The sequence below is a fragment of the Schistocerca americana genome, chromosome 1 (assembly GCF_021461395.2).
Source record: "Schistocerca americana isolate TAMUIC-IGC-003095 chromosome 1, iqSchAmer2.1, whole genome shotgun sequence".
NCBI lineage: Eukaryota > Metazoa > Arthropoda > Insecta > Orthoptera > Acrididae > Schistocerca > Schistocerca americana.
Genome location: NC_060119.1, coordinates 1,182,599,003 through 1,182,743,181, shown reverse-complemented (window position 1 = coordinate 1,182,743,181; position 144,179 = coordinate 1,182,599,003). Strand labels below are relative to the sequence as shown.

Sequence of the window (144,179 nt, the reverse complement as noted above, 5' to 3'; positions counted from 1 at the left end):
TCAGTTTTTACCCTCCACGCTTCCGTCCAATACTAAATTGGTGATCCCTTGATGCCTCAGAACGTATCCTAGCAACCGATACCTTCTTCTAGTCAAGTTCTGCCACAAATTCCTCTTCTCCCCAATTCTGTTCAGTACGGTCTCATTAGTTACGTTATCTACCCATCTTATCTTCAACATTCTTCTGTAGCACCACATTTCGAAAGCTTCTATTCTCTTCTTGTCTAAACTATTTATCGTCCATGTTTCACTTCCATACATGGCTACACTCCATACAAATACTTTCAGAAAAGGGTTCCTGACACTTAAATCTATACTCGGTGTTAACAAATTTCTCTTTTTCAGAAACTCTTTCCTTGCCATTGCCAGTCTACATTTTATAATCCTCTCTACTTCGACCATCATCAGATATTTTGCACTTCAAATAGGGAAACTCTTCTTCTACTTGATGTGTCTCATTTCCTAATCTAACTCCGTCAGCATCACCTGATTTAATTCGACTACATTCCGTTATCATCGTTTTGCTTCTGTTGATGTTCATCTTATGTCCTCCTTTCAAGACACTGTCAGTTCCGTTCAGCTGCTCTTCCAAGTCCTTTGCTGTCTCTGACAGAATTACAATGTCGTCGGCAAACATCAGAGTTTGTATTTTTTCTCCGTGGGTTTCAATTCCTACTCCAAATTTTTCTTTTATTTCCTTTACCGCTTGCTCAATATACAGATTGAATAACAACGGGGCTAGGCTACAGCCCTGTCTTACTCCATTCCCAACCACTGCTTCCCTTTCGTGCCCCTCGACTCTTATAACTGCCATCTGGTTTCTGTACAAACTGCAAATAGCTTTTCGCTCCCTGTATTTTACCCCTGCCACCTTTAGAATTTGAAAGAGAGTATTCCAGTCAACATTGTCAAAAGCAGTCACTAAGTCTACAAATGCCAGACACGTATGTTTGCCTTTCCTTTACCTATTGTCTAAGATACGTCGTAGGGTCAGTATAGCCTCGCGTGTTCCAAGATTTCTACGGAAACCAAACCTTATCTTCCCGAAGATCGACTTCGACCAGTTTTTCCATTCGTCTGTAAAGAATTCGTGTTAGTATTTTGTAGCTGTGACTTATTAAACTGATAGTTCGGTAATTTTCACATCTGTCAACACCAGCTTTCTTTGGGATTGGAATTATTATATTCTTCTTGACGTCTACCGGTATTCCGCCTGTCTGATACATCTTGCTCACCAGATGGTAAAGTTTTGTCAGGACTGGCTCTCCGAAGGCTGTCAGTAGTTTAAATGGAATGTTGTCTACTCCCGGGGCCTTGTTTCGACTCAGGTCTTTCAGTGCTCTGTCAAACTCTTCACGCAGTATCGTATCTCCCATTTCATCTTCATCTACATCCTCTTCCATTTCCATAATATTGCCCTCAAGTACATCGCCCTTGTATAGACCATCTATATACTCCTTCCACCTTTCTGCTTTCCCTTCTTTGCTTAGAACTGGGTTTCCATCTGAGCTCTTGATATTCATACAAGTGGTTCTGTTTTTTCCAAAGGTCTCTTTAATTTTCTTGTAGACAGTATCTATCTTAACCCTAGTGAGATAAGCCTCTACATCCTTACATTTGTACTCTAGCCATCCCTGCTTAGCCATTTTGCACTTGATGTCATTTTTGAGACGTTTGTATTCCTTTTTGCCTGCTTCATTTACTGTGTTTTTATATTTTCTCCTTTCATCAATTAAATTCAATATTTTTTCTGTTACCCAAGAATTTCTACTAGCCCTCGTCTTTTTAGCTACTTAATCCTCTGCTGCCTTCACTATTTCATCCCTCAGAGCTACCCATTCTTGTTCTACTGTATTTCTTTCCCCCATTCCTGTCAATTGTTCCCTTATGCTCTACCTGAAACTCTGTACAACCTCTGGTTTAATCAGTTTATCCAGGTCCCATCTCCTTAAATTCCCACCGTTTTGCAGTTTCTTCAGTTTTAATCTACAGTTCATAATCAATAGATTGTGGTCAGAGTCCAGATCTGCCCCTGGAAATACCTTACAATTTAAAACCTGGTTCCTAAATCTCTGTCATTATATAATCTATCTGATACCTTCTAGTATCTCCAGGATTCTTCCATGTATACAACCTTCGTTTATGATTCTTGAACCAAGTGTTAGCTATGATTAAGTTATGCTCTGTGCAAAATTCTACGAGGCGGCTTCTTCTTTCATTTCTTACCCCCAATCCATATTCACCCACCATGTTTCCTTGTCTCCCTTTACCTACTCTCGAATTCCAGTCACCCATGACTATTAAATTTTCGTCTCCCTTCACTACCTGAATAATTTCTTTTATCTCATCGTACATTTCTTCAATTTCTTCGTCATCTGCAGAGCTAGTTGGCATATAAAGTTGTACTTATGTAGTAGGCGTGGGCTTCGTGTCTATCTTGGCCACAATAATGCGTTCACTATGTTGTTTGTGGTAGCTTACCCGCACTCCTATTTCTTTTACAGAAAGATACTCTTATCGGAAATATGTAGGAAGGGGGGGGGGGGGATTGGGGGCGGGGGGAGTGGAAGGTAGAGTGGTAAGTCCGGCAGCTTTGTCAAGGGCGTAGGATCGCCTCGGTGGGGATGTGATTGTAGTAAAGTGTGGGTGGGAAAAATTGGTGTTCCGCGAGTTACAGCCACACAGCGACGTGCTCATTGTTGGATGTCCTCGCAGTAGAACACGTCGCTTTGAGCGACATTGACGCGAAATCTGCAAGTAGTTAGGGAAGTGTAGTACCCGAGGCGGGCCAGGGTTTCCCAGACGGTAAGGGCGAGCGCCACGTCATAGGGGAAGCTCCTTGCAGCGCGGACCGGCGATTTCTCTGTGTCGGCGGCCGGGGCGGGATGTGGGTCACGGCCCCGGCAGTCCCAGTACCAGCAGCGCTGCGAAACACGCTAGCAGCAGCAGCAGCAGCGGCCGCAAGCGGTCCCCGCTGCAGCCGCCACGTACCGTGCTGTGCTGTGCTGTGCTGACTCACCGCGAGGGGCCTTCCTCCCAGCCCTCGCGCTGCGTGATCGCTGGCACGAGCGACGCCACCTCACTGTCTCACTCACAAACAGCTCTGTATACAGGGTGTTACAAAAAGATTATGACGCGTAGCAATATATTTTGGGGTAACTCTTCCCACTCTCAAACGGTAGTTTTGAATCAGAAACAGGCGTTTCAGTCAATAAGTGGTATAGAGTCGCGAACCTCTTGTCGACGGCTTTTCATAAGTCTGGATATTTTGACATTGCCCCCCCCCCTCTCTCTCTCTCTCCCTATATATATATATATATATATATATATATATATCGGGTGAGTCACCTAACGTTACCACTGGATATATTTCTTAAACCACATCAAATACTGACGAACCGATTCCACAGACCGAACGTGAGGGGAGGGGCTAGTGTAATTGGTTAATACGAACCATAAAAAAATGCACGGAAGTATGTTTTTTAACACACACCTACGTTTTTTTAAATGGAACCCCGTTAGTTTTGTTAGCACATCTGAACATATAAACAAATACGTAATCAGTGCCGTTTGTTGCATTGTAAAATGTTAATTACATCCGGAGATATTGTAACCTAAAGTTGACGCTTGAGTACCACTCCTCCGCTGTTCGAGCGTGTGTATCGGAGAGCACCGAATTACGTAGGGATCCAAAGGGAACGGTGATGGACCTTAGGTACAGATGAGACTCGAACAGTACGTTACGTCCACATGCTAACACCTTTTTATTGGTCTTTTTCACTGACGCACATGTACATTTCCATGAGGGGTGAGGTACACGTACACACGTGGTTTCCGTTTTCAATTACGGAGTGGAATAGAGTGTGTCCCGACATGTCAGGCTAATAGATGTTCAATGTGGTGGCCATAATTTGCTGCACGCAATTGCAATCTCTGGCGTAATGAACGTCATACACGCCGCAGTACATCTGGTGTAATGTCGCCGCAGGTTGCCACAATACGTTGTTTCATATCCTCTGGGGTTGTAGGCACATCACGGTACACATTCTCCTTTAACGTACCCCACAGAAAGAAGTCCGAAGGTGTAAGATCAGGAGAACGGGCTGGCCAATTTATGCGTTCTCCACGTCCTATGAAACGCCCCTCGAACGTGTACCTCACCCCTCATGGTAATGTACATGTTCGTCAGTGAAAAAGACCAATAAAAAGGTTTTAGCATATGGACGTAATGTGCTGTTCCAGTCTTTTCTGTACCTAAGGTCCATCACCGTTCCCTTTGGATCCCTACGTAATTCGGTGCTCTCCGATACACACGATCGAGCAGCGGAGGAGTGGTACTCAAGCGTCAACTTTAAGTTACAATATCTCCGGACGTAATTAACATTTTACAATGCAACAAACGGCATTGATTACGTATTTGTTTATATGTTCAGATGTGCTAACAAAACTAACGTGGTTCCATTTAAAAAAACGTAGGTTTGTGTTAAAAAACATACTTCCCTGCATTTTTTTATGGTTCTTATTAACCAATTACACTAGCCCCTCTCCTCACGTTCGGTCTGTGGAATCGGTTCGTCAGTATTTGATGTGGCTTACGAAATATATCAAGCGGTAATGTTGGGTGACTCACCCTGTATATATATATATATATATATATATATATATATATATATATATATATATATATATATATATATATATGTGGTGTTACAAAAAGGTACGGCCAAACTTTCAGGAAACATTCCTCACACACAAATAAAGAAAAGATGTTATGTGGACATGTGCCCGGAAACGCTTCATTTCCATGTTAGAGCTCACTTTAGTTTCGTCAGTATGTACTGTACTTCCTCGATTCACCGCCAGTTAGCCCAATTGAAGGAAGGTGATGTTGACTTCGGTGCTAGTGTTGACATGCGACTCATTGCTCCCCAGTACTAGCATCAAGCACATCAGTACGTAGCAGCAACAGGTTAGTGTTCATCACGAACGTGGTTTTGCAGTCAGTGCAATGTTTACAAATGCGGAGTTGGCAGGTGCCCATTTGATGTATGGATTAGCACGGGGCAATAGCCGTGGCGCGGTACGTTTGTATCGAGATAGATTTCCAGAACGAATGTGTCCCGACAGGAAGACGTTCGAAGCAATTGATCGGCGTCTTAGCAAGCACGGAACATCCAGCCTATGACTCGCGACTGGGGAAGACCTAGAACGACGAGGACACCTGCAATGGACGAGGCAATTCTTCGTGCAGTTGACGATAACCCTAATGTCAGCGTCAGAGAAGTTTCTGCTGCACAAGGTAACGTTGACCACGTCACTGTATGGAGAGTGCTACGAGAGAACCAGTTGTTTCCGTACCATGCACAGCGTGTGCAGGCACTATCAGCAGCTGATTGGCCTCCACGGGTGCATTTCTGCGAATGGTTCATCCGACATTGTGTCAATCCTCATTTCAGTGCAAATATTCTCTTTACGGATGAGGCTTCATTCCAACGTGATCAAATTGTAAATGTTCACAATCAACATGTGTGGGTGACGAGAATCCGCACGCAGTTGTGCAATCACGTCATCAACACAGATTTTCTGTGAACGTTTGGGCAGCCATTGTTGGTGATGTCTTGATTGGGCCCCATGTTCTTCCACCTACGGTCAATGGAGCACGTTATCATGATTTCATACGGGATACTCTACCTGTGCTGCTAGAACATGTGCCTCTACAAGTACGACACAACATGTGGTTCATGCACGATGGAGCTCGTGCACATTTCAGTCGAAGTGTTCGTACGCTTCTCAACAACAGATTCGGTGACCGATGGATTGGTAGAGGCGGACCAAGTCCATGGCCTCCACGCTCTCCTGACCTCAACCCTCTTGACTTTCATTTATGGGGGCATTTGAAAGCTCTTGTCTACCCAACCCCGGTATCAAATGTAGAGACTCTTCGTGCTCGTATTGTGGACGGCTGTGATACAATACGCCATTCTCCAGGGCTGCATCAGCGCATCAGGGATTCCATGCGACGGAGGGAGGATGCATGTATCCTCGCTAACGGAGGCCATTTTGAACATTTCCTGTAACAAAGTGTTCGAAGTCACGCTGGTACGTTCTGTTGCTGTGTGTTTCCATTCCATGATTAATGTGATTTGAAGAGAAGTAATAAAATGAGCTCGAACATGGAAAGTAAGAGTTTCCGGACACAGGTTAGCGTCCAACGTCCGCCGCGCCGCGCCGCTCGCTAACCTCGATCCCCGCAGACGGCAGCTGCAGGATATCGCCACGTGATGCTCCGCACCTGCTGGCGATCCTACGGGGCGACAATTACTGAACTATATGAAATAGAATAGTCGTAATTTCTGAACGGTTTACCTTACGACGTTCAAACTGCACTGTTGGCCATGGGGCATGATGGCAAATACACTACTGGCCATTAAAATTGCTACACCACGAAGATGACGTGCTACAGACGCGAAATTTAACCGACAGGAAGAACATGCTGTGATATGCAAATGATTAGCTTTTCAGAGCATTCACACAAGGTTAGCGCCGGTGCCGACACCTACAACGTGCTGACATGAGGGAAGTTTCCAGCCGATTTCTTATACACAAACAGCAGGTGACCGGCGTTGCCTGGTGAAACGTTGTTGTGATGCCTCGTGTAAGGTGGAGAAATGCGTACCATCACGTTTCCTACTTTGATAAAGGTCGGATTGTAGCCTATCGCGATTGCGGTTTATCGTATCGCGACATTGCTGCTCGCGTTGGTCGAGATCCAATGACTTTTAGCAGGGTATGGAATCGGTGGGTTCAGGAGGGTAATATGGAACGCCGTGCTGGATCCCATCGGCCTCGTATCACTAGCAGTCGAGATGACAGGCATCTTATCCGCATGGCTCTAACGGATCGTATAGCCACGTCTCGATCCCTGAGTCGACAGAAGGGGACGTTTGCAAGACAACAACCATCTGCACAAACAGTTTGCAGCAGATTGGACTATCAGCTCGGAGACCATGGCTGCGGTTACCCTTGACGCTGTATCACAGACAGGAGCGCCTGCGATGGTGTAATCAACGACGAACCTGGGTGCACGAATGGCAAAACGTCATTTTTCGGATGAATCCAGGTTCTGTTTGGCGACACTGATGTGAACACACGTTGAAGCGTGTATTCGTCATCGCCATACTGGCGTATCATCCGGCGCCATGGTATGTGGTGCCATTGGTTACACGTCTCGGTCACCTCTTGTTCTCATTGACGGCACTTTGAACAGTGGACGTTACATTTCAGATGCGTTACGACCCGTGGCTCTACCCTTCATTCGATCCCTGCGAAACCCTACATTTCAACAGGATATGCACGACCGCATGTTGCAGGTCTCGTGCGGGCCTTTCTGGATACAGAAAATGTTCGACTGCTGCCCTGGCCAGCACATTCTCCAGATCTGTCACCAACTGAAAACTTTGGTCAACGATGACCGAGCAACTGGCTCGTCACAATACACTAGTCACTACTCTTGATGAACGGTGGTATCGTGTTGAAGCTGCATGGGCAGCTGTACCTGTACACGCCATCCAAGCTCTGTTTGACTCAATGCCCTGGCGTATCAAGGCCGTTATTAAGGCCATAGGTGGTTGTTCTGGGTACTTATTTCTCAGGATCTATGCACCCAAATTGCGTGAAAATGTAATCACATGCCAGTTCTAGTGTAATATATTTCTCCAATGAATACCCGTTTAACATCTGCATATCTTCTTGGTGTAGCAATTTTAATGGCCAGTAGTGTAGATTGTGCTAGCCGTCAGCGTAGGGCTTGTGAGACCGCGTCTGCAGCGCCATCTGGATCGGCTGACGACGAATGTCAACACACAGTAACCCAAATTCTATAAATCGGTATCTGTTTCAAACCCGTAAACATGCTGAGTTTTGTGCCTGCGAACTACGATTTGCGGACAGCATTTATTTCTGTTATCATTTGAAGAAAACTTAAGCAGAATCGCATCGAATGCTTGTCGAAGCTTTCGGCGAACATGCTCTTGGGTAAACAGTGTTTCGGCTAGTTCAAAAAATTTAAAAGTGGTGATTTTGAGGTGAGAAACGACGAGCTCGGGAAACCATCGAAAAGTTCGAAGACAACGAATTGTAGGCTTTATTGGATGAAGATGATACTCAAACTCGACAGGAACTCGCGGAACAATTGAATGTGGCGCAGAAAGCTGTTTCTCTTCTGTTGAAAGCTTTGGGAAAGATGCAGAACGTGGGAAAATGGGTTCTGCATGAACTGAATGGAAGACAGCAAGCAAATCGAAAGACCACTTGTCGAGTGCTGCTAGCCAAATACAAAAGAAAGTCGTTCCTACATCGAATAGTGACAGGTGATGAAAAATGGACATATTTTGAGAATCCTAAGCGTCGTTTATCTTAGGTGAATCCAGGAAAACCATCGACATCCACTGCAAGACCAAATCGCTTTGGAAAGAAGACAGTCCTCTGTGTTTGGTGAGATCAGGGTGTCATCTATTATGAGCTGCTAGCACCTGGTGAAACCGCAAATGCTGATCGCTACTAACAGCAAATGATCGATTTAAATGGAGTATTACGTGAAAAACGATCGGAATACTAGAAAAAGGAGCACAAAATCATATTGCTCAATGATAACGCCCCATCACACACAGAAAAACGGGTCCGGGAAACGATCGAGGATTTCAGTTGGGAAATATTAGGGCATGTGGATTATTCTCCAGACTTGCCTCCGTTTGATTATCATCTATTTGCATCATTCGGACATGCTCTGGCTGAACAACGCTTCAGTTCGTATGAAAATGTACGAAAATGGCGCGCTGAATAGTTCAAATGGCTCTGAGTACTATGGGACTTAACATCTGAGGTCATCAGTCCCCTAGAACTTAGAACTACTTAAATCTAACTAACCTAAGGACATCACACCATCACACACATTCATGCCCGAGGCAGGATTTGAACCTGCGACCGTTGCGTTCGCGCGGTTGCGGACTGAAGCGCCTAGAACCGCTCGGCCACAGCGGCCGGTTCTGAATAGTTCTCTTCAAAAGAAGAACTTTTTTTGAGTGGGGGCATTCATAGCCTGCCGGAGAGATGGGAGAAATGTATAAATAGCAGCGGAGATTATTTTGAATAAAATATTGTTTATTAGTTTCAAACAACAGGCGTATAATTATTGCAACCAAATTCCGGTTTCATACCTCTACACGTGGTACAGTCATTTTTTTTTTACTTACGAACTTTCTATCGTTCCGCACATCAATCGGCAAAAGCTAAAGCCTCAAAGGATCACTTTTTTCTCCGTTTGTCTGTGTGTCAGACTGCTAAGACCCCTTTTTTCTCAGGAACGGCTAGCTGTATCAAGTAGAAATTTATTTCACTTACTGAGGTGTAAGATCCCTTGGCGGAGTGAAAAACTGAAGTTTTTGAGTCAGTGCAATCAAAAGATGCGGCAGTTTATGTCTGACATTTAGATACTCGCAAACTCACTCGTTAAAACCTTTACGGTAGTTTCCGGTTATCTAAAACTATAAAATTTGGCAAGAAGCAAGGTTCACTATAAAAGTAACGGAAAGAGGCCTAAAATTGTCACTTCTTGAGTTTCAACATTGTCAGTTGGTAACAGGCCCTTGTGGATTGTGGCATTTATCCTGGAAACTTTTATAGAGCATGTGTTGCCATTCAATATTTATTATTAAGGTCTAGCACTGCCAGCTCATCCTCAGTAGGCTAAAAATGGCTCTGAGCATTATGGGACTTAACATCTGAGGTCATCAGTCCCCTAGAACTTAGAACTATTTAAACCTAACTAACCTAAGGACATCTCACACATCCATGCCCGAGGCAGGATTCGAACCTGCGACCGTAGCGGTCGCGCGGTTCCAGACTGTAGCGCCTAGAACCGCTCGGCCACTTCGGCCGGCGCCTCAGTAGGTCAGGCTTGGAAATGAACCTGTAAGGTTCGAGACTAGTCGCCTGATAAATACTACAACTGTTGACAGAACCATTAATAAACGCTTTAAGCAACGAAAATTGTCAGTTTGTAATTATAACGCACAAAAATAATTTTTGGCATTTGTTGTCCTTCTTTCTGGCTGTCAAGACCCCATTTTCTAAGGAACACACACAGATATCTAGCTGAAATGTAAGTAAAATACCAAGGTTTACAGTCCCATTACCGTAAAATAACTGCTACAAATTCGTCGGGCAATAGACCGCGCCGCTCGAACTGTCAACACAACTGGCTCTGCCAAGATTATCCTACGACTTCCACATCTCTGGCAACGGGTTATACACAATGCTGGTGACTAATTTGAATGCCAGTAGAACCTTAAAACACGTATCTATTTTGTAAGAGCAGTAAATAAATAGATGCCACTATTAAAGTTCCAACCTTCGTATAATTTTGCAGGTACATTCAGTGGCATATGTGGATACTTCGTGGAAAATGTATTGTGAACAGAGACAGCAACAAAGAAATAATAAATGAAAACGTCATGCCTGATGCTGAATTGTTACTGCCAGAACAGCGAAAATGTGTTATATCAAACAACGGAAACTTCAGGTAGGGATATCAACGATGTAGGAAAAGATAGATCGCTACTTACGGTGAAGACGACACGTCAAATTGCAGACAGGCGCGATTGAAAGACATTCACATGTAGCTTTCGGCAACAGCCTTCGTCAATATAGAGAGACACATAAACAACATTGACATGGCCGCGCGGGGTAGTCGCTTGGTCTGGGGCGCCTTGTACAGTTCGCGCTGCTCTCCCCGTCGGAAGTTCGGGTCCTCCATCGGGAATGGATATGTGTGTTTCCTTAGCCTAAGTTAGTTTAAGTTATATTAAGTAGTGTGTAAGCCTAGAGACCGATGAATGTAGTCCCATAAAAAAATCGCCGTCCAGTACATTCCACAAAGGCTGTTTTGCGTGTTTGGTCGACTATTTGTGGGGTCTTTTATTTTAAAGTGGTGAAACGTGGACAAATTGGGAACACAGACATTCACTTTGAACAACTGTATCGAGTAAACTAATATTTAACTGAAAAGTGCCCAGCGATTCTCAACAGAAAAGGCGTTATTTTGCGACACGATATTGCAATCCCGCACTGCACCTGACGAACCCTTGAAGAAAATGATGAATTGTGGTGGGAGCTATTGCCTCACCCACCATACACACAAGATACTGCGACATCGGATATCCATTTATTTCGATCGGTACAACCTTTTCTGAGTGACGAAAAAGTTTATATGCCATCTCCAATCATTTTGCTCAAAAACCAGTTGATTTTTTTTATGGAAAGCAGCATGTCACATTTGCAATGGCTTGTCTTGCGCTTACATTAACCTACGAGCTTGCAATTTTAATCACTTACATATATTATCCGAACTAATGTATTCCAGAAATTTCATTATTCGACATTCATTATTTCTTAATGTTGTGATATTTTTTCCGTCACTGTATTTCGTATTGGAATGTCTCACTGTTGTAGCAGCTCTATAGAAAACTATTGTTTCCATTTGCGCACTAGATAGGAAAGGTTCATAACGAGGATCGTAACATCAATGATTTAAAATATAAACTTATTAACAATTTATTTGTTTCAGTTTAACGCAAAAAAGAGATTACTTGTCGGTCCCCCTAATCTTTTTGTGGCTGATCGTTCCCCTATTGGCTGTTTTGAGTTAGGACATTTAGTTAAACGCGTCACATACGGATGGACGTTAAGTTATACGGGAAATACACTGAAGAGTTAAAGAAACTGGTATCCCTGCCTAACATCGTGTAGGGCCGCCGCTAGCACCCAGAAGTGCCGCCACACGACAACACCACGAATCCTGCAGGACTGTCCATAAATCCGTAAGAGTATGACAGGGTGGAGTTCTCTTCTGAACAGCACGCTGCAAGACATCCCAGATATGCCCGATTATGTTCATGTCTGGGGAGTTTGGCGGCCATCAGAAGTGTTTAAACTCAGAACAGTGTTGCATTATACTAATTCTGGACGTGTGGGGTGTCGCATTGTGCTGCTGGAATTGCCCAAGTCCGTCGGAATGGACAATGGACTTGAATGGATGCAGGTGATCAGACAGGATGCTTACGTACGTGTCACCTGTCAGAGTCGTATCTAGACGTATCAGGGGTCCCATATCAGTCCAAGTGCACACTCCCCATATCATTACAGAGCCTCCACCAGCTTAAACAGTCGCCTGTTGACATGCAGGGTCCATGGATTCATGAGGTTGTCTCCATACCCGTACACGTCCATCCGCTCGAGACAATTTGAAACGAGACTCATCCGATCAGGGAACATGTTTCCAGTCATCAACAGTCCAGTTTTGGTGTTGACGGGTCCAGGCGAGGCGTAAAGCTTTGTGTCGTGCAGTCATGAAGGTTAACACGAGTGGGCCTTCGGTTCCGACAACCCGTATCGATGATGCTTCGTTGAATGGTTCACACGTTGACGGTTGTTAATGGCCCAGCATTGAAATATGCAGCAATTTGTGAAAGGGTTGCACTTCCGTTGCGTTGAACGTTTCTCTTCAGTCGCCTTTGGATTCTTTCTTGCAGTATCTTTTACCTGCCGCAGCGATGTCGGAGATTTGATGTTTTACCGGATTCGTGATATTCACGGTACACTCGTGATATGGTCGTACGGGAAAATCCCCACTTCATCGCTACATCGGAGATGCTGTGCCCCATCGCTCGTGCGCCGGTTGTAACGCCACGTGCAAGCTCACTTAAATCTCGGTAACCTGCCACTGTAGCAGCACTAACTGTTGTAATAACTGCGCCAGACACTTGTTGTCCTATATAGGCGTTGCCGACCGAAGCGCCGTATTCTGCCTGTTTGCATATCTCTGAATTTGAAAACGCATGCCGATACCAGCTTCTTTGTCGCTTGTGTATGTACCTGGCGCGGCATGTGGATCGGAAGCTACTGTCTCGTTACTGAAGCCTCCATACGCTAATGCTTGAATACATCTTTCTCTGGAGCCGTAATGTGACTTGAACCCTTGTGTGAGTCTGGCTTTGTTCACCGGTAATTGTTTGAACTCAAGTTAGCTGTAGCCATAACGTTCGCTCTCTGCTGCGTTCTTGGTCATTATCTTAACATCAATCTTGCTTTGCTCATCTAAAGTAGATCGTGATATTGCCCCGCCGAGGCGCAAGATTGTTTATGACTGACTATGAGACAAATGGAACGTCGGCTGTCGGATGGTTACTTGGGTATATCAGTGCATCAAATTGTCGGACGGCGTGTCAGACGAATCGTGGCTTTCTCGCTGTGTACATGAGACAGCGCTACCTGCGAGCGCTGCGTATTGTGTTTTGAGTTTGGTTACGGCCCAACTACGGTACAGTCGGCGTAGGAAGCTCCCAAACACCTGTAACACTGTTGCCAGGTTACATTTGCGAAGTGCGAACGGCTAAAGATCGAAACAATAGTCTTCTATAGAGCTGCTACAACAGTGAACCACTGTAATCCTAACATAGTACTCCGGGCGGGGGTAAAAATGAATGTGCGCGCAATGGAAAATAATAAACGCTAAAATGATGATTTGGCCCAGTCTGACTGATCCATGAAGCAGATCTTAGGACCTCTTAATGCTCTTTTTAACATATAAATTACAATCTAAACATAAAGAAATGATGAAGGCAACTAATACTACTAAATGATAAACGCTGTTGTTCAATATACACTCCTGGAAATTGAAATAAGAACACCGTGAATTCATTGTCCCAGGAAGGGGAAACTTTATTGACACATTCCTGGGGTCCGATACATCACATGATCACACTGACAGAACCACAGGCACATAGACACAGGCAACAGAGCATGCACAATGTCGGCACTAGTACAGTGTATATCCACCTTTCGCAGCAATGCAGGCTGCTATTCTCCCATGGAGACGATCGTAGAGATGCTGGCTGTAGTCCTGTGGAACGGCTTGCCATGCCATTTCCACCTGGCGCCTCAGTTGGACCAGCGTTCGTGCTGGACGTGCAGACCGCGTGAGACGACGCTTCATCCAGTCCCAAACATGCTCAATGGGGGACAGATCCGGAGATCTTGCTGGCCAGGGTAGTTGACTTACACCTTCTAGAGCACGTTGGGTGGCACGGGATACATGCGGACGTGCATTGTCCTGTTGGAACAGCAAGTTCCCTTGCCGGTCTAGGAATGGTAGAACGATGGGTTCGATGACGGTTTGGATGTACCGCGCACTATTCAGTGTCCCCTCGACGATAACCAGTGGTGTACGGCCAGTGTAGGAGATCGCTCCCCACACCATGATGCCGGGTGTTGGCCCTGTGTGCCTCGGTCGTATGCAGTCCTGATTGTGGCGCTCACCTGCACGGCGCCAAACACGCATACGACCATCATTGGCACCAAGGCAGAAGCGACTCTCATCGCTGAAGACGACACGTCTCCATTCGTCCCTCCATTCACGCCTGTCGCGACACCACTGGAGGCGGGCTGCACGATGTTGGGGCGTGAGCGGAAGACGGCCTAACGGTGTGCGGGACCGTAGCCCAGCTTCATGGAGACGGTTGCGAATGGTCCTCGCCGATACCCCAGGAGCAACAGTGTCCCTAATTTGCTGGGAAGTGGCGGTGCGGTCCCCTACGGCACTGCGTAGGATCCTACGGTCTTGGCGTGCATCCGTGCGTCGCTGCGGTCCGGTCCCAGGTCGACGGGCACGTGCACCTTCCGCCGACCACTGGCGACAACATCGATGTACTGTGGAGACCTCACGCCCCACGTGTTGAGCAATTCGGCGGTACGTCCACCCGGCCTCCCGCATGCCCACTATACGCCCTCGCTCAAAGTCCGTCAACTGCACATACGGTTCATGTCCACGCTGTCGCGGCATGCTACCAGTGTTAAAGACTGCGATGGAGCTCCGTATGCTACGGCAAACTGGCTGACACTGACGGCGGCGGTGCACAAATGCTGCGCAGCTAGCGCCATTCGACGGCCAACACCGCGGTTCCTGGTGTGTCCGCTGTGCCGTGCGTGTGATCATTGCTTGTACAGCCCTCTCGCAGTGTCCGGAGCAAGTATGGTGGGTCTGACACACCGGTGTCAATGTGTTCTTTTTTCCATTTCCAGGAGTGTATATTTATTATAGGTTAAAATCAACCCATTAAGTACAAATGTTTATATTTCCTAACTAAAATTATTAATCAATTGCCCAGCTCTGCCCCTTATTATGACTGCGCGGTCTAATATCTTTAACGCGAAATGACTGACATCATCTATGTACGAAACACTAGAAGACACTACTTTCAAAGATGATCTACAGTGGTGTGGAACCTCAGTGGAAATAAACTATCGTGATCATAGCTGTTTAGCTTTTATAGCCCTAATGCGCGAAGTAGTTTGCGATATCACCGTCTGTACTGCTTCTGGTGCGTCAGGGTGGTGGTTCTCGTACTCGTCTGTGACGTTGGCAGAACTCCAGCGACAAATAAATGCTTTCAAACAGTAGGACGGCAGAAGGCGGTCCTCTGACTAATATGCTCTAATGCTGTCTTCTCCTCTCTGTGTTCTACAGACGATAAACGCGAACTCCCAGTCAGGACGGAGTTCAGATAACATCTCAACGTAAGTATTGGGAGAAAAAGTGCTCTCAATTACTGAACGCTGCATACTCAACGACGACTTCCAACTCGGAGGTGAAGTCCAGAATCGTATAGATTCGCAACAGTACAGTGCCTGGCTGTTCTAACTATAAACTCTGCTAAGAGCAAAGACACCAAGTCCGTCTGTACCAACAAAGCTGATACCAAGCGACCGTCACCCACGGGCGCTCGCAGTGCAAGACCTCGTCTCTCCAAGTCTGGCTTCCCAGCAAGGCTCAGCTCACCACCCTCGTAATTCCGAAAACGAATCATATTCCCGAGACCCCTTGCCTACAGATTCTTCCTAATGCCGACCAACCATATTTTACTCTTTTGTCGTCCAGCGCAGGAAGTTTGCGAGGAAAAACCTATACTCGTACAATGGAACGCTTCTGAGTAAAAATCCTTGGAATTAACCCAGCCTGCATGGTTTCGGAGGTGCTGCTTCTTCGTTCCTCTCACCTGCGCCCAATATTTCCAGCATTCGGAAGTATTATCCGGTTATCCTTCCGGCCCCTGCTACAATAGCGACCGGCCGTCACCCTATTGAGCTCCAGAGCTCAGGTGCCACGATGTTCACCTAGCTACTTCCTGTGTTTAATCAGGACCGCCGGCCGGAGTGGCCGTGAGGTTCTGGGCGCTACAGTCTGGAACCGAGCGACCGCTACGGTCGCAGGTTCGAATCCTGCCCCGGGCATGGATGTGTGTGACGTCCTTAGGTTAGTTAGGTTTAATTAGTTCTAAGTTCTAGGCGACTGATGACCACAGAAGTTGAGTCGCATAGTGCTCAGAGCCATTTGAAACATAATCAGGACCAACACCTGTGCGGGCTTTCCACCCAGAGCTTGATTTCTGCCTGCCGTTTCATCTCCACTGGCGTTCCAACCTCTACTAGTATAGGCAATCATTCATTAGCCGTTCTGATAATGAAGTGAATCCGTCACCTTTCATGCAATAAACACTAACAATTATTTGCAAGGCGTACGTGACAATGTCAGTCTCCTTTAAATATTCATATACATGATGTACAACCTTTCAAATGATAGCTGATTGCCGGCCGGGGTGGCCGAGCAGTTCTGGGCGCTTCAGTCTGGAACCACGCGATCGCTGCGGTCGCAGGTTCGAATCCTGCCTCGGGTATGGATATGTGTGAGGTCCTTAGGTTAGGTAGGTTTAAGTAGTTCAAAGTTCTAGGGGACTGATGATCTCAGAAGTTAAGTCCCATAATGCTCAGAGACATTTGAACCATTTGTAATTTCCGGAATACATTTACCTATGTAACGTATGTTCATTGCAAGTTCATAGATTAATGTAAACGCAGGATAAGTCATTGAAATTGTGAAATTCTGGTACATTAACAACCAGAATGTTGTATGCAAGCATGCAAACGTGCGTGCACTGTGTTGTACAGGTGCCGGATGTTAGTTTGTGGGACGGAGATTGACAAATTTACGGTTAGGGTGCACGGGATAACCACAGTAGTGCTCCTACTGTCATACGAAATCGCACCCCAGACCATACATCTAGTGTGTGTAGCACGCAGACGGGTTGGTTGCAGGCCCTCATATGGCCTCCTTGCAACCAACACACTGCCATCACTGGCAACGAGGCAGAACCAGCTTTCATCAGAAAACACAAGAGACTTCTAACCTGCTCTAGGCTGTATACGCTGAGGTGACAAGTCATGTGATACTTCCTAATATCGTATCTCTCGGCATAGTGCAGCACTAAGTCATGGCAAGGACTCAAAAAGTCGCTAGAGGTCCCCTGTAGAAATATTGCCTCTGAAGCCGTCCATAATTGCGAAATGCCGGCCGCTGTGACAGAGCGGTTCTAGGCGCTTCAATCCGGAGCCGCACTGCTGCTACGGTCGCAGGTTCGAATCCTGCCTCGGGCATGGATGTGTGTGCTGTCCTTAGGTTAGTTAGGTTTAAGTATTTCTAAGTCTAGGGGACTGATGACCTCAGATGTTAAGTCCCATAGTGCTTAGAGCCATTTGAACCATTTGAATTGCGAAATTATTGCCGGTGCAGGATTTTGTGGACGAACTGTGTTTTCGGTTATGTCCCATAAATGCTCGATAGGATTCACGCCGCGCGATCTGGGTGGTCAAACGATTCGCTGAATTGTACAGAATGTTCTTCAAACCAATCGCTTACAGCTGTGGTCCGGTGACACGGCGCATTCTCATCCATAAAAATTCCGTCGTTGTTTGAGAACATGAAGTCCGTGAATGGCTGCAGATTGTCTCCGGTCAGTTGGAGCAGAAGATTCAGTCCATTCCATGTAAACACAGCCCACACCATTCTGGAGCCACCACCAGCTTGCACAGTACCTTGTTGACAACTTCGGTCTACTGCTTCGTGGGGTCTGTGCCACACGCGAACCCTACCAACTGAAATTGGTACTCATCTGACCGTGCTACAGTTTTCCAGTCGTCCAGGATACAACCGAAATTGTCATGAGCGTAGACGAGGGAGTGCAGGTGATGTCGTGCTGTTAGCAAAGGCTCTCGCGTCGGTCGTCTGCTGCCATAGCCCATTAACGGCTAATTTCGCCGCACTGTCCTGACGGATACATTCGTCGTACGTCCCATATTGATTGCTGCGGTTATTTCACGCAGTATTGTTTCTCTGTAAGCACTGACAGCTCTACGCAAACCCCGCTGCTCTCGTTCGTTAAGTGTTGTCTCCAACCACCTTTTTGCGTTCAAATTCTGTTAATTTCCATAGTGCGGCTATAATCTCGTCGCAAACCTATTCACATAAATTACCTGACTACAAATGGCAGTTCCGCCAATGCACTGCCCCTTTACATCTTTCTCTCAAAGAGAGAACGTAACATAAATTAAGTAAGCGCTGACATGTAAGAGTAAACAGATACACAGTGTCTAAAAAAAAGTGTCACATTTACCTACAGGAGGTAGAACTGACCAAAAGTTGAAAGAAAAGTTCGTATGATGAAAATCCGGGAAGTATGTTGAAATATGGGCGAATCTGTTCTCAAAATCTAATCCGTCGGCTACGTAGGAGTAGGCACTATACGCAGTGCTGCATCTGGTTACCACATCCTTCAGACCTTCTTCGCTGTGAATTACACGTTTTTCAAATACACCTGGCTCGATGCGGATAATGCCTCATGCGTGGTTCACACGTTCCTGTACATTGTCAAAGGGTTGGGCGTACACCATTGCCTCTAATAATCGCCATAGCCAGAATTCCAATTGATTCACGTCCGGAAACAGGTAGGTCTTGCAACCGAACCTCCTCGAGCAGTCCATTGCCCGCGATACGTTGCGGTAAGGTACTCGCGCACGATTCGTAGATAGTGGGATAGTGAGTGACTCGTCGAGCGTGGACCAGAGTAGCTTTCTTTCTGCGATCGCAGCATTCTCCAGTAGCGCTGGTAACTCAACGCTCAGTAATCGGCTATACGCAGGGGCTGTTAATCTGTTGGTAAAAGTGCACAGCCCTGTGATTCACTGACAGTTCCTGTCCACACGTTGATACCAAAGCGACCCTGATGCCTCACTCCATAATTAATCAAGGATTTGTATCCGTCCACAAGTATTATTCTGGTTATTTACCATGTCGTCTCTTGCGAATCGTACCTCGTTTGTAAATAAAATGCAGGCTGTAAACCCCGAATTTTCAATGCCTCATATCTTAACAAGACTTGGTTACCTGACATATAGGTACAGGACCTTTTCGTGTAGCTTTGACCAATACTACGTCCTTGTAGGAATATATGTCTCTTTCTTTAAACAGCCTATAGCACATTGTTCCTGTTTTTCGTCATTCCTTTAGCATGTTCCCACGGCTGTTGGTTGTAATTAATGAAGAAAACGAGGTAGGCGTAACAAAAGACTTTTACTCACTTTACCTTTTATGGTCACAAAACTTCACTCCTTTTGTAGCTGCAAACGTCTCAGGGCCATCTGAGATATTTTGTACGATAGTCGATAGTTTCTTGTTAAGCAGAAACCAGCTTAATTATCTGGCCCAAAGAGCAGCATTCCAAAAATTTAAATTCTCTTCTCTCCTTCCTTCCCTCTCTCTCCTCCCCCTTTCTTTTCGTAGTACCGCAAAGCAAAGTGGAATAAAAAGCCGCCACTCTTCTTACACTGTTTGCTTTTAGAATGTCAAGCTCACCGTCACGTACGGCAAGTGCTAAAGAAATTCCGCATGTTTCCTGCATTGAGGTTGCGCTTTGTTTGGCATCTGCGCAAGTTTTCTTGGCTGGTTCTGCATGCGCCTGGCTGAGTCGACTACTCAAGTGAGGTAAACTGCAATTACGTTCGGTTACCTCATTTTGTCTGTGAAGCAAGTTCGTTCATGCCAGTTAATTATACATCACTGCAAGGTTATATACGATTTGGTGTACAACGACAAGAGCTCTTATTTGTGCTGTTGTTGTTATTGACAACTGAAATAATTGGTGTATTTGTAGCTTATGTACACTATGTGATCGAAAGTATCCGGAAACCCCCCAAAACATACGTGTTTCATATTAGGTGAATTGTGCTGCAACATACTGCCAGGTACTCCATATCAGCGACCTCAGTAGTAATCAGACATCGGGATAGAGCAGAATGGGGCGCTCCGCGGAATTCACGGACTTCGAACGTGGTCAGGTGAATGGGTGTCACTTGTGTCATACGTCTGTACGCGAGATTTCCGCTCTCCTAAACATCCCTAAGTACATTGTTTCCGATGTGATAGTGAAGTGGAATCGTGAAGGGACACGTACAGCACAAAAGCGTACAGGCCGATCTCGTCTGTTGACTGACAGAGACCGCCGACAGTTGAAGAGGGTCGTAATGTGTAATAGACAGACATCTATCCAGACCATCACACAGGAATTCCAAACTGCATCAGGTTCTATTGCAAGTACTATGAGAGTTAGGCGGGAGGTGAGAGAACTTCGATTTCATGGTCGAGCGGCTGCTCATGAGCCACACATCACGCCGGTAAATGCCAAACGACGCCTCGCTTGGTGTAAGAAGCGTAAACATTGGACGATTGAACAGTGGAAAAACTTGTGGAGTGATGAATCACGGCGATCCGATAGCAGGGAGTGGGAATGGCGACTACGCGGTAAACGTCATATACCAGTGTGTGTAGTGTCAATAGTAAAATTCGGAGGTGGTGGTGTTATGGTGTGGTCGTGTTGTTTTGCGTCGCACTATTACAGCACAGGTCTAGCTTTACGTTTTTAGCTCCTTCTTGCTTCCCAGTGTTGAAGAGCAACTCAGGGATGGCAGTTGTATCTTTCAATACGATCGAGCACATATTCATAATGCACGGCCTGTGGAGGGGCGGTTACACGACAATACTGTGCCTGTTATGGACTGGCGTGCACAGAGTCCTGAGCTGAATCCTATAGAACACCTTTGAGATGTTTTGGAACGCCAGGCTTCAACGGCCGACAACGATACCTCTCCACAGTGCACCGCAACGTGAAGAAAGGACTGCCATTCCCCAAGAAGCCTTCCAGCACCTGACTGATGGTATGCCTGCGAGAGTGGAAGCTGCCATCAAGGCTAAGGGTGGGCCAACACCATATTGAATTCCAGCATTATCGATGGAGGGCGCCACGAACTTGTAAGTGATTTTCTGCCAGGTGTCCGGATACTTTTGATCACATAGTGTATATGGTGAATTAAGAAATATTTCGCAATTGAGCGATTTTGACAAATGCTTTCAGTCTTGTACCTCAACAAGGTAAAAGATCAGTCTTCGTTCCCACTATGTCTCACTCCAGGTACTTGAAGGCCAACAGGAACAACCCCTGCCAATTGCTTTCATAGCAATCTTGTACCCATTACCAAGACTCATCACCTGCACTAATCAGGTATGGCAGAAGAGACCCTTGTCATGAGGTACTAGAGTTGAATAATGTAAAGGCTCAAAAAAAAAACAGACTTTGTCAAAATAATATCCGACTGAAAAAGCCTTTGTCATTGGACAAGGACTGTTTATGTGTGAAAGTAGGCGGCAACCTCCAAGTTCACTGTCGCCTCCGTAGTATTTGTTGAATTAACTCAGTCTACTTTTTGCGGCTCCCTCAAATGGTTCAAATGGCTCTGAGCACTATGGGACTTAATATCTGAGGTCATCAGTCCCCTAGAACTTAGAACTACTTAAACCTAACTAACCTAAGGACATCACACACATCCATGCCGGAGGCAGAATTCGAACCTGCCACCGTAGCGGTTGCGCGGTTCCAGATTGAAGCGCCTAGAACCGATCGGCCACAACGATCGGCGCAGTTCCCCCGTCGGAGGTTCGAGTCCTCCCTCTGGTATGGGTGTGTGTGTTGTCCTTAGCGTAAGTTAGTTTAAGTTAGATTAATTAGTGTGTAAGCCTAGGGACTGATGACCTCAACAGTTTAGTCCCATAGAACTTACCACAAATTTCCAAATTTTCTACTCTTTGGCAAATGACGGTTCAGTTTCTGTGGTTCTGTAATGAATTTCGAAGACAGTGCTCAGCCCAAAAAGAAAAGCGAATGTAGTAAAGAAGGAGAAGCCGATGGGCGAGGAATACATGGACTTCGTCGGCAAAAGTGTTCCCGCCAAACGGCGTAACTAAGTGGACGTTTTATTGTCTTATTACCGGTAAAGTAGGCAACACCTGGAGAGGGATTTAGTTTTGATTTCATAGGGAAGCGCTGGTCAGAATAAAAATTTCTTTATGATATGTTTTCTGTACATTCTAGTGCGCAATCTGGAAGTGTTCAACGGTATAACTTAACTCTTTTATTTGTAGGATGATTCCTTTTTGCCCAATGATCAAGATTTGTTCTTGATTTCACGCGCATTTTCTGACAAGAACAGCCTATATCAGTGAGGACTGTAATTTGAAAAAAAAATAGCCATATTGCCTACACTGAAAGATAAATTAGTACATTGTCATAAAAATGATTTAGACATTCCCAAGAAGCCTCGTAGAAAATGTAACTGCGGTGAAACTTTCTACAACGACTTAGAACGTTTTTTCGCTCTTCTGAAAAATGTAAATTTTTGATAGGGGTCGTTTTTCTTATGAAGTCTTCGTGCACACTGCTCAGTTTTCGCTCTAATCATGTAACGCTGCACTTTCTGGGTACTTTCTCCGGAAGTACAGAATTATTATTGCGTTTGCTGGGTGGAGAAGGCTTTTCTTGAGTCCAGGAATGCTATAAAAACATTCTGATACCTCTGTTATTAAACGAGTGGGCTAAATTATTTCTCCAACAAACTGTTAAGATTTAATGTCTCCGGATGTACTCTCTTGGATCTTATAACTTTTTTAAAAAACTTTGTATGAGGATTTGGCCCATTGCAAGCACCCGACAAACTGGAGGACCAGGTAATTTTTATTGACTTTTGGAACATGAAATGGTATTTTATGGAATCTGCCGGCCCTGGTGGCCAAGCGGTTCTAGGCGCTTCAGTCTGGAACCGCGTGACCGCTACGGTCGCAGGTTCGAATCTTGCCTCGGGCATGGATGTGTGTGATGTCTTTAGCTTAGTTAGGTTTAATTAGTTCTAAGTTCTAGGCAACTGATGACCTCAGACGTTAAGTCGCATAGTGCTCAGAGCCATTTGAACCATTTGTTTGGATTCCCTATTATTTTAAGGAATTTCTTCTGTATCTATGTGTGTGTGTGTGTGTGTGTGTGTGTGTGTGTGTGTGTGTGTGTGTGTGTGTGAACGAGACGCTACAGATATTTTAAATTAAAATCGTTCGCCACATTTTTCTGTCTGCGTTTTATGGCTTATCTCAGGAATTACTGTAGGGGATTTGGAATAGTTTTCACTAACAGATGGACTGATTCACAAGGAAGGTTTGTATATTGACTGAAACGCCAAAGGAACTGGTATAGGCATGCGTATTGAAATACAGAGATATGTAAACAGGCAGAATACGGCGCTGCGGTCGGCAACGCCTATATAAGACAACAAGTGTCTGGCGCAGTTGTTAGACCGGTTACTGCTGCTACAGCGGCAGGTTATCAACATTTAAGTGAGTTTGAACGTGATGTTATAGTCGGCGGACGAGCGATTGGCCACAGCGTTTCCGAGATAGCGAAGAAGTGAGCATTTTCCCGTTGGATCATTTCACGAGTGCACTGTGAATATCAGGAATCCGGTAAAACATCAGAACTCTGACACCGCTGCTGCCGGAAAAAGATCCTACAAGAACGGGACCAATGACGATTGAAGAGAATCGTTCAACGTGACAGAAGTTCAACCCTTCCGCAAATTACTTTAGATTTCAATGCTGGGCCATCAACAAGTGCCAGCGAGCGAACCATTCAACGAAACATCATCGATATGGGCTTTCGGACCCGAAGACCGACTCACCTACCCTTCATGACTGCACGACACAAGGCTTTGCGTCTCGCCTGGGCCGTCAAGACCGACACTGGACTGTTGATGATTGGAAACATGTTGCCTGGTCGGTCAGCCGAGCGGTCTCAGGCGCGTTACCACTTCGCGCGGCTTCCCGCGTCGGAGGTTCTAGTCCTGCCTCGGGTACGTGCATGGGTGTTTGTGTTGTGCTTGGTGTAAGTTAGATTAAGTAGTGCGTAAGCCTAGCTACCGATGACAGCAGTTTCATCCCATATGAACTAGCTACCAAAATGCTTTTTTGGGACGAGTATTATTTCAAATTGTATCTAGCGGATGGACATGTATGGGTATGGAGAGAACCTCATGAATCCATGGACCCTGCATGTCAACAGGCGACTGTTGAAGCTGGTGGAGGCTCAGTAATGGTGTGGGGCGTGTGCAGTTCGAGTGATATGGGACCCGTGGGTTCTAGGCGCTACAGTCTGGAACCGTGCGACCGCTACGGTCGCAGGTTCGAATCCTGTCTCGGGCATGGATGTATGTGATGTCATTAGGTTAGTTAGGTTTAAGTAGTTCTAAGTTCTAGGGGACTGATGACATCTGATGTTAAGTCTCATAGTGCTCAGAGCCATTTGAACCATGTTTTGGACCCGTGGTACGCGTAGATACGACTCGACAGGTGACACGTACGTAAGCATCCTGTCTTATCACCTACATCCATTCATGTCCATTGTGCGTTCCAACGGACTTGGGCAGTTCCAGCAGGACAATGTGACACCCAACACGTCCGTAATTGCTACAGAGTGGCTCCAGGAAGACTCTTCTGAGTTTAAACACTTCTGCTGGTCACCAAATTCCCCAGACATGAACATTATTGATCATATCTGCGATCCCTTGCAACGTGCTGTTCAGAAGAGAACTCCACCCTCTCAGACTCTTACGGATTTATAGACAGCTCTGCAGGTCATCTCCATAGCAAAGAGGATTGTACCGCGTGGCTTCCGTGAGGAATATATCCCTGGTTGGAACAGCGAAACTGAGGAGCTGTATCAGGAGTTCCAGAACGGTGCCCTAACGATATTATTCAGGTTTTTTTGGATCTTCAGTGTATAATTTATTATTTATAGTAATGATGAACATTTAATGTATGTTTTGTTATTTATTCTATTTTTAATTGGCTTCCGGGGTGACATCTCTTGTGCAATGTTGGGAGTTACGACCTGGCGAGCTAGAGAAGGCGATATCAGACGGGAAAATCAGTAAACGGTTGTCTCTCTCGGGGTCTCGGGTCTTTATCGAGATTTTCCGGTCATCCCTGGTCTGGTGAAGGCTAAGCACAAGTGCCTTTCCTCATGAATCATGTTCTGCTTGTATTTCCCGACTTTCTGTTCGTGTAGTCGTCTCTGTTCACTTCTTCTTCTGCCTTCTTCACTACCAGCAGGACTAACAGCCTTCGGGTGGCCTACTTTTTTTTCGTGTGTGTGGTGTGGCAGAAGTGCTACCATCTTGGTTGGCTGGGCTTCGTGTTGGGTAGTCAGTTAAAATTTATCTTTTTATTATCGTTGCCAGGCTTTGGGCTCAAGGTCCTTTAGACTTGCAATTACTTGAAATTCTTTTTATTAGGAAATTATGTATCGTGGCACCTAGATTCTGTGCCACGGTTCTGGATCTACTAATCCTACCTCTTCAAATTGCCTTGTAGTGGGACATAGGGTATCAATTTTTTCGAAAAGTGCTCTAGTTTTGTTAGTGATTAGATCTGTTATTGTTGGTAAGCCTGTTTCTTGGTGCAGTGCATGTGTTCGAGTCCATCTAGGGGCGCCGAGTATGATCCGAAGGCAGCGGTTTTGAAGAATTTGTAATTTCTGTATGTTGCTTTTGGAGGTCGTACCCCATGTGCTCTGGAGGCCACTATCCCCTGATCCTCGGCGCGGACGTCGTTGGCAGCGGCTGAACGAATTGGCTGCAGTGCAGCCGGTGTGGTTGCCTGGGCAGCAGGCATCACGCCCTCATCGACTTCCTGGTTGCCTGGGCAGCAGGCATCACGCCCTCATCGACTTCCTGCAGTGTCTCGACTTGGTGGGACAACGTGCCGTTGGTCCTGCGTAGTGGCGAGATTTCTCCCTCGGGAGATCAACACGTGGTCCCTCTGGAGTGCCGTCTCGGGAACGCTTTTTGGCGCCGCCTTCTCCAGCTTTGTGGGGAGAAGGCAGTGGTGGCTGCAACGCCGGCCTCTATTTTGTACGGTCGGTCTAGCGTCATGAGCAGAGACGGAGATTAGTAATGTAGCAAGTTATGTGCTATTGGTTCACGTCCCCATTTATCCAATCTTTTTTTTTACTAACGTTCGTGTTTCTAATAGGTTCTGATACTTTCTTAGTAGTTTAGTAGAAGACTATTCTATACTATTCTATGTTACGAAAATATAAGTGCTCACTTTCTGAGGAGTGAATTTGTTCGATTGGCTTTGTCTGCGAGACAACTTGCAGTAGGATATTTTGCACTTTCTTTTTTCAGGTTTTGAATTTTTGTATTTAACCTGTCGCAGAGGTTCTGCTGCTGAATAGGAACAGTGATCAAGTGAGAATGACGTTAGGATTCTACTAAAAAGTGAGAACGATGAAATAATTTTTATCTTATGTGAAAAAAAAAAATGGTTCGAATGGCTCTGAGCACTTTGGGACTTAACTTCTGAGGTCATCAATCCCCTAGAACTTAGAACTACTTAAACCTAACTAATCTAAGGACATCACACACATCGACAACCGTAGCTGTCGCGCGGTTCCAGACTGTAGCGCCTAGAACCGCTCGGCCATTCCGGCCGGCTCTTATGTGGAGAACGATTGTAAATTTGCATAGCAAGGTTTGTAACGGAACATTCCAGCCTTTGGCACCTACGTCTTGCTAGGAACAACATCAGTCTGATGTCCCAAGCAAGGCATACGTGCCAAAGTCTGGAACGTGTTTAATTATAATGTCTTGCTAGGAACACCATCAGACTGAAGTTGTTCCTAGCAAGGCATACATGCCAAAGGCTGGAATGTGTTTAATTTTAATTTTTGACTTGAGCATATCTGCTCCAAACTTTGACCGTTGCCTTCTTCCTACGTAATCTTACGGTTTCTTAAGATTTCATGCTGTTGAAGACATCCTTAGAGGCGTCGAAACCTAGGTCAGTGTCACAACAGTTATTTGCAACCAGTTGGCTGTGTAATTCCTATGTTGCAACATGACTAGCATATGGACAAGTGAGGAAACGTGCGATTTAATAGAGCTGATAAAAGTATGTTACGCCCGTCCATTTCGTTGAACAGTGTGCTTTGCAAGCCGGTTGGAGTCGACAATAGCCGCTGGAGCGCGCTGCGGTCACTCATACCATATTGAGGCACACGTACCATACGCACAAGTCGCATCTTTTCTCAGCGTTCAGTAGTATAGTGAACTCGGCACGCTCAACGTTCACGTTCGGAAAATACGGTCCGTGTGCCGACAGCTCAAGGCATGCCACGCTAGCTAGCTATCGAGGCAGTAAAACTATCACAGGCACGATAACTCGAGAGATGCGCACCACACAGTTTTTGCATTTAGGTTTCTGCATGCTTGGTAGCGGGCAGTGGGCTTTCCGCATGGTTGCCTGCGCACTCGCATGCCTCAGGGAAGGGGCAGTGGCGAGCCACATGACTCACCTCCTGGCACCTTTCTCCTCGCAATACGGCGAGACAGTGACCGTCGTGTCGACAACTCTCTTCAACTGAAACAGCACCACGAGCGATGTAGACTTTCTGCGTCCTGAAACGCTTAACGCGCTACACACTGCGCACTGCAGATCTCAGGTCGTCCAGTTCTTCATTAAGGAAGTCCGTAGTTGCCGAGCGCGGAAACCCCTTGAAGACCTCCTTCATGAGCCTTCCCCGAACGGTGGCCTGGTGTAGAAGGGCAACGACAGTGCCGCAACCTCGCTCGTCGCATTCCGGGAATCTTCACATTTGGCGTACTGTACTCGCACAGTGTAGAGCCCTTCAGTCTTGACGGTGTAGCTCGAAGTTGTCCACTGCTTGAGTCGTTGCAGGAACCCCCTGTAATTGGCATTCACTTTAAAAAAAATGACGGTGGCAGGTGGTCTCTCCCGCGACCACCTGACCGTAGACGCCTGGTGGCGGGGCTGGCCACGCCTTCATTTTTGGTGGCTGTCTGCGCAGCAGCTGGTTTGGGCTGTCTTATTCTTGTGCAGCAGGATGTGTGTCCTCCTGACCGTTCTGCGGGCTGTTCTTGCGTCAGAGGATCGGGGTCGGCAAACGCCAGGAAGCGGTTACCAGTTTTCGTCTTCGGCGCGCTGTACTTCTTGGCAGCTGGCGCAGAACCAGCCGCACGCTTTGGTTTGTCCGAGCGCCAACCGCCCTTTGCTCCTGTGTCGGCTGTAGCTGTTGCCGCCGCACCGTCAGAAAACAGGGAAGCTTGACCAGAAACTATTACTACCATAAATTAGAATCCTACACTGTGTTTTTCTCTCTGAATTGAAGGCCAACCTCGGGAACTATTGTAGGGATTTTGATACTGTTTTCACTACTAGCCAGAGATATTCACGAAGATGGTCTGTGTAGATCACTGAATGCGAGGGTCGTCCACAAAGTAAGTTCCGTTTCTATTTCTATCCGCGGCAGCACTACAATCGCAGTTCCCTAGCGTGCGTGACAGTTATTCTGACTCAAGGAGAAGACATGTACGCCATTTTCAGATCGCTGCTGCCGGCGTGTGCTTTGTAGTGCTGGTTTATAATGTCAGCCGTAATTGAAAATGCCGCCGCGTGTGAAATCAGATCTGTGATTCGTTTTGTAAATGCAAAGAAAGTTAAACCAAAGGAAATTCATCGGCAAATCTGAGAGGTTTACGGACAAAATGCTATGAGTGATTCAATGGTTAGAAGATGGCTCAGACTGTTCCGTGAAGGATGTGATCGAGTGCACGATGAAGAACGAAGTGGACGCCCGTCTATGGTTACTGATGAACTGGTTCACACAATTAAGGAGAAGATAAACAAAACCGTAAGGTTACACTTAGTGCCCTTGCTATGGAAGTTCCGCAAATCTCACAATAATAAAAAATGGTTCAAATGGCTCTGAGCACTATGCGACTTAACTTCTGAGGTTATCAGTCTCCTAGAACTTAGAACTACTCAAAACTAACTAACCTAAGGACATGACACACATTCATGCCCGAGGCAGGATTCGAACCTGCGACCGTAGCGGTTCCAGACTGTAGCTCCTAGAACTGCTCGGCCACTCCGGCCGGCACTCACGAGCACTAATTCATGAAACTGTTTCTGAAAAACTGAAATTTCGAAAACTTTGCTCTCGTTGCGTATCCGAAATTCTTACTGAACAACACAAAAAACAACGGATGTGCAGTGCACTTCAGTTTTTGACACTCTACAATGAAAAAGGCGATTGTTTTTTTTCTCGGACAGTCATAGGGGATGAAAATTGGGTATAGTACGACACCCCTGAAACAAATCTGCAATCAATGGAATGGAGGCACACTTCATCCCCAACGAAGGTTACACCTAAGCAAATCTTGACACCTCGAAAAGTCATGTGCACCGTTTTTTGGGGTAGAAAAGGCATTTTGCTGATTGATTTCTTACCACGAGGGCAAACAATCAATGCACACGGTTACTGCGAGACCATTAAGAAATTGCGCCGAGCAACACAGAACAAGCGCCGAGGATTACTTTCAAAAGGTGTTGTTTTTTTCCACTATGATGCTCGACCGCACACGCCCAATGTGACCAAACAAGTCTTACGGAAATTTCACTGGGACGCGTTTGACCATCCTCCGTACAGCCCGGACCTCGCTCCTAGCCACTTTCATCTCTTCTTACACCTAAAATCTGTCCTTGGTGGTCGACACTTCAACGATGACGACGAGCTGAAAGAGCATGTTACCACATGGTTGAATACACAGGCAGCAACCTTCTATGAAGAAGGCATACCAAAACTTGTGCCACACTATGAGAAGTGCCTACAAAATTTCGAAAGCTATGTAGAAAAGTAGTTTAACTAATAGCGCTGTTTTTATCCACTTCCTTGAATCAGCGTGGATTTTTAATTGACGATTAGTGCATATTGCGAAGGTTGACTTGCATATGATTTGTAAACAATGCTTCTTTGTTAAACCAAATTCTTCATAGATGAGACACACCACATTCAGATTTCTATAGATAACATTTGGAGAGCTGTAACCAGTTTTGGAAGTCATTGTCGTGAGGCTGTAGATGCAGCGAAATGTGAAGGGGATGAAATACGATGGAATGTTGGCAGAACAGTGGTTTTGTTGATCCCTCTCGTACTTTCGAGATGCTTCCTAGTGGCATTTGACTGTACGTTCGTGCTGCTAAGGTGTTACTTTCATTTCCTTCATCAGTTGTTCTTTTTTATCCTTGGCGAATTTTATCCTGCGCACTTGCAGTTTCTATAAATTTTTTATATTTTTACAATGACTGATCATGAGTATGGCGGCTCGTTATTACTTGGCACGGTCTTCATACTCTTTAGCATACAATCGCACCGCTGCTGTAATAGTTTGGCAACATTCTACATAAGCAATATTCACTTTTTTTACTGTCCTATACATTGTAAATTTCTCAGAAGTTTGCGAGCTTGTTATCTGACTGCTACAACAGCAGAATACATACTGATGGGCTTCAAGTCCACGTGTAAACGTCAGGCAGACTTCGTGGAACCTCTTCTCCTGACGGTGGGACACTGGTTTTGATACTAGTTGCTCAAATCCCATATAAATGTCCTTAAACAGCTCTTGGAAACTTCTTCCAAATGCCACAGGAAAACGTATATACTTCCATTAGAGAGAAACAAAGCCGGTGTCGTAAATCGGCGACTATAAACAATAAAAATTATTTGCGAACATCAGAAAATTCCTCATATTGTTCGCTATAACTTGGCGAGAGCCATACTTCGATATATTTATTCATTCTGAAAATACAGTAAAACTCTCTCAAATCGGCTCGTGTATAATTTGGAAATCTGCCCAAACTGTATTTCAGTCCCGACACATTCAGTGCACTTTTATAAGCTTATTTTTTGTATAAACTGGAAAGTGCCTAACGCGGAAACGGAAAGCAAATCTTAGAACATACTTAATAATAACTCATTGTATAATGCGGAAAATCCTATACAGTACTACTGTAATAGAGTTAATTAGTTATTCACGACTCCACAAGGACGTTACTTTTAACAACTCTGTTACGTGGCCCAAAACCAAGAAAAGAGGTCCAGCACAGCGCGGGGTACAGTGCATCAAAGAAAACTGTTCGTTCGTCATTGCTCCGTTTGTCGGGTTTCTCGTTTACCTCATTATTGACGCACGCCGGCGCATACAAGAACACTGTTGCGCACCTACCAACACTGTTGCAAGAGGTGAGTGTTGTTCCGTTAAACAGTGGTTCCACCCGGCAAGGTCATTTTTTTCTGCCAGTTTCAGTTGACTACTAGCACTTAACGAGATACAGTAACATGATGTCGAACAAACTGTATGTGCCGTAAACACTTAACGAAAAGATTAATGTAATCAAGGCGAGTGAGAAAGACAAACTCTCTGTGCGTGAAATTATGTTGCGTTTCAAATGCGGTAAAACACAAATTTATGACGCTTTTAGAAACAAGGATAAGATTCGGGACGAATGGATGAAAGGGAATGGGTACATGAAGAGAAAGGCGAAGAAGACCGGAAATGAATAAGTTAACGAAATAGTGTGGGAGTGGTTTGTAAGTGCGCGGGCAAAAAACTTACTTGTATCTAGACTCATGTTGCCCAATGAGGCTCTGAAAGTCGCTAAAGAACTTGGAATTACGGAGTTTAAGGCATCCACAGGATGGCTGGACAGTTTCAAAGCTAGGCACAACATCGTGTGGAATGAAGTGTGTGGGGAAGCTAAGAATGTGCAGGAAAGTGTAGCAACAGAATGGATGACAATGCTGTCCAACTTAACTGTGAATTATGACCCGAAAGACGTATTCAGTGCCGATGAAAGGGGACTGTTTTATCGCGCGCTGACTTCAAAATCGCTAGCAATTCGAGGTGAAAAGTGCAGCGGGGGAAAAATGTCCAAGGAAAGACTCACTGTACTGCTGTGTGGAAACATGTCAGGTGAAATGGTGAAGCCACTGCTGATTGGAGAGGTGGCAAAACCGCGTTGTTTCAAAAACATAGACGATAGTAAGCTTCCAGTCACATGGCAAAGCAATAAAAAGTCGTGGATGGTGAGTGGTCTTAATGGAAGAGTAGCTGGGCTCTCTCAATGCCAAAATGAAAAAAGGAAATCACAAAGTTCTCCTTTTCCTAGACAATGCAACCTGTCACCCGAAAGTAACGTTATCAAACGTGAAATTGGCTTAGTTCCCTCCAGATTAAACCAACCTCACAACCCATGGACCAGGGGGTTATTTACACATTCATGTGTCATTATAGGCAATTGCTGATGCAATCCCTTATTCTTAGCGCTGAAGAAGCCGAAAGTGCGTTTGCTCTTGCACGGTCAGTTTCTGTCCTGGATGCAATAAATTGGATTGGCTTTCCTGTAAAGGAAATAAAACCCGAAACTGTCACCAAGTGCTACGACAAAGTGGGGTTTTGGGGTAAAGAACAAGACGCCTCTGTGGCCATTGAAGTTCAATAAAATGCAGCAGCAATTCCTGAATTAATGAAAATGTGAAACATTTCATGTAGTGGAGATGATTACATTCGAAGTGATGACTCTCTGTCAAATTACTCCAGCTTCACTTCAGCAACAGATTTAATAGAAATCCGCAACACAGAAGTTGATGAGAAAGAAGAAGAAACAAAGGAAGGAGAAGAGGAGCAAAATGATGTCCCTAGAAAAATTAATACGCCTGAAGAAGCCATTGCATGCATAAAGAATGTTAAGCAATTTACAGCGAACACAAATTCTCCTATTGTATGGTGCAAAAAACTGCCTAGAAAAAACAGTTTTGAACAGGAAATTAATACAAGTTTCCCTCCTTGATATGTGGCGAAAAAAGTGAAATGTAAAGCAAACATGGGAATAATATGTACGTACATACAATAATAAACGAATTTAAAGTTCGAGTAAGAATATAGAAACGCCGTGTTATTTATCAATTAGTGTAATAGTCCTGTGTTCTGTTGTCTCATATACAGTAAATAAACGTCTACTGCCCTGGAGTGAAGGTACATAAATACAGTATATGCATAACTCAAAATTTCTGCTTTTGTGCATGATACCCGACAAATTTTACATTGCCCAATGAGTTTTGTGTAATCCGGAAACTTGTCCAATTTGGAAAATTATTTTAGTCCCGGGCGATTCCGTTTTGAGTAAGTTTTACTGTATATGGGGTTGCCTGTCTTATCTGCCTTACGGTGTATAACAGCCCTTTGTTCTCACTCTGTGGCCAGCGCAGAGTGGACGGAAGCGCCGAGCGCCCCTGAGGGGACAACTGGACCACACGAGTGGCCACTACGCCCGCGGCGACCGTGTGTAACACTGTAATGTCCGCTAGGGAGCCTGTTAGCCCTCTAAACGAAGCAGCCAGCAGTTGCCTGTCAGCCACACGTGGTCGTTCCGGAACACTGCGCTTCGCTTAGAGCCTTTGTCGGAACCAGCCGTGCCACAGCGGGCACAGTGGAGCTTTTGATGTGGTCTGGGCCACAGCCGGTTTCACAGCTGTTACCGCAGGATCGTCTGTTCTGCTGTGGGCTTCACCTCACTATGTGCCACGCCACTCAGTAACGGGTTATGCCTTATACATACGAGTGTAAAAGTTTTTTACAGGAGTCACTTGTTTCGTGTACGTCTCCCCGTTTCTGTGGTTCACAAATCACCTACACTTGGAGAATGATCTAGTTACATTCTTGTTATTAGTAGAGAGTACAGCCATTTGATAATTATCACTTTGTTTGGAGATGCAGCTCTACTAAACTGAAAAACACAAATTATGCGAGTAATGTATGCTTACAGGTAAAGTAAAACGAAATAGATGCTATATACAGGGTGAAAAGTACTTAAACCGACAAACTCTGGGAGGTTGTAGGGGACATCAAAACAAATATTTTTCCCTAATGTCATTGAAACCGGTAGAGGAAGATTTCTCTGGCGACAAATTAATTAAACCAACAAAAAAGTCCAGAGGGGACATATCTGGGGATCGAGCAGGCCGCGTTTCTGGGAACCGTCGGTCCAGGAATCTACGCACACGACGACTGAAATGTGCCGGCGCCCCATCATGTTGGAACCACATGCGTTGTCTTGTAGAGACCGGGACGTCTTCCAGCAATTCTGGCAATGCTCTGGCGAGAATTTTTGAAATAGTGCCTACCATTTAATGTCCTAGGTAGCAGTTACGGCCCAATTAAACAGTCCCCAAAAACACCGACTCACACATTAACGAAGAACCGCACTTGATGAGCGCTAGTAACTGTGGCATGTGGGTTAGCTCACTCCAAAAATGCGAATTGTGCATGTTTAAGACTCCATCACGCCCGAACGTTGCTTCATCGGTAAACAACACAGAGGATGGAAATGTAGGATGCATTTCACACTGTCCCAGGTACCACTGCGAAAACTGTGCTCTGGGTGGATAATGAACTGGTTCCAGGTTGTGGACACGCTGTAAGTGAAATGGACGTAACAATTGCTCTCGAAGGACTGTTCTTACATTCGTCTGATTCGTCCCCATGTTACGTGCAATTGCACGAGTGCTGATTGAAGGATCCCGCTCCACATGCTGCAAGACAGCTTCCTCAAATTGCGACCTTCTTACCGTGCGACGGCGTCCCTGTCCAGGTAATCTGCTAAATGACCCGTCTCACTCAGACGATGGTACACAGCTGCAAAGGTCGTGTGTTGCGGGATACGGCGATTAGGATATTGTTGTTGATAAACCCGCTGTGCAGCTCGTCCGTTGTGGTGCGCTACGTAGTACGCACCAACCATATCAGTGTACTGACTCCAGGTGTATCGCTCCATTAGCAAACAGAGACAATTCACTACTACACTGGTGGACGGCAGTTGCCTACAAATGAAGAGCGTAATGCGCCATCTTACAACTGAAGATCGTAATACGGCCTCCACCGGTTTAAATACTCCTCATAGGAAAAAATGACATTAGGGAGAAATATTTGTTTTTATGTCCCCTACAACCTCGCAGAGTTTGTCGGTTTAAATACTTTTCACCTTGTATACTGCTATTTGTTGGATATGCTCTTCACTTTACGTGATGTATGACGCTTATTTGGTTCTGCTTTAACTGTAAGTACACATTACTCTTGCATAATTTATGTAGTGCTGTGTATAAAAAAGAGGTATCGCTTGCACAACGCGAATTAGAGCCTGTTTTTCAGTTTGCCTGTTGCTGTGAAAAGACACCCGCGCTCCCCATTAACACCAAGAACATGTCTGCAGAATTCCCTACCTGAAGATCATTGTGTTAGTAATCGGAACGCGTAGTGATGTAGTAAAGAACAGTGACTGGCGAAGGAAACTTTTTTTTATTTAATTATGTGCCGGACTCCTTTACAGACGAAATAATTACATGTGTATGTTATCTGTAAAAATACATGACTCATAGCTATGGAGGGGGTCTACAGTACAGGGCATTGACCGCAAGTTAGTATTAAAAGACGGTAAAATATATTTTAGAATGAAAACAGTCTTGGTTGCGAAATTATTTAATATCAGTGACGAGTTTCACCCCATTGGGGCATCACCACATTAATTTTATCCATATTTTCCAGCTGCAAGCGTGCCAGTATTCAATACACTGCAAGTATGAATTAGAAAACACATTCAGTCGCAAATTTTCGTGTTTTATTAAATATACGGAGCATTTCGGAGCCTGTGGGTCCATCACCAGGTGTAAATTCTCTTAATACATGTCTTCTTCTTTCTTTGTTCGGGTCATCTAAGGACCACATACCAATTTCAATGCTTCCTTCTTTGTTTTTCTTTCTTTTTGCTCCAGTATTCTTTCATCTTTTCACTATGTATCCTTTTCCTCTCCTACAGACGATTTTGATCATGCCTTCTTCTCCCTCCTGCCTAGGAACCCTCCATTTTTAACACTTACTTTTGAAAATTTCTCTTTCTGTTGCATCTTTTTCACTTGTGTTGTTCCTTTCCACAACTTTCTTAACTTCTTAAATCCAGGCAATTGTTGACTTCTTGTCCCAAAGATATTTAAAAATCTGTTTGCTTAACTTGTTGCTGTTCATTCTGTATAAGTGTCTAAAAATTAGCAGTCGCCTCTTTCGTAATGTTTCATTCATGTTTTCTGTGTTGAGATAAACTTCTTCATTGCTTCTTAATTTATTTCCCTATCTCTGTATTTTTTGGTGGCCCAACTATTTTTCGAATGATTTTCGTTTCTAGGACTTCAAGTTTGCGTAATTTGTAGTTCAGTACTTAACATTCACTTGCATAAAGAGATTCTGCTTTTACTACTGTGTTGTAGTGCTGTATCTTCAAATTTTTAGACAGACACCTTTTGTTGTAGACATTCCCAGTTATTCCATAAACTCTCTCGATTTTATGTAGTCGCGCGGAGTGGCCGCGTAGTTTTAAGCGCCATGTCACGGATTGCGCGGCCCCTCCCGCCGGAGGTTCTAGTCCTCCCTCAGGCATGGGTGTGTGTGTTGTTCTTAGCATAAGTTGATTTCAGCAGTGTGTAAGTCTAGGGATCTATGACCTTAGCAGTTTGGTCCCTTAGGAATTCACACACACACACATTTTGTGTACTCTTTCTTCTACAGCGAATTGTTCTGCGCCATTTTCTTGGATAATTTCTCCCAAATATTTAAATTTATTTACCCTCTTTATCTGGCCAATATCTGTTGCTAGGGATTATGGAGCATTTTTTATATTTGTCATAAACTTTGTTTTTTCTACAGATATTCTTAAACATGCTTTGCTGGCCATTTCTTCTAAGTGATTGATTTATATTCCAGCGTCTGTTAGGTTTTCAAAAAGAATGGCAAAATCATCCACAAATGCTAAACAGTAAATTTCAATATCTTTGTTTTTAGTTCCCAGTCTGATTGGTGATAGCTTCTGTTCTTTTACTTTTTGTTCCTATTCTCTTCCTGTTTTCTCTAGTACGCGGTTAAAGAGGAGTTACGCCATCACTTTTGACTTACACCTGTTTTCATGTTGAATGCCTCTGATATTTCACCCCGAAACTTTACTTTTGATTTGGTGTCTGCGAGCGTTTCACGAATAAGGTTTGCTAATTTAGAGTTGATGCCAAATTCTCTGATCATTTTATCTAGTGTTTCCCTATCAACTAAGTCAAAAACCTTTTTCAAATCTATAAATGTTACAACTGTATCTTTGGAGTTTGCGAATCTGTGACGAATTATAGACTTAAGGTTGAAAATCTGTTCTGAGCAAGATCTGCCCTTTCTAAACCCACTCTGATATTCTCCCAAATGGCTATCACGTGTTATTTCTACCTTGTTTAGTAGTATTGTTGAAAATATTTTATAACTCACTGGCAACAAAGATATGCCTCAGTAGTTATTTGCATTTCGCTTATCACGTTTCTTGTGCAAGGGATGGATGACAACCACTTTCCAGTCTTCTGGTAACTTCTCGGTTTCCCATATTTCTTCAAACATGAGCTGAAGGTTAGCTTTAATTTTTGGTTGAGACCATTTAATAAGTTCCGCTGTAATAGAATCTTCTCCACTGGCTTTGTTGTTTTTCAGGGTACTTACTGCTTTTTTTAAAAATTTCTTCAGCTGTTGGTGGTGGATCTGCTTCCGTGTTTTCATGGATATCTGGAAATTCTAGCTTACAGTTTGGTTCTTCGCATTTCAATAATTTTTCAAAGTGCTTTCTTAGTATTTCACAATTCTGGGTGTTGCTTACACCTACTTTACCATTTTCGTCTGTGAAGCAAATACTAGGAGCTTGGTAGCCCCTTAGCTGACTTCTAAACATCTGATAGAAATTCCGCGAGTTATTTTTTACAAAGTTGTTTTGTATGTCAGGAAGTTGTGATTTCTTAAAAGATCTTTTAGTACTCTTTATTATTCTTTCTGTTTCTATCCTTTGCATTCTAAATTCATCAAGGTGTTCAGGCTTCCCACAACATTTCCATTTCTTCCATTGTTTTGTTCTCTCTGTAACTGCCTCTTCATAGATTTCATTCGATCAGACTTTCTTCTTCATTTTTTTGTTCCTAATACATTTTTCTCTGCCCTGTTGATTTCTTTCGATATTTCTTCCCATTTCCCTGATTTAGTTACTTTAATTTCTTCCTGAAATTTTTTTTATTAACTCTTTGGTAATGTTGAGCTTGTCTGTATTTTATTTAATTAATTTTTGCTGTCTCTTTTGGTTTTTATTGGGAGCAAGTTTCAGATTAATTTTAGTCAGATGATGATCAGAATCAAATTCGCTGTTTCTTGGTACTTTTACAATTATGATTTCTTTAAAGTCGGACTTAGAAATAGCCACGTGGTCCAACTGGAACTCCCCTAGCATTGGATTCGAAGAGATCCGTCTTTTTGGCTTTCTTGATAGTTTTTTGAAGAAGGTTGACATTACCTTCAACTGAAATGTTCTACAAAGACAGATTCTTGTGCCATTTTTGTTTGTTCTTTAATGGGCTAGATAATATCCTACTATTTTTCGAAACGATTTTTCCCTCCCTATTTGTGCATTAAGATCCCCCATTAGTATAGCAATATTCGATTTGGAATTTTTTCTTCTAGAAGTTCCCAGAATGCTTCTGCTTTACTCGGATTGTTCTTATTGTTATCACTGATTGGAGCACGATAATTAACAAAGGTAGTATTGTTGCATTTAACTTTGAAAAGAGAGTCTTTCTGAACTGGATTTGAATTCTGTAATGTCATGTAATAAATTTTTATGCACATAGAAATCGGTACAAAGTATTGGCATGCTTTTCATGATTATTATTGCTGGTTTATCCTTAAAAATTCTATGGTTTTTGGGTTCTGTAACATTTTCATCCAAAAAAATCTTGTTTCTTGAACTGCTAAAATTTGTCTTTTATGCTTATCTAAGAGAAGTTCAAGTTCTTTTTATTTAGCAATTTTTAGTAATGAGTTTATGTTCAAGGTGCCTGCAAATGATTTGTTTTTGCTCTTGAATAAGGTGAAATGCATCTTTCTGTAATGAAAAGGTTAGATTTTAGGTTATGAAATCTGTAACTCAAATTCGGAAAATATGTGCGAAAGGGTGCAAAAAGTGAACAGTGTAAACTTACCACATAATCTAAGAAAAGCGTTTTTAGCATTTTAACACCATCATACATTGGTTTCTCCATCCTGTTCATACATATCAGTTCACTCAAGAGGCACATTTGCATACACATTTTTGTAAACACTTGACAGATGTTATTGTACATTGTGTGATCGAAGATGAATTTTTTCTTAAGGACAGAGATCTAATTATTAAACAATTGACATCTAGGGAATAACATCAGGACAGGTCTTTAAAATAACTGTGGCTTGCAAAATCTGTCATTAGATTGTTTATAAAAACAAGAAACCAATTAATTAGTAATAAATATATGATGCAGCATGGTCCTATCTTGTACGACTATGCAGGTAAAATGAAATGAACGTAATAGAAACTTACGTAAAAGTAGCTGGATATGAACTCTATCCGTCATGAAGCCATATAAAATCGAAAATGGCTGCAATGGTAGTTGGATACGTAATCATCTGTCAAAAAATGCGACGTGAATCTAGTTAAATTAAAAGAAAACCACAAGTATCATCAATAAGTTACAGAAAAGTGGCGGAAAAATTTCACCGACTATTGCATTTTTTCTAAAACACAACAGCTGACTCCGCCACATCAGTGCCATGCTTACAAAATATACTCGGTATGAGCTGCACGCACCATGCGCACACAGATACTACTGTGACAGATCTAGTGTGGCAAGTGCCCAGGTGGCGACGCCTGATCGGCATAAAGCACATTTACAAGATACAAAAACTACTTAAATCGAATAAATTAAGATACTTATAAGCAAACCACTGAAACCACATGAAACCAAAGAGTATTAACATACCCCTATATAAAACAGAATAAGAAGGTAAAATGAGGACATAAATCAGCAAATCACAATATGTTATTAAAACTGTTACACGGAGTAAAACAGTTAAATTTTAGAGTGGTAGCAGAACAACGTATGCATACAAGACCAACAACCCAAACATCTAGGCATCAATATCAGGGGCAGTCGTAAGCATTGCAGACCAGTTACGAAGACCGATTAAAACAAAAAAATATATAAGTGACAGAATATAAAAATGGTAAATTCACTTACGATAAAACAACGTCATTACTAGGTCTCTCTTGAAATATAACACCCCTAACCTCATAAATAACAAAACAAACAAGTTAAAAATTAGGCTGTCGATAAAATGAAGGGTATCATTGTAGCAACGTTCCAAACACTGCAAGCACTGCAACATAATATAATTGTATGTGAGGTGCGCCAGTTATTCAAAACACCGTTTCTTCTCAGTATCCAAACATGTTTCAGCACCACTGTGGTATCCTCAGTGGATTTCCGTTTTATTTAGTCTTTACACTCGGTGTGCATGATTTTTCAGGACCACTTGTGTATTACTTATTACAGGTAGCTTGTCATGTTTTCGTGTGGCAAGCCCTCTTATTCTCAGCATCATGGTGAGGTGTCATGATGCACGCGTAATTATAACAATGTATTTTCACAAATAAGGTCGTAAAAGCACTTTGCACTTCACCAAAACACAGTGTAATTGTGGTGCTGAAAAATGTTTGGGTACTTGGAAAAACGGTGTTTCTGGCGGACCTCATATCCTACAATTTTAGCTGCAAACACGGTTAACACAAGGAGCTACAAATCGAAATGATGAATATAATGTACTTGTTTTCTACCAATCATATGATCGTTCAGTGACTTGTTTTTATCGACATAGAGATGTTTAAGAATTTCCAACTCCTCGAGTAGATTTAGCTTTGTCCCCTTCTGAGCAAGGTGCAGTATTCTCAAGTTTCTAGTGTGGGAGACTGGTGACCGCTTTACTTAAAATGTTCAGCAACCGCAGAATTCTGTTTAACTCCGCCTTTCTTAGTATGTGCTCACTGAATCTGATCTAAAACACCCTGCAGGTCTGGACTGTATACAACATTCCACAATCACTACCCTCTAATTTCTATATGCCCAACCCTGCATACTTATCCTTATGGGGGCGTTCATTGTGAATACGCTGAAACTTATTACCAATAGTGGAAACAACGCACAAATACTTGTTCTTAAAAAGCTCAGCCAAATCATAAGAGAGGTTCCCCATGAACGATATCTTCACAAATTTGGGCGTCAAAACCTGCGAGACGGGAGACCACCAATTTTTTTTAATGTAGCTTATCGACAATTGCAGGACTACAGGCATTATTTACAACTATGCATTTCAAATTCGCTTACTGTTTTCATATGTAGACTGGCTGAGGGGTATCTCAACAATATGGCGCACCAAAGATTTGAACAAAACTCAGCTTATACAGATTCCGGTAGCAGGAGAAAGCGTAAATTACAGAACCTCTATTTGCGGGTTTAGTAATTGTGTAGTAGCGTATCTGTTAACCTATGGTCGCATGGGGTGAAATGCAGACATGAGCAGGATGAGATTGTACATAAAATAGTAAACCACATTATTACACCCTCACTAGGTTGGGCGCCACTTATCACGGTATAAGTGTATATTTATGTGTGGGTGCGCTTATCACAGGATAATTATATATTCTTATTTTTATTATTATATTTAATGATTTTGGTTGGGGTGGCTTTAAATATTGTGGGCTAGCATGGGACTTTTAATTAACTTATACCGCGATAACACTCGTACGGACATCAGCTGCCCCAAAGTACGTACGATATAATAGTTTTTAAACACAGCGCGCGACTCACCGCCTTCTAATAAATAGTTTGCGTGAGTGCTGCTATTTAGAAAATATGCGTATATTACGCAAACTGTAATTATTAATATGGGTCTCAGGGGCTACTGGTTATTCATGTACCAAACTACATCAAGATTAACTGAGGAATTGCGGAATGTAATGATTTTCAATATTTCTTGTTCATTATTTGCAAGGCAAAACTGCCGTTAGACGACCAAAATGAAACATACTGAACTCATTTAGTATTCTAAATATTAATAAACGAAATCTATTTTTACTTCGTTTAACTTCGAAATTAATGAAAGATCAAAATTGAGAAGTCTCTCGCATTTACATTTAATATTATGACATGAAATTTTAATTAAATAATACAGTCAGCGTAATGGCCAAGTAAATCCTGCTAGGGAAGATGAGGTCCATGCACTACGAAGTTCTGTAAAAACTTTGTTAATTATAATTAATGGTTGCGATGATGAGAGGTGACAACTAAGTCAATAATACACACTTTCCAATAACAATTGTAAGTATACTTGACTAAATTACAGATAAAACTTACGTTAATTATCAGACAGCACTACAATGACGGCCTACCTCTAGACGAAACAAAACAGGAGAGCTGGTTCGATCAAAGCATTGTCCCTGATCTTCATGGCCTATGTTACACAGAGATTATACCAAAGCAACTGTGTTTAGTTAATTACATCGATATTTGTGTTTTTATAATAATAATTTACAATCTTTACGATTTGTTATACACCGCGCAGACATACTTAGTCTTTAGATAATTTATAGTTCACACATCTCATAAAAAACTTCTATTCCCTTTCCCCAAATATCCATTTATGTGACGTGCCGTCACAAGGACTGACAAAAAGTGACAAAAATGTCAATAATAGAAAAGGTGAAACACGTCTGGAAACTGCACATCAGTTTCCACAACAAAAAGACATTTCGATTTATAAAAAGAAACATTCATGTAATAGTTGTTCAAGACTAGCTTATTTACAAGTGTAATGTCAAATATGTTCCCGAATCGGAAATTCAATTATTTTAGAACACCTAATAGTATTTGTTCATGGGAGCTACGCTGACGACCTGACTTCCAGGAATATGGTCTGACGATTAAAGCTGTCTCTCAGAAATGTGTGGTAACTATAGTCTGTTCCACGAAAGATGGCGGTTCGCGCATGTCGAGGCACGGACGGGGATTGCTTTGTTTACGATTCCAAGCAACAGTTGCAGTACGTAAATGAGCAAGCTTTCCGCTTGAAGAAAGCTTATATCCCAGAAATTATGTCTCTCGCTTACTTATGCAGAATTTATATATCACTTACCACCACAACAGCGATAATAACTCGCAAGAAATGAAATATAAATTCACGAAACAACGCTACGGTCACGTGTATTGCTTGCATTAGGTACAGAATTCATAGCATAGCACTTAAAACATACGGAACGCTCATTGGCTATCGGAGTATATGTGACATAGGTGCGCATAACAAGCCCAAATTCGACCGCCATTGTTCGTGACTCCAACTATAGCAAATATGAATTACACTACTAGCCATTAAAACTGATACATCAAGAAGAAATGCAGCTGATAAACTGGTATTCATTTGACAAATATTATACTAGAACTGATATGTGATTACATTTTCACGCAGTTTGGGTGCATAGATCCTGAGAAATCAGTTCCCAGAACAACCAACTCTGGCCGTAATAACGGCCTTGATACGCCTGGGCATTGAGTCAAAAAGAGCTTGGATGGCGTGTACAGGTACAGCTGCCCATGCATCTTCAACACGATACCACAGTTCATCAAGTGTAGTGACTGGCGTATTGTGACTAGCCAGTTGCTCGGCCACCATTGACCACACGTTTTCAATTGGTGAGAGATCTGGAGAATGTGCTGGTCAGGGCAGCAGTCGAACATTTTCTGTATCCAGGAAGGCCTGTACAGGACCTGCAACATGCGGTCGTGCATTATCCTGCTGAAATGTAGGGTTTCGCAGGGATCGAATGAAGGGTAGAGCCACGGGTCGTAACACATCTGAAATGTAACGTCCACTGTTGAAAGTGCCGTCAATGCGAACAAGAGGTGACCGAGATGTGTAACCAATGGCACCCCATACCATACCATCATGCCGGGTGATACGCCAGTGTGGCGATGACGAATACACACTTCCAATGTGCGTTCACCGCGATGTCGCCAAACACGGATGCGAACATCATGATGCTGTAAACAGAATCTGGATTCATCCGAAAAAATGACGTTTTGCCATTCGTGCACCCAGGTTCGTCGTTGAGTACACCATCGCAGGCGCCCCTGTCTGTGATTCAGCGTCGAGGGTAACCGCAGCCATGGTCTCCGAGCTGATAGTCCATGCTGCTGGAAATGTCGTCGAACTGTTCGTGCAGATGGTTGTTGTCTTGCAAACGACCCCATCTGTTCACTCAGGGATCGAGACGTGGCTGTACGATCCATTAGAGCCATGCGGATAAGATGCCTGTCATCTCGACTGCTAGTGATACGAGGCCGTTGGGACCCAGCACGGCGTTCCGTATACCCTCCTGATCCCACCGATTCCATATTTTGCTAACAGTCATTGGATCTCGACCAACGCGAGCAGCAATGTCGCGATACGATAAACTGCAATCGCGATAGGCTATAATCCGGCCATTATCAAAGTCGGAAACGTGATGGTACGCACTTCTCCTCCTTACACGAGCATCACAACAACGTTTCACCAGGCAACGCCGGTCAACTGCTGTTTGTGCGTGAGAAATCGGTTGGAAACTTTCCTCATGTCAGCACGTTGTAGGTGTCGCCACCGGCGCCAACCTTGTGTGAATGCTCTGAAAAGCTAATCATTTGCATATCACAGCATCTTCTTCCTGTCGGTTAAATTTCGCGTCTGTAGCACGTCATCTTCGTGGTGTAGCAATTTTAATGCCCAGTAGTGTATTAATCGCCTTTGAGTCAGTGTTTTTCTTAACACACTCCTATTGATGACTACTTTTAAGTACAGTAGCGAATAGATGTATTTTGAGAAATAAATTCAAAGCACATAGAGCGCCGAAATTGATCTAAGACCACTTGTGTAACCGCTCCACACTTCGGTCCGATCTGTAGAGCTGAAGATGACACCGTGTCATCCATCCCGAAGATGCCGAACTACTGTTAAATAACGAATGCAGAACTCCGTGATAAGAACGGTTACACAAGGACTGTCTCCGGCTGTCTTGCGGGTGCAGAGATATCTCCTAATCGGCGGACAGGTGCGACAGCCAAACGAGCTGCGTACGCAGTTTACATCAGACGAGAGTGCGTCAGCGCGCCCAGAGGTCATTTGCGCAACGCGATCGTTCGCAGGGCATGTGACCCGCAGCGAGCGCTTACCTCCTGGAGACGCAATACGGAGAGGCGATTGCTGAAGAGAAACTACTGGGGTGATCTGGATGCGTCCACGGATAAAACTTACGCAAGAAGTGCGCATTCTACAAATCACACCGTGCCCAAAAATTGGAAACCGTGTTTCTCGATTTGCGATTTCCCCAAAGTTTGACACTGGCCTAGCTACATCTGTCAGTGTGTTAGTAACTGTCGATTTGGGCCTGCTACTTGACGAAAATTGTCGTACCCAATTATTGTGATGAGAAATGTTTACGTACTATGGAGGTCTTAAAGTGCAAATTGCTTTTGTTCAGACTATGATATAACTTTGGTGCCATTTATGCCAATAAGTGAAGTACTATTTAGCCTTATATTTCCCTGTAAACTGTGTAACCTTCAATAGTTGGATTTATTGGTTTTAGACTAAGTTTGATGGAGGTCATTGACCGAAACTAGTACGGAACTGTGCAAAATAAATGTCAGCCGAAGGTTTCACAATGAATTGAGAGATGGCATGAGCCCCCTCTCATATTTCTATCTTACGATTCTCCTCTCTAATTGCATGCTGTGGAAAGTTGCTATTCCTTCACACACGGACTTCCCACGCAGCGTCTCTCGTCACCCGGGTGGTCCGGTGACAGGCGGGCTCTGCTGACTTTGAAAGGGTGTGAGGGAGTCGAGTGAATGCTTTCCAGACGCCGACACTGTCAAAAGACACGCCCGGAGGGGCCTGAAGTAGCGGCTGGGCTAGAGGTTCCGTTACTTTGCAGAAACTTAGCGAAAACACTTTCTGGCGGGCTACCAGCGAGGCGTGGGAATGACTTGTGTACCCAGGCAGTTGTGACGGGAAAATTCCCGCGCTTTCTGCAAAATAGTAACTGTGATTGGCTTGCTCAGGGCATAGCTCCGTGACGTAGCAAAATCAGCGCAGAAATTGGCGCCAAGAATCTCCATTGGTAGAATGGTAGTGCTCCGGCAATAGAGTGGAATTTTCCGCCGGTTTTCGAGTTGCTGATTGGAACGTTTAACCACGGCCACTGTCGTGGGGGCGGGAATGTGGTGTGTTTGGCCTGTACGGGTGCTCTAGGTAGTCGGCTCTCGCCTTTCAGTCGAGGACGTCGAAGCAACCAGCCATCGCCTCCGGTACGCCAAATCGTGTTCTTGCAGTTAAGAAGACAGATTGGTAATGTATGTCCGCAGCACCGGCAGACAGGGATTTTCCTAGGTGATAATCAGAGCTCAGCAGAGCGCGCCTGTTTGTCTTTTTCTAACTTTGTTCTGTCTTGGGAAGCAGCAATTAATGTTGGGTTGGCTATGTGTTTTCTCTTAAGATTTGAGTTGCAAGGAATTGGCTCCACATACCACTTCGTCATAATCCTCACAATCTAGTTTAGGGACAACTTCACATTCACAGCGTTTGTTTGAGTATCCAATTTGAGCCAATTTGATGTAAATGTTTCATGTGTTTTTGTTTATTATTTTGTGTTTAGTCTTAATAAATCATATTGTTATTTTGGACAGAACTTTCATTCTGTTAATCGGTAGAGCAACACTATCAGTCCTCGCTATGTTAATGAAACCTTCGTTTATTTAACTTATTTATCAAATTAAATTATTGCAGGTGCCAAACTCTCTTCTACTCCAGTGGCAGGGTTGATTAGAGTCAGTTCGCGTTTTTTTTTTTTTTTAATCCTTGTGCAACAGCAAAAGTCGGAGTTAGAATAGGGGGGGGGGGGCTTAGAGCATCATTTACATATGTAGATTCTAGAAGAATTTAGTGTTAAATACACTGCTAGCCCTGGCACCTCGCAGAATTTTAACAATTTTTTGGCTGCTGAATATCCCCATCTGCAAACATACATAATATATACTGACTGACAATAAGTGAAGCTCTTGGAAGATACACATCTTCTATTGTATGTAAATGATTGAAGTTAAAATTCTCGGTGTCAGCCGGCCGCAATGGCTTAGCGGTTCTAGGCGCTTCAGTCTGGAGCCGCACGACCACTATGGTCGCAGGTTCGAATCCTGCCTCGGGCATGGGTGTGTGTGATGTCCTTACGTTAGTTAGGTTTAAGTAGTCCTAGGAAACTGATGACCTCAGATGTTAGGTCCCATAGTGCTCAGAGCCATTTGAACCATCTCTGTGTCAGGTTAAACAACCACCAGAGTGGCTTAGTGTTGTTTGTGTTTGGTGTTGTTACTGGTCTTCATAGGATATATAAGGAGCGTGAACAGAGTACTGAATTTGAGGAATCTCTGAAGCGTGCAGATGTGGCATGTACTCGTGTGCGACAGGTGTTGAATGATCACTGTGAAGCATACGGATGTGGCGTGTACTCTTGTGCGACAGATTTTGAATGATCACTGTGAAGTAGACGGATGTGGATCATTACCAATATCTGACAGAGTTTGAAAGGACCGATATTGTGGGCCTGCATTTTTCCGACTGGTCGAATCGAGCAATATTCGGCTTTATGGGATATTCAGTCGTGGCAGTGGTCTGACTTTGGAATACCATATGCGAAAGTAAAGTCAGACATACTCGTTATGAAGGCTCCAGTCGACCACGACTGACCACTATAAGGAAGGATCGCCATATGGTGTACCAAGTACATCATAACCCCTTCACTTTTGCACCTGCCATTTACTGCCATTTAATGGGCTCTCTTCAGCACTTGATGTTATTCCGCACCATTGGGTTGAGACTAGCAGCAGCCGAACTAGGAAACTGCATCCACTGCAAAGGCTCATATTAACAGCACAACACAAACGGCTGCATTTGAACTCGTACCATGACCAGGAAGCATGGAACGCTGATGGTCTGCATCACATAGTTTTCAGAATGAACCATGGTTCTGGACTAACCCAGACAATCAACAGTGGCGAGTTTGGCGGATGCTTGGAGGTACATTGGTGTCATGATGTGGGGAACAAGATTTATGACTTCACGTCGTGCTGATAGTGACTGGGGGAACGTTATACTGACGTAATAATACACCACAGCCATTGTGCATCCTCATGCGCTACCCCTCATGCACCAGTATTCTGGTACCATTTTTCAACAGTGTAATGCCTAGCTATAAGGGCACTTATGTCTGCCTGCCATCCTTGTGGAACACGTATTGGTCTCACCGCGGTCTTCTAGCACGCAGCCACATACAACTGATATCATCAAAGTGTACGGGCCTGAAGATAGCGTTGACTCAACGTCGAATCTAGTAGCTAAATAAACATGAAATCTTAAGTACAGCAGGAGGAGTTTCATTTTTAATAAAAAGTTCATAGCTAGTGAAGAGATGATCAAAAATGATATTTCTTCCACTGCCTCTCAAGTGATCTATCAAGCTGTGACCAACTCTCTTGCTCTGCCAGGTCTCTTTGGCGTTGCCTCCTCACCCTGTTTGAGTTTTTGGATACACTTGGTACTACACCTCATAGTCTACAGCAGCCCATATACTGATACCATATTTTCCTGGTTTCTATGGTATATATACTTTAAAGCCTTACCTTCCTGTAAACATGCACAAAACCTCATCGATTGTAATCCTAGCAGTTGGTACGTACGATGAAATAGATGAAACATAAGTTTCAGCGGACATCTCAGATACAGGTTGTGCAGCCTTTATTTTTAGAGATTTGTTTTCTTGTCTCGATTATAGTTTTATCATCAAATCTGAAGAGGCTTGTCAACACCTTTTTATACACCGTACAAAATCAGAAGGGCGAGAAAAGCTATCATTCAGTGTCATCTGTATCTCGCCATCTTTTAGGATAAGAAAGTTTTGTCTTCAGTTATTCTGCACGGTCACTGGTGTTTGACTTTTAATTCACCTCATCTCAACAGTAATGAAACGAAAAAGAATAAACTGCATCAGCGCCAGACTTATTATACGACCTGAACATCGCCTACGAAAGACAAGTTCAATGGGAACACATTAGAGTAATGTGTCCATTTCGTATCAGATTAATGGATTATACTGTGTGTCCTAGGAACATGGGCTCTAAAACGTATACCGTAAGAGCTATGAACACTTCTTCATCTTTGATACTGTGAAACATATTTTTTTTACAGCGAGTTCTTTGCTTTACATACTTTGCGAGGTGGTAGTATGGACCAAAATAAGTACAAAATGTCCAGTAAACAAGGGCTCTGAAGCGCATACCTTAAAAGCTATGAGAATCTGTTCATCTTCATTATGGGCCCCCATCATGACGCGGTAGATATGTGGTCCATAGCCCGTTTCCTCCAATACTCGAATCAACGTATCTCCTGTAACAGCAGCAAAGGTGTCTTTGATCCTCTGTCGAAGCTCCATCAGATCATGAGACAATGGGTGGATAAAGGCGTATTCTTTGATAAAGCCGCACAAATAAAGATGTCGCATGGTGTCACGTCTGGAGGCCCCGGGAACGACATCAAGAATGCTTCATCAGCAGGACCAGTGCGATCGATCCAACAATTTAGGAGCTGTTCACTCGGATACCCTCTGACGTCATTATGGAAGTGGGATGGAAATGCATCCCGTTCGAAAATGACATTTCGAGAGGTCTCTTCAGGTTGTGATATCAATCACATCTGGAGCATTTCTAGATACACGTGTCCCATTTAGCTATTTATGCTAAGAAAAATAGCCCGTAAAGCTTCGTTCTGCACATGATGGCAAGGGGTTAAACTTTGAAGAATCTCCGTATGCTCAACCGATATTGGCACGTGGCGTCAATAACTGGAGACTGCCCTGTCCCTAAAATCATAGTTTTCCATTAGTCCAAACTTGACTACACTGAAGAAGTTTCTTGTTATCTTTAGTGAGTGCCTGCGCAGGTTCCAGCTTGTAAGCCTTCAGTTTCTAACTATTACGAAGAACACTGAACTGACTTCGTGGGGCTGCTATCATGAAGAACTACCGAACTCTATTGAATGCGAAGGATAGCTGGCGCTTTTGCCTTTGCATAGGCAAACTGTCTCCAGCGCCTAATGGAGTTACTGTCAAGTGGACTGAATTCAAATCGTCGCCATAAGTTATGTTGAACTCTGATAACGGACGTTATCTTTGCGTATTCAGCAGCTCAAAAACTTGTGGTCTTGTGAATGGCGGGTATTTCACTGAAAACTTGGAGTTTAGAATAGCAGTTCTTGTCACTGCAACCTCTTCCTGCACACTTCCTGACAAAAAGTAAAACATCCAGGAGGAGAGGAGGAAACGAAATGAAACTTCATGGTTTGAACGGGTATACGACGTTATTTCAGTTATTACAACGTCAAGTGACATTTACAAAGAAATTGGCAGCGTAAGCCCAATTATCAGGAGGTCATTGCACCCGCTCTGCCCTTAAGACACAAATTTGGCTCGGAAGGGCGTCATCCTGGGGCAAGGTGGCCCACAACTGTTGTAAATCGGTCTTAATGACCTGGGTACTGCCACTAGGACAGAGCTGACGTCCAATCTGGTGCCTCACGTGTTGTACCAGAGACAGATCTGGGGATTTGCTGATTCATAGACGTATGTGCCATACGTCTGATGTCCCACCATCATCCAGTTTAAATATGGATGTACGAAGAACTATGAATTTGGTCAAAAACTAGAGAAACCTACCCTTGTGAGATCACACCACCTTAAACGTGGGGAGATGCCGAAAGAAATACTGCCGTCCATGATTAGAAAAGAGTTTTCCAGTAGCTTTGGGATCGCCAGAAATATCCTAATGGTATCATATGTACTAAGTCACAGGAAAACCGTCGTTCTACTGTCTACACTCTATGAAACACTCGATACCAGTCCAGATGAGAAGAAAAAGCCCGAGTTCTTTTACTGCACAAGAGCACAAAGTCTGGAGAGACAACATTGACATGATGGCAAGGCAGTGTTCATCTAAACGCGCTACAAGCTGATGGCCTCTTGTTGTTTTTATGACATGATCGATATGGCAGGCATCAATGTCCATGTTCTGCACAGGAACATTATCCTTGCACATGAATAAAAAGGACCGAGCAAGGAGGCAGCTTCTAATAGACCTTACCAAGAAAATGGCAGCACCTGAAACAAGAAAAATATTACAGAACCCAGTGAAAAGAACCAAGGCTCTAACAGATTCAGTAAACACAAGTTGATCTCAACATCTGATAGGATCAGAAGCAAGAATTCTGACAAAGAAAGGAGTGTAGAAGAAGAGATTAAATTAGAGGTACTTCTTTCCAATTGATTGAGGAGATCCACTGGGATGTGGGACATATCGGGAAACAAGAATACACAGTAAATATTTACAAAATAAGAACAGCTATACTAATGTACCTTCCACACATTCCAATTGAAATTGCCTTAGTGGATGTGGAATCGGTAAAAAAAGTCTTAAGCATATTTATATTTAAAGGAATAAAAAACTTATAACCAAATACTGAAAATTCGATACATTTAGAAACTTCCTGGCAGATTAAAACTGTGTGCCCGACCGAGACTCGAACTCGGGACCTTTGCCTTTCGCGGGCAAGTGCTCTACCAACTGAGCTACCGAAGCACGACTCACGTCCGGCACACTCAGCTTTACTTCTGCCAGTACCTCGTCTCCTACCTTCCAAACTTTACAGAAGCTCTCCAGCGAGACATGCAGAACTAGCACTCCTGAAAGAAAGGATATTGCGGAGACATGGCTTAGCCACAGCCTGGGGGATGTTTCCAGTTTTAATCTGCCAGGAAGTTTCATATCAGCGCACACTCCGCTGCAGAGTGAAAATCTCATTCTCGGTACATTTAGCTCCACGTTATAATTCTTAGGCTATTGTGACCACACATCGTCAAATAAAAAGAAAATAAATTAAAAAACATTTTACATCACTTATTTGCGTTCATTGCATTACTGCGCAAAATTCGTAGTGTCAGATTGGACACAACATTCACATTATGTGACATTATTAATAACACACATGCGTCAATCGGTTGTGCTGAGAACTTCGTCATTGTAGTAGAAGGAGTTGGCCACCAATAAATCATGTAGACTCTTCTCAAACTCAACTTTATTATTAGTTAAACTTTTTATGTCTTCTGGCATGTTACTGAAAATGTGCATTGCTGAATAATGGACACCATTCGGAACCAAAGTAAGTGACTTGACATGTTTGTGAAGACATCTAGATGTGTCCGACGCGCATATGAGAAAGAGAGGTGAACAAGTCAAGCATGTAATAACTGTGATGGTTTTGTACGAAATGATCACTTGATGAAAAAAAAAATACTTTGTAATAAATGAGTTGATATTTCTGTGAAATGGTAGTGCGAGCAATTGAAATGAACACTGAAGTGAAAAGATTGGACAATATTTATGGTGCAGTTATGTTTAATGATTTGTTTCATTGTGGGACAGTGTTTCCTGTAATATTTATTCTCTAAGTTTTTCCATGATTTGCTCAAGTGTGGGGCTAAAAATATCTAGACTTCGAGTAATAATTAAATAATTTTGTACATCGAATTCTTAATTACTCTATAACAATAAAATGGTTCAAATGGCTCTGAGCACTATGGTACTTAACATCTATGGTCATCAGTCCCCTAGAACTTAGAACTACTTAAACCTAACTAACCTAAGGACATCACACAACACACAGTCATCACGTGGCAGAGAAAATCCCTGACCCCGCCGGGAATCGAACCCGGGAACCCGGGCGTGGGAAGCGAGAACGCTACCACGCGACCACGAGCTGCGGACTATAACAATAAAGATAAAGCAATTAAATAAATAGAAAACACTAAGTACGTTTATTTTAAGAACATAATGAACATAGAAATTGCTGGGATCAAACATAATCTTATACTAAGTTTATGTGATTATGGAAGAAACAGGGTACAAGGATTAAACTGCGATAAGCTGCATGTAAGTCACTGTTGGTATAGGAAGCCTATCATTGAAACGAATTTGAAATCACGCATGCTACAGAACAAACGATAAGTCGAACGAAGACCACATTTCAGAACACGATATCACCAGCTAGAGTGCAGCTCGAGAGAGCGACGATTTTATCAAGTCCCTTTTATCCTGTAACGCCCATTTGAAACGAAACTAAACGAGACGTGAGCAACGATATGCATCTCCCAATGCTACATGGCGTGTGTGCTGCTCAAACACTTCCATCTCGTTCGCTGCACAAAGATCAGACTAACTGCTTGACATGAGCTTGTTATAAACGGCGATGAGTGAAGCACGCGTGGCCTCACGGACCAAAGAGAGACAAGAAGTAAAGTGCTTTGCAAGCCGCGAGCAGCGTGACCAGAACAAGTGAAAAACTACCGCCTAGTATTCCCATTGGCTGTCCATTCGGGTCCAAATAACTTAGCGCCTCAGAAGAGATCACCGCATTCTTGCGCTTGAAAAGATGCATTGTTCCTGCGTTTTGCAGTCGACGAACTGATCAGCAGCTGACCAGACAAGTGAAAAATACAATGCGTAGTGCAGATTCAGAAGGAATGAAACGGTGCTCTCTATTAAGTGGCTGTCTTTCAACAATTCCTGAATGATAAACTGGCTGCCTAATCTTTCCTTACATACAATAGTGAATGCAAATTTCCACCTACTTCGTTCAGTTGCGATGAAGTGATAATCATTTCTATACAGCACACACTACATAGCATTTTGACGTTGTTGCGTGCAGCGTTCATTTTTAATGGCCAGGAATGCAAATGCAAAATATCGCCCCTTGGGCCAAAAACTAGAACATATAGAGAGAACTGCTAAAGTCACCGTATTTCCCGTAAAGCAACGTTAAATATGAAGTTTTGTAGAGTCGCAGACAATCATTGCCCTAAATTCTGTAATGAATAAGGAACCCATGTCCAGATTCCAGGAGGGAGTTCCCCCTTGCGTATGTCTGTGAATCGAAGAATTTTCAAAAAGGAGCAGTGATTTTCGTCATCGACTCATTTAGCAGTTAGCGATAGTCGCGGATATCTGTGGTGCCAAACGCTAAGTCGTGGAGAAGTTTGGTACGAGAATTCCAAGAATGCACGTTCCAGGAAGATTCAAGCAGCGTATGACTTCCTCCATTAGGAAGGTAAACTCAGACAATTTGGAGCTCGTACTTAGGTTTACAGACGGTAGTTCATCCTCCCAACAGCCGACGAATGGAACCAGAAAGTGGGAAAACTTACTGTAGGATACAAGATATTCTCCTCCATACCCCGCAAAGTGTTTGTCGGAAACACATGTGGGCGATCATGTTAGTTACGTGACTGGAGGCTTAGTCGTTTAATTCTCAGGATATAAATACCGTGAAAATTACTACAAGGTTAAAAGTGTATGCTGGATCGGGGCTTGAACCTGGAACCTTTGTCTTTTAGCCGACCGGTGTGGCTCAGCGGTTCTAGGAGCTCCAGTCTGGAACCGCGCGACCGCAATGGTCGCAGATTCGAATCCTGCCTCGGGCATGGATGTGTGTGACGTCCTTAGGTTAGTTAGGTTTAAGTAGTTCTGAGTTCTAGGGGCTGGTGACCTCAGATGTTAAGTCCCATAGTGCTCAGAGTCATTTGAACCATTTGTCTTTTACTGGAAAATACTGTTCCCACTCAGGAATCCAGACACACCTCAATCTCGTATCTCCACTTCCCTCAGTACCCCTCTCTTGCCTTCCAGACTTCACACAAGTTTTCCTGTATGTCTTGTGGGAATAGAACTCCTGGGGGAAAAGGAATCGGTTCCGTTTTCGAATCCCGGTTCAGCACGTAATTAAACCCCGCCAGCAAGTTCCAAATCAGTTCACATCCGCTGCAGAATACGGGATCATGCTGAGTGATTATCCTAAATAAGTGTATTCAGTGATACAGAGGCCTTTGGTAGAACTATCCTAAAGATTTGCTGCCCATCGGTCATTCCATAAAATAGTTCTTCTCCATGATGAGTCAGTACCGTGTAGCTTTGACTGTGTGCAATATTACGCTGGCGCTGCCGCCTAGTCTGAAGAGCCTTTGATATTGCTGAACGCTACTGCTCATCTTTCATCTACTTACGCCCTTTATTAATCTTTCGAAACGTCATATTTCTGTAGTCTGTATATTAACAATGCGAGTCAAGTTGGAACAATATTCGCTTGTATTTGTATTTCACCTGGTGTAACAGGCGTTTCTGATGATGCCCTACCCGGTATGGGCGGAGGAATGAACAGGGTGTCCTTTTCAAACCTCCCACATTTCAAACACCCAGAAAAAAAAGTTTTGCTAGATATGACAATGAAATTACGAAACCCGCCAGGTTAGCCGAGAGCGCTAATGCGCTGCTTCCTGGACTCGTGTAGGCGCGCCAGCCCAGGATCGAATCCGCCCGGCGGCTTAACGACGGAGGCCGGTTGCTGGCCAGCCTGGATGCGGTTTTTAGGCGGTTTTCCACATCCCACTAGGTGAATACTGGGCTGGTCCCCACGTCCCACCTCAGTTACGCGGCTCTCAGTCACCTGAACACATTCGCACTATTCCATGGATTACACTAGACACAGACAGTTGGGGTACACTAATTCCATCCCAGGGGGTATGGGGTGGCGGCAGGAAGGACATCCGGCCACCCCTTCAATTAACCTTGGCAGGTCCGATTAACCTTGCTGACCCTGCGTCATTGCGGGAAAAAGGCACAAGCAAAGGAAAGCAAAGGAATGACAGTGAAATTGCGAGATATGCTAAAGCTCAAAGAATTTATCAAATAATCATCTGTAGGCCTTTACATACGAAGCAGGAAGAATATCGAGACTGTACTCAATCCATCTTCTTCGTAACATGTCCTTCTTAACATAGGATTATCGTCATTCACGAATCCCCTCCCCCCATAAGAAGAAATCCAGTGGGGTAACATGGTGGCCAGGCAATGGGACCTCCGCGCCCGACACGCCGATTGGGAAATTTCGTATCGAGGAACTTGCGAACAGCTGTTGCAAATGCAGCGGAGCTCCATGCTGTTGAAAGATGATGTTGGGTTGGAAGCCTTATGTCCGAGGATATAAAAAACTGCCCCAACATGTCTAGATACACTGACACATTCACTGTGTTTTCTGCAAAGAAGAACGGTCCAACAGTCGTGTCGTGCATTAGCCCACACCAGACATTCAGTTTAGGACTCACGAACATGTTCAATGAAAGTATGCGGATACTGCGAGCCCTAAATCCGAACATTATGCAGATTACCCGTTCCTGATACATGAATACTTGTCTTTTCTTAGAAAAAAACGTCTTTCTAGGAATCTGTAACTTACACTGATCTACCAGAAATTTAGGACCAACTATCTAATAGCGGGTAACTTCACCTTTGGCACGGATAAAAGCGGTGATGTGTCGTGACATGGAAGCAATGAGGCCACGGTAGGTCGCTGAAGGGAGTTGACACCACATCTGCACACACAAGTGACCTAATTCCCGTAAATTCTGGAGGGGGAGGAGTTGATCTCCGATGCCAAATTGTCACATCCCAGATGTGTTCGATTGGCTTTAGATCTGGCGAGTTGGCAGGTCTGCACATCAACCGGAACTCGCCACTGTGTTTCGAACCATTTGATCAAACTCCTGGCCTTGTGACATGGCACATTATCTTGTTGAATAATGTCACTGCCGACGGGAAACATGATCATAATAAGGGGCGTATGTGGTCTGCAACCAGCGTACGATACTCCTTGGCCGTCATGATGCCTTGCACGAGCTCCAATGGGCCCACGGATGTCCAATGAATGTTCCCCAGAGCGTAATGAAGCCGCTGCCAGCTTCTCTCCGTCCCACAGTGCAAAGGAGCTGTTCCACTGGAAGACGACGGATTCGCGCCCTCCCATCAGCATGGTGAAGAAGGTATCAGGATTCATCAGACCATGCAACCCTCTGCCACTGGGGCAACGTCCACTACCGACGATCACGTGTCCATTTCAGTCGTAGTCGCCGATGTCGTTGTGTTAACATGTAACATGACACTTGCACGGGTCGTCGGCTGCGGAGGCCCATCCTTAGGAGCGTTCGGTTGCTCTGTGTGTTCAGACACATCTGCACTCCGTACGGCATTAAACTCTGATGTTAGTTCCGCCACAGTTCGCTGCCTGTCCTGTTTTGCCAGTCTGCCCAGCCTAATGTGACCGACATCTGTAATGAGGGGTGGCCGCTCAACCCCACGACGTCTGGACGTGGTTTTACCTTTGTTTTGCCACGTGTTGAAGACATTCACCACAGTACTCCGCGAACACCGGACAAGTCGTGCAATTTCCGAAATGCCCTTTCCAGGGCTCCGTGTCATCACAATGTGCCCTTGGGCGAACTCAGATAGATCGGGCGCTTTCCCCATTCTACATTTACATCTAAATCTACGTGATTACTCTGCTAGTCACAATAAAGTGCCTGACAGAGGGTTAATGAACCACCTTCAAGCTGTCTCTACCGTTCCACTCTCGAACGGCACGCGTGGAAAACGAGTACTTCAATTTTTCTGTGCCAACCCTGATTTCTCTTATTCTATCGTGATGATAATTTCTCCCTATGTAGGTGGGTGCCAACACAATGTTTTCGCAATCGGAGGACAAAACTGGTGATTGAAATTTCGTGAGAAGATCCCGTCGCAACGAAAAACGCCTTTGTTTTAATGATTGCCACTCCAATTCACGTATCATGTCTGTGACACTATCTCCCCTATTTCGCAATAATACGAAACGAGCTGCCCTTCTTTGTACTTTTTCGATGTCATCCGTCAGTCCCACCTGATGCGGATCCCACACCGCACAGCAATACTCCAGAATAGGGCGGACAAGCGTGGTGTAAGCAGTCTCTTTAGTAGACCTGTTACACCTTCTAAGTGTTCTGCCAATGAATCGCAGTCTTTGGTTTGCTCTACCCGCAATATTATCTATGTGATCGTTCCAATTTAGGTTATTTGTAATTGTAATCCCAAAGTATTTAGTTGAATTTACAGCCTTCAGATACGTGTGACTTATCGCGTAATCGAAATTTAGTACTCATATGAATAACTTCACACTTTTCCTTATTCATGGTCAATTGCCACTTTTCGCACCATTCAGATATCTTATCTAAACAATTTTGCAAGTCGTTTTGATCAGCTGATAACTTTACAAGACGGTAAATGACAGGATCATCTGCAAACAATCTAAGACGGATACTCAGATTGTCTCCTACGTCGTTAATATAGATCAGGAACAATAGAGGGCCTGTAGCACTTCCTTGGGGAACGTCGTATATTACTTCTGCTAGTCGATGACTTTCCGACTATTACTACGAACTGTGACCTTTCTGACAGGAAATTACGAATCCAGTCGCACCACTGAGGCGATACTCCGTAGGCACGCAGTTTGGTTGGAATACACTCCAGAGGAACGGTGTCGAAACCCTTCTGGAACTCTAAAAATGTGGAATCAATTTGACATCCCCTGTCGATAGCACTTATTACTTCATGAGTATGAAGAGCTAGTTGTATTTCACAAGAACGATATTTTCTGAATCCGTACTGACTATGTGTCAATAAATTGTTTTCTTCGAGGTAGTTCATAATGTTCGAATACAGCATATGTTCCAAAACCCTACTGCAAATCGACGTTAGTGATATTCCACACGCGGGCAGCGCGCTCTCTGACACTACACGGATCCTGTATGTGCCTAACTTACAGTCACTCCCCGCCAGGTGACACCGCTATCGCCTGGACGGGTTTATATCGATAGTAGGTCGGCGGTGATAATGTTCTAGATCGTCAGTGTATGTCAATACGCTACAGCATTTCCGTCGCAAATTGTTGACATGGTTTGTCGCTGGCATCAGATGTTGCAAAATTTGCGCTTTGTAAGCATGCAAACGATGACGCTGTGGTACTACACGATAAAATGTTGCTCCAGGTGCATTACGCTGCCCAGTTAACTCACGAATGGACTTACCTGGGCTTCAGAGAATCGCTTGTGTGACGTCCTCCACTGTCTCTTCGGAAACGTACGACGTGCACGGTCACAAAATTTGGGAATACCTCTGGTCGGCTGAAACTTACGATTTGCATTCCTTAATTCTGTTCTCATCACATCCATGCAACCTACGATAATTTTTTTTTTTTTCAAAGTAATTGGCGATTTCTTTCTCGAAACCAAACTATTTCTTGCACGCACTGCTATGGAGCTGATATTTTCATCTCTTGCGATCATGCTGCAATCTGGCGACAATAGTTAGCACGTCTGAGACAAATTCCTTGAGATGCTGTAACGTTGTTGCTTTAATTTGTGGTGTAAGCGGTGCTGCTAGACAATAAAAGCGGGTTAAAAGCTGTGAGCTGTCTGGGGAAGTTAACCTTGCATTACTGACCAACTGTTTCACCAGGTATCCAGTCTAGCTTACCAAATTCCCAACCAGACTAACATTAATTATAGTCTTTTAATAGTCATACGACAACCGGTGATATATATATAAAAGATAATTTAAATAAAAAGAAATAAATCAATTTATATTTGGAAATTTATTTTAACATTGATCATTGAAATTTCAGCATATTAAACTTGATTCCTAACTAAACTGGTGCCTTATTTAGGATTGTGAAAATGTGAGATTGCAATCTTACGGAACACATCAAATATGGAGCCAAGATTGGGAGACTGCATACAACACTGCATTCATAAAACAACACGCAAAGAACGTTGAAACATATGCAAGAGAAAGTTAACCACTACCAACCGATTCAATTTTCACCCAAAGAAGTTACGTTCGTAGCACAATCCTGTCCGTCATGTAATTACCACACACTGGTATACTAAATTCATATTAACTCTTTGTGAAATCTTCGCGAAAAGAATAGCTGAGGGCTACTTTGATGATTACACCACATGCTTCACGTGGTCAACTTGGTTTACACAAAGAGTGTAACTCCACAATAATTTTGATAATTAAAATAAATTAGATCGAAAAGCAATTTACAAAAGAAAAACCTCTAACTGGTTACTATCGTCTTACTATTAACCTGATGGGTCAAACAATTATATAAGCACGTGATAGTGGTCTCACAAAGTACACCCCACGTGGGTTGAACGTAAAGAAAAGTTACTATATTGAAAAATACTGTCAAGACGAGACGTTATAATCTCACGCACATTCACATTTAAGATTGATGAACTTAGTTAGAGTTACTGATCAACACGTGGTTCCACTTTACTCACAAAGTAGTGACAAAGCAACTACCGGAATATATTCTGAACTTCACACGAGAATTACACTGCGCTGCAATTTAAGATAACATTAGATATTTTAGAGTTAAACCTGAAATAAAGGTGATTAAATTTTCAGTTAGGCTGAACTTAAGAAATCCATTGTCCTACGGTCTTAGCAGACACGCGCTTAGCCGGAGATCTTACCACTTCAGACGCTCGCCACGGACAGACTGACTTGGTCCCTTTCTGAGGGTGGCTCACAAATACAAACGGAAGTGGCCAGAGGGGCAGCTTCCTATACCAACATGACAAGAGACGGACAGGACCATACTAAGGATAGAAACCTCTCTGCTTTCAGAAAGCGTAGCTACCTGTTCCGACTTTGGTCCTACTGTTCTCTAGCAGACAGGCTTGTCTGCTACCCTCAAGCATGCAACTAGAAATACGTTTGCTCATTCATCCTCTCACACAGAAGGGAAGGGGGATGACAGTATCTTATCATATTACAGTATACAAAAGAAAGCGGATGTAGGTTCCGTATGAGACTGTGTGACATGAATTACATATAAACTGTGTTTTAAAGTGTAGTAGTGTGACAGATCGTTCTTGTTTTATGTGTGAAAGTAACACGTTCCACTACTCAGTCTCCTCCCAGTTAGTCAGAAACGCCACAGTAAATTTTAGAAGAGGAATTTATGCCGTAAATGACAACAGATTTAAGAAATTAACATGAAAGGAATCCAACAGAGACCTTTCAATGCTCTAGCAAATGGTGCAATTTCATTCTCATACCTCACGTAGCTTTTTTTTTCTTTTCTTTCCAGAATTTGAAAAGTGTGTGGTTTGAAAGTGACGCACTGTATTTTCCAGGCCGAGGACTTCTCAGTCCACACAAACACACACACACACACACACACACACACACACACACACACACTAAAACTAAGGATGCGTTCCACATTGTTAACGGTATGTGGCACAAATGACGGGCATCGCACTCAGATAGCTGAGTAGCGGAACCTGTTCCGTAGATAGGATCCTTGCTAAGCGGGCGAGCACCTTGCCGCGCCGTCTTTGACCGACGAGGTCCCAGTCTTGCCAGAACTGAGTCATAGCCTCGAGCACCGTCAACCATTAACGAATTCGTGCTCCGATTATGCGCGTCCTCTGCAGCTGTGAGTCACGCCGCTATCGCTCGCGTATAGCGGTTCAGGTGGTCTTTCTTTCGATAACCTACACTGCTTCGGCTGAAACTGTCTCATCCCGGATATACGTAGAACTGTTTTCTCGCCGCTGATAAACGGATGGTTAGTAAACGGAACTGGCATGCTTCTCAGCACAGTTTTCGCGTTAAACAAATATTTTGATGCCGCAGCAGAATTGGAAATAAAGATTTGCTAAGAAGCAGCAGTTCGAGAAAAAGGAAATAAATTTGTGTTTAACGCCTCTTCGATGACGTGCTGATTATACTTGGAGCACAGGGTTGGATTGCAAAATGATGAGGAATGGAATCGGTCGTGCTCTTTCAAAGAAACTATCCCAGCCTTTGCCTTAAGCGGTTTGGAGGAATCATGGAATTCTACACCTGCATTTTAATACGAGTACAGCGTACAGCCGACGGCAACAAGTACAGTTTTTCAAATTCAGAAACCGCACTCAGATATGAAAGTCAAGAGACAGAGAGAAATAATCAAGTCTCGAATTTTAAATGTCGACTGAGTGGATGACATCGGAAGTTCACTGAGGCTTTTTGCGGATGATGCTGTGGTATATCGAGAGGTTGTAACAATGGAAAATTGTACTGAAATGCAGGAGGATCTGCAGCCAATTGACGCATGGTGCAGGGGAATGGCAATTGAATCTCAATGTAGACAAGTGTAATGTGCTGCGAATACATAGAAAGAAAGATCCCTTATCATTTAGCTACAATATAGCAGGTCAGCAACTGGAAGCAGTTAATTCCATAAATTATCTGGGAGTAGGCATTAGGAGTGATTTAAAATGGAAAGATCATATAAAGTTGATCGTCGGTAAAGCAGATGCCAGACTGATTAATTGGAAGAATCCTAAGGAAATGCAATCCGAAAGCAAAGGAAGTAGGTTACAGTATGCTTGTTCGCCCACTGCTTGAATACTGCTCAGCAGGGTGGGATCCGTACCAGATATGATTGATAGAAGAGATAGAGAAAATCCAACGGAGAGCAGCGCGCTTCGTTACAGGATCATTTAGTAATCGCGAAAGCGTTACGGAGATGATAGATAAACTCCAGTGGAAGACTCTGCAGGAGAGAGGCTCAGTAGCTCGGTACGGGCTTTTGTTGAAGTTTCGAGAACATACTTTCACCGAGGAGTCCAGCACTATATTGCTCTCTCCTACGTATATCTCGCGAAGAGACCATGAGGATAAAATCAGAGAGATTAGAGCCCACACAGAGGCATACCGACAATCCTTCTTTTCACGAACAATACGAGTCTGCAATAGAAGGGAGATCCGATAGAGGTACTCAAGGTACCCTCCGCCACACACCGTCAGGTGGCTTGCGGAGTATGGATGTAGATGTAGACCGTTGCAGAAAGATTTATGCCTAGAGATAGCTTTTTGTCAACAGAATGCTGATGTCTCCAGTTTCCGTAAATTTCGTTCCAGTTTGGCATATTAGGCAGGAATACTTAAAAGAATCGAACTTTGATTTATACTTTGGGTAATTTGTGCTCCGCTTTAAAAAAAAATTATTTTTCACACATCTCTATGTTTATGATGTCATAGCTCCCGAACTACGCATTATACATCGAATAATTTTGCAGGTATAAGGGGCTGTCAAATGGAAACGATAAAGATGGAAAAAATAAGAATAATGTTTATTATTTCAAAAGTAGTCGCCTTAACTGTTAATACTTTTAAAATTAGCCGCCTTACCGTTTAATACATTTATCCCATAGTGAGATAAAACGGTCAGTGCCTCCGTGGTAAAATGTTTGTGGTTATCTATGGAGCTATGACTGGAGAGAGGTGTGTATCTTTTCGTCGGAAGCAAATCGACGACCACGAATGTCTTTCTTCAGGGCACCAACAACATGAAAATCGCCCGAGGAAAGGTAGGGACTGTATGGAGCTTCCCAGCAAGAGTATCCTCAGCGAATCTTGTGCAGCGCAGTCGAACAAGGTGGGACAAAACGACCGCCCACATGTTGCCAAGATTGTTTCCACTGAGATGCAGAAGTTGCGCTACGGATCCCTAACACATTGTCCTTACGTTCCCGATATCTCCCCGCGCAATTTCCATATTTTTGAAGCTTTGTTCGTCGATTTTCTTCGGACGAACAGGTGTGTGCCTGGCTACAATCATTGTTCCGTAGCCAACTGCGAACATTTCTCCATGAAGCCATTGACCGTCTGGCTTCACAGCGGGATAAATGTATTGACAGTTATGGCGATCACTGCTGAAATAATAAACACTGTACTTACTTTTCTTCGCCTGTCTCGTTTTCAGTTGACTGCCCCTTATACAGTGAGTGGTATAGGGGGAGAGTTATCTAAAAATTGTGTTGCGAATGATGTTAGTAGTAAAGAGGCAATAAATCAAAACGTTGTGCCTGATGCTAATGTTTTACTACATGAACAGTGAAAATGTAGTAAGCGACAAGCTTTATTTTCCTTTCAATATTTTGTGGAAGCTGTCAGCCACAAAAAGTTTCGAAAAGGTTTGAAATTGTGTGCAAAATTTGCAGAAAGTGACTAAGTGATCTCATTCTCGAACGATGGATGAATATAATCGGGGTAATTTGAGCTCCGTCCGTTACACTGCGTCAAGAGATATGCACGGTTTCTAATTTTAATGCCTGATATACTGTGTTAATCCAATAATATGAGTTTATGCCTCTTAATGAGTCGATAATGACAGCACTTTACATTTTTAAATTCGGTCAATTAATTGTATGAAAAACTGAAAATCAAATTTTTGTTGCCCTTCAAAGCAGTTGCATAGGCAAACCGCAACTGCGACTGGGGGACCGTTTAATCGTCTTAACAAAATAAATTCTGATTTTGTCCGTTATAAATGGTTTCCCTGAAAGCCTGTGAATGTGAAAACAATGGGTTTGTTTGTAAATAACTTTTCTCCTACCAGTAGCGATTTTCTTTTGTTCATATTTTACACAACGCGTTTCGGGAAAAGATTCCCATTTTCAAGTGTGTGTTTTTTTGTACTGTGCGATTTTTACGTAATGTTTTCGATTCTGTGACGTTCTACTTGGTTTTATTGACTTTACTGCATTATATAAAAACAGCGAAATTTTTAGTTAGTTATCGACTTTTACATGTAGTCAGTGACGAAATTTGTAAGAACTTTTACTTACATGTGTGAGGCCCTGCACGAATGGACCATGAGAAAATTGTAAGTACAAGTTCTCCCGAATTTCGCCACTAACTACATATGAAAAGCGATACCTAACTAAAAATTCCGCGTTTTTTTGTACATTGCAGTAAAGTCAGCAAAAGAAAACGGAACGTCACACATCGAAAACATTACGTAAAAATGGCGTAGATCAAAGAAATACACACTTGAAAATGGCAATCACTTCTCGAAAGCCGGCCGCGGTGGTCTCGTGGTTCTAAGCGCGCAGTCCGGAACCGCGCGACTGCTACGGTCGCAGGTTCGAATCCTGCCTCGGGCATGGATGTGTGTGATGTCCTTAGGTTAGTTAGGTTTAAGTAGTTCTAAGTTCTGGGGGACTGATGACCACAGCTGTTAAGTCCCATAGTGCTCAGAGCCATTTGAACTTCTCGAAACGCGTCGTGTAAAATATGAATAAAAGAACAACGTGACTGGTAACAGAAAAGTTATTTATAAACAAACCCAAAATAGATGACGTTTGAAAGTATATTTCTGAAAAGGAGAAATGCTCATAGTTGTTGCGTTCCGCTCAAACACTTGAAGCTAGACTTGCCAAATCTGTATCTGTAATTAACGGGCGGCCGTGGTGGCCGAGCGGCTCTAGGCGCTTCAGTCTGGAACCGCGCGACCGCTACGGTCGCAGGTTCGAATCCTACCTCGGGCATGGATGTGTGTGATGTCCGTAGGTTAGTTAGGTTTAAGTAGTTCTAAGTTCTAGAGGACTGATGGCCTCAGAAGTTAAGTCTCATACTGCTCAGAGCCGTTTGAACCTTTTTTGTAGTTAAAGATTTGAGGTAAATTTGGGGCCTGACTGTTTTGTTATGGTTTTTTCAAATAGGTACTAATACACCTTTCTTAACATTCAGACACTTCTTTAGCTTATTTTTGACCCAAATTTTTGTGTAAACTTGCTGTTTCTGCCACAGTTTAGGATGTCCACTCTCTACCACTTAGCTCAATTTCTTCAAGAACAGTCGAAAAAATCACGACGACTGTTCTACATTTACGTCTACAGGTACTCCACAAGTCGCCGTACCGCGTGTGGCCGATGGGACCCTGTGCTACTACTAGTCATTTCCTTTCTTGTTCCACTCGCAAACAGAGCGAGAGTAATACGACTGTCTATGTTTTATAAAATGCATTTTAACTATCACCTGTTTATTTTCCCCATTAGTCATCTAGCAGTTTGGGTCATTAACCATTATCCAGGATGTAGGGCACAACAGATTACTTAAAATCGTGCCATATTCCTTTGAAGCTGAACAGTATCGAAATTATCCAGTGAAATTGTATAAACATCTGACATAATTTTTCTTAGAATACTGTCAGGCGGCGCGGGATTAGCTGAGCGGTCTTAGGCGCTGCAGTCATGGACTGTGCGGCTGGTCCCGCCGGAGGTTCGAGTCCTCCCTCGGGCATGGGTGTGTGTTTGTCCTTAGGATAATTTAGGTTAAGTAGTGTGTAAGCTTAGGGACTGATGACCTTAGCAGTTAAGTCCCATAAGATTTCACACACATTTGAACATTTTTGAATACTGTCAGTCATATTTCATGTCACATAGACAGACATCCCTGTCTATCGATAGGTTGACGCTTACACAGAAGATTACAGCAACCAGCCACTTCTTACAATGCTATTTACTTATTTAGACAGCGCCGTTATAGGTGTCGAACCGACAGGTTCATCTTCAGACGGCTAGTTCACGTTTTACATTAGATTTAGACTTTTGTTTCCCCACCTGACGAAACTTCCTTGGGGTGGTGGTGGTGGTGACGAATCCGCGCCGTTACGTTCCAGTGCGGGTGGCTTATCATCTTGCAGCAACGAATACTGCATAATGCACTATTGTGTGTATATATGCACGTAATATAAAGCACCACTCACACACTATGAAGTTTCATCACATGGAGCTATGTATACAAAGATGGTGATATGTACGTGGTCGGCAACATGCCACGTGGTCTGTATACATGTGATGAAACTTCTTAGCGGGTGAGTGGTGCTTCACATTATGTGCATATATATACATACACAAAAAAGTGCAGTATATAGTTTTTGCTGCTGCAAGTTGATACGCCACCTGGACTGGAATATAATGGCGCGGATTCTTCATCGGCACCAGCACCACAAGGAAGTTTCCGTCAGTTGGGGAAACAAAAGGAGAAATCTAATGTAACACGTGAACTATCCACCTGAAGATGAACATTTCGGTTCGAAACCGGTAGCGGCGCTGTTTAAATAAACAAATAGCATTGTAAAACGTAGCTGGTTGCTGTAATCTTCTGTGTAAGAGTCAACCTATATTTTGTACACAGCCACGGGCTCAAAATGTCAGTTTTTGACAAAATAGCATCTCTCTGTGTGACATGAGACATGACTTTCAGTATTCTAAGTCTTATTTTCGGGTGCTGTCTGTCTATTTGACCTGGGATATGACTGTCAAGACAAATTACGTCAGGTGTTTGTACGATTTCATTGGATAATTCGGATACTGTTCAGCTTCAATGCAATATGGGATGCATTTAGCTAATCTTTTGCACTCTACATCCTGGAGGATAGTTAATAATCGAAATCGATAGATGACTAATGGGACAAATAAACAGATGATGATTAAAATGCATTTTATGAATTACTATACGGCTGTTGAACCTCACCTTATGGAAACAAGACTATCTATGTGCCTGTGTATGAGGCCTAATTTCTCATAACTTACTATCGTGGTCCATACGCGCAATGTATGATGGTGGCAGTAGAATCTTTCAGCAGTTGGCTTCGAACGCTGGATCTCTAAATTTCCTGAGTAGTGTTCCTCCAAAAGAAAGTCGGCTTCCCTCCAGGTATTCCCAATTGAGTTCCCGAAGCATCTCCCTAACACTTGTGTGATGTTCGGACCTTCCGTTAACAAACCTGGCAGCCCGTCTCTGAATTGCTTCGATGTCTTTCTTTAATCCAACCTGGTACGGATCCCGAACACTCGAGCAGTACTCAAGAAAAGGTCGCACTAGCGTCCTATATGCGGTCTCCTTTACAGGTGAAACACACTTTCCTAAAATTCTCCCAATAAACCGAAGTCGACCATTCGCCTCCCCTACCACAGACGTCCCCTGCTCATTCCATTCCATATCGCTTAGCAACATTACGCCAAATATTTAATCGACGTGACTGTGACAAGCAGGACACTACTAATGTTGTAAGCTAACATTACGGGATTGTTCTTCCTACGCACCTGCATTACCTTACATTTTTCTTCATTTAGAGCTAGCTACCATTCGTCACATCACCGTGAAATTTTGTCTAAGTCATCTTGTATTCTGCTTAAGTCACTCAGTATCGAATCTTTATCGGACACCATAGCATCATCAGCAAACAACCGCAGATTGCTGCCCACACTATCCGCCAAATCATTTATGTACACACATTTTCAGAAAAAAACAGAACACCTTGAACGACCATTGCTAGGACGTTCATATTCACAAGACAAGTATATTAGTAAGTTCTGCAGATATGATTAGCATTTGCCGACCGGAGTGGTCAAACAGAGCTTGGATGGCGTGTACAGGTACAGCTGCCCATGCAGCTTCACCACCATACGACAGTTCATCAAGAGTAGTGACTGGCGTATTCTGACGAGCCAGTTGCTCGACCACCATTGACCAGACGTTTTCAATTGGTGAGAGATCTGGAGAATGTACTGGCCAGGGCAGCAGTCGAACATTTTATGTATCCAGAAAGGCCCGTACAGGACCTGCAACATGCGGTCGAGCATTATCCTGCTGAAACGTAGGGTTTCTCAGGGATCGAATGAAGGGTAAAGCCACGGGTCGTAACACATCTGAAATGTAACGTGCACTGTTCAAAGTGCCGTCAACGCGAACAAGAGGTGACCGAGACGTGTAACCAATGGCACCCCACACCATGACGCCGGGTGATACGCCAGTATGGCGATGACGAACACACGCTTCCAATGTGCGTTCACCACGATGTCGCCAAACACGGATGTGAACATCATGATGCTGTAAACAGAACCTGGATTCATCCGAAAAAATGATGTTTTGCCATTCGTGCACCCAGGTTCGTCGTTGAGTACACCATCGGAGGCGCTCCTGTCTGTGACGCAGTGTCAAGGGTAACCGCAGCCATGGTCTCCGAGCTCATAGTCCATGTTGCTGCAAACGTCGTCGAACTGTTCGTGCAGATGGTTGTTGTCTTGCAAACGTCCCCATCTGTTGAATCAGGGATCGAGACGTGGCTGCACGATCCGTTACAGCCATGCGGATAAGATGCCTGTCATCACGACTGCTAGTGATACGAGGCCGTTGGGATCCAGCACGGCATTCCATATTACCCACCCGAACCCACCGATTCCATATTCTGCTAACAGTCGTTGGATCTCGACCAACGCGAGTAGCAATGTCGCGATATGATAAACTGCAATCGCGACAGGCTACAATCCAACCTTTATCAAAGTCGGAAACGTGATGGTACGCATTTCTCCTCCTTACAAGAGGCATCACAGCAACGTTTCACCATTCAACGCCGGCCAACTGCTGTTTGTGTATGAGAAATAGGTTGGAAACTTTACTCATGTTAGCACGTTGTAGGTATCTCCACCGGCACCAACCTTGTGTGAATGCTCTGAAAAGCTAATCATTTGCATATCACAGCATCTTCTTCATGTCGGTTAAATTTCGCATCTGTAGTACGTCATCTTCGTGGTGTAGCAATTTTAATGGCCAGTAGTGTAGATTTCAGTCATGTCGGCTCAGCATGTGTCCTGCTGCGTAGTAGGTACAGGGTCCGCCATGGGCCCTGTTAACTTGTTCGTTGCGTGATGGCATCGACGCGTATAAGGCTAGGATGGTGTGGTGTTGTACAGCCATCCATGCTGCATTCACCTGGTCCGAAAGTTCTATGCGGTGGTTGACATTGGGTCACAGTGCTGCACCCGTCGTTTCGCCATATTCCACACATTTTCGACTGGTGACGAGTCTGGTGATGTGGCGGGCCAGGGAAAAAGACTGACGTCGCGTGACACCAAGAAGTCACGTGTTCGTGCATCACGTGCTCGTGCATTGTCTTGCTGAAAAATGGCGTCTGGCGTGTTGTGCAGAAAGGGTATGGCTGCGGGTCGCAGGAGGTCGTTCACGTCGGTCACACTGGTCACAGTGCCCTGGACATGCAAACTTCTGTGATTTTTGGTTGTACGCAACAGCACTCCAGACCATAAGACGTCGAGTTGGCAATGCGTATTGTGCGAATGCAGTCACTGTGACGTCGCTCCCTCTGTCTGTGGAAAACCAAAATGCGGCCATCATTATCAAACAAACAGAACCTGGATTTGTACTAAAGCACTGTCTGATACTTCTCCTGTCCCCAGTGACGTCGTTCCATACACCATTGCCGTCTGCCGTGTTTCTGCACATTCGTCAAAGGTAGGAGGAGAACTGGACGACGTGCAAGTAACCCATGCCGTGGTAAATGGCGACGGACTGTCACCGCTGAATGCGTACGGTATGTGACTCTGTTCCAGTGTTGCTCCAGAGCCACGGAGGACGCGATCTCTCCTGCAGTGCCATTCGGACGAGGTTCCGGGGGCGGGGGGGGGGGGGGGGGGCGGGGGGGGGGGGGGAGGGGGGTCTGCGTGCTGCGACCTGACCGATCTCGTCGTGTTCTACTGCCTTCCGTCAACCATTCTGCACATACCCGTTGCATTGCCGAAACACTTCGTCCCACGTAAGCGGCAGTTTCCCGAATGGACTCCTCGCAGTCTCTCATGCCACTAATGCGCCCTCTTTCAAACTCACTGATTTGACGGTACGGTTCGCGCATACGTCTTCGAGGCATCCTGCACTTTTGCTCAAGTAACACTGATCCATTACCACCGGTTTATAGCGACAGCGAGAGCTGCAGGAACATTTTACCGGTAGGTGGTGTTGCTCCGCGATATCGATGTTGACCTCGAATCTGTGAGGCAGTTGCTAATCATTTCTGCTGAACATACTAGTGTACATGTCCTGGGAATATGAACGTCCTATGTCTAATCATTCAAGCTGTTCTGTTTTTTATTTTTATTTTTTATTTTTTTTATGAATGTGAGTGTTTATAGAGAACAAGATCGGTCCTATCACACTTCCCTGTGGAACTCCTGATGATACCCTCGTCTCCGACGAAACGTGTGTAGTCAAGGACAACATACTGAGAAATACAACTTAGAAAGTTCTAAACTAGATCGCCCGTGCACGCGTTCATCTACAACTTCGCATTCACGTCTGTTGTCCGAAATCCACATTAGGGTGTGTTGCTGGCCGGTATGGCCAAACGGTTCTAGGCGCTACAGTCTGGAACCGGTCGACCGCTGCGGTCGCAGGTTCGACTCCTGCCTCGGGCATGGATGTGTGTGATGTAGTTTAAGTAGTTCTAATTTCTAGGGGACTGATGACCTCAGAAATTAAGTCCCATAGTGCTCAGAGCCATTTGAACCATTTTTAAGGTGTATTGCGGCTGGGAACTCTGTGATCCATTGTAACAGCTCTCATTTCCCGTTCCAGTCGCGATAGGTGCGCGGGAGAACGATTATTTGTAAGCCTTCGTGGGAGCTGCAATCTCTCCAGCTGTCCACAAGCAAATGAAACTATATGGCACCGGAGGTCTTTTCAAGTCTCAAACATCTGTGATGTATATATGCTGAATGAAGCGACGAATGAAAATTTCTACGAACGCAGGGTTCGAATCCGGCTCTCCTGCTCACTATTTTTTTTACAAAACAAAAATAACAAAAAGACTAACGTACAATGAAACAACATAAATAAGGTGACACCTAATTGCAGTCATCAATTACATCATTCACAGCATGTGGAATGATATTCAGTCTTTGACAGTAGCACAAATTTAGCAACGTCCTCCAATCGCGAGTTATCTTGTCACCTTCAACGGGTGGCAGATCAGCGTCCACATTTCCTTCTTCTGCAGCATACGTTTTCACTTCATTAATCCCCATACACAACTTAATCATTCAGTAAATCCTAAATCTCGTCCAGGGTAAATTATATGGACAGAAGAGTAGTTCCGAACAGCAGCATCTCGAGATCCTTCACTGGCTTGTCATCTTTGTCAGTTTCAGCCTTCTAACAGCATCCCTAGAGAGTTCATGATCTTCCTTTGTCAGGCAGATGCGCTAAGCAGTATGCCAGTGGCTTTGTACAACTTCACGGACTAACCTAGCACGCCTCATCCCCCCCGTACCCCCCCCCCCTCCCCACCTGCTCCCACCGCTGCCTGACTGGTCGAAGGCACATCTGTCACATCTGTTGTTTACAGTTAGCTGAAGCTGCCACAGTATTTACCGCTATGACGTGGTTTATGCGCTAGGAATGAAATCGGTTTCGGGAACATTTTGGACGCCCGTTGTATAAGTGGTGAGCCAAATTTCACACGGTCTACCTTCACCACGTGCGGAAGGAATCTCAACGGATAAGTTCGTATACAGGCATGAGGCTGTGCCGAACTCAGACCAGTGCGCGTGAGCTATTAATAGACTGTTCGTCCCCCAGCTGCGATATTATGGCTTTTCCACGAATTAAGTGAGATGCCGCGGCGTGTGAAAAGCTTACGACGAAGGCTGTGCGAGGCCAGTAGGTAAACTTACATATGCAACCGCACGGCGCTGCACAACGCACAGTGAATGAACGCTGTCGCCAGGTGCCGCCGGTAGGATGAAGATCTCGCAGCGTGTGAAAGCCTGCCTGGCCCCTCGGCGGCACCCACGGCGTTCGCCTCACGCTGCCTGCCGCCTCCGTCGGTTGGCGTCCGCCCCCTAACAAGCCGGTAACGACCGCCGCTAACGAGGTTAGCGTCCAACGTCCGCCGCTCCGCGCCGCTCGCTAACCTCGATCCCCGCAGACGGCAGCTGCAGGATATCGCCACGTGATGCTCCGCACCTGCTGGCGATCCTACGGGGTGACAATTACTGAACTATATGAAACAGAATAGTCATAATTTCTGAACGGTTTACCTTACGACGTTCAAACTGCACTGTTGGCCTTGGGGCATGATGGCAAATACACTACTGGCCATTAAAATTGCTACACCACGAAGATGGCGTGCTACAGACGCGAAGTTTAACCGTCAGGAAGAAGATGCTGTGATATGCAAATAATTAGCTTTTCAAAGCATTCACACAAGGTTAGCGCTGGTGCCGACACCTACAACGTGCTAACATGAGGGAAGTTTCCAGCCGATTTCTCATACACAAACAGCAGGTGACCGGCGTTGCCTGGTGAAACGTTGTTGTGATGTCTCGTGTAAGGAGGAGAAATGCGTACCATCGCGTTTCTGACTTTGATAAAGGTCGGATTGTAGCCTATAGCGAATGCGGTTTATCGTATCGCGACATTGGTGCTCGCGTTGGTCGAGATCCAATGACTGTTAGCAGAATATGGAATCGGTGGGTTCAGGAGGGTAATTCGGAACGCCGTGCTGGGTCCCAACGGCCTCGTATCACGAGAAGTCGAGATGACAGGCATCTTATCCGCATGGCTGTAACGGATCGTGCAGCCACGTCTCGATCCCTGAGTCAACAGATGGGGACGTTTGCAAGACAACAACCATCTGCACGAACAGTTCGACGACGTTTGCAGCAGCAGGGACTATCAGCTCGGAGACCATGGCTGCGGTTATCCTCGACGCTGCATAACAGACAGGAGCGCCTGCGATGGTGTACTCAACGACGACCATGGGTGCACGAATGGCAAAACGTCATTTTTTCGGATGAATCCAGGTTCTGTTTACAGCATCATGATGGTCGCATCCGTGTTTGGCGACATCGCGGTGAACGCACATTGGAAGCGTGTATTCGTCATCGCCATACTGGCGTATCACCCGGCGTGATGTTACGGGGCGCCATTGGTTACACGTCTCGGTCACCTCTTGTTCGCATTGACGGAACTTTGAACAGTGCACGTTACATTTCAGATGTGTTACGACCCGTGGCTTTACCCTTCATTCGATCCCTGCGAAACGCTACATTTCAGCAGGTTAATGCTCGACCGCATGTTGCAGGTCCTGTACGGGCCTTTCTGGATACATAAAATGTTCGACTGCTGCCCTGGCCAGCACATTCTCCAGATCTCTCACTAATTGAAAACGTCTGGTCAATGGTGGCCGAGCAACTGGCTCGTCACAATACGCCAGTCGCTACTCTTGATTAACTGTGGTATCGTGTTGTAGCTGCATGGGTAGCTGTACCTGTACACGCCGTCCATGCTCTGACTCAATGTTCAGGCGTATCAAGGCCGTTATTACGGCCAGAGGTGGATGTTCTGGGTACTGATTTCTCAGGATCTGTGCACCCAAATTGCGTGAAAATGTAATCACATGTCAGTTCCAGTATAATATATTTGGCCAACGAATACCCGTTTATCATCTACATTTCTTCTTGGTTTAGCAATTTTTTATGGCCAGTAGTGTAGTAAACGCTGTGTGGTTTGGTTTTAGCAACGATGCCCACTGTCATTACGATGGGTTCGTCACTAAGCAAATTTGGCGCATTTCGGGGACTGAGAAGCTGCATTCCGCGAACGAGAAGTCTCTTCACCCTCAATGGGTGACTGTGTGATGTGCAATTTCGAGTTGCGGAATAATCGGTGCGATATTTCTTGATGACACAGTGACTACCGAATGGTATATGAAGGTTTTGGAAGACGATTTCACCCCATTATCGATAGTGACCCTGATTTCGACAGGGTGTGGTTCGTGCAAGACGGAACTCGACCCCACCGAAGCAGGAGAGTGATGTCCTGGAGGAGCACTCTGGGGACCGCAATGTAGCTCTGGGATACCCAGAGGCCACTGGCATGGACCTCGAATGGCCGCCGTATTCTCCGGATCTGAATAAATGCAACTCCTTTTTGTGGGGCTATATTAAAGACAAGGTGTACAGCAATAACCTCAAAACATTTGTAAGCTGGAAACAGTCATTCAGGAGGTCACCGGCAGCATCGATGTTCCAACGCTTCAGCGGGTCATGCAGAATTTCGCTACACGTCTGCGGCGCATCATCGCCAATGACGGTAGGCGCATCGAACATATCCTAACCTAAATCCGAATATTTGTAGTGATGTTTACTCGTTGAATAAAGTGTGTTCACGCCGTAGTTTGTACCTAATTTACATTTTTTTGTATAGTTCATTAATTGGTCCCCGTAAGAGCTGCTTCGCAAAAGCTTCCGTAATGCGGCGAGGCATCCAATCAGAATCACAGTGCGTAAATGAACGTGGATGTGATGAGACAGATGGCGTCCCAAACCTTTATGGTCGAAACAGAACAGATGGTAGAGGATCCCCTAACTGAGAATGAACGGAGACAGCAAACAGTCACAAACTTGTGTTAAACTAACTTGAGCAACATGTACCAAGGTGTAAACCTCCTCTTCAGGCTACAATAGCAAAGGAAAATGTTTCTAAGTACTATGGGACTTAACATCTGAGGTCATCAGCCCCCTAAAACTTAGAACTACTTAAACCAAACTAACCTAAGGACATCACACACAGCCATGCCCAAGGCAGGATTCGAACCTGCTACCGTAGCAACAGCGCGGTTCCGGACTGAAGCGCCTAGAACTGCTCGGCCACAACGGCCGGCAATAGCAAAGGAAAAGCGAGATCGTAAACGAAATTACAGTATTTATTAAGGAGTACTGTTATCTTTGATGTTAAGGAGTTGCAATATTGTACTCCTTACTTGCCATCGGCTTCTGGAGTTTTCGAAGCAGAGCGTGCCTTTTCTCCGGAGGGACCAGTGTGTTCCTGCACTTCACAATGCCCCCAGCTGTACCGGTCACGCGCCGACTATAGTGTTCTTGCGCTTCAGCGCAGAGTGGTCGCGCTCAGCGACTTAATATACTAGTGTGAAGAATTTGGCAGAAAGTGTAATTAAAAACTGTAAATATTACATCGATTAGTAGGCGAAAAGTGTTGGAGTGAAACTTTTATCCAGCATGGATGAGGAATACTGCGACTGTGATGAATAAAAGTTTTGCATGAAATTACTGCAACCAGTCACCTTTTGTCTTGTCCTTTGTTTTTTTATTATTCCATTACCGGTTTCGAATCACCTAGCGATTCATCATCAGATGGTACATTTTCCAGAATAGGTACTGTGTACGCCAACACCCAACCAAAGGGTACTGATCACTGTAAGTAAAGCAACATCTATCTCATAATGTGAATAATACTCGCCACACTCAGTGCTTATACGTTTCGTTTAATCATCTTCCCAAAGCTACATTAATCCCACACAACAGTAGACAATTAATACATTAATGTATGTACCATCTGATGATGAATCGCTAGGCAGTTCGAAACCGGTAATGGAATAATAAAAAAAAAATTGAAGAGCAAAATAAAAGGCGACTGGTTCCAGTAATTTCAAGAAAGCCGTAATTCAGAATGAGATTTTCACTCTGCAGCGGAGTGTGCGCTGATATGAAACTTCCTGGCAGATTAAAACTGCGTGCCCGACCGAGACTCGAACTCGGGACCTTTGCCTTTCGCAGGCAAGTGCTCTACCATCTGAGCTACCGAAGCACAACTCACGCCCGGTACTCACAGCTTTACTTCTGCCAGTATCTCGTCTCCTACCTTCCAAACTTTACAGAAGCTCTCCTTTCTTTCAGGAGTGCTAGTTCTGCAAGTTTCGCAGGAGAGCTTCTGTAAAGTTTGGAAGGTAGGAGACGAGATACTGCAGAAGTAAAGCTGTGAGTACCGGGCGTGAGTCGTGCTTCGGTAGCTCAGATGGTAGAGCACCTGCCTGCGAAAGGCAAAGGTCCCGAGATCGAGTCTCGGTCGGGCACACAGTTCTAATCTGCCAGGAAGTTTCAACCACCGCACGGGATCAGTTAATAGATTTATAGTTGAACAGTTTCGTATTAATCAGTAACCTTCGTGGAGTAAAATGTTGATAATAGAGCAGAATAAAGAGTCCTGGTACCAGATTCCAGGAGGGGACGCACTGGTGAATGAGTGGAACACCTTCCCCCACCAACTCCTTACCGACTTTGTGGCCAGAATGGGAGCGCGTTGCAGAGGATGCATTGCCATCAGTAGTGATAACATACCGTATTAAGAACGGCATCGATGGGATCATTGTAAAAAGCGGTGATTTCAGTGTAATTATTGTCTCTGAATAAAAGGGTCACACCTTGAGTCAGTCTGAGGCGGTCAGTCGGAGTGAGTCTGGGGGCAGTCTGTCAGTCCCGGTGAATCGGTCAGTTGATCAGCCGGGTCAGTGTGGGGCAGTCAGTGTCTGTCTGTCTGTCTGAAGTAGTTGCCCGGGAGTAACTGATGAAAATGAAAATACCTTTAACAAATGGGAATTTTAGTCATAAAAACCTTTTCAAAAACAGATTAAAAATTTATAAGCAGAAAAGCACCCTCGAAATATCAAGTTACAATTTTATTTAGACGCAGAAAGAAGAATATTGACAGTATGAGCCTTCGGGCCGAGAAGCTTGCCGCTCCCTTTCAACTCGGCCGTAGTCACAACCGCTCACAACAACCTCTGAAAGATTGTTGTTGTTGTTGTGGTCTTCAGTCCTGAGACTGGTTTGATGCAGCTCTCCATACTACTCTATCCTATGCAAGCTTCTTCATCTCCCAGTACCTACTGCAACCTACATCCTTCTGAATCTGCTTGGTGTATTCATCTCTTGGTCTCCCTCTAAGATTTTTACCCTCCACGCTGCCCTCCAATGCTAAATTGGTGATCCCTTGATGCCTCAGAAAATGTCCTACCAACCGATCCCTTCTTCTAGTAAAGTTGTGCCACAAACTTCTCTTCTCCCCAATCCTATTCAACACCTCCTCATTAGTTATGTGATCTTCCCATCTAATCTTCAGCATTCTTCTGTAGCACCACATTTCGATCTGAAAGACTACACTGGCGCAAATCTGCAACACACCAGATTACTTTAAACTAAAAATTTTTAACAACTCACACAAACACATTAACTATGCACCCCGTAAGTGGGATGGAAATGGTAGAAACACTCACACTAAGAAATTATTTGCCACTGAAAGTGCAATTTGTTTTTAAAAGGACTCTTACGGTGGAAGGTGGCAACTTAATAAGTATTGGCTCTGAGCACTATGGGACTCAACTGCTGAGGTCATTAGTCCCCTAGAACTTAGAACTAGTTAAACCTAACTAACCTAAGGGCATCACAAACATCCATGCCCGAGGCAGGATTCGAACCTGCGACCGTAGCGGTCTTGCGGTTCCAGACTGCAGCGCCTTTAACCGCACGGCCACTTCGGCCGGCTAATAAGTATTACTATTTAAATAAAAACCATGAAATTCAGACTTACATAAAATGTCCAACATGCTCTACATTACACATATACCGCCTCGCAAGATGATAGGCAAGATAAAAACATATTTCAGGAATTCGGCCTTTACGCCTTAATTCTATAAATTCGTAAACACCGAATCCAACAAACATGACAGAGGCAGCTATTGATGTACCGCAGACCAACAGACAGACAGACACTAACTGCCTAACAAATGCGGACGAAAGACAGACGAGCAAGCTGGGGACGAGAGACTGACCAAGAAAACAAGTAGAATTTAACAAGTAAATGAAACAACATATCAGCAATCACTTAACTTCTGTCTGGCGAAGACCTGGCGCAGCACCCCCAAAACGCTCTCGCGAACCGTCTGCTGCCAGCCGCTTCAACGGAGGCAGGAAGGCGCGCCGATCTCCCGTCTCACGGCGTCGCAGCTCGCGCCGGCCAGACCGATGTCGTGGGTTGACTCCTGTTGCTCTCGTGTCGGCCGCGAAGCCACTACCCCTCGCTATACGGCGCGGCCCACTGGCTGCCACGTGGCGACTTCGCATGCGCTGACGCCGGACGAGGCATCTTGTGTCTCAGTGCCCGACCGACCAACGATCGATCCAACCGGCCTTAAAGGTCGATCCGAACGACAGACATCCTGGCACTCCAGACGGCAGACCGACATTGACTAAGCGATCACTCGGTCGGACCCACCCCTGCAGAGGGAACATGCCCTCAGGCTACACGACATCCCTGCCCTGGGAAGATACCGACCTACCGATGAGTCCAACCACCAATGTCCATTGCCTGAACACACTCGAGCAGACTGGCGGCCTAACACATACTAGCACTCTGGACGACAGACAGACACTGACTGCCCCACACTGACCTGGCTGACCAACTGACCGACTCACCGAGACTGACAGACTGCCCCCAGACTCACTCCGACTGACTGACTCAGACTGACCGACCCTGCCGAGATTTTTTTTTCCTTTATTGAATTTCAATTCCCCCCGAAGGGGTCCCCAAAGGGGGCGGGCTGTCAGCAGCTTAGTACGCTGCTCTACAGCCTACAGACTTTCTTAAAAACGGAAGAAGAAAAGAAACAAGAAAAACAGGCGAAAAAAGGGTGACTTAAAGTGTAAAATGGCGGAAAATTGCGAAAAGTTAAATCAGAAATCAAAGGGGTTGGCAATACCAATAAAATACACAGGAATCAGACAAATAATTAGTAGACACACAATTAAAAAACATGGCGACAGTCTGGTTTCTATTAGCAAGAGATAAAATTCACAACCAGCGACAGTATGATGGCCGTTCGCAACACTTCCCAAAAGACACACAACACGGAACACTCACTGTAAAACACTCACTGTAAAACACTGCTCGAAAATGTCAGCACAAAGATGACACTCCCTAGACAAGGGCAGATGGGGGGAGGGACCTGGAGAAGGGGAAAACAAGGAGGGAGGAGAAAAAAAACGAAAAGGGGGGTGGAAGCAAAGAAGGGAGAGGACTCATAAGGGGGGAGAGGGGCAGGGTAGACGTGAGAGGGAATGGGAAAAGATAGAGGAGGGAAATGCAAAAGGACTCGGGGGAAAGAAGGGGCCAGAGAGAGGGGAGTTGGGAAAGAAAGAGGATGGAAGGGGGGGAGAGGGAGCCCGGGAAAAGGATAAAGGAAAGGAGGGGGAGTGAGGATCAGAGTTGATAGGAGGGATAAATGGAGGGAGAGAGGGTATCATCTTGGAGGGGGAGTTGATGGAAGCCACCTTGGGAAAGGAGATGAAGGGTGTAGAGATGGAGGGTAGGGGGGGACACAACAGTGAAGACGTAGCAGGCGGCGGGGATGGGAGAGGAGAGGAGCAACCAGGGGGTGAGGGGGGATCAAGGCGGTGGGAGGTGTAGAGGATGCAGATATGTTTGAGGAATAGCAGCAGATGGGGGAAAGGAATGAGGTCATAGAGGATCCGCATGGGGGACGGGAGGCGTATATGGACGGTGAGGCAGAGTGCATGACGCTCAAGGATCTAGAGGGACTTATAGAATTTGGGGGGGGGGGGCATATCCACGTGAGACTGGCATAACAGAGGATGGGCCCAGCCGAGCTCATAGCGCCCCTTAAATGCATGTGAACAGGCATCCTTTCCCCTTTCCCACCAGAGGGAGACACCTGAGCTGCGATTGCCACAGCGGCGCCACCGCCAGAAACGGAAGGCGACTGTTTTACACTACGCGCTGCAGCGCGCTCTTCAAAACAGCAAATTTTACCACGGCTCACACCTCTTCGTCTCACTGCGTATTTGTTTCACTTACTTTCTACACTGAAGGGCCAAAGAAACTGGTTGGAACACCTGCCTAATATCGTGTAGGGGCCCCACGAGCACACAGATGTACCGCAACACGACGTGGCATGGACTCGACTAATGTCTGAAGAAGTGCTGGAGGAAATTGACACCATCAATCCGGGAGGGCTGTCCATAAATCCGTAAGAGTGCAAGGGGCGATCACTTCTGAACAGCACGTTGCAAAGCATCCCAGATATGTTCAACAGCGCATGTCTGGCGACCTTGGTGGCCAGCGGATGTGTTTAAACTCATAAGAGTGTTCCTGGAGCCCCTTTGTAGCGATTCGGGACATGTGGAGTGTCGCATTGTCCTGCTCAAACTGCCCAAGTCCATCCGAGTGGACAATGGACATGAATGGATGCAGGTGATCAGACAGGATGCTTATGTACGTGTCACCTGTCACAGTCGTATATAGATACGTGAAGGGTCCCATACGAGTCCAACAGCATACGCCGTACACCATTACAGAGCCTCCACCAGCTTGAACAGTCCCCTGCTGACATGCAGGAACCATGGACTCATGAGGTCGTCTCCATACCCGTACACGTCCATCCGCTCGATACAATTTGAAACGAGACTCGTCCGATGAGGCAACATGTTTCCAGTCCTCAATAGCCCAATATCACTGTTAACGAGCCTAGGCGAGGCGTAAAGCTCTGTTGCGTGCAGTCATCGAGGTTACATGAATGGGCCTTCGGATCCGAAAGCCCATATCGATGATGTTTCGTTGACTGGTTCGCACGCTGATACTTGTTGATGGCCCAGCATTGAAATCTGCAGCAGTTTGCGGAAGGGTTGCACTTCTCTCACATTGAACGATTCATTTCAGTCATCGTTGGTTCCGTTATTGGAGGATCTTTTTTCGGGAGCAGCGATGTCGGAGATTTTGAGTTTTACCGGATTCCTGATATTCACAGTACATTCGTGAAATGGTCGTACGGGAAAATCCCCACTTCTTCACTACACTGGAGATGATGTGTCCCATCACTCGTGTGCTGACTATAACACCACTTAAATCTTGATAACCTGCCATTGCAGGAACCCTAACGGATCTAACAACTGCACCAGACACTTGTTGTCTTATATAGGGTTCGCTGACCGCAGCGCCGTATTCTGCCTGTTTATACACCTTTGTATCTGAACACGCATGCGTATACCTGCTTTTTTGGCGCTTCAGTGTGTAAAATGACACATAAAAATGGTTGTTCAGTAGTAAAAATGAACGAAAGCAGGCATTTGTGGACCCAAATTGGTCACAGCTTGGTAGTGATCACTAATAACATTAGTCTCCTGCATCATTGTCTCTTTCTTTCATTTATTTATTGTTTATCACGTCACGTCCACCCCGCCCCCTCCCCCATGCTAGAAGACAATAGCACGACTATGGTTGACTGCTCGTATCCTGTCATCGAGATTATCAATTTTGATAACGCTTGCTACAAAAGAGGACACACAATGAAAGGTCGAAAAACAGTCTCGAACTAATTCGCCAGGGCAAACAGTGGCTTAGCAATCGAGCAGGCTCTTGCGCTACTTGTCGAGCTAAAACATACAACTGAAACGACAGCTCTCACGGACTGTAAGCCTGCCAGACACCATTCTTATCAAGGGCTTATCTTTCGTTATTTTCCAGTTTTATTGTCCCCAGTTAATTGGGAGCGTATCTGGCCTTGCACGTGAAAGCATAAAATTCCCCAAGGCCTTAGAATCGTCAACTTTGTTGGCAACACGTCAACAGTAATAGCTCTGGCGGCAGTACCACAGTCATTAACAACCCCAAGGAAGGGTATCCAAGTGTTTGTCCCATTCTGCTGTTGCCACAAGTGCTTTAATGGTTGCGACGTATCAAGCCAACGAAGTAATTATTCTGCACTAGCTTACTGCGCGCTGCTTCGCTCACGCAGACTGTATGGCCTGCAGAGAGCTTTTTGTTTTCATTTAATCGAATTTTTATGTTGTTCACATATTGCAACACCTTCTACGCTTTTCACGCTAATTAAGCCCAAAGAAGAATGGTCTTTTCCGAATGTGCTTCTAACCAAACAGCAATTCTGGTTGCCGGAGTCAAAAGTTTTTGTTAATGGCGCCTTTTACGTTCTTTTGGAGATATTTCCATAGCAATTTTCATCCCATAACAAACATTCCTTTATACCTAACAAAGAAGTGGAATACCAGTTTTCATAAATTTAATTTTAAAATTTTTTTAATGTAACGAAATATTTTCTTAAGAATTTTCATCTTCCACCACACTCCCTTAGGGACTTAATTTCCAGCCGGCCGCGGTGGTCTAGCGGTTCTAGGCGCTCAGTCCGGAGCCGCGCGACTGCTACGGTTGCAGGTTCGAATCCTGCCTCGGGCATGGATGTGTGTGATGTCCTTAAGTTAGTTAGGTTTAAGTAGTTCTAAGTTCTAGGGGACTGATGACCACAGATGTTAAGTCCCATAGTGCTCAGAGCCATTTGAACCATTTTGAACTTAATTTCCAGAAATATTGAAACGAGTATTTTTTTAAATTTCTGACCGAGAAATCAAATAAATAGCGGTCGCCAAATATGTAGCCTTAAAAATCCTTTAGTAGTTCTTTAGTAACTGTTCACTTTCAAAAAAATTTTCATCCAGTATTTCACCCCCTTGGTGGTTGAATTTCCCGAAAGTGCTAAAACACATATTTTTTATTTTCTGACAGAGAAATTAAATAGTTTTCACAGTTCTCGCTTCTAAATACCTTTAATAGCGACATATTTTCAAAAAGCCTTTGATCCCCTATTTCACCCCGTTAGGACTGGGATTTTGGATAATCCCTTCTTAAACGATGCCTACAGTATAAGATCCACATGCTCTCCACACTTCAAGTTTCAATCCCTAGCAGTTTGGGCTGGGCAATGGTGAGTCAATGAATCAATTGGACCTTATTTCACTCCCTCAGGGGTTGAATTTCCAAAAAGAGTGGAACACGTATTTTTTCGTCTCTAACCAGGAGGCCGAACACCAATTTTCAAACATTTAGGTTTAAAAATTCTTTCACAATGAAATATTTTCATACAACGTTTCACCCCCTCTTTGTCCCCCTTAGGGGTTGAATTTCCAAAAACAGTGACATGCGTATGTTTTATTTCTAACAGAGAAGCCAAATACAAATTTTATAGATTTATCTTCAGAAATGATTGCACAATGAAATACTTCCATGTAACTTTCATCCCCTGCTTCACCCCCATAGGGGTTGAATTTCCAAGAACAGTCAAACGCGTACTTTTTTCATTTGCAACAGAGACGTCAAATACCAATATTCATAAATGAAGCTTTAAAAATAATTTAGCTGATCTTTAATAACGATATATTTGCAAAAAAGCTTTCACCCATTGTTCCACCTACGTAAGGTTAAATTTCCAAAAATGATGAAAGACGTATTTATTTATTTCTGACTGAGAAAAAAAATGGCTCTGAGCATTATGGAACCGTAGCGCCTAGAACCGCTTGGCCACCCCGGCCAGCTCTGACTGAGAAACCAAATACCAATTTACGTAGGTCGGGTTTCAAAATTGCCTTAAAAACATTTTTCAAAAAAAACCTTCATCCCCTGTTTCACAACCTTTAGGATTGTGATTTCAACAAAGCCCTTCTTAAACGACGCCAATAGTATAAGATCCATACCTCCTCCAAATTTCAAGTTTCTATCCTTAGCGGTTTGGGCTGGGCGATGATGAATCAGTGTCAGGACATTGTCTTTTATATATAGATAGCCGCGCTAGCTCTTGAGACAGAACCGCGCCGGAATAAAGCACAAAGGAAGGCTTATCCCGTCGACGACGAAGTCGGAAGAGGCAGAGTACGAATCATGATTGGGAACGGCGTGGAAAGAAATCGACCAGTTCAAAGAACCCAGTAAGACATTTGAAATTAAGCAGTTTAGGAAATCCGCAGAGAACCTAAACCTTCATTGTCAGACCGGGATTTGAAAGTTTCATCACCGCATCCAAGTACAGTGTGTAGTGGAACGACCTCCTTAACATGGGATAACCTAGTCATTCAGCTAGCTTTATATCTTACACACGTAAAACAATGTACCAACTCTTCATCAGATCGCGAGCTATACCCACGAAGATCACTTCTCACATGCATCCGAAGATAATTTGATGATTATTAAGAGATTCTTATCCACTCTCGTGGTCTGAATGTGAGGGTTAGTTCTACTAATCAGTTTTTCGTCAGCCGCAGTGGATTCGTTGATTTTCTGTTGCTATTTCAACATAGAGATCACGCTTAACTGCAGTATTTTTAGGAGCCATCCACTCGGCTAGTCACTATATCCTTCTTCCCTAAAAAGAGCACTTAACCTTTCGTCATTTTCTTTATAATCGTCGACTATTTAATTTCAGATATTCTTCACTTATAGAAGACATATGTGTCTATAGTTTTAGGAAAATTCAGACATTTGCACTTTTCATTAGTAATTGGTGTAATTTGTTTTCACCAGTGATTATAACTATCTCCGCATAGTTGAATGATATAACAGACTTTTCGAATTAAATGCAAATTGGTCTTCAAATAAGCACTCATTTCACTAACTCTTCTACAGTGCTCTGATTAAAGAATATTACAGTGTAAGTTATCTTCTTGATCTGGTCTCCAATCAGAAACCAGAGTGTTGACGTTATACTGCCCGGATTTGCTAACCAAAGGTATCTTTCACTTTTTTACTTGCATAAACATGAATCTTGTCTTCAATATGTACTTTTTTAAAATGACATTTCTCTTCCCAATATCAATTCTTCAAATATTCTCTTCTCAAAATTACGAACATAAATCAGAACACTAATTTCTTCAAATTAATTTCAACGCCGCACAAAAGTTTTATTGCAACACAATGCATACAGAGTCTTGCCACGTAATAACTTTCAATGTATTCAATAGACTGTCGCTAATACGACATTACAAAACCAGATTACAACTCTTGACATTTCGAGATCTCAAAATAGACTGAAAGTCTTACTGTACAAATTATATCTTTTTTCTTTATTCGTTGTTAGCAGAAATAGGCGTGTAGGAAGAACTCGAGGCTCTTGGCAACTTCTTCATCTCTCCGGCTGCCTACTTGATGGGGAGTATGTCCGGCGACATAAACTGCTCTGCTGTGAAGATAGACGTCATTGCCACTTTCTTGATGCGCTGCTCATGGAACGGAATAAAACAACCCCGTTTGCAGTTGCGTGCAAAAACAGTGAAAATTATATTATCATGAAATCATAAGTCATAATTACGTACATTATAGCCGGCCGGTGTGGCCGAGCGGTTCTAGGCGCTTCAGTCTGGAACCGCGCGACCGCTACGGTCGCAGGTTCGAATCCTGCCTCGGGCATGGATGTGTGTGATGTCCTTAGGTTAGTTAGGTTTAAGTAGTTCTAAGTTCTAGGGGACTGATGACCATAGCTGTTAAGTCCCATAGTGCTCAGAGCCATTTGAACCATTTCCATTTGCGTGTGGCGTTTTTAGCCATCAGGATATAGCTCAGGGCTCCATTCATTTCATAAACACCACGCAAGTGCATGTCACTGACACCCAGCGAACCTTTACCTACGCCACTTACACATGGCTCACCCTGCTCTTGGATTTCGGTAAACCATAGAACTTCTTATGCCCAGTTAGGTTTAGTTTAATTTCTTTTGGATGTACTAACTTATATATTGCCTTTCCACAACGCAGAACAACTTTTGCATTGACCTGAACTATAGGTGTAGATGGCACTGTTTCCGTGTTCTTTTTTTTATGTATTGCTTTATAAGCATTGTAATTTATTTCATTGGACTGCAGTTGTGGTAATTAGTGATTCTTGATCAATGGCTCTGAGCACTATGGGACTCAACATCTTAGGTCATAAGTCGCCTAGAACTTAGAACTACTTAAACCGAACTCACCTAATCACATCACACACACCCATGCCCGAGGCAGGATTCGAACCTGCGACCGTAGCAGTCCCGCGGTTCCAGACTGCAGCGCCAGAACCGCACGGCCACCGCGGCCGGCTTCTTGATCAATGGCGTGTGTCGGTATACTGAAGTAATTTATTGAGTGCTTTGTGGGGAACGTGAGTCGATTAGGAGCCTTTTGGTATTATTTCTTTTGTTTTGAACACGGAGTAGCTAAGTATACATTGGAGACGCGTAGCCGTTCAGCGAGCCGCAATCAGAGGAACCGGTCAGACAAAAATGCTGAGCAAGGAGGAATTCAAAACGTGGAGGCCGCCCTGGAGGGAAACACGGAAAACGCCAGTCGAGCGTTGTCCGTTCTGAGCCCGTTGTAGTAAATTCGAACCAGTCGGTAAATGTAAATTCGTTACAGGCTATCCTACAACAGTTAGTAGAGGGTAATAAAAGGCAAGCAGAAGAGTTTAAAAGGCAAGCAGAAGAGAATAAAAGGCAAGCAGAAGAGTTTAAAAGGCAAGCAGAAGAGAATAAAAGGCAGCCCGAGGAAGTTACTACAAAATTAAGTAACGAGATAGCACAGAGTATTGGAGATAGAGTGGAGATCATGGACCAACTCATTTGCGCTTCAGAGGAGGGGCAGCTGGTCATTAGCAAGCTTGTTGTGGAACACGAAGAAAGGGTGGCTGGGAATCTCTGCGCGTTAGAGGAACAATACCAGAGTAACCACGAGGCTCTTGTGGCCTGAGTAGAAGACCCTGCCGCTAAGTAGTCTGTCAACTTCAGAGCCCAGGTAGAAACACATGGCCAGGCGCTAATGGTCCTCGAGCGAGATCTAAGGCGAATGCAATTACAAAAAGACACGGCCCACCGAAAGATGCCGGAAGAGATAGCCAAAATCACGGACACAATAGCAGGCACGTCTGACGGTAACGGGCAGACGATTACATCGTCATTAGCAGGCGCAGACGAAATACGATCGCTAATGAAATTTCAACATGGACAGTGTGAGATAAATAGGCAACAAGAAGGGGTTACCAAAGTGCTATGTGAGCGCTTGGTTCGTTTAGAATTACACATGAAAGGTGTAACGGCTCATTAAGCTAAAATAAATGAGCACAAGGGCAATTATTCAGACAGTGATTTCGGGAACGATGGAGAGTTTGACTGTCGTTAAGATCATGGTTCTCGTACCACGTGTGAACGGCGCGGCTCCCCTCAGGAACGTTCGCCAAGGAGAGGAAGTCATCAATTTGATTTCAAACACTTTTCGACACTGAGGAAGTTTGAAGTTTTCCGTAATTTGGTCACGGGAATTCACCCGCAGGCCTGGTTGCAAAAATTCGAATTCCCCCTTCCTCCGACGTAGCCAAGTGAGCATAAAATTGAATACATGTGCGGTTACCTCGAACGCGAGCCAGCGGTGCGTATGAGGTCAATTGCACGCAATTGCTATTCAGTCAGGGAATTTCAACAGCATTTTCTTTCGATTTATTGGTCAGTAGCAGTCCAAAGTCGAGTGAGACACGCACTTGTCACGCTACCAGAACTCAACCAGTCGAAATTCTCTAGCCCTGTGCAGGTGTCTGAACACAAGCTGCAGGCGAATGACTATTGAGACGATCCCTATGAGCCTGCGGAAATTATTCGCATTTGTCTGGGAAAATTTCCCATGCAGCTGCGGCATGTTATCCTTGCAGGACGGTGTAAGGACGACATAGAGGGTTTCCGTAATCTGCTCCTAGCAGTTGAGTGCGATGCGAAAGGCAGCGTCTACAAGCAGCGGCCGCGCGAGCGGAGCCGCAGCCGTCGGGGCAGGTGGCACTCAAGACGCAACGCGTCACCCGGGCGTCACAGAGCGACAGAGCGAGCGATCGTTGGCAGCGTCGCGACTCTTCACGGAACTCGGGTAGAGCGAATGATGCTAACGGTCACCGATCGCCAAGAGGGAACAGGAGAAACCCGGGAGAGGTAGAGTGACATATGGAAATGAGCAGCGATTTACAGACGAATGGAAAAACTGGTAGAAGCGGACCTCGGGGAAGATCAGTATGGATTCCGTAGAAATGTTGGAACACGTGAGGCAATACTAACCTTACGACTTATTTTAGAAGAAAGATTAAGAAAAGGCAAACCTACGTTTCTAGCATTTGTAGACTTAGAGAAAGCTTTTGACAACGTTAACTGGAATACTCTCTTTCAAATTCTGAAGGTGGCAGGGGTAAAATACAGGGAGCGAAAGGCTATTTACAATTTGTACAGAAACCAGATGGCAGTTATAAGAGTCGATGGACATGAAAGGGAAGCAGTGGTTGGGAAGGGAGTGAGACAGGGTTGTAGCCTCTCCCCGATGTTATTCAATCTGTATATTGAGCAAGCAGTAAAGGAAACAAAAGAAAAATTCGGAGTAGGTATTAAAATTCATGGAGAAGAAGTAAAAACTTTGAGGTTCGCCGATGACATTGTAATTCTGTCAGAGACAGCAAAGGACTTGGAAGAGTAGTTGAACGGAATGGACAGTGTCTTGAAAGGAGGATATAAGATGAACATCAACAAAAGCAAAACGAGGATAATGGAATGTAGTCGAATTAAATCGGGTGATGCTGAGGGGATTAGATTAGGAAATGAGACACTTAAAGTAGTAAAGGAGTTTTGCTATTTAGGGAGTAAAATAACTGATGATGGTCGAAGTAGAGAGGATATAAAATGTAGACTGGCAATGGCAAGGAAATCGTTTCTGAAGAAGAGAAATTTGTTAACATCGAGTATAGATTTAATTGTCAGGAAATCGTTTCTGAAAGTATTTGTATGGAGTGTAGCCATGTATGGAAGTGAAACATGGACGATAACCAGTTTGGACAAGAAGAGAATAGAAGCTTTCGAAATGTGGTGCTACAGAAGAATGCTGAAGATAGGGTGGGTAGATCACGTAACTAATGAGGATGTATTGAACAGGATTGGGGAGAAGAGAAGTTTGTGGCACAACTTGACTAGAAGAAGGGATCGGTTGGTAGGACATGTTTTGAGGCATCAAGGGATCACAAATTTAGCATTGGAGGGCAGCGTGGAGGGTAAAAATCGTAGAGGGAGACCAAGAGATGAATACACTAAGCAGATTCAGAAGGATGTAGGTTGCAGTAGGTACTGGGAGATGAAGAAGCTTGCACAGGATAGAGTAGTATGGAGAGCTGCATCAAACCAGTCTGAGGACTGAAGACCACAACAACAACATAGTGTGTAAGCTTAGGGAACTGATGGCCTTAGCAGTTAAGTCCCATAAGATTTCACACACATTTGAATATTTTTTTAACTACGCGTTTCGCCTTATTTAGGCATCTCCAGGTTATATTAATTTGGTATTTCTTAGAAGAAACCTTTAGTCAGTGTAGGCAAAGAGCATCGTCGAATAAATGAGGCCAACATCGCCTTCGTTAAACTCAGTAAAAACTTTTCTAGATGGCTACACTGACTAAAGGATTCTTCTAAGAAACACCAAATTAAGATAACCTGAAGATGCCTAAATAAGGCGAAACGCGTAGTTGAAAAATACAAAAATAAAATTGCAAGCAAGACTGTTCTTAACCAATACTATTAAGAAGGCCCTCCTTATAAAACCATTTTCGGAGGAGGAGGAGATTAGTGTTTAACATCCCATCGACAACGAGGTCATTAGAGACGGAGCACAAGCTCGGGTTAGGGAAGGATGGGGAAGGAAATCGGCCGTGCCCTTTCAAAGGAACCATCCCGGCATTTGCCTGAAGTGATATAGGGAAATCACGGAAAACCTAAATCAGGATGGCCGGACGCGGGATTGAACCGTCGTCCTTCCGAATGCGAGTCCAGTGTGCTAACCACTGCGCCACCTCGCTCGGTTGCCATTTTCGGGCAATTTTTCATGTATTAGTCAGTAGTAGGAATTTCCACAGATTTTTTTGTAATACATGCATCATATTATGTGAAAGTCTCTGTGAGTGCAGCTATTAACTGGGCGCTACATCTCCAGGCCGCCTCGTGAGCCTGCACATCAGAAAGTACGGGACTTGCTGCAACGGCAGGCAGGTGTTGCGGAGCCTTGCTGTCAACCGCGAGCCTAGTGGTGTGGCGAGCGGTCAAGCTGTTTCCACGCCAGGGGGGAGTGGATGCTGTTTTTCCCCCAACCCCAGACTGTCGGCCAGCGCAGACGGTGGTCGCTGATCCAGGCCAGGCACAGGCGTGAAGCAAAGGAGCATCGCTCGCGCACACATAAGCGAGATTTGGGAAGTACCGGAGGCACGACCCAAAAACATTAATACGGTCCGACGATGGCATGGCTCCTAATCTGTTGAGACGTTACCATCTCAGGAAGATGGTTTCGCTGAGTTTCACAGCACGGGGGTCGTGCCCATGTGACAAGTACAGTGCTGTGCAGCTGACGGCTACCAAACGGCACCTGTAGTGGATGTTCCCTGCTTCATGACGGAAGGCATGAAGAAGAGCTTATTAGTGCCTTCCCCAAGCGGGAATGTCGTGACGAACATTACATGACTCTACCAACCGAGCTGTGTGCAAACGATGATGATGACGATGGTATGAAGACTGAAGTTATGTACCCTGACGTTCAGAAGAAATGCAGTCGTGGTCGACGTTCCTTGCTAGCCGAGGGCGGTGCTAACAGAAGAGCCATTTTTTTGCCTCCCATGTGCAGGAACGTCAAACGACCACGGTGTGCTCAGATGTCCTAGCGGAAGAATTGACACCGGCCACGATGAAGTACTTGCACAAGGTTGTGAGCTGCCGAGTAGCCGTGGCGCATGGACAGTGATGCATGCTGACAGCTATGCCTGCAGGAGGCATCCCACCAATGAGGTCCTTCATTCTGTGGGACTATGGCGTACGCTGTAGTCGATTCGGGGGTTATGTTTCTCCCACAGCCAGTGAAGTGCAAGTGTTTTTTTTGTGTTTTTCGCCACATAATATGGATGTGTGATTGTCTTGAGATAATCTATCGAGTAGTGTATGTCTTTAGTGTGTTACGGCGTGAAACTAGCTATGATGGTAAACAAAGTGTCAACGAAAGTTGCGACGTCATGCGTACAAATAACCGACGTAATATTTTCTTGTCTATCTGTGCACTCACCAGTTTAACCTTGTAGTATTGTGTCTTTTTTGTAAACCTGTATACTTCATGTACGGAGTTCGACAGCATCCACTGTGGATAAAATTCATCTTTTATGTATGTTTCTGTGTCAATTATGATTTTGTGTTGAATATCGCTAGCCAGTCCAATTTCAAATGTAGCTTTGATGACCGACAGAGGTCTGTTTTGTCACATACATTCCATGTGAACTTTTTCAGTCTGTCGATGTTACGTCTCCTTTACCTATGCCATTCACCTTGTAGTTTCCTTGTTAGCCCATCCTTAGCGTTTCCATGCACACAGGTCCAATAATTAGTGTTCCCTTTTTATTTGAAACAAATCCTTTAGAATAGATCTTGTTTCCAGGAATGTTGCTGCAAGCTGCTCATATTTACAGTGTTCACACACTTTTCACTTTATTTTAATATCTGATTCATGTGAACAATCCCTGGATCATATTAATAATTGCATCCCACTTTTTATGAGTAACATCATAATGAATGTTCTTTTAGGAATTTTTTTTTCTTATGACTAAATTAATTAATTTTGCAACTCTTGTCTGGCGTGTGGCTAGGGTTGGTGGCGACCCAATCTTTTACTTTGATTTTAATGTCAGATAGCATTTCCATTTGTGTGTGGCTATTTTAGCCATCAGCTCAGGGCTCCACTCATTTCATAGACACCACGTAACTACATGTCACTTACACACAGCGACCCTTTACCTACGCCACTTACACTATCAACAGATGCCCGTACGATAGTTACCTTTGCTGAAGATGGCATTCTGGCCAACGGACAACCACGTCAACGATGACATCATGGCACCTATCAAACGGGATAGTGTTGGCCGGGTAGTCCACATCCACAGTCAGTGTGTACACAGTCACAGACGGTGGGGTATGGCCCAGTGAAGACGCCTACCAGGCTCTCTGCAGTGGAGGGACATGTGAAGAATAGACGCACGACTGTCGCAAACTGGTGTGGTCCCATGGCTTAATGTGGATCGTTCTTTTGTTTTTCGGATGTGGCGACAGGTTATAGAGATGGAAACTATCCCGAAGACCAGGACGGGGCCCACCACTTGTAACATCAGAAAGAGGAACCGCTATTTGGCTGTAAGGGCACGACGCTACCGTCTTAGTTCTGCGTGGCAACTGGCACCTGATCTCTCAACATCCACTGGACGTGGTGCATCGAGGCAAACGGTGTACAGAAGGCTTCGGCAGAGTGGCCTTTATCGTCGGAGATCTGCTATATGTGTACCTCTGTCGCATCTTCACAGAAGGGAACGTCTATAGTGGAGCCGTCAACATGTCACCTGGACTTTCGAACAGTGGGCCAGGTTCCTTTCATAGATGAGCCCCTGTTTGACCTGGACAGTGATTCTCGGCGGATTCCGCGTCTGGAAGGAACGTGGTACACGATTTCGGAACCCAACCATTGTGGAAAGAGACAGTTATGGAGGAGGATCCCTAATGGTGTGGATAGGGATTATGTTGACCATCCGAACACCTCTTTATGAAACTATATGTTCAAATCGTCAAGGTTTAACTGCTATGAGGTATCGTGACGAGATCTTTGGACCTCATGTGCGGTTGTTGCGAGGTGCTATGGGCCCCGACTTCGTACTGCTGGACGATAATGCTCGACCTCATAGAGCACAGGTGGTTGATGTTTCTGCAAACGGAGGATACTGCGCGCATGGTGTGGATTGCTCGATCTCTTGATTTGAACCCCATAGAGAACGTCTGGCATGCACTAAGGACACATGCTGCATCACGTCAGCATCCACCAACCACTCTCAAAGACTTGCGAGCAGCGCTGGAGGAAGAAAGGGCGTTATTGCCTCAACAGGAGATTGGTGACATCATTCACAGCATGTCCTTTCATTCGTCAGGACTGTATTGCTGCCAGAGCTGGTCAGATCCCTTACTGAGCGTATTAACCAGTTGTCGGAATGTGTGTAAATCCGTTAAGTTGGAAAAAACGAAGAACGTTTTTGTGTACCGTTATGTAAGTTGTAGTTGTTTCAAATAGTTCAAATGGCTCTGAGCAATATGGGACTTTACATCTGAGGTCATCAGTCCCCTAGAACTTATAACTACTTAAACCTAACTAACCTAAGGACATCACACACATCCATGCCCGAGGCAGGATTCGAATCTGCGACAGTAGTGGTCGCGCGGTTCCAGACTGAAGCGTCTAGAACCGCTCGGCCACACCAGGCGGCTGCAGTTGTTTACGTTCTGTATTCTTTATATTGTTTCTACGTTACTAACTCCTGATTAGACTGTTTTGTGGCAAAATAAACGCAACCTCGCAAAATTTCGGTTTGTTGTTTTAATTTTGGACACGTTATTACCAAAAATTTCTAAAATTTCTTGACTAGTTTCCTTCATACTTTTACACGATACTGTAATGCACACTGGGACGGCATAAGCAACAAATATTTTTGATATATATAATAGTGAAACCCGTAATCTACCCCTCCTTTTCTTGTTATTGCTACTATCCACGATGGTAAAGTCTTTTCAGAGGATTCGAGAGGAGTAAGATTTACAATAAACTTTTTACTTATATTTTCTGGCACTGTTGGCTCCAGTTCTTCATGTCTTGTGGTCTGATTCCTCAAGCTGAAATTCAAGCTCGCATTTTAGGTTGTCATGATCCAATTGATCTAAATAATTTTGAAGATGTCTATGCAGAATTTTTGTTTTCACGATAATTTATCGTTTCACATTTTACTACATCACACTGTTTTTTAAATTTTCACATTAACAAAGCCGAAATTACATTGTTCGTTCAAAATACAAAAATATGTCCGATCACACCAGAGGCATGCTTACTATTACTTCACTCTGTGGTAATGACAATATTCCAAAGAGTTTACAATTCTTCCTGACAATTTAATTTATATTAGTTTAGATTATTATTTCATAAATGCATCCAGAAATAAACAGTGCTAGATTGCGTAATTAATAATCGAAATTTTAAGTGTGCCAAATATTTCGTACTTTCAACTGCTTCTAAAAAACACACTTTAAACTGTACGTTCAGAGTTAGTACATATCCATGGTAACAACGGAAACAAAGTAATTCCTTTTCATAGATTTTAGCTTGAAATATAATGTATCGTATATAAAATTATACGAAATTTTTCAGTTAAACAGCTCAGATTAATATTGAATTGTCTAAAATTCAAAAAATGTTTCTGATATCGACTACTACTGTTGAGGAAAAGTAATCCCAGAGGAGAATGTGCCTTTGCAAACGTTATTAACAAACAGGAAAGATGTAGTTATGGCTTATCGACTTATGGTTTGACTACTACTACAGAATATGAATTTGCAATAACAATATGCAAGGGTTAAGATCCTTGAACGGGGGAGGGAGGGAAGAGGTGATGGACAGAGAGGTGGGAGAAAATGACCATAGAAAGCAGAAGAAAGGAGATGAGCAGAGAAAGGGGGGTGGGGGACAGGACGAGATGGAGAGTGAGTGAGAGAGAGAGAGAGAGAGAGAGAGAGAGAGAGAGAGGAGGAGGATGAGATAGGAGAGTGGTGGAAAGAGGGGCAGGAGGAGATGGACAGAAAGAGGGAGAGAGAGAAAGGCAAGAAAACATGGATAGAAAGAAGGGGACAGAGGACAGAAAGGAACAGAAGGAGATGGACAGAGAGAGGGGGGGCAGGAGGAGATGGATAGGGAAAGGGGGGATAAGAAGATGGACAAGAGAGGGGAAAGGAGGAGGAGATGCACAAAAAGAGGAAGAGGAGGGAATGGACAGAAACAGGTGAGAGAAGGAGATTAGGAAGTATATCCAATTACCATACATATTAGAAACGCGTGCTTTATCTTTTCTTTTACATTTAACCACACTGAGTCACTGCAATGAGTGGCCAGGAACAGTTAGTAAATAGAAGAAATAAATATAATATTATACATGATTATACATGTAGATGGACAGCTTGAGCACCGCCTGTGAGCTGTTCGAGAAGAGAGAGACATACAGTATATCGGCCCAAGGTTTCGCTCTCACGTTCTCACGGTTATACAAATATAACGCTACTACACAAGCATTCATCGCATTTAACGTAAATTAGACACCTGAAAGATTGGAGACACAAGATTGTAAGATTTGTACCAGACACTAAGCCACACGCGAAGTAAGTAATTATTTGAGCCTGCCGGGGTGGCCGAGCGGTTCTAGGCGCTACAGTCTGGAACCGCGCGACCGCTACGGTCGCAGGTTCGAATCCTGCCTCGGGCAAGGATGCGTGTGATGTCATTAGGTTAGTTAGGTTTAAGTAGTTCTAAGTTCTAGGGGACTGATGACTTTAGAAGTTAAGTATCATAGTGCTCAGAGCCATTTTGCCATTTGTAATTATTTTAGACTTCGACTGAATTTTTCCTGAATACGTTTTCTGTCTGTAGTTCACAACAGCTTCCATTTGTAGTTATCTCAAGCTAACAAACCGTCACAAGGAAGAAGCTATTGCAATGAGAGGTACCAATCTGTGCGAGCCTTATTACGCACTTTATACGCTGGAAACATTCTTGCTTTATCTTCCTGGGAAAACGTTTCACCAGTTGCATGCGGAAGTCAAATGTTACCTGTGAGTCCCCTTCAGCGTTGTAATCTCTCACACCACCGAGCTCAGCCACAACTACTTGCCTTGCAGTACTTAACTGATTCCCGACTGCGAAATTTTGCAGTGCTGGGAATGCAAAAGAAAGAAAAACAACTTTTCCTCGTATAATGCGACGTATTGACGCTGCAGGCAGCGGGAAAGCTCTTGGCGTTTACGTTCATGTTGCGTCATCAACGTGCTGCACACATCGTTGTGTACAAAAGATTTTTTATTTTTAAGACGAAATTGCCGTCGGATGCTGGATCATTAAGGCAAATGATCGAGTTTTTAGTCTCAGTCGTCTTGTACACACTATATCAGTAGTATATTGTATTTACGTTCTTCCTTGAGATGCTTGTGAATGATATCTTGCCCCAAACACTACCACAGGTTTCCATTTAGGGATATTTTTATTTCTGGGGGTGTTTCGGTACACTGTTGATCTTCTAGTGTACAAACATTCGGACGAAGTAACCGTTTAATTAAGTTTTCTTAGGAGGAGCTTTCTGACTTCCGATTTACGCACTTCATACCATGGTACGAATGCAGCATCAGTTTAAGACCAGACAAAGAACTGGTAAAATACCAATACACACGAGAAAAAAGGGTTAAAGTACGCAATTATTTTGGCTGTAGCAATATCTCCGAAAAATCATTTAGGTAATTAGTTACTTGTTTTGCATCTTTGTCTGCTAGGATACCGAAACTAGTCTCGAAATGAAAGATTATCCAACAAAAAACAATCTTTAGTGGTTTATGCGGCATGGCATAATTATTCAGTTCCATTTTCTTGTTTAAATGCATTTCATTATCTTTTACATTTTAATTTATGCGTGATAATGATGATTTAGCTCCGAGGCTGAGTTAAATTAGTGAAGAAATACAGCAACCATCCAATTTTTTATATAGTTTATTTATGCCTAGACACGTTTCCATTTTTCACCGATTTTTCAGTTGGCATAATACACTTACATCTTTACCAGTACTGTGTAATTAACCATGCCATTTTGAACGCTGGAACTGACCTGTGCAAGATAATTAATTTGGCTACTGTGTTTCTCACCTTACATATTTACGTTTATTTTGTAGTTAGGTATATTTACTTTTGTTTTCTTAACTTGTAGCTTCGTTTTTCTCTTACCTACGCGTAGCATTGGATTTATCGGCCTGGAAAAAGCGTTCGACGTTGAACAATAGTGCAAGATGTTCGAAATTCTGAGGAAAATAGGAATAAGCTAGAGGGAAAGCCGGATACAGTACGTACAAGAGCCAAACGTGAACAGTAAGCCTGAAAGACCCTGAACGAAGTGACCGAATTGCAAAAGGTGTAAGAGAGTGATGAAGTCTTTCGTCGTTGCTATTAAATGACGGAAATAACAGAAAGGTTGAAGAGTGGGATTACGATTCAAGATGAAAGGATATCAACGATAATATTTGCTGATGATGTTGCTATCCTCAGTGAAGGAGAAGACTAATTACAGGATCTATTGAACGGAAGGAACAGTTTCATGAGTACAGAAAATGGATTGAGAGTACCTCGAAGAAATACGAAAGTAATGAGAATTGGAAGAAACGATAACAGCGAGAAGCTTAACACTGTAACTGGTGATAACGAAGCAGGTGTAGTTAAGGAATTCTGCTACATAGGCAGCACAGGAACCCATGACGGACGGAGCAAGGAGGACATGAAAAGCAGACAAGCACAGGCAGAGAGGTCATGCATGACCAAAAGAAAGGTCTGCTAGTTCAAATGTTTGCTTTAATCTGAGGAAAAAATTTCTGAGAATGTACGTTTGGAGCACAGCAAAAAAGAGAATCGAAGCGCTTCAGATGCGGTGCTATAGAAGAATGTCGAAAACTAGGCGGCTGAGGAAGGAATGTGTGGAAAACACTGACATAAACAGAAGCGTACACTGGTACTGAATTGCAAACAAATAACTGAGGACAGTTTCTACTCTGAAGTGAAGACATTGGCACAAAGGAGGAAATTGTGGTGGGCCACACAGAACCAGTCGGAACACTAAGGAAATAAGCGGTTAGCAGACACACTTTTAGCATCACTCATGCACTAACAGCAGCATCTGGATTGTGGCCAACTCAGGTGTACGTAAACTATCCGAAATCCGCTCCGACAAACCATACCATACGTAGGGGGCCCGGTCGTAAACGTTTCGCTAGATTAACCATAACCGCGATCTGTGAGTACAGTGTCTCGACTATAGCGTTTTGAGTAGAAGACTGAAGCACAAGAGAGAAGTCTAGCTGTTCTAGGCGCTTCAGTCCGGAACCGCGCGACTGCTACGGTCGCAGGTTCGAATCCTGCCTCGGGCATGGATGTGTGTGATGTCCTTAGGTTAGTTAGGTTTAAGTAGTTCTAAGTTCTAGGGGACTGATGACCACAGATGTTAAGTCCCATAGTGCTCAGAGCCAACAAGAGAGAAGCGGAAATCGTTTCGAGTTATAAACAGGGAGAACTATCAAGTTTAAAGTTCCAGTTTTTTATATAGCTTATTTATGCCAAGACGTTAAGATAGTTCGTAGGCGTACAGTCTGATTACCAGAAATCTTACGCCTGTAAGTTTTCTCCGCTCTCCGGTCAGTTCGGGCGATGTAAACATCTTCCATCTTTCGAACTGAAAACGAAAACGTGTAGTCTAACGCCACTGTAGTAGCGTTATTAGCTATGGTTGCGGCTGACATTAGAAAAACAAATTACTCGTACAAGTAATAAAAGATGCACGGAACGCCTTATGTACACCCGGCTCTTGCCGCTCATAGATCGGCTGTGGCAGATCACTGTATCGACATGGGTCAGTCTATACGGTATGAAAATGTCGAAATCCTACCGCCGAAATCATACTTTTTTGGCGATGAAAAAAGCAGTCGACATTCGTTTGGCGAAGAATTTAATTAATAGAGACAGCGGTTTCAGCTTGGACAAATCTTGTAATCCAGCGCCTTCTTTAATAAACTTGCAAAGACGTCGCTACGGCGCACCTCCTAATTATACATCGATATCCCAGCATACATCGAACGGTTAGCCACAAATTCAGTTTGTGCACAGTTCTTTGCCGCCGAGCAACGTCTCTAGGGCTTGTGTATTTATGGCCGCATTCAGAGGAGCGGTCCGTGGATTTAAAAGGTCGGAGCTAGTGCTGCAGCACCAGTCTCTTGGTTCGTTCTGAAGATGGCGAAAAGTACACGGCAGAAACATTAGGAAAACAAATAGGATTTATGCATTTCTACCTCCGATATTTAATGACTCAGCCTTACATTTCCTTCAAAAGATGGTTGGATGTGCAGCAGCTGACATGCAGGGATAAAACGAATGTTACAAAAAAATGGCTCTGAGCACTATGCGACTTAACTTCTGAGGTCATCAGTCGCCTAGAACTTAGAACTAATTAAACCTAACTAACCTAAGGACATCACACACATCCATGCCCGAGGCAGGATTCGAACCTGCGACCGTAGCAGTCCCGCGGTTCCGGACTGAGCGCCTAGAACCGCTAGACCACCGCGGCCGGCTCGAATGTTACACGATGGAATGACTGGGGCGCCCACTTCAGGTTTGTTGAGAGAATGGAACATTAGCCGAAGGAACTCCCAATGTTGATAGACACCCATAACAGTCTACGTTTCTTCTGAAGTAATACAGGGTGTCTGCACTGAAACGTCCCAACTTCAATTTGCTCCCAACACAAAATTAAATGAAATAAATTTGTTTCCTTGTCAAAACTAGGTTTTATGTCAAGTTAAGTTTAAAAAATTAAAGCACTTTTGCAAAGCCCCGGTGGTGACGTGAAGCATGTCTAGTCTATATTCAGTTTCCATGCAGGTGCGCTGCATCATGCCCGGAGGGATGGTACCGATGGCTTATACAGTCGGAGTACAGAGGTCGTGACAGTCTCACATGGCAATGGTGAACGCCCTGTCCTTCGCGATGCCACAGAGAAAAATATGAGTTGCTGTGATGTTAGAAGAACGTGAAGGCTAATTCACAAGTCCATCACGTCCAGTCTAGCGTTCTGGAAATGTTCGATCTGGAGTCTTCTGAACATCCAACGACCGTGAGGCATCTTGTTCAAATGGTTCAAATGGCTCTGAGCACTATGGGACTTAACATCTGAGGTCATCAGTCCCCTAAACTTAGAACTACTTAAGCCTAACTAACCTAAGGACATCACACATATCCGTGCCCGAGGCAGGATTCGAACCTGCGAACGTAGCGGTCGCGTGGTTCCAGACTGAAGCGCCTAGAACCACTCGCCACAGCTGCCGGCTGAGGCATCTTGTCGATACCACAAGTTTGGTTGCAGGCCTGGGGTAAAACAAACATCTGCAACATGTCTCTGTGTGTCGTTACTGTGACAGTCTCGTTACAAAAGAAGAACGGTTCAATTATCTTGTCGCACATGAGGCCACGCCAAACGCCCACTTTCAGGCTGTCTCGAACCTTTTCCCTGATACTGTGCGCATTATGCGGCCCACAAATGTGGACGTTAAGTTTATTCACAGATCCAGAGAGATAGAATGTGGCTTCATCAGGAAACTTTCCACTTGCGAAGAAGACCGGATTTCGGTCGATTCGGTTAGACATGTCGCAATCCATACCGCCGTTGCTTGGCATCGGGCTTGATGGCTTGCAGAATATGCACCTTGTACGGATTTAGACGCATACGCCTTTCGAGGACGTTATTTATAGCTGCACGTGGCGCGTGAAGTTCCTGTGAAGCTTGGCGAACTGAGTTTCGATGGACTTCATTGGAACTCTTGGCGGACGTTCTCATCTTTCCAGAATGAGATTTTCACTCTGCAGCGGAGTGTGCGCTGATATGAAACTTCCTGGCAGATTAAAACTCTGTGCCGGACCGAGACCAGTTTACGGGTCGTGAGTCGTGCTTGGGTAGCTCAGTTGGTAGAGCACTTGCCCGCGAAAGACAATGGTCCCGAGTTCGAGTCTCGGTCCGGCACACAGTTTTAATATGCCAGGAAGTTTCATTCTCATGTTGTTCCTCAGAGAAACCCCCTGCATTGCGCTTCAGAATGGTGCCAGTGTCCAGAAACTGTCTATGCCAAACGTATCCTCTTGGCGTCTAGTCCTACTTTTTTATTGAAATGAGCGTATGGCGTCAGTGACCGGGAGTTCCCAGTCGGGAAATTCGACCGAACTTCGGCCTCCAAGTGCAGGTCTTATGGAGCGCGACGCCACGTTGAGCGACCTGCGCGTCGACAATGGAGATGAAATGATGATGAGGACAGCATAACACCGTGTCACTGAGGGGAGAAAATCTTCCTCCCCAGCCAGGAATCGGGCCCGGGCCCCCGTGCATGGCAATCCAACGCGCTGACCTTTCAGCTAACGGGGCGGACTACTTACTTATAAACGAAACTAAACTGCCTTTGCACCATAGCAATGCTACCAAAGCACAGTTTGTGCCTTCTCCTGAAATGACGCGACTTTGGCTTTGACAGACAACAACGAAACAGTGAAAATGCATCAAATGTTGAGAAAAAATTGAGACAGCAACTTTTTAGGTCCTCCTGCACTCAACGCACAAGTCAGAGCAGAGACAAAGACGGATTTACAATTTTTAAACCGCCTCAGTTCGGTGTAGACACTTTGCACAACAGCTGTCTCGGAGATACAGCTGGGGAAGGAGAGGCAGATACTGTACTTGCAGCGCATGTTGTGCCGGCACTGGTATCTCTCGAACAGAATTTGCATACGTTGTGTAGCTGTGTGTCTTGGGAAACCTCTACAATCGTGGCGCAACGCAGGGAACAGCGAACTACGGGCTCGTCGGCTATTCCGACCCGAGATAAAGAACCACTTTCTTCGCCCTTCCTCATGAATACATGACCCGCAGCGCTGGATAATTGCTGCAGGTAGGTTGCCTAAGATCGGCGATGCGCTGTTTCGGCGCACAAGACACCGGCTACTTTGACAATGTCGTCTACAAAGGCAACAGCAGGGGTCTAATTAGTTGCATGTTTCAAAGATCAAATTCACGGTAAACGTTATGGTTTCTGAAAGAGTCAACAGAACAGACATAGGAAACACACAGACGCGCGCGCGCACACACACACGCACACACACAAAATAAAGGGTGCAAATATATTTACAGGTCTCCATGTAATTCCTCTGTGACACAGAGGGAGCTAGCAAGGAGAAACATCTTTAATCGCCGGCCGGTGTGGCCGTGCGGATAAAGGCGCTTCAGTCTGGAACCGCGTGACCGCTACGGTCGCAGGTTCGAATCCTGCCTCGGGCATGGATGTGTGTGATGTCCTTAGGTTAGTTAGGTTTAAGTAGTTCTAAGTTCTAGGCGACTGATGACCTCAGAAGTTATGTCGCATAGTGCTCAGAGCCATCTTTAATCTACATTTGAAAACACTTCTGCTACCTGTCAGATGATTTTATTTCTAGAAGTTCTAGAAGTAAACTGTTATATTTCATCCTTTTCTGTGTTAGAGTTAGATGCAGATCTTTTTTTTTACCGTAGTGTTTTAAATATCTCTGTTGCTCACAATTTCAGACAGATTGTTGATAATAAATTTCGGAAGTCAATAAATTTACTGTGAGGCTGTGATTAATATTCCCAGTTGCTTATGAAGTTGCCTGCAAGACGTACATGTGTGAACAACACATTTCTTTTCCTTATGTACAATGAATATTGTGAGGTGACGGGCGAGTTGTGGCGCCCTGAAAGTATACTAAGTTCGGAGTTGGCGTGGCCGCACGGCCCGGCAAGATGGTTCAAATGGCTCTAAGCACTATGGGACTTAACATCTGAGGTCATCAGTCCCCTAGACTTAGAACCACTTAAACCTAACTAACCTAAGAACATCACACACATCCATGCCCGAGGCAGGATTCGAACCTGCGACAGTAGCAGAAGCGCGGTTCTGGACTGAAGCGCCTAGAACCGCTCGGCCACGCTCGGCAAGCCAAGGCTCGTCAGTAACCACGAGGTACAGAACATTAGCTGGAGCAAGAGGGGCAGCCCCAGCGCGTGGTCCAGGCCGACCACGTGGCTGGGAATTCCATGTTGACGCTGTGTCGAGGACTGTCCTTTGTGTCGATGAAGGAGATTTGTACGCCGGGAGTGCCAAAGATGGTGGACTTTGTGAAACCATAATGGCAGACGTTTCACAATTCGTGTACAAATTAATAATAGCCAGAGGAATCATGATACCTTAAAATGATACATGTACATTACCATTATTTGCACGATGATTCTGATGGTGTAATCAGATTTTCGCTATCTTTATTAGTGTAAAGTTTAGTATCTGACTGTAAATTGTACAAGTAACACCAACAACATATTTCCAAGACCTAAACGGTTCATCGGATTTTGTCGATCGACGTGTCTTTAGAAAGCTGTTAGTGCAAATCTAAATTGGTATGAATCACAGGCATGTAACTTGAATAGTACATGAATTATTGGAGGTCAAAGTGGCCGATTACTACTGATCGCATCAGGCCATAAGTACTCCACAGTTACACCAAAAAACGGTAGCAGCATGCTTATAAATATATTTATTCGTCTATGTCTTTGTTTATATACGATATATACTATTCATGAAGAAATTGGTCAAATACTTAATTTGATTTAGAAAGCCCAGAGACATTAGGCTACTGGCCTACCTTTTGTTCTATTCCTTTGATATATGTTTATTTAATTTGTTTATGTATTTAATAATGTGTGTTAGACCGTGTTTATGGTCCAGCCGTAGGAATATTTATTTGATTTCAAGTTATTTAAATGTAAATCCAGTATTTCGTATTTGTTTCAATATGTTTGTGAGTGTGCGTTGGCAATGGAGACAAGGCAGGAGCGCTCTAGCCAATCACAGCGCTCGTGACTACCAAGGCGACTACCGAAGTCAATGGAGAGACTGTATGGAAGTGGGGGAGGAGCATCGGGTGGCAGAGGACATGGGATGACTGCTGGATGGGAAGGCGCGACGGATGGTCGCAGGAAATACTTGGAGAGTGTTGAGCAGTTTGCGCGTGGTCGGGGGAGATGGAAATATTTCGTAGTGCCGACTTGCGCACTTGGGAGATTTCCGTGACTTTTGCAGTGAAGAGGTAGTATGCGTTTAGAAGTGAATATCTCGCGAGCCGTTGTTGCTCATAACTAATTACGTGAAGTAGGAATTTATTGTTTCCCCGCTATTCAACTTATATTTTATTTAATTGCTGGACCATCGACAACAATAAGGGTTTTACAGTAATAAATGGCATTCTTAAAGGTACTTCCGCTATCGTACTCATCATTTAAAGTCGTTAAAATGGTACCTGCAGACTTTATTTAATTGCAAAATTTCATTTATAAATTTCTATGGTACACTCAAAATAACCACCTTCGAAATTCTCTATTATTCCAATGTCGTATAGCGCGCGGAAAGAACGAACATCTGTATCTTTCCGTACGAGCTCTGATTTTCGTTATTTTATCGTGGTGATCGTTTCTCCGTATGTAGGTCGGTGTCAACAAAATCTTTTCGCATTCGGAAGAGAAAGTTGGTCGTTTAGCCGATGCGAGAGCGTTACGGAGATGCTCAACAAGAAATTAGATTCAATGCAGAGGCTTACCGACAGTCATTCTTCCCATGCGCGTTTCGCGAGTGGAACTGGGTTGCAGGGCTCAGTTAGAGGTAACAAAAAGTGCCTTCCAGCCACACAGCACTGGTTGCCTTGCGGAGTACGATGTAGATGCAGTATACAGTAAGCAGGTTCAAATGGATGTAGACTGCAGTAGTATGCAGTGATGAAGAGCCATACACGACATAGATCGGTGTGGAGAGCTGCATCAAACCTGTCTTCGGACTGAGGACCACAATAACAGCAAGACGTCCATGAAATAACAATGTACACGTAGGTTGTAGAGCGGATTCGAAATTAGGCGCAAGAAATATAAGCCATTTTTTAACATACGTGTAACATCCGGCTCCCCTCTCACCCCTTCATTCTTTAAACAACCGAAATCTCATATATCAAACAACTTCAAACGTCTGATTGCCTTACAAGTGAGGTAATATATCAAATACTTGACGTGAAGCATGTAAAACCCTTGTTGTTGAAGATGCAAAAACCAATTTTTTTTTTTGGTTCTATTAGTTTCACTTTAACCACCCATAGGCTATTCAGACTATTGAGAAGGTTTAGAAAAATTTTGTACTGTATTTAAAGTTTGTTGGAAGTCGTCAAGCCTGTCAGTATCAAGCACTGTGTGAATATAATCTGGGTCGTTTACGCTCTCTTTTAATAAAATCTTGTTTTTCACTCATCTGAGTGTTTATGATGTCGGATCTTCTGAACCATCTATCGTACAGCTGTCTGCAAAATGTGCTGCGAATAGAGTCAGTAGTAAAGAAGTAAAGACATCGTGTCTGATGCTGCAGTTTTACTGTATGAACAGCAAAAATTGCAGGAATGCTAAACATTTCTCCTTTCATTGTTTTGTATGGGTTGAGTCAACGAGGAAACGTTTCTATAGGATTTGAAATTAGGTGTAGAGTTTCTTGGAAGTTGCTAAGTTCTCTCGTTCTCAAATACCTGAAAAGTATAGTGTGGTTAATTTGCGTGCCGTGTGTTATGCTGCCTGAAGACATATACACAATTTCGATTCGATTGAAAGTTAAACCTTCGTCTTCCTTCCTTTTCCATGTTTTCCAAGTGCAATACTTGTCTTTCGGTGTTAAACCTTTGACGTTAGATTATACCTCTTAATTGGCATCCTTCGACAGCATGTTAAATTTCTAAATTATGATATATTGGAAATCAAAATTTTATTGTCCCTGGAATCAGATAAGCAGCCTGCCATGGGAATAGCTGCCCGTTTAGTAAGATAGATACGTTATTCCTCGACGAAGACTTTTCAGTTTTGAATTCCCTACGGTACTTTAAAATAACGAGAACATACGAGAGTTTTCACACCAGTTCCTTTCACACCGCTTTCCCGTTCCCTGATCATAAAAACATCCTTCCGTCTCAGGTGACCTTGTTTCTCACGTACAGAACACACCAGGTGGATGAGCTCAGCTACATGCATTTTGTTTCTTTCGTTTTCTTTCTCTCTTTCAGCAGGTAGCGAAATGCCCTGGAAAGCCGTACCTGAAAACCGCGCGCCGCGCCGCCCATCTGTCGGTGCGGACATGTCACACACTTTCTTCTCTTAGCGCGGTCGTGGCGAACCGTTTTCAAAAACAGACCAGAGGGGCGAGCTTTCTCCGCGCGGACACTTGAGACGGCGGAGAAAGCAGGCTGGCGAGATTATTCATAAAGATGCAGACTGCGGGCTGCACTTGCATGCGCGAATGCTGCTCCAGAACTGCTAGCGAGGAAGGTCTCACCCGCACGTGGAACATCCTTCCTGACTACTTCCTGTGACTGGACATGGAATGTACGCGCAGTTGGCTGTTACGAATATACACAGTGCAACATAAAACTCAAGTGCAACAGAAACAAAGAAATAACCTCTACGACCTAAGATTGTAAGCTTTCACGGCCTGTGACAATTTGAATAAAATCGTTTTGGATATGACGCTCTGCCGTTGAGAAACACTACAGCAACTATAATGTCAACGTTTCGACAAGCTTTGCAGCGGTCTCCTTGAGGGCGACTAATTACTGCATTCTGGTGATGCTGCTCGCTTGCATACACTGTATTTCGGTTGCTAGATGCCTACCGACGTCACATTCTGGAATGCAGTCGGATAATTCGAAGAAAAGGTAGCTGTGGAAAGGTGGCTGAACGGTAGGCTATTGCCTGTGCTGCGTTGGCAAGTGACTGGCAGACAATAGGTTTCGGCAGCTTGCAGTCAGTGGTAGAGTTTGACTGCAGCGGGACGCTGATGCAGCACGACTGTTAACTTGTGACCCGTTGTTTATACTGTTGAACCCGGGTCACGTGGAGCTGATGGCTGGCGAAAACACGCGGCCACAAGGATTCACACCTACATCTACGTGATTACTCTGCTATTCACAATATTGTGCCTGGCAGAGTGTTCAGTGAACCACCTTCAAGCTGTCTCTCTACCGTTCCACTCTCGAACGGCACGCGGGAAAAACGAGCACTTAAATTTTTCTGTGCGAGCCCTTATTTCTCTTATTTTATCGAGATGATAATTTCTCCCTATGCAGATGGGTGCCAACAGAATGTTTTCGCAATCGGAGGAGAAAACTGGTGATTGAAATTTCATGAGAAGATCCCGTCGCATCGAAAAATGCCTTTGTTTTAATGATCGCCACTGCAATTCACGTATCATGTCTGTGACACTATCTCCCCTATTTCACGATAATACAAAACGAGCTGCCCTTCTTTGTACTTTTTAGGTGTCATCCGTCAGTCCCACCTGATGCGTATCCCACACCGCACCGCAATACTCCAGAATAGGGCGGACAAGCGTGGTGTAAGCAGTCTCTTTAATAGACCTGCTGCGCCTTCTAAGTGTTCTGCCAATGAATCACAGTATTTGGTTTGCTCTACCCACAATATTATCTACGTGATCGTTCCAATTTAGGTTATTTGTAATTGTAATCCCTAAGTATTTAACTGAATTTACAGCCTTCAGATTTGTGTGACTTATCGCGTAATCGAAATTTAGCTGATTTCTTTTAGTACCTTCCTCTGCCTCGTGATGACTGGGTGTTGTGTGCTGTCCTTAGGTTAGTTACGTTTAAGTAGTTCTAAGTTCTAGGGGACTGATGACCTCAGATGTTAAGTCCCATAGTGCTCAGAGCCATTTGAATCCGTTTGAATCTTTTAGTACTCATGTGAATAACTTCACACTTTTCCTTATTCAGGGTCAATTGCCAGTTTTCGCACCATACAGATATCTTATCTAAATCATTTTGCAAGTCATTTTGATCATCTGATGACTTTACAAGACGGTAAATGACAGCATCATCTGGAAACAATCTAAGACGGCTACTCAGATTGTCTCCTATGTCGTTAATATAGATCAAGAACAATAGAGGGCCTATAACACTTCCTTGGAAACGCCGGATATTACTTCTGTTTTACTCGATGACTTTCCATCTATTACTACGAACTGTGACCTTTCTGATAGGAAATCACGAATCCAGTCGCACAACTGAGGCGATACTCCGTACGCACGCAGTTTGGTTAGAAGACGCTTGTGAGGAACGGTCTCGAAAGCCTTATGGAAATTTAAAAATATGAAATTAATTTGACATCCCCTGTCGATAGCACTTATTACTTCATGAGTATAAAGAGCTAGTTGTGTTTCACAAGAACGATATTTTTTGAAACCGTGCTATGTGTCAATAAACCGTTTTCTTCGAGGTACTTCATATTGTTCGAATACAGTATATGTTCCAAAATCCTAATGCAAATCGACGTTAGTGATATAGGCCTGTAGTTCAGTGGATTACTCCTACTTTCCTTTTTGGGTATTGGTGTGACTTGAGCAATTGTCCAGTCTTTAGGTATGGATCTTTCTGTGAGCGAGTGATTGTATGTAATTGCTAGATATGGAGCTATTTTATCAGCATACTCTGAGAGCAACCTGACTGGTATACAATCTGGACCGAAGGCCTTGCCTTTATTAAATGATTTAAGCTGCTTCGTTACTCCGAGGATATCTACTTCTATGTTTCTCATCTTAGTAGCTGTTGTTGATTCGAATGCAGGAATATTTCCTTTGCCTTCTTTGGCGACGGAGTTTCGGAAAACCGTGTTTAATAACTCTGCTTTAGTGGCACTGTCATCAATGACTTCACCGTTGTTATCGCACAGTGAAGATATGCGTCTTGCCACTGGTGTGCTTTATGTATGACCAGAATCTCTTTGGATTTTCTGCCAGATTTCGAGACAGAATTTCGTTGTGGAAATTATTAAAAGCATGTCGAGTTGAAGTACGCGCCATATTTCGAACTTCTGTAAAACTTTGCCAATCTTGGGGATTTTGCGTTCTTTTAAATTCGGCATGAATTTGATTGAGACCGCTGGCAGACAGTCCATCGGGAATCTGGAAGACATCATTCCTGTTCATCCTGTTAGCCCGTTTAGTTATTTCAGTAGCCTTTCGTATTTTTCGTTGCTTCATCCACGGCTGGCGAACAAGCACCCGAGGTTCTTGAAAAGAAGGGTGGTGTTCAGTTGTAGCTGATATGCTGTGTTGTCCCAGTCGTACGTAGCTTTCATGCTCCGATACACGGTTACAAATCTGTCTCCCTGTTTAGCCAACGTAGTCTTCGACATCTGATGAGGCCAACAAAAGATACTGTCGCTGCTCTACGTACTGCAGGGGTCTACGATCTTCAGTATGGATGCGGCAAAGTCTTCGCCAGTGAGACAAGGAGACAATGTTCGTCCACGCAAGGCACGTGCATCTACGAATTTCCTGCGTGATGCTGAGGTACCCCTGCGGCCAGCAAGATATTCATCTTCCTCGACAGAACTTACGTGGGACCAGCTCGCAGGGTAACCCTGTCTCATTGCCAGTATCCAGGTTGTCAGTTACAGTAGTCGTGGGCCATCTTGCCTCAGAAGACGAGGCAACGTCTTTATTACGCCCTTCCCAACCGAAGCAGTTCAGCATCCAGGTGTAGTATCCACGACACTACGTTCCAGCCGGAAGATGTTAAAATGAACTGCGTGTACAAACTTCAACAAATATTATCGATACTACGTATAAAAATACTGTATCGTGTAAATATGACGATAATTATTTCATTATTTCTGTAATAATTTAATTACTGTGTGAATTAAAATTATTATTAGAGAACTACATTCATAGACAACGACAATTATAATCTGTTTTTCCTACCTGTGATAATTGTTGTTCAGTTGTTCTTCCTCTGCTAACCGATAAACTGTTCGGAAGTGAGCGTCTGAGGTCTGTAAAGAGAAAACTTGTAACTATATTTTTAATTATTACTTGAAAAACAGAGTCGCTTTTGTCTAGACGTGGATTTGTATTTATTTCAATTGTAATGTAATCTAATTAATGTTTTTAAGTGTTAATTTTCAGCTCCGCAATTAGGAGCCCAACCATTAGCGCTAGTAACTTACAGCGGAGTTTACTAGAAGCTGGTATAAAAAATATGAAGTATTTTTCATTGAGAATAACTTTAAATGCTAAAGAATAGAGAGTAAATGGTTTAAAGACTTTTATCTAAATATATTAACTTGATATAAAAGGAATCGAGAATAACAATAGACAAATTGACTATCGTCTGTCTGCCGCCATCTTAGCAAAAATATCTCCGCGGCAGTTCTGAATCGAGAATTGTAACAAACATAAATGTTGTTAGATATAAATGAATGGATGTAAATGTGCACTGGTGGTCCCGAATCTACTATAAAAGACAAAATTCAACTCAGGTTGAATCCTTAGAAATAGTGCTCACAGCACGTTACGTAATATCAATTTCTTATCAGCTGATGTATGAAGCGTAATTATTTCGGACGATTTACATGAAAGATTTTAATAGGAGACACACGTCAGTGTTGTGCGCGGGTAGTATTTTGTAACTAAATGTTCCTTTTGCTAGAGAAAAGCCCTTCCATCTTAAGTAAAAGTTGTGTAGAATCTGGTAAATGATATGCAATTTAGTGTCACTTACACGATTTCACAGACAACATTTCTACACAACGTCAAGGGGAGATTTCTTTAGCAGAGTGAAAAATGTTAACCGGGATAATCATTTTTGAGATAGAACGAATTGTTATGCTGATAAAGGTAATTGGTTTTACATATTTTTTGATCTACCTCAAATATCATTTATAAATAAAGTCACGAAATACTATAAACCGATCCCGCAACACTGGCCAGAGAGTGTGCAACGTCATACTAATAAGTGGCCAATACAGTACTGCCAAGTTCTTTGTAAATTTGACTCGCTACTGTAAACATGTCCCATCTCAAGTTTCATCTCGTTTCCTCGTCCTCTTCTGGGAGCTTCACTTTGTTTTGTCAGGCTGCGTAGAACAACCTCCTTGATCATATTTAAAAATTCTTTCATGATAATGTTGGGCATTGTCGTTTCCAATGAACTACTCTGGCGTCTGCAATTCGTAGAAAGCAACGTTCATGGAGTTATTTCGAGCACATTCCGTACAGGCACGTCTGTCGTTAACCAAAATCCTTGTCGTTCCATAACATCATTCCAGCTATTTCCAGAAACTGAAGCTCTGATTATAAAGCATCTACACCTGAAGTAACAATTGATGTTCGAGGGCATACTGAAAAGTAACGCCTCCCAAATTTTTGTATGCAAACTCTTAAAGCTCTTCAAATAAAACAAACTTTTTTTAACATTCTACATCCTTATTCTTCATTTCTACATGTTTATTTCTCAATATAGACACCTTCGCCATGAACTCTTTTCTCCCAAGGAGAGTGACGACCAGCTGTGGCTTAGATTCAAAGAAATAGTATCGACAGCAATTCAGAGATTTATACCAAATAATTTTACAAACGACGGAGGTGATCCTCCTTGGTACTCAAAACGGGTTAAAACACTGTTGCGTAAACAACGAAACAAACATGCCAAATTTAAACAGACGCAAAATCCCCAAGATTGGCAATCCTTTACAGAAGGTTGAAACTTCGCGCGGACTTCAATGCGAGATGCTTATAACAGTTTCTACAACGAAACTTTGTCTAGAAACGTGGCAGAAAATACAAAGAGATTTTGGTCGTATGTGAAGTATGTTAGCGGCAAGAAACAATCAATGCCTTCTCTGCGCGATAGTAATGGAGATGCTATCGAAGACAGTGCTGCCAAAGCAAAGTTCCTAAACTCAGCCTTCCGAAATGTCTTCACAAAAGAAGACGAAGTAAATATTCCAGAATTGGAATCGAGAACAGCTGCCAACATGAGTAACATAGAAGTACGTACCGTCGGAGTAGTGAAGCAACTTAAATCTCTTAACAAAAGCAAGTCTTCTCCTTTCGGAGTATGTTGATTCATTAGCTACATACTTAACAATCATATCCAACCGTTTGCTCGACGAAAGATTCGTACCCAAAGACTGGAAAGTTTCACAAGTCACACCATTATTAAAGAAGGGTAGTAGATGTAATCCACCAAATTACAAACCCATATCGTTAACGTCGATATGCAGCAGGATTTTGGAACATATATTGTGTTCGAACATTGTAAATTACCTCCAAGAAAACGGTCTATTGACACACAGTCAACATGGGTTTAGAAAACATCGTTCCTGTGAAACACAAGTAGCTCTTTATTCACATGAAGTGTTGAGTGCTATTGACATGGGATTTCAGATCGATTCCGTATTTCAAGATTTCCGGAAGGCTTTTGACACTGTTCCACACAAGCGGCTCGTAGTGAAATCGCGTGCTTATGGAATATCATCTCAGTTATGTGACTGGATTTGTGATTTCCTGTAGAGAGGTCACAGTTCGTAGTAATTGACGGAAAGTCATCGAGTAAAACAGAAATGATTTCTGGCGTTCCCCAAGGTAGTGTTTTATAGGCCCTGGACTGAAGACCACAACAACAACAACAACCTGTCTGGAACAAATTAACCCCCATAGGAATCAACAGCGGTTCCGTGAAGGTCAATCATGTGAACTTAAACTCGTGCGCTTCACATGATCTCCTTGGTGCCATTGATGGAGAAAATCAAGTTTATTCGTTTTTTCCGGCTTTTTAAAAGCTTATGATTCAGTACCAAATCGACACTTCCTGGAGAAAATACGCATTCTTTCATATCTAACAGGATTTCCGACTGGATGGAAAATTTATTGAACGACACCACGTAGCGCATTATCCTGCATGGAGAGTCATTTACAGACGGTGAAGTAACATCTGGTGTGACTCAGGGGAGTGTAATAGTATCATTGATGTTATAGGCCCTTTGCTGTTCCTTATCTACATAAACGATTTGGAGACAATCTGAGCAGCCATCTTCGGTTGTTTGCAGACGACGCTGTCGTTTATCGACTAATAAGGTCATCAGAAGGTCAAAACAAACTGCAAAACGATTTAGAAAAGATATCTGAATGGTGCAGTTGACCCTAAATAACGAAATGTGTGAGGTCATCCGCATCAGTGCTAAAAGGAATCCGTTAAACTTCGGTTACTCCATAAGTCAGTCTAATCTAAAGGCCGTAAATTCAACTAAATACCTAGGTATTACAATTACGAACAACTTAAATTGGAAGGAACACAGAAAATGATATGGGGAAGGCTAACCTACTAAGGAGACTGCCTACACTACGCTTGTCCGTCCTCTTTTAGAATACTGCTGCGCAGTGTGGGATCCTTACCAGATAGGAATGACGGAGTACATCGAAAAAGTTCAAAGAAGGGCAGCACGTTTTGTATTATCGCCAAATATGGGGGAGAGTGTCACTGAAATGATACAGGATTTGGCCTGGACATCATTAAAAGAAAGGCGTTTTTCGTTGCGATGGAATCTTCTCTCGAAATTCCAGTCACCAACTTTCTCCTTGAATGCAAAAATATTTTATTGACACCGACCTACATAGGGAGGAACGATCACCACGATAAAGTGAGGCAAATCAGAGCTCATACGGAAAGATATAAGTGTTCATTCTTTCCGCACGCTATACGAGATTGGAATAATGGAGAATTGTGAAGGTGGTTCGATGAACCCTCTGCCATGCACTTAAATGTGATTTGCAGAGTATCCATGTAGATGTAGACATTGGGTCGATTCCATCACTTATGAATGTTTGACTTCGTTGACGGAGACGCAACCCTGCCTGTGCTTGCAAAGCTTCGTCACTATCAAAGTGATGTCCTCAAAAGCGTACTTTAAGTTTCGGAAACTTATGAAAATCGGATGGGATCAAGTCGGGACTGTAAGGAGTCTGATCGATGACAGTGAATCCAGAGCTTTGGATTGTTGCAGATGTCGCAGCGCTGGTGTGTGGCCCGGCATTGTCATGCTGAAGGAAAGAATGGTCCATGTGTGGACGAAATCTTTGAATTCGTGCTTTCAGTTTTATGAGGTTTTCTCTTGAACTGACAGAGTTGCGTTACACACTGCCATGTTACACGCTGCAATTAGGAGCCCTGTAGCGGCAGAAGGTTGCTAATTGCGCTAGCAAAGCGGGGAAGTCATGCGTGAGATATAATATTTCAAGTGATGTCGAGAACAGAAAAAAAATTGGGAGGCATTACGTTTCAGCACCCCCTCGTATAAATACAATTATTTCTTTACTCGTTGTCGACCAGTCACGTCGTAAAAGACTGTTATTGGCCAAGTTTTGCTTTAACTCCACAGAAGGTTTATCTGCACAGTGGCTATCTGTTTCGGGTTAGCGAAGGGAAACAAATGATAAAAAAAAACAAAGAAAATTGCCCTTATAGACGTTACTGCTAATGTGACAGTCGGCACTGTTTAGTTATTTTACGTATTGTCCTTTCGCTTTATCTTTCCGCATGAAGACGTCACAAGGTATTCTTCCTGAAAGCCTTTGACGTGCATGTCGGGTAGATGTTGAAATCGCATAGCTGTCCCTTAGTATTGTGGAACTAAACAGTCAACACCCCATCTGTGAAACTTTGCAGGTTGCGTAACGTATACTGATGTGCATTAAGTAGAGAGATAAAATACAAAATTAAGAAATACTTGAGTGGCACGGTAACACCTAAGCCTGTACCAGACTTCACAACAAACGGCAACAGATTTATTGGACAGCCGCTAACATTTAGGGGAATAGACTTTGGAAAGAGGATATAGGGGGGTTTATTGTAAGTGTAGATAAAGAGCAGAGACTGTGCAACTCATTACCCTCCAAGATGCACTTTACAGTACTTTGAGGAGCATACTCATATATGAACAAGTAGATGTTCGGTGTTTACTAAATATGCGGAGATAAAACCTTTCGTGGGAGACAGATGGAGGATGGTATCAAGTGGTTATGAAGTATGATTACAACAGCGAAGGTTCGTTTTCCGTGTAACCTAATATCTTAACTGATTAAATATTAGGTAAGAAGTCAGAGAAGTGTGGCGTTGTGTTGTCTCAACGTTTCGAAGATTTTATTCTCGTCATCTTCTCGTGACTTCGCTCGAAATGACGAGTAGGAAACTTGTTCAAACTTTGCAAAAATACGACTCCACGACTTGGCCGTTAATCTGAGAAACTTTCATCGATGAAATTCGCCCAGAAAGTTTGCATTCCCATAAAGATATCAAACGTTTCGGCATGAGATACTAGGTTAGTACAAGCGCTCATTTATCTGGAATATAACGTGAGTTTCAGGAACAAAACCCTTCTTGAGTGTTGATGTGGCTCCCAAATTAAACTTCGTGGTGATGAAAACTTTGTTTTTTTTTTACGTATATATCCGGACTAAATGAAAATTTGTACTTAGTCTGGGATTCGATCCCGGGCCGCCCGTTCACCAGGCAGAAGCACTTGCCACTACGCCCCCCCTCCCCCCCCCCCCCCCCCCCCCCCCCAGGGACAGTAGCTTTGCATAACTGCACGGATTATTCCAGCACGCCTTCTCCTCAACGTAAATTCCTATTCACCTTTCATCCCACTTGGTATTCCTCCTAAACTCGAAGATCATTGCAGAGGTTCTCCAACTTTTTTGGAATAGCGCCTCAGCATCGAAAGAAACGGGAAATTCTGACTGAAACCAAGGCATAGGTGCTTTAATCTAATGAAACTATACGGTTCTCAGACATCGTGGGATTTGCAAAGCCACTTTCCTCAGCGGTGTAGTGGTTAGTGATCTCGCTACTGAGTACGAGATGCCAGGTTCATATCCTGGAGTTAGTACAAATTTTCATCTGTCTTTTCAGTTTGCATTTATACATCATAGATGTTTGAGACTTGAAAATGTTTCTGGATCCATATAGTTTCAGCCCGCATCTCGTGGTCGTGCGGTAGCGTTCTCGCTTCCGACGCCCGGGTTCCCGGGTTCGATTCCCGGCGGGGTCAGGGATTTTCTCTGCCTCGTGATGGCTGGGTGTTGTGTGCTGTCCTTAGGTTAGTTAGGTTTAAGTAGTTCTAAGTTCTAGGGGACTTATGACCACAGCAGTTGAGTCCCATAGCGCTCAGAGCCATTTGAACCATATAGTTTCATTTGATTAAAGCACCTATGCGTGAGTTTCGGGCAGGATCCCCCGTTTTGTTCGATGCTGAGATGCTATTGAAATACAGCTGCAAAGCCTCTGCAATGCTGTTCGAGTTTACTGGAAATACAAACTGGGTGAGGCGTGAACGGGAATTTGGATTGAGGAGCTAGGACTGGTAGGGCAGTCTGTGCAGCTGTGCAAAGCCACTGTGCCAGGGTGGTGTAGTGGCTAATCTTGGCCTTAGTAGAAATTTTCATTTGGAGCTTCAGTGTCCATACATGCATTACAGATGTTTGAGATCTTAAAACGTCTATGTAACGATATAGTTTAATTTAAACTTTATTTTTAGTCCTTGTGACCTCTAGCTTTGTGGCTTGACACGTCATTTTAAAACTTTATTTCAGACAATTCAGAACATACCGAACTGTAGCTTTCGGTGCCAAGGTACTTGACTCTTACAAAGAGCACAATGGGGTCCCAATGTGTTTATAAATGGTCATTTTAATTACAGTAATGTAATGAAATGATTGTATGGCGTTGTTGGCCGGGAGGCCCCATGTGGCGTTGTTCGGCTGCCGTACTGCAAGTCCTTTTTAGTTGATGCCACTTCAGCAACTTGCGAGTCAATGATGATGAAACTATGAGGAAGGACACACAACACCCGGTCATCTCGAAGCAGAGAAAACACCTGACCCCGCCGGGAATCGAACCAGGGACCCTTGCGCGAGAAGCGAGAGCACTACCGCAAGACCACGAGCTGCGGACAGCAATTTAATATTATACATGGAAAAAAATGTAATTGTCTGCTTCATCCTTCTACATCAAAATTTACATCTGATAGGCAAGTGTATGGCGAAGATGACTTCCATTACCAGTATCGCTCTTCAATGATCTATTCGCAAATGGTATTCAGGAAGGCCAGCTGCAAGTAAGAGTCAGTAAGGGTGTGGGTGTCTCTCAATAGCCATGTCAGAAAGTTGATACGAAAGCAAACGGAGTTTCATCATACATACAAGCGAAATGCAAGCCTCTTTGACACAGAAAGGTGAACGAAACCGAGATGGAGGTAAGGAGAGCACAGAGAGTTGCGTTCACTGTTTCCGAAAGTAGAATCAGACGAAAAACCTTTTTCTTGTGTTAATAAACGGATAAAATCATCCAATCAGACGCTCTGGTCTTACTGGCACCGAAGTGGATTACATTGCCTGACAAAAAAAAGATAAACACCCAGAAGACATGGCCAGATGTCAACATAACCTGGTGTACGTACACACCGTCGGCGGTTATGTAAACGATTAAGAGTTGCTATTCTCTGTGGCAAATAGAAAGACCGCCAAAGACCATTAGCGTTACCCAAGTTCAGTGCTATCGGGCCTGTTAAGGTGCGTGAGGGGCGTGAAACAGCATCAGGTGTTGAGCGATCACTGTGAACACCAATAAGATGCCACGTACTCCTCATGGAGGGTCCCCATTTGCTCGGCTGGTCTAATCGTGCAACATCCGGATTTGTGGGGCAATCCTACGTGACACTAGGTAGAAGTTGGACCACACGGCATACTTATCGTCAAGGTTCCATTCAATCACGTCTCATTACGAGGGAGGATTGCCGTATTATACAACACGTACATCGTAATGCCTTCACATTGAAAGGGTACAGTACCGCCCGACATTGAAAATAGGTACAACATACTTCATTATTTTTGTCAGAACAACACATTTTTTTTTGTAAAATAACTCAATTTCAATTAATACACCAAAGCCGGATACCAGTGTGGGAAATAATGACAATTTATTTATTTAATTGATCACATGTGCACTCCCACAAAGTAAATCCCTACATCCAGTTTGGTGAGATCTGTGAAATGAATGAATGTATGGTCGTCTGCTAACCGCAGATAGTGAATGTGAGTATATGATCATCTTTGAGACGATCCTTTGGCCACCTTTGGTAGGACCAAAGAGATGAAATTTACCTGATCTTTGAGCGCCTGAAATGTGGCTGACCAATATGGTAGCAAGGTGCTCCCCCACTTCAGCAGAGGTGCGAGAGGACCTGAAGAACGGCCATGTTTCAGCACTCTGCCGCTGGATCTTGTGCTGTTAAGACCTGTCTTGGGTGTGCTCCATAAAGACAAAAGAGTGGAGACATGGTATGCATGTGGAATATTTAAGAGTAGTTTCAAATAATAATTTCTCTATTTCAGGAACTTTTGTGGGGAGAATTAAATGTCAGGCAGGTAATATTAATGGGATCGTAGTAATCTTCGGAAGTGACCAACGGTCACAATGAAACCACGTGTAGCAATAAGTTGAATACTTCCGTGTGTACAATAAGTTGAAATATTTAAGAAATAGCGTGTGTACCAAAAGTAGAAATATTTAAGAAATGGCGCGTGCTGGACTTGAAATTAGAGACGAGTACTTCCACGTGGTGAGTACTGTGTGAGTCTCAATCTGTGTATGAGACAAAGGATAAAGAGAAGTACTCGTCCATGGTATCAGTTGAGGACTCGCGTGTGTGATGAATATGCTCTTAATATTACTTTGCATGTTATGTTTCCGTGTGACGCTTGATTCACACTACACTCCTGGAAATTGAAATAAGAACACCGTGAATTCATTGTCCCAGGAAGGGGAAACTTTATTGACACATTCCTGGGGTCAGATACATCACATGATCACACTGACAGAACCACAGGCACATAGACACAGGCAACAGAGCATGCACAATGTCGGCACTAGTACAGTGTATATCCACCATTCGCAGCAATGCAGGCTGCTATTCTCCCATGGAGACGATCGTAGAGATGCTGGATGTAGTCCTGTGGAACGGCTTGCCATGCCATTTCCACCTGGCGCCTCAGATGGACCAGCGTTCGTGCTGGACGTGCAGACCGCGTGAGACGACGCTTCATCCAGTCCCAAACATGCTCAATGGGGGACAGATCCGGAGATCTTGCTGGCCAGGGTAGTTGACTTACACCTTCTAGAGCACGTTGGGTGGCACGGGATACATGCGGACGTGCATTGTCCTGTTGGAACAGCAAGTTCCCTTGCCGGTCTAGGAATGGTAGAACGATGGGTTCGATGACGGTTTGGATGTACCGTGCACTATTCAGTGTCCCCTCGACGATCACCAGTGGTGTACGGCCAGTGTAGGAGATCGCTCCCCACACCATGATGCCGGGTGTTGGCCCTGTGTGCCTCCGTCGTATGCAGTCCTGATTGTGGCGCTCACCTGCACGGCGCCAAACACGCATACGACCATCATTGGCACCAAGGCAGAAGCGACTCTCATCGCTGAAGACGACACGTCTCCATTCGTCCCTCCATTCACGCCTGTCGCGACACCACTGGAGGCGGGCTGCACGATGTTGGGGCGTGAGCGGAAGACGGCCTAATGGTGTGCGGGACCGTAGCCCAGCTTCATGGAGACGGTTGCGAATGGTCCTCGCCGATACCCCAGGAGCAACAGTGTCCCAAATTTGCTGGGAAGTGGCGGTGCGGTCCCCTACGGCACTGCGTAGGATCCTACGGTCTTGGCGTGCATCCGTGCGTCGCTGCGGTCCGGTCCCAGGTCGACGGGCACGTGCACCTTCCGCCGACCACTGGCGACAACATCGATGTACTGTGGAGACCTCACGCCCCACGTGTTGAGCAATTCGGCGGTACGTCCACCCGGCCTCCCGCATGCCCACTATACGCCCTCGCTCAAAGTCCGTCAACTGCACATACGGTTCACGTCCACGCTGTCGCGGCATGCTACCAGTGTTAAAGACTGCGATGGAGCTCCGTATGCCACGGCAAACTGGCTGACACTGACGGCGGCGGTGCACAAATGCTGCGCAGCTAGCGCCATTCGACGGCCAACACCGCGGTTCCTGGTGTGTCCGCTGTGCCGTGCGTGTGATCATTGCTTGTACAGCGCTCTCGGGTGGGTCTGACACACCGGTGTCAATGTGTTCTTTTTTCCATTTCCAGGAGTGTATAATGCTCTGAGAGAGAAGCAAGGTGAGTCAGCCGTCTATCCAGCAACGCCACTTGGCTTGCATTGCACAGGAAGACGTGCATATATCTCTAGAGTTCAATAGTAGGAAAGAAGAATTACGAAGTGGGGCAGTGTCGTGTGAAACTGGGATAAATACTAATTGAAGTGGGAAAAGCTGAAAGTGATAGTGTTGTGACTATGTATTGTGTTGTATTCCTTGTTGTAGTGTGGTGTATGTCATGTAATTTGGGTATGTGTGGTTTGCATGGGAGAGTAGCTAGGTAGTTGCAGAGGTAGTGGGTTATGCGTGTTCCTTTTGTACTGCTCGGTCTGGAGGAAAGTTTCGTGATGATGATTGTGAGAGTCGAAGTGTGAGATATAATAAAAGATCCACCATCCTATCCAGAAAGTGCACTGTAGCGTTAAATAATTACGAGACCATAAGGTAGAGAATCACCAATGTTAAGCCATGCCCACTGAGCGGAATTTCTCATGTGTTATTGTTGTATGTTATAGAATTTGTGTGTTTAGGTTATAGAATTTATTGGAATAAATAAGTTAGTGAAAAGAAAAAGATTGGTGGAATTTTCCTTCGAATTGTATGTTGTCATGATGTCCCGAATTTATAATGTGTGCGCCATTCATATTCAGTGCGGTGCCCAAGTGTTGATAAAAGCCGTTAAATAAAAGACAAAAAGAAAATGTGGTATTGCCAGTGCGTAGTGAACAGTCAGAGTTCTGTAAATTACTGATAGTCAGATATGCGTTTCCGTTGTGTATTATTCATACAGGAGGATAATTTGTAACTTAATTGTGAGTACGAGAGTTCATGTTACTCGATAAATAAGAATGAATCCACTCGCTTGGCAGACCACTCATCTTGCAGGCCTGACTGTTTGATGCCACAGTATGAGCAAGGCATGTGGGTGCCTCTCAACATCAGCGCTTGCCATCCGAGAACAGGTAATGGTCTCTCTGGAACATTCTGTGTCATCTCGCGCTAACAGTAGCTGGACAATTGAATTTGTGCCCCATGCGTAAAATAAACTAAACTCCCTCCGAACAGGCCATGAAGGCCCAATTGTACCGACCGGCCGCCGTGTCATCCTCAACCAACAGGCGTCACTTGATGCGGATATGGAGTGACATGTGGTCAGCACTCCGCTCTCCCGGCCATATGTCAGTTAACGAGACAGGAGCCGCTAGTTCTCAGTCAAGTAGCTCTTCAATTTGCCTCACAAGGGCTGAGTGCACCCCGCTTGCCAACAGCGCTCGGCAGACCAGATGGTCACCCACCCAAGTGCTAGCCCAGCCCGACAGCGCTTAACTTCGGCGACCTGACGGGAACCGGTGTTACCACTGCGGTAAGGCCATTGGCGTGTCTCATGGAAAGGCTGCCATTAACACTGCAACACAAACGGCTACGTTTGGAGTGATGCCATGACCAGGAATCGTGGACTGCTGATGAATGATGTAGCCCTGTGTTCAGTGATTAATCGCGGTTCTCCAGATCCCGAATGCCCATCGCGGTCCTTAGCATCGGGGCTACACGACCTGTGGTCCCATTCATCTTGGAGAGCACAGCAGTGTGACTTCAGTCATAGAGTGGAGAGCCATCGTCTACGACTTCAGGTGACGGCTGATCGGAATTGAGGGGAGCATCCTCATTCTTACCTCTCGTGCGATAGTATTGTGTGGCTATTTTTCAACATGACAATGCCAATACACACATGACGCATGTACGCATGATGCTGAGTTACTTCTGTAGCCAGCAATATCGTCAAATCTCTCCTCTACTGAATATGCAAGGGACTAGCTCGGGTATCAACTGTGTCCCAGTACCAGTATTCAGAATATCAAGGAGCAGTTACAGCAACTGTGAGCCACCTTTCCTGAGCGGAAGATAAAACGGTTTTATGACACGCTTGCCCACCGAATCAGTGTATTCATCCGGGTCAGAGGGGGTGTAACGTCATTCTGATAAGTATGCTCACTCAGCCAAGTTCTTTGTGAATTTTACTCGGTCATGTAATCACTGAAATAATGTCACTTACTCTCCCAACCCGTGATGTTTCGTTTCGTATCCTCCTCTCCTTCAGGCAGGTATGATTGACAAAAGGATGAATAATGATTTAGATTTCCTGAAACTATTTCACTGTGGAATACCGTAAGAATATACCTCTGTTCAGTTATCGTACTAACGTCGAAATGTCAAGTGGCCGCGGAATGTATTTTTCATTTTTTTTCCTGCGTATCATTCTCCTCTCTGAGGAGCGGGCTATTCTAAGACATGCTATGTACTCTCTCCACACATAGGATTGTAGGGAGTTTTATTTCGTTTCTTTTACTTACTATCGCTTGCAAAAGGTGGATTTTATTTGCAGAAATATTGGGGACAGCTCCGGTATTCACTTCACAGCCTAAGGAAAACCTGCAAAACACGGCCAGAGCTGGCGGAACGTAAATCATCTGTCACCCACAGGGAAACGCGACCTTGCGCATTCCTGATGGAACCATATCCTTTTGGAACCATGTAGCGTAGGTGGAGAGATCTTCCGACAGTACGGGCAATAACACTTGCAAAAACTGTAAATTATTGTGTACCTTTAATGGAGAAGATAGAATGGAAACATTCAGTCAAGTTGTCACCGATAATTTCTGCCCATTATTCACAGAATACCTTTTACTGGTTACCATGTTCTTGAATCTAATGCAGATTTTCATGCGCCCACAGGTGACAGTCCTAGACGTTTTAAATGCTTCCTCCATAGGTAAATAGCCACATCTGTAAACAAGATGAGCAGGGAAATTTCACAGTGTTGCACTCTGGTTTAACCTTCGCAATACTAAGGGAGGAGGGGTTACTTTGCGCCAACGCTTTGAAGATATTGGAATCTAATCTGGGACATTATATTCAAAATTTTGAAAAATACTTATTGTTTTTAATGATTTATTATATAAGATACCGTAACTGTTTTAAATTGTTCAATAAAACTTAAAAATTTATGTGTCTTTCCACAAGAAATATCATATTGATATTTTCAGATTCAGGACTCTTCTCACACACCTGTGTAACATTAAAAAGTCTTTTGAGAATTAAAATCAACAACAATTAACGAAATTTGAACACTTTTTGTGGTCATAAAAGTACTCCTCCACACTGTGTATACATTACGGTAAATGGGTGCCTGTTGCTAAAATTGTGCTAAAATATCTTTTGAGGTTCTGTGCCCCACTTACGTAGGGTGGAGTAGTTAAAAGTAGCCCGCCTCCCCCTTGAATGCGAATGCAATATTTCGACTTCTGGAATAAACAGATACAACAATGCACAGTTTTGGGCAATAACTGGTTGTTAGCATGCTCTATTAGTAGGCTATTTCAGTTTATTTCGTAAGTGTAGTTAGACTTTTCTCTTTACGGTCTCCAAAATGACTTCCTCGATAGAACTGAAATTGTGGAAGCATATCTGAAAACAGGTTCGATTAAGGAAATTCGCAAAATTTTTGGGGTCATGAGTCCGGATAGAGGACTACCAGCAAAGAGGGCAATACAGAGTCGCACCTGCAGATCTGTGCAAAATGTAAAACGACAAAGAATTTCTTCAGTTCGCACGCCAGAAGTTATTGCAGACATTTGCCGAAGAATTATTTATAGCCGAAAGAATTTATCACGTAAATTGGCCCAACAGGCGCATATAAGTAGGGGGTGTTGCCAGCGGGTATTGAAAAGTCTTAATCTGAAGCCAAATCGTGTGACGGTTGTGCACCAATTACGGGAGGAAGACAGTCAGAAACTTGTAGATTACTGCACGTGGCTTTTGCATAATATCAACGAAGATTTGTTAGACCCTTTCCATTACATTATGAGTGGTAAAGCATGGTCTCATCTTTCCGGTCATAGGGATTCACAGAAAACAAAGTACTGGGGAAAGAAGAACCCAAACACTGTGTGTCAGCAACCACCCCATGATAAAAAAAAAAAACCGGCGTTTGGTGCGGCGTAACAGAAACACGCATCATTGGACAGATATATTTTGACCCTACTCTCAACACGGTTGCATACAGGAAATTTTTGATACATTTTGTGCTCAGCTCACTGAATATGAAAGAGAATACTGCTTCTTCCAGCAAGATGGGGCAACATACCACACGTCTAAGGTACCCCGGACGAACTGTCAGTAAAAATTTATGGCCACCTAGTTCATCGGATCTAACAACATTTGATTTTTTTTTTTTTCATGTGGGGATACTTCAAAAGCAAGGGCTATGAAACAAATCCACACATAGTACAGGAACTGAAGGGCAACATCATTCGTGAAGTTGCCGCCATCGATACCCGAACTTTACGCCTGGTGTACCTGAGTATGTTTAGACGTGCACAACTATACAGGGGCTCACTTTCAGCATCTTCTATAACTGTATTTTTCATTCTGTTTTTCGGCCGGCCGAAGTGGCCGTGCGGTTAAAGGCGCTGCAGTCTGGAACCGCAAGACCGCTACGGTCGCAGGTTCGAATCCTGCCTCGGGCATGGATGTTTGTGATGTCCTTAGGTTAGTTAGGTTTAACTAGTTCTAAGTTCTAGGGGACTAATGACCTCAGCAGTTGAGTCCCATAGTGCTCAGAGCCATTTGAACCATTTGAGCCATTCTGTTTTTCACTGTAAATAACTGGTAAGTCCATTTCAGCTCTTCGTTTCTGTGATTTCACCCCATTTCCTTTATCCTTACACGGGCTATTTTTATGTGCGCCACACTGTACATAAGTATGTATTTAAAAAGTATATTTTTAATAAAAGTTAAACATATTTAACGAAATTTATTTTTTAAAGTTTTTTTTGTTGGTGGGCACATATTACCTCCACCTCCTTGGAATTACGCGTTATGGAAAATGCGTAGATATTGCTATGGTTTACGCCGAGTTACAATAACTTACTCGCCTTGGGTTATCTTCTACTTTCATAGCTTGGACAACAGCGCATTTTCGAGCTAAGGTATTTGGAATGTTTTACTAGATTCCAAACCTACTATCCCGCACTGACCTTATGTTATGGTAATTGAATCCACTGCGAGTGTCGATACTTGTACTAATAAGTTTGCGGCTTACCAAATTATGGAAAAGTTAATGCAATTAATCACACCGAAAATTTGCTCACCACAGTAATTCAACAATCGCATTTCGCACTCTTACGTTTAAATATCAAACTGTTCCATCAAATAACGACGTGATAAGGAAACCATAGGGAAAACAACAAACTATGAATCCATGACTAATTTCTACATCCGTGAACCTATGTATACTTGTACTAGTCATCACAAATGTGATGAATTTTCTCATGTTGGGTACTGTTCCTACAACTGTTACAACTACTAGTGTTATATTTTCGTTCCACAACCGTGTTTCGCAATGTCTTTCAGATATTTGTCGATCCTACAGATGAGTATCTTAAACTGTTACGCGCAGTAATCACCTGGCTATCAGATTCACTTGTCATTTTTAATCGGATGACGTGTGCTTTTTTAGGCCGAAGTTTAAGGCGATTACGCTAACGCTCCCAGCAGCGTGATGTCAACGTCCCGGAAAGATCTGCAGATAACGCCGAGCATGCGACAGCGTCGTGGAAAGATGAGATTTCTTGTGGTGGAAGTGAGATTGTAATCTAGGTCACGAGATAAGACAGCCATTTACTAGAAACTGTACTTTGCTGACGTGCTTCCGAAGAAGACACTTCCGCAGTAGCACGTGTAAGTCACAGACTCGCGTCAAAAGCTAGGCTAACTGGATCCATTTACACCATGTCTCTTCATAATGTCTACACGCACATATAAACTGTGCAGACCACTGTGAATGCGTATGAGACTGTACGTCAATTTATAACCCCATTCCTGGCCTGATAATATATTCCATCTTTTTATCTTTCTTCGATAGAAACTGAACATTCCTGAACATAAGTATGTTTCAAAAAATGCTTCAAATGGCTCTCAGCACTTTGGGGCTTAATATCTGAGGTCATCAGTCCCCTAGAACTTAGAACTACTTAAACCTAACTAACCTAAGGACATCACACAAATCCATGCCTGAGGCAGGATTCGAACCTGCGACCGTAGCAGTCGCGCGGTTCAGGACTCAAGCGACTAGAACCGCTCGGCCACAGCGGCCGACCATACGTATGTTTCCAAGTGCGAAAACTGTCGTGACTCGTCAGAAACCCATAATTTCATCTGTCGTTTCCGATCCCACTCAGATTCAATTTTTTTGTTTCCAAGCTTTATTTTTTTCCCTTCACATTACACTAACAGTCAAGATTCGGGATATGTGAGTCCGACCTTAGATGACTTCAGTGATAACCCTTGGAGCGTGCACTCTATGCTATGTTGTTTAAAACTTGCTGCACGGTCTTTAACAGTGCGATTCACTGCGGCGGACAGAACTGTTCTAGGCAGATAGTAAATTGAACTAAACCAGGGGAAACTACTTCAGGCAGCACGAAGTTGCAATTACGTGCGGCGGAAGTTGTGAGTGGCTTGCAAGTGAACACCTGATTACGTAGTGAACTACTATGTTTCGTGAGTTAGCAGGTGATTACCGAATAAGATAATAGCTTCTCAGAATCAGCTTGATTGGCAGTACATGAATGGAGAAACTCATAAAACATAGGGAAGCTATATATAGAAGTTAAAATTATGGAAGTCTGCCACTGTACCAACATGAAATAATGTACGTAGAGCATTTGACTTGAGTCTTTAATAAAACCTCTAGCACCGCTGATACTGAGTTGGTAGTAATATCGATACATATGACTTACGAATTGCCATTTATTGGAGGCATATCACTTGATTTCAAGAGAATGGTTGTAAACATGTAGTATTAACTACTTTTCCTTGAAGACCAGTTATGAATAATTTATTATTGTTAGTGTTGTAGGAACAGCATTGAATGTCTGACACCTGGAGAAACATTGCGGAACGTCTCGAGTAGTTTGTCAGCTTCATTCTTTTTTATGCAAAAATGGAATTATGTGTGCAATTCTTTAACTAGGGAAATATTGTCCGAATGACAAAATAATATGTCTAATTCCTCGTTCCTGATCGTAATTTTTGGTATTTCGGTTAGAATCTCATTCAGCTCTCAAGGTTCGAGTTGAAAAGAACAGTGTCCCGTAATAGCCCACATCGCGCAATTCGTGTGTGGAATGAATAGTGTAAATTCCTGAAACGACATTGGCATCCTCGTCTCCATCCTCCCACCTCCACCCTACGTCATCAGCTCTCCACATTTCATCCTTCATCCTGCATATTACATCCTCCATCCAGCATCATCCCTCTCATTCCGTCCTCCATCCTGCATCTTCGATCTTCCATTACATATCCTTCATCCAACATCTATCCCACCTACATTCTTCATCCCCCATTCCTCCATCATACATGCTCCATGATCCACCTTTCAACTTCCATTCATCCTACATTCTTTATCCTCCCAATCCTCCAGCCTCGGTTCTACTTCTCACCTCTTCCTTAACATTCTTAATACTGTAAGTAGGCCGTTCAGATTTTTATGTTGGTAACGTCACGTATCGCTCTGTATGAAAATCACTGGCTGTGCTGTGTGCAGTCTGTGGCTGGTTTGCATTGTTGGAATTTGCTATTGTAGTGTTGGGCAGTTGTCTGTTAACAGCGGGTAGCGTTGTGCAGTTGGAGGTGAGCCACCAGCAGTGGTGGATGTGGGGAGAGAGATGGCAGAATTTTGAGAGCGGATGATTTGGTCGTGTGTCCATCAGAGAGAGTAAATTTGTAAGACCGGATGTCATGAACTGCTATATATATTATGACTTTTGGACACTATTAAGGTAAATATATTATTTGTTCTCTATCAAAATCTCTCATTTGCTAACTATTACTATCAGTAGTTAGTGCCTTCAACAGTTAGAGTCCCTTATTTAGTTGGCAGTATTGGCGCTCGCTGTATTGCAGTAGTTCGAGTAACGAAGATTTTTGTGAGGTAAGTGATTCATGAAAGGTATAGGTTATTGTTAGTCAGGGCCATTCTTTTGTAGGAATTATTGAAAGTCAGATTGCGTTGCGCTAAAAATATTGTGCGTCGGTTTAGTGAACATCAGAATAAGTAAAGAGAGAAATGTCTGAGTACGTTCAGTTTTGCTCAGCTGTTTGAAAATCAAATAACGTAAGGGGTTTACTAGCACAGTAATTCACTAATTTTTCTAAGGGGACGTTTCAATACGACAAAGGAATAAAAAAGATATTCTAAAATAATTCGACAATTCGTTCTGTAAGAATCAACTGTTTACTCTGCTAAGCAGCATACATACAACTATAGAAATTATTGCTTGGGTACTACTATTTTTGAGAATGTATATAACCGAAATATTGTTGTTATTGTGGTCTTCAGTCCTGAGACTGGTTTGATGCAGCTCTCCATGCTACTCTATCCTGTGCAAGCTTCTTCATCCCCCAGTACTTACTGCAATCTACATCCTTCTGAATCTGCTTAGTGTATTCATCTCTTGGTCTCCCTCTGAGATTTTTTCCGTCCACGCTGCCCTCCAGTGCTAAATTTGTGATCCCTTGGTGCCTCAGAACATGTGCTACCAAGCGATCCCTTCTTCTAGTCAAGTTGTGCCACAAAGTTCTCTTCTCCCCAATTCTATTCAATACCTCCTCATTAGTTATGTGATCTACCCATCTAATCTTCAGCATTCTTCTGTATCACCACATTTCGAAAGCTTCTATTCTCTTCTTGTCCAAACTATTTATCGTCCATGTTTCACTTCCATACATGGCTACACTCCATACAAATACTTTCAGAAACGACTTCCTGACACTTAAATCTATACTCGATGTTACAAATTTCGCTTCTTCAGAAACGCTTTCCTTGCCATTGCCAGTCTACATTTTATATCCTCTCTACTTCGACCATCATCAGTTACCGAAATAATATACGAAATAAACCCATACACCCGTACATCTCTGACATGTTCTGTAGGAGTCGAACTCAGATTCTTGATAGACTAAGCTCATTTATTTTCAGCGACTCACGGAACGTATCTGACAGTAGGACAATTGCCGACTCCTTCACCATTTGCCAAATTGGACCCGTTTTCCACCTGAAAGTATGTTGAAGTCTACGCAACGTTAGCTGATAAATCACAAAAAAAAATCAAATGAATTCGAATAGAAAAATAAAAACGAAAATCAAAACTTCACGTTATAGCCTCTTTAGCAAAGTCTAACGAATTTTCTTATTCATTTGATTGCCATCGAGCTTAGAACTACCTGTGCGAGAAATAATACAATATTTGTAGGGTTCTTTTTAGTACTTTTGTTTCTATTTGTTGTACCTTATAGGCAACATTAAAAGCACAAGATGTCATCTCTAGCTGCGTAGCATTCGCATATTGGACGTGGTATCTGCTTAAGCAGAAGCTTCGTTTTACTGGTACCGATGTGTCCTTAACTTACGAGTATTAAGCGTCGTAATGTTCTTACGGCTGATGCCAGAGTTATGATCCAGGTGGTAAGCACTACTTGTTGGCCCAGTACCAAGTTAACTTTGGAGTAAGTGTTCTGTGTACATACCGTTGACCTCCCTGTCTCTTACTTAGCTACAAACAGACTGCAGTAATCACAGAGCGGAAGAAATATTATTGTGGGTAAGAGTTTTGGACATTGTTGGCGAACTGATCAGCATGTTTGCTACTCCTTACACCAATCCAGCCTGTTATCCACTAGAAAATGATCAATTTACGGAAGACATTTGCTGTCATCCTTAGAAATCCTTACTATAGGACTGTCTTGCAGAAGTAAAACACAGCAGTCATCACGTAATCGGTACACGTTAGAATTCTGTCGACAAGTAGCTATGTTATATTTTGCATGGCCTGTCAAACATGAAGTTACTCAGTCGTTAACACGGATGTCTCTACGGATGTTTTGGGCGTGTGAGGGCTCGTTAAGAGCAATAAAATTTAGACACACTTAAATCAGTCGAGGATACCAGCGTATGGCAATTGCCGTTATTTCCCACCTATTTTAAAATTTTTTATTAGGTCAGCAGTCTTCTGACTGGTTTTATGCAACCCGCCACGAATTCCTCTCCTGAGCCAAAATATTCATTCCGTTGTAGCAATTACGTCCAACACCTTCAATTATTTGTTGGGTATGCTGCAATTCCTGCATTCTCGTACAGTCTGTATTCTTCTCTGCTCCCTCAAGCCCGATGGAAGTTATTTCCTGATGATTACCACATGTCTTAGAATCGCGTCCCTCCTTCCTTTCTTTGTTTTCCATAGGTCCTTTTTTCGCCGATTCTGCGGAGAATCTCCTCATTTTATCTTACCATTCCATCTACTTTTCAACTTACTCCAATAGCACCTCATCCAAACGCTTCAATTCTTTCCTTTTCGATTTTCACGCAGTCCATGATTCATTTTTACATAATTCTCATAAATTTGTTCCTCAAATTAAGGCCGAAGTTTGGTACAAGTTAACTTCTTTGTCTGAGCTTGTCTGTTTTTTACTTCCACCTTATTTCGTTCGTCATGTGTTAGTTTGTTTCTGTGGTAGCAGACTTCCTTACCTCCGTCTATTTCGTAGTCCCCAAGTTCATCGCCAATCTCATTTCCGCTTCCCGTCACTAATTTCGTCTTTCTTCTATTTACTCTCCATCCATTGTGTGTGCTCATTAGACTGTTCATTCTATTCAACAGATCTTTCAGTTCTTCCTTACTCTTACTGTGTATAACGATGTCATCAGCAGATGTTATCACTGATGACCTTGCAACCGTTATTTTGATCGACGTCCTGAATATTTGTTTTATTTCCGTCATTGCTTCTTTGTGTATAGATTGAACAGCAGGGACAATCTTTCTACTCTGAGCCCTTCGTTCTTAGTCTTTTACTCTTATTTTCCCCTTCTTGGTTCTTGTACACATGCATTAATAAAGCTGTCGCAGAAAAATCTTCACAGACCTGCGATATCACTTGCTGTTAACGTTATTAACTGAAGACCAGAACAGAATGTGCTGACCCCTAAGGCAGACGAGCAGACTCCCAAGATGCATTCTGAAGGCAACAAAGAATCAGAAAAATCATCCCAGACAGAAAAGATGCATGTAAATTACGAAGACTTAAGCTATGAAGGCCAGGTGCGAAACTGATCTATTTTCCTGACTTAATCATTGCGCCGCCAAGCTAGTTTCTCCTATTAGTTTAATGGATTCTGATACCTCCCGTCTGTGTATGTCGCGCAAGGCCTCGAATTAATCTTAAGACACCTGCTAGCATCTCCGTCGCCTTTGCCATATTTCACAGGACAATGGTGCGTGAAAATTAAGGGCGTTCGTTCCCACCTACCAGCTGTTGACCCAGTGCAGACTTAATCCCATTAGCCGTGGCGTGACTCACACATAGCGACTAAGTGTGTGTGTTGTGCCAACTCCGGGGTGTCACACGACCAGGGAAGCCCCAACACTGACCAGACTTACCGCCGTGACGTCACGAGCTAACACCTTGACCTGGCGCATACTTTTCAGCTGACGAATTCGTGTTGCGGAAAATGTACCTGGGTGGAGAGAACGTGGACGACAATAACCGACTCTATGAAGTTACTGGTAATTATCCCACAAGCCAGCTTCAGTACGGAACAAACTTAATGCTAAACAAGTTTGCAACGCTGACTGGACTAAAATAAGATTTACTGTGACAAAGTTTCTTGATGCTTTACATAACATTCCACTATTTTGTAATTTTTATTTTCGTGTGTATTTAGCTATTCTGTGGTCATTCTATTGTGTGGTCCGCTGGTGTCCTTCCGTTGTCCATACTTTGTGATAATCGGTTCACTTTTGCTTACCTGCGATGTTAATCTCTTAACAATAGCAGAAAAAAACGTTATTTCCTCACATTTTCCCAATAATTTCGAGCATCTCTATGGTTGGACTGGAATTTGAAACCTGGCCCTTCGTTGTAGTGTTGTGACAAGTTTATTCACCTTCTACACGACGACATTAAAACCTACGAGCTCGTTTCTATGTTATTTTCCCGCTTTGCTGTGGCCAACCACAGTTCGCTCGGCAATTACAATGAAATGAATACTGTTAGCTGCTGACGGGTGTCGATATACATCAACGGTGACACTTGAAAATGTGTGCCCCGACCGGGACTCGAACCTCGGATATCCTGCTTACGTGGCAGACGCTCTATCCATCTTTCTTTTTTGCGTTTTGTTCGTTACTGTTCATTGTATTTGGTCGTAGCAGACGTCACATGACATCCGTTGAAGTTCGTTTGTTGGTACATTGACTTAGTTGCTTTATTACAGAGACCAGTCAGCTCTCTGACCGAACACGCTGAGCTACCGTATCTGAGCCACCGAGGGTACAGAGGATAGTGCGACTGCAGGGACTTATCACCAGCATGCTCCCCGTGAGCCCACATTCTCAACTTATAGTCCACACACTACATTCGTAGTGCCCCTGCCATTATACCCATTACTCGAGGGAGACAATCCACAAAGTCCTGTAAGAGTTCAGGCAATTCGTGTGCATCCGCACTGAAGAAGGTCATCAGCCGGTTAGCCTTAACGATATGAAGATGGCATCTGTTCTTTCGGACATGTCCGAAAGAACAGATGCCATCTTCATTTCATAGAGGCTGCACAGTCTAAGCAGTTTGCGCAACAAAAATCTAATTTCGGTAGATCCGTCAATATATTGTACAGTATATCGCACAGCCTTCAGTTTTCCCCGTAGAGGGTCAGTTATATAGCACGCTATGAAATTTTGCACAATATTGTTCTATTAAGGACCCTCACACTCTTAGTATTTATTGCGCAGTACTGTGTACATTAGCCCAGTATGAAATTTAGCAAACCTTATTGTGCAATCAAGACGGACCGTCACTCGGCGCACGTCCATTCCCACAACCTCAAGCTGTGTTTGACCGCCTCAGAGCGCATTGATGGTTTGCGCAATATAATTAAAGAGAGTGCAGAGCTTTAAAAATATTAGCCGGCCGCGGTGGTCTAGCGGTTCTAGGCGCTCAGTCCGGAGCCGCGCGACTGCTACGGTCGCCGGTTCGAATCCTGCCTCGGGCATGGATCTGTGTGATGTCCTTAGGTTAGTTAGGTTTAAGTAGTTCTAAGTTCTAGAGGACTGATGACCATAGATGTTAAGTCCCATAGTGCTCAGAGCCATTTGAACCATTTTTTTTTAAATACTGACGCTCGCTCATTACATGGCGCAATATATTGTAACGCGTGCACTGCCGAGACTGCGTGATTTGCGGAAGTGCGAACAACTGATACAGTGACGACTTATGAATATCAGTACTTCAGGAAAGACATACTAAAGGAATTATCTATTGAAATGCATCGAGGGGAGTAGTTGGATTACATATTTAACTCTGTTGCGGCGGCCGTACAATCGAACGTCATTTCTCGGCCATGGTTAACCTCGATGAAGCATTGTGTAATGTGTATGTATTGCGTACTGAACCGGGGACCTAGAAGCGACAGAGAGGCTTCGTCCCCGCCGTAGCCCTCAGAGGCCTCAGTGATTCACAACCCCACAACAGGCTACAGCAGTCCACTCACCCCACCGCCGCCCCACACCGAACGCAGTCTTATAGTGCGACTCGGTCCCCAGTCCAAAAAAGACGAAGAACTATAAGTTTATATAAACGCAGTCAACACTGTAACGTAGGAAATAGCTTAATTTTTCGAAGAAATACTAAACACAATAGAAGGAGTGACGTATGGGGAAACTCTTCAGTTCGGATTTGAAAACGCTTGGATTAAGGTTAAGACTTTTGAATTCTTGTGGTAGCTTATTGAAAGTGGATACAGCAGAATCCAGCACGCCTTTCTGCACAGAAGTCAAGGAGATGCGATCCAAATGGAGACTGGATTTCTGCCTAGTATAAAGTGAGTGAACGTTGTTAATTCTTGGGAATAAGCTGATACCGTTAACAAGGAACGCTGTTGAGGAATATATATTCACTCCGGTCCGACATCACCGAGCGCCGACACCCTCGCTACGAAGGTAGAGTTTTGACGCGTCCCAGGCATAAATACTGCGCAGTAATATTGTGCCGTTTCCGGCATCGCACTTTTGCGCAATACGTTGACACAATATTATTGCGCAATAAATACTGAACGGGAGAGGGCTCCTTATTCTTACTGTTCCCTACGGGGAACTTGTATTATATGAGTAAATTGGCTCCTCCGAATACAAAGTGGGCGTGCCCCTCACGTAACCTTTTTGCCTGGACGCGAGGACCGCCACACACCATTACCTGGCTTACGCAGTATGATGTAGATGAACATAGACCGGAATTTCTCCGCCAATGGACCAAATACGGCGCACATGCAGCACGGCAGTATACGACATTCCCTCACCTGGGAACGGAATCCTACTCATCGATGACGTAAGCGCTGCTATTCCGATGTGTGTGTGTGTGTGTGTGTGTGTGTGTGTTTGTGTACCACGCTGTGCCGTCACTGCGGATGGCGCCTCCGCATCTCGGCCAGGGAAGGCGCTTCCTGGAAGTGTGTGGCAGGCCGAGATGACAGCAGCTGACGCAATCTGAAGGAGCTCCTGCACCGCCACTGGCTGACTCACCTACAGTCTGCGAAAAACGTGGTGTCGCGTTGTAACTCCCTGTGGGCACAGTAGCTTCCGCGATGCGGTGGTGACAACTGACTGGGAGGCACACGGTTAGATTGTGATTATGTACAGTTCTGTTAAGTTCTTACCTATTTTTGCCACTCTCAGGCTGTTTACAAACAGTCGATCCACAGGATGAACATAAGTCTCCGTGCAAGTGAAGAAAGCAGTGACTAATTTCTGTTTCGTTTTCTGGAAGATAAAGCTGTTAAAAATGGTGGTAACGAAGGAAGAACGGATTAACAACATTATTCTCTTGGCTGAGAGTGATAATACCCGCCATACTGCACAGATAACTTACGACACCGTGGCTTAACACTTTTTTTAGTCTTCACTATCTCTGTTTTCTTGGACAGTTCTTACTCTACAGCTTCCTCTACTTCTATGAAGTTACTCCCTGATGACTTAACAGATGTCCTATCATCCTGCCCCTCCTTCCTGTCAGTGATTCCTTCCCTCACCGATTCTAAGGAAAACTTCCTCATTCCTTGCCTTATCAGCCCACCAAATTTTCAACATTCTTCTGTAGCAATACATGACAAGTGCTTCGCTTCTCTTCTGTTTGAGTTTTCGAGTTTTGCCACAGTCCTTGTTTCACTACCATACAATGTCGTACCCCAATCGTACATTCTTAGAAACTTCTTTCTCAAATTAATGCCTATGTTTGATACCAGTTGACTTATCTTGACCAGGAACGCCCTCTTTTCCTGTGCTAGTCTGCTTTTTATGTCCTCTTTGTTCCGTCTGTCATAGGTTATTTTGCTACCTAGGTAGAAGAATTGCTTAACTTCATCTACTTCGTGATCACCAATTATGGTGTTAAGTTTCTCGCTGTTCTCATTTCTGCTGCTTCTCATACTTTCGTCTTTCTTCGGTTAATTCTCAGTCCACATTCTGCACTCGTTAGAAAGTTCATTCCTTTCAACACGCCTTGTAATGTTTCTTTGCTTACACAGAGAACAGCAACATCATGACACAACCCACCTTGAATCTGAATGGCACTCTTCAAGCCTTCTTTTATTTTCGTCATTGCTTCTTCGATATATAGACTTCGTTCTTGGTCTTCCAACCTTACAGTGAGTGTCGTGGGATACATCCTAATAAAAAGTCGGACCCTCTTTTGCCCGGCTTAGTGCAACAACTCAACGTGACAAAGACTGAACAAGCAGATGAAAGTCCTTTGCAGAAATAGAGAGCCATGCTACCTCTACAAACGTCCACAATGCAAAAGGGTTGCCGGTGGAGGATTTTGAGCATGATCTAACTTCTCGATTACGTCCCATGAATGAATGGGATTCATGTCAGGCGACCCGGGTGGCCATATTCCACTGTCCAGAGTATTCTTCAAACCAATCGTAACAATTACCGCCTGGTGACATGGCGCATTTCACCCACAATAATTCCATTGTTGTTTGGCATCTTGAAGTGCATGAATGGCTCCAAATGGTCCCCAAGTAGTCGAACATAGCCATTTACAGTCAATGATCGGTTTAGTTGGTCTAGAGGACATTTGAAAAAAAAAAACTTTCTAGGCAGTTACAGTACCTCAGTCGAAACACGAGGTCAAATACGCCTAACTCGTTTCAGATAATTAGTTTCAACTAAACGACGCTGTTTTAATTAGATTATATTAATTAAAATAATACTCAGAACGCATCTATAGCTTTCGTTTTGCCTGGACAAAATCGGATTTCATATTTCTACTTCAGATTTTCCCTTGTTTCCTGAAATCGATTACGATGAATGATGGAATGGTTCCTTTGAAAACGCAGTGGCTAATTTCCTTCCCCACGCTCGTCCAGTCCTTATCTTATACTTGTGTCTGTGGCAGTGGAAGTGTCTCAGTAATTATTTGTTTCCTTCCGTCTTTAAATGTACAACTACTGCGGAAGATGGTCATGAAAACAAACTTATTATCCTACAGAGTTTCGAGAAAGCAAAGTTTACTTTCTTCCAGGGATTCACATTTCCATTCGCCGAGCCTCTCTTTTACGTTTTTGTATGGACTATGCCTTCCTGTTACGATCCAAGCAGTTCGTCTTATTTGCTGTTAGGCATAATTGATGAGAACTCCAAAAAGTGGAAGAGTTCACTAGAACTGGAAGTAATAGCCTCTGATTCGCATCTTCCTTTACGGAGGCACTGCACTTCTCAAGAACCGTTGCAATAAGTGAAAGCCTTCAATTTGGCTTCTCTATCAAAAATTTTTTTAACTGTTAATTTTCTTTCATATCGATTCTTAGTATAATACTAAATATTTAAGCACTGCGACTGAATCCGTAAGTTCTCCACTACTGTTTAATAGCGTGATATTGGTTTCTTTCTGTTTGATGCAGTCATTTTCCTATGTTTATCCATAGACACCTACCATTCATTGCACGGCCTGGAATTGATCTCCAAATCTTCCTGCATTTCCTTATGTTCGTTCAACGATATTACTGTCGTGCAGGTATCTGCATCGTTGGCAAACTATATGATAGTGCTGATGAACCTATCTGATAAAACGTTTATCTGTATTGAGATCAGTAGTGGTCGTATTGCTAAAAAAAATTGCCGGAACCAATGATGTTACAACGCTACACAAGTACATGGGAAGAGAGATACAAGATATTCACTGAAACTATCATCAGTCCCACAAAAGGGATTGGTTTTTAGTCAAGGCAAGCACAAGGCTGGCTTCAGAAGTGGATAATGCACAAGGGGCAAACTACAAATCATTAACAAAGTTATAGAACTGAAAAATGAATATGCATTATTATTCTTTTCTACAATTAATAGATCGTGAGAAAGCTTCCACTGCACTTTATAGGGATTAATAAGCATTAAAGACGGAAAGAGAAGTGAGAGAAGCAGATCTAGAGTAAGTATCCAAATCCTTTAACTGGGGAAATAAAAAGTAAGTGCATCTTACCTACGACCTTAGTGTTGCTGATGCTTTTCTACTATATACCTCTAGTGACGATAAACTTCACCAGCTGGTGTGGGAACGTAACAGAACAAGTCTGGAAGTAGACCTGAAAATCTGTTTCATAAGGAGAGAAATATGATGCCAGGAAGAACTCCGCTGGCAGCTGTTAAAATTGTTGTTTATTAAAACGCAAACAGTTTTCACTGCTTAAAGCCGCTTCATCATGTGCAACTGTTAAGACATCATAGCCATACCCATCGCTCCTAGTCAAAATTTACTATTCAGAGAATATTGTAAATAGTAAATTTTAACTAGGAGCGGTGGGTATGCCTATGACCTTTTAACGGTTGCACCAGATTATGCGGCTTTAAGCCGCGAAAACCGGTTGTGATTTAATTTTCAACAATTTTACCAGCTGTCCTAACATGCCCTTCAACAGCTGCGGTTGCTATATAACGTAATTTAGGAGTAAAATAGTTTATAGTATGTAGTGCAAAATGTGCTTCATTACCGGAGTTTACTACAGCCCTTTAACAGCAGGTGACATTCCTACCAAATAAATGCTCTAAAGCAAGCGATCTCACTAAACGTGACTGGTCCATAAACCCGTCATCTTGATGACAAAAACTGGTAAAATAGTTCCCACTAAACAAAGTTGGCCAACGTGCAGGATGTGCTGGAGGCGGCATTATTTTAGAATTCGGTCGAGTCCTCTGATTTGTTCCGCAGCGATTCGCTACCCTCGAGAGCCATTATTATCTTTATTAAATCACGACTCAATCAAAATACGAGTGTTTACTGGAGGCGGAACTGTAATCTTGGCTCATTCCGAAGTAGCGCAACTGCGGAGTCGTTTGCATCATTTCCTGTTGTCGTAATACGAAATTAATTAGCAAGCGACGCCATTTGTGTAATACGCATTCAGTGGATTCTCTATAAGAGAAGTATATTTTTGACTTTCATGTCACGCTTCCGCTTAGATATTTTGTTAATCCTTCTTCGTATCTCATCAAATATAAACGTTGTAATCGTGGTCGTACTGTAACATTTTCGATCACACTGCCGTGCCACCAGAATGATGTAACGTAAATATTTCTTTATAACACATATTCAATGAGTTTTTATCATTATGATTTTGGAAATACAAAATGTTAATTCTTTATGTTTCATGTTCAACTAACACGCCGTCGTGTATTTGGTTGAGAGCGGATATTGCGGCGCGGGTGATGCCTGCCACCGACAGTGAGAAAGTACCACCGTTTTGTTCTCATTCCCTTTGATCATCATTTGAACGTTCTAATCGTAGAATTAAAAAAATTACACGTAAATTAGTGCTGTGCTTCAGCACAACTCGAAGTGTTCGAGCAGCTGACGTCACAGCTCGAGAAATCTCAGGTTCTGCTATAGTTTTCGAATAGCGCATGATCTGGCGACTTCTGTTGAACTTTCTCCATGATATGTTATAGCGTTATTAAAATAGTACGTACGTTGTCCAAAAAAGTAACGGTGAAACACGTACTGCAGGTCATACGTAAATACAGCAAATAATAAACAAATAAATGATCACAATCACAATTTAGTCTCATTCTTGAACTTTAGCTCCACCTGCGATCTGCTCACGTCTGTTGGTACCTTCACATCGGTTCTATCCGCAATCTAAGTGTGACTTGTGGCTGTTTTCAAAAGCTTAGTTTTAACAGTCGCTGCCCTCTGTAGGCAATGCCTGCTCTTGCTATCTTTGTACCATCTTAAAAAAACTTATATATATATATATATATATATATATATATATATATATATATATATATATAGGGTGTTACAAAAAGGTACGGCCAAACTTTGAGGAAACATTCCTCACACACAAAGAAAGAAAATATGTTATGTGGACATGTGTCCGGAAACGCTTAATTTCCATGTTAGAGCTCATTTTATTACTTCTCTTCAAATCACATTAATCATGGAATGGAAACACACAGCAACAGAATGTACCAGCGTGACTTCAAACACTTCGTTACAGGAAATGTTCAAAATGTCCTCCGTTAGCGAGGATATATGCATCCACCCTCTGTCGCATGGAATCCCTGATGCGCTGATGCAGCCCTGGAGAATGGTGTATTGTATCACAGCCGTCCACAATACGAGCACGAAGAGTCTCTACATTTGGTACCAGGGTTGCGTAGACGAGAGCTTTCAAATGCCCCCATAAATGAAAGTCAAGAGGGTTGAGGTCGTAAGAGCGTGGAGGCCATGGACTTGGTCTGCCTCTACCAATCCATCGGTCACCGAATCTGTTGTTGAGAAGCGTACGAACACTTCGACTGAAATGTGCACGAGCTCCACTGTGAATGAACCACATGTTGTGTCGTACTTGTAGAGGCACATGTTCTACCAGCACAGGTAGAGTATCCCGTATGAAATCATCGTAACGTGCTCCATTGAGCGTAGGTGGAAGAACATACTGACGAAACTAAAATGAGCTCTAACACGGAAATTAAGCGTTTCCGGACACATGTCCACATAACATCTTTTCTTTATTTGTGTGTGAGGAATGTTTCCTGAAAGTTTGGCCGTAACTTTTTCTAACACTATATATATATATATACACTCCTGGAAATGGAAAAAAGAACACATTGACACCGGTGTGTCAGACCCACCATACTTGCTCCGGACACTGCGAGAGGGCTGTACAAGCAATGATCACACGCACGGCACAGCGGACACACCAGGAACCGCGGTGTTGGCCGTCGAATGGCGCTAGCTGCGCAGCATTTGTGCACCGCCGCCGTCAGTGTCAGCCAGTTTGCCGTGGCATACGGAGCTCCATCGCAGTCTTTAACACTGGTAGCATGCCGCGACAGCGTGGACGTGAACCGTATGTGCAGTTGACGGACTTTGAGCGAGGGCGTATAGTGGGCATGCGGGAGGCCGGGTGGACGTACCGCCGAATTGCTCAACACGTGGGGCGTGAGGTCTCCACAGTACATCGATGTTGTCGCCAGTGGTCGGCGGAAGGTGCACGTGCCCGTCGACCAGGGACCGGACCGCAGCGACGCACGGATGCACGCCAAGACCGTAGGATCCTACGCAGTGCCGTAGGGGACCGCACCGCCACTTCCCAGCAAATTAGGGACACTGTTGCTCCTGGGGTATCGGCGAGCACCATTCGCAACCGTCTCCATGAAGCTGGGCTACGGTCCCGCACACCGTTAGGCCGTCTTCCGCTCACGCCCCAACATCGTGCAGCCCGCCTCCAGTGGTGTCGCGACAGGCGTGAATGGAGGGACGAATGGAGACGTGTCGTCTTCAGCGATGAGAGTCGCTTCTGCCTTGGTGCCAATGATGGTCGTATGCGTGTTTGGCGCCGTGCAGGTGAGCGCCACAATCAGGACTGCATACGACCGAGGCACACAGGGCCAACACCCGGCATCATGGTGTGGGGAGCGATCTCCTACACTGGCCGTACACCACTGGTGATCGTCGAGGGGACACTGAATAGTGCACGGTACATCCAAACCGTCATCGAACCCATCGTTCTACCATTCCTAGACCGGCAAGGGAACTTGCTGTTCCAACAGGACAATGCACGTCCGCATGTATCCCGTGCCACCCAACGTGCTCTAGAAGGTGTAAGTCAACTACCCTGCCCAGCAAGATCTCCGGATCTGTCCCCCATTGAGCATGTTTGGGACTGGATGAAGCGTCGTCTCACGCGGTCTGCACGTCCAGCACGAACGCTGGTCCAACTGAGGCGCCAGGTGGAAATGGCATGGCAAGCCGTTCCACACGACTACATCCAGCATCTCTACGATCGTCTCCATGGGAGAATAGCAGCCTGCATTGCTGCGAAAGGTGGATATACACTGTACTAGTGCCGACATTGTGCATGCTCTGTTGCCTGTGTCTATGTGCCTGTGGTTCTGTCAGTGTGATCATGTGATGTATCTGACCCCAGGAATGTGTCAATAAAGTTTCCCATTCCTGGGACAATGAATTCACGGTGTTCTTATTTCAATTTCCAGGAGTGTATATATATATATATATATATATATATATATATATATATATATATATATATATATATATATATATATATATATACTGAAGCGCCAAAGAAAATGGTAAAGAAATGCGTATTCAAATACAGAGATATGTAAACAGGCAGAACACGGTGCTTCGGTCGGCAACGCCTATATAGGACACCAAGTGTCTGGCGCAGTTATTACAACAGTTAGTGCTGCTACAGTGGCAGGTTACCGAGATTTAAGTGAGCTTGAATGTGGCGTTACAACCGGCGCACGAGCGATGTGACACAGCATCTCCCAGATAGCGATGAACTAGGGACTTTCCCATACGACCATTTCACGAGTGTACCGTGAATGTCAGGAATCTGGTAAAACATCAAATCTCCGACATCGCTGCGGCTGGAAAAAGATCTTGCAAGAACGGGACCAACGACGACTGAAGAGAATCGTTCAACGTGACAGAAGTGCAACCCTTTCGCAAATTTCAGCAGATTTCAGTTCTGGGCCATCAACATGTGTCAGCGTTCGCACCATTCAACGAAACATCATCGACATAGGCTTTCGGAGCCGAAGGCTCAGTCGTGTACCTTTGATGACTGGATAACAGGAAGTTTTACGCCTGGCCTGGGCCCGTCAACACCGACATTGAACTGTTGATGACTGAAAACGTGTTGCCTGGTCGGACGAGTCTCGTTTCAAATTGTATCGAGTGGATAGACGTGTACGGGTATGGAGACAACCTCATGAATCCGTGGACCGTGCAACTCAGAAGGGGACTGTTCAAGCTGGTGGAGGCTCTGTAATGGTGTAGGGCGTGTGCAGTTGGAGTGATATGGGACCCCTGATACGTATAGATACGACGAGTGACACGTACTTAAGCATCCTGTCTGATCACCTGTCGTCCTTTCACATCAGTTGTGCATTCCGATGGACTTGGACAATTCCAGCAGGACAATGCGACACTCCACACGTCTAGAATTCCTACAGAGTGGTTCCAGGAACACTCTTCAGAGTTTACACACTTCCGCTGCCTATCAAACTCCCGAGACAAGAAAAATTATTGAGCATATCTGGGACGTCTTTCAACGTGCTGTTCAGAAGAAATTTTCGCTCGCTGGTACTCTTACGGATTTATGGACAGGATTCATGGTGTCAGTTCCCTACAAAACTACTTCAGACATTAGTCGAGTCCATGACACGTCGTGCTGCGGCACTTCTGAGTGGTCGCGGGGCCCTACACGATATTAGGCAGTGTACCAGTTTCTTTGGCTCTTCACTGTATAAGGGCATGTGACATACACTACTGGCCATTAAAATTGCCACCCCAAGAAGAAATGCAGATGATAAACGAATATTCATTGGACAAATATATTATACTAGAAAGGACATGTGATTACATTTTAACACAATTTGGGTACATAGATCCTGAGAAATCAGTACCCATAACAACCACCTCTGGCCGTAATAATGGCCTTGATACTCATGGGCATTAGTCAAACAGAGCTTGGATGGCGTGTACAGGTACAGCTACCCATTCAGCTTCAACACGATACCACAGTTCATCACGAGCAGTGACTGGCGTATTGTGACAAGCCAGTTGCTCGGCCACCATTGACCAGACGTTTTCAGTTGGTGAGAGAGCTGGAGAATGTGCTGGCCAGGGCAGCAGTCGAACATTTTCTGTATCCAGAAAGGCCCGTACAGGACCTGGAACATGCGGTCGTGCAGTATCCTGCTGAAATGTAGGGTTTCGCAGGGATCGAATGAAGGGTAGAGCCACGGGTCGTAACACATCTGAAATGTAACGTCCACTGTTCAAAGTGCCGTCAATGCGAACAAGAGGTGACCGAGACGTGTAACCAACGGCACCCCATACCATCATGCCGGGTGACACGCCAGTATGGCGAAGTCGAATATATGCCTCCAATGTGCTTTGACCGCGATGTCGCCAAACACGGATGCGACCATCATGATGCTGTATACAGAACCTGGATTCATCCGAAAAAATGACGTTTTGCCATTCGTGCACTCAGGTTCGTCGTTGAGTACACCATCGCAGGCGCTCCTGTCTGTGATGCAGCGTCGAAGGTAACCGCAGCCATGGTCTCTGAGCTGATAGTCCATGCTGCTGCAAACGTCGTCGAACTGTTCGTGCAGATGGTCTGTTGACTCAGGGATCGAGACGTGCGGATAACATGCCTCTCATCTCGACTGCTAGTGACACGAGGCCGTTGGGATCCAGCACGGCGTTCCGTATTACCCTCCTGAACCCACCGATTCCATATTCTGGTAACAGCCATT

General features: G+C 44.0%; 1 pseudogene; it reads right to left on the bottom strand.

Annotated features, from left to right (window-relative positions):
- Positions 1-121,532: 121,532 nt before the first annotated feature.
- LOC124557503 lies at positions 121,533-121,650 on the bottom strand (annotated as a pseudogene).
- Positions 121,651-144,179: the final 22,529 nt, after the last annotated feature.